This window comes from Kogia breviceps, chromosome 6 (assembly GCF_026419965.1).
Source record: "Kogia breviceps isolate mKogBre1 chromosome 6, mKogBre1 haplotype 1, whole genome shotgun sequence".
NCBI classification, from domain to species: domain Eukaryota; kingdom Metazoa; phylum Chordata; class Mammalia; order Artiodactyla; family Physeteridae; genus Kogia; species Kogia breviceps.
The window spans coordinates 95983329-96127507 of NC_081315.1; the positions used below are offsets into that span (position 1 = coordinate 95983329).

Here is a 144179-nt window from a genome sequence, read left to right on the forward strand (position 1 = left end):
CACAGCTATTTATTAACCTTTTATTATTTTTCCTGGTCTTATCGGGGACGTATCTTTCTTTGCAAGCCTTTTTTTAATTTTTTGAAGTAGGCGAGCATGAATAATATCTATATGATGCTTTACTCTGGTCTAGGGCTTGATAATTGACAATGCACCCACCTGTGCTACATTACCTGGCCTTCATGACATCATGTAAATGGGCAGATCCAGTGACTTTATCCTTATTTTTACAGACGTGGAGATGGTTTCAAAAAGGATTAGTGATTTGCCCAACATCACACAGCTGGAAGTGGTGGGACAGCACACTGGACAGTGGTGTTTGAGGTGTCAATCTATGTCCTCAAGCACCGGGTGAAGCCCAGACAGAGCCCTAAGCCTAAAACTCAGGTGTGACTCCCCAACATGCTGCACAACACCTGCTTGCCTCTCCGTCGCCCATTCCCAGCAGGAATTTAGTGCAGTGGTGCGAGCATGAGTCCTTGAGCAAAACTGAATCCAGACTGGCTCTGCTGCTTCCTAGCTGCGGAGCTGGGATCTTTCAGACGACTCAGCTTCTTCATCTGTAAAATGAGGTTGTTGATGACGCTGGTGCTTATTCCCTCTCAGGGTTGTCATGAGGATTAAATGAATTAATGCATCAAAGTCATGCTTGATAAGAACTTTAAAAAGAAATCTCTCAGTGAAAAGCTGTAGAGATAAGTAGCTATTAAGAGGACTCTGGTCTAGTGTTCTCTTCTTTACGCTTTTCTTGATTTTACATGGACCATACTAAGCGCCCCAGCTGATATTGACATTTTACTTTGCTGGATATTGCATATTATCGGATAGACTAAAAGCCCTAAGTCAATGTTATTGCCTGACTGAGTATCACGATTTCAGCTGCAAGATGTAGTTATAAAATATTGTCAGAACTTGTCGACACAAGCTGTTTTCCCCAAGCTTTAGTGTGCACTCACTTTCCCTCTGCAGTTATTTACATTGACATTCTCTCCTTTGGTGCCCAGTGGCTCTCTCCTCTCACTCTCCATCCCAAGCAGAGGGATGAAAAATAATCTGAAATCCCACCCAGCTTCTCTCCACTCTTCTGCTTTCCACACACATGTTCTTCTCAACACACTCAGCCAAAGACATCCTTGCACCTATGGACCTTCTGTATCCCAGGGCACCTTCCTTCCTCAGACCCCCAGTGTACAAATAGTTCTGTGCTCACTGAGCCTGAAATGTCCCCTCCATCCCAGGTTCCCCCAGGGAAATGCTGGAGAAGATTTGCAGCCGTGCCACACAGGGCAGGATGCAGACCTATGTATAAGTGAGGAGGCTCTGGACACTTGGCTGCACCTGCCCAGGGATGTTTGGCTCACACAGCTCTCCATCAGTGGCCAGAGAGTGGATTTCCCTACTGCCCACCTGGACACTGCACAGACATCCTGGGCGCAATCCAGAGAGTAGACGACAGCTGCTGCTTAAGGGGACAAGTGTTCCCTACCCAGGAGGGAGGAGGCTTGTCTAAGGGAAGCTGCCTGTTTTTCCTAGCTCAGGGTTGGGGGAACATTGAGCTGAATATGCACCTATTCAGAAGGGCAAAGAGCCAAAAATAACTAGGAGCAACAGCATTTCATCTGACAGGCCCAGAAATAGAGCTCATTTCAGAGCTACAGACCGAGTGATTCCAAGACCTTCACCGTCCCCATAGAAATACACCTTCAAATTCCCACAGAAAAATTCTGAGGTGACACGTGAACTACCATCCCCTCTTCACTACAGCTTCTCAGAGTGAGGGCTCTGGGGCCCATAGGAAGAGAGTCTGCAGAGTCAAAGACCTGAGGCTCGAAAGACAAGGTCTGGGGACCAAGACGTGAGGATGCTATCTGGTGGAATGTTCTAAGGAAGGAAGAAGTAGGAAGTAATTGATCAATATGGAGATTGCAAATCAGGAAGAACCGAGATGGAAAAGGGATGTAGGGAAGGTAAAGAATAGGTGTTATGAGAAAAACAGAAGTACTGAACATTAAGAACAGTGTGCAGTGGACTTCCCCGGCAGTCCAGTGGTTAAGACTCCATCTTCCAATGCAGGGGGCGCGGGTTCTACCCCTGGTTGAGGAATTAAGATCTCACGTGTCTCGCAGTGTGGCCAAAAATTTAAAAAACAACTACAACAACGAAACAAGAAAAAAACCCAGAACGGTGTGCAGGATTTAGCTGAATCCTGAAGGTCACCCTTGGCAGGAAAAAAAGCCATGGTTTTCCAATCAGAATGGGAGTATGTTGCCTTCTATTTTTGTTTTCTTCTCTTCTATTTTGATGTAAAAGGCAAATGTCACAGTTCAGTCTATATTCTGAATATCAGAAATTGCAGGAAGGAAGTTGGGGATGGAAGAGAGGAGAGGCTGCAGGATTCCAGAGACCCCTGGTTGTGGGGAAAAACTGTGTCCTATTGGAAGAAGGTTGGGGGAAGAGTAATGAATGAGAACGGAAAAGGAGGAAGGAAGATTAAAAAGGGACAGGAAAGGGAGGATGGAAGAAAAATTGAAAAAGGAAGATGAGGGGTTCAATTTTATTTAGAGAGTTTGTCTAGGAACTTTCTATACAAGGCATGAAGGCATTACACAGAGCCGATTAAGAAACAACCCCTGTTTGCAAGGAGCTTATAGTCTATCTGAGGAGGAGAACTGGCCAGCAAACCAGCTACAAAATAAATAAAGCAGGATTAAATGGCTACAGGCAATGCTTGGTGGGGCAGAGAGAAAGGACCAATTGAGTTTCTCTTTTTCATATGTATATAGTTTTATTTAGTGACTTTTTAAAATTGAAGTATAGTTGATTTACAGTATTGTGTTCGCTTCAGGTATACAGCAAAGTGATTCAGTTATATATATATATATATATTTTTCAGATTATTTTTCATTAAAGATTATTACAAGATACTGAAGTTTGTAATCGAGGTCATGAGGGGAGCTCCCTGGAGCTGGGGGCCCTAGGTTTGTGCAGGGCCTCCTGCAGGGCCTCTCCGCCACCTCTGTAACCCCTAGATCAGCCCTCTCTGTAAGGGCAGATCTCTTGACCCTACACATCCTTCATATTTAGAAATGTGGTTTCCAAGCACCCAGAAACGGGCAGCACTGATCTGAAGGTAAGTTGCTACTCGTCCACAGCAAAATAAGACCAAGACAAGTTAGGAATTTTTCACAAGCAAATGATATTGAATTTAAAGGACTGTCTTTTATTATGATGTTAGGTCTTTCCTAACTTTTTGCTGGTGAAAATGCCCTGTCTTTTAAATGAAATAATGTTGATAGAAGATTGTGTATTGGGGGGTTGTTGTTTTTTGTTGGTTGGTTTGGCTTCAATAGTTTTACTTGGCAAGTTAATAGTTGGCCAACTGCATTGGTCCCTGAGATTTTTCTGATCTCCAACCATTTCAGAGTCTGAGAACTACTGCCCTCGGACGTTATTCATTGCCCAGCCAGGCAAGCAGATTCTCCCCAGGCCCTTTCCCTCCAGGTCCCTGGGTGCTCCTCCAAGGAGCTTGGATAAGCGAGGCTGCCATCCTCCTTCCAGACTCCGTTGCCTTTGTCCTTTCCCGGGTTCAGGTGTGGCATCATTTACCTTTCACTGTCTCTTTAGAGGGGATGTGATGAACTGACTTACACTTCAGCAGTAACGAGCAATACCAGATTAATATACTCTCCCCGGGGGCCTTCACATTTCAGTGGAGTATTAAAACTTAATTCAAACCAATGAATTGTAATAGTGGAATTTTAAGCCCTTCCACAGGACAATGGGAAAGGGGGCTGTTTTTAAATAGAGAGCCCTCTGAAATCAGACCACACCCTTCAAATTACCGACACAAACATCTAGAGAGAAGGCAAGGGCAATAACGGATTCTGTCTTTTGGATCAAAATTTCACACTCCACTGTGAGTAGAAATTCTGACCTTCTCTTCCTCTACCCCTCTGCAATACAGAATTAGTTAATCCCATCACCCCCTGCCCTGGGCCACAGAGCAAGGTGAAAGTCACTTTTAAAGGATGGAATTGTGTTTCGGTGAGTTTTCTGCATGACTGATGCTCCGCAGGATTCCCAGGGCCTGGAGTGGTGCCAGACGCACAGTAGGAACACAATACAAGATGAATAAGTGAGACATTGGCTATACCAGGTTAAAAATAGCCCGGGCCCCTAGTGGGTGCCTCCACATTGACTATAGTTAGGTAAATTCAAACCCTTAAAGCTCACAGGCTTGAAAACTCCAATTCCATAAATCCTGAATGCAAACAACCTGAGGGACTCAGTTCTCTGAAGACCAGCCCAAACCGGGTGCAGTGAAGGAGGAGAGAAAATCCAGAGGAAGGCCCAAGAAGCCAGGTGAAAACCCCAGAGACACTGTGAAGTCCTGTTCTCTTGAACTGGAAGTTCTCCTTCCACACACATTAAAAAGTATAGTCTACCATACTGATAGAAAAAAATATGGACATGATCTAGGACAATGCCACCAATTTTTTATCCCCTTGGACACTCAGTAGAAAAAATGGAATGGTTTTCTACATCACACAGGAGAATTTTAAGAGCTTTGGGTCTGTGGAAGTGGGACAAGGTACTGTCAAAGAAACCCTCAAATTCTTTAATGTGGTGGCCTGTGGATGAGAGAGGAGCAGAGTGGCCCTTTCTTATCAGCCGGTGGTTCTGGAAATGGGGTCTCTGGACCGGCAGCAGCATCACCTCCCAGCTTGTTAGCAAGGCAGCTTCTCAAGCCCCACCCAGGACCAACTGAAGCTGCAATTCTAGCCCAGCAATGTGTGTTTTTAACACGCTCTCCTGGTGATTGGGATGCAAGCCGAAGTTTGAGAACAGTTGCCATAAGTCATGACTTTGCAGTAAGTGACTTGGAGCCAGGAGTCTGACCCAGGGCCACAGTCCTTAGGTGACCTAGAAAAAGTAAGGGATGACTCAGCTGAGGTGCTGAGTGTGGCCAGGGCTGTACTGGGATGGCTGAGGGCATATCCAGGCACGGGCGATTCCAAAGCTGTTCTAACCCCACCCTGGGCATCCTATCCTCACCACCAGCCTCTCCTGATGCCTGTCGGGACTTGACCTGCTATGGTGGCACCTCCACTGGGAAAGGGCTGTATCCTCTCAGACTCCCAACCTTTTATTAGTTCCAATCGGCACAAAGTCACCAGTGCCAAAGGGAAGCTTCTGAGAACTTTCGAAGGTGAGTTAACTGTTTCAGAGCAGCCGCGGGCCCAGGCAATTATCTGAGTCGCTAGACACAGCCACTCTCTGTCCAGAGCACCAGGGCTGGCGCGAGCTGGGGATCCCAATGTCCAGCCGGGCCCCTCGGCCTGGCGGCAGAATCCGGGTCGCCGAGCAGCCAGTCCCAACATGTGTCCCCAAGGCCGAGGGTATGCCTGAAAATTTTTTTTTTTTTTTAAAGCTGTTTGTGTACTTCAAGAGCCTCACCCCTTTCACTTGGGGCTTGAGCACAACTGAATTGGCCTAATTAACTCATTTTCTTTTCGGTCCAAAGTGGAAGCCGGGGCACAGGCATGCAAATCAAATACGAACGCGATTTGGGCGCCGATCCTCTGGACAATTAAAACAAAGAGCTCGGCGGCAGTGGCGCCGGCCGGGCACAAAACCCTCGGGAAGCATCCAGAACGTGCCGCGAACCAGCCGGCAGGGTGCGGCGCACCTCGGGCTAAAACGGTGCCCGCAGGGAGGAGGCCCCGCGCCTGCAGGTGGACAGGTGGAGGTTGGTAGGGGTCAAAATCCACCCTTAAAGACTGGAAGCTGGGCCACTGCGTGGCGCGACTCCACGGGGGCACACTCGCACTGCGCCCGACGGGAATGGCGCCCTCGCCAAAAAAGCAACCAAACAAAAACCCATTGCACGGGCGGGAACTAGGCTGCAGGACCCGCCAAAGGAGTGGGTGGGAGAGAGAGGATGCGCAAGAGAGGAATAGAATGAGAAGAGGAGGGAGTGGAGAGAGGAAACGGATTGAGAGAGAAGGAAGCAAGTGAAAAAAGAAAATAAGAGGGGGTTAAGAAGAGAGAGGTGAGAGTGAGAGAATTGTAGAGAAGGAAAAAAAGGGAAGCGGAGGGCGGGGAGAGAGATCGCGGAGAGAAAGAGCGCGGAAGGGGGGTGGGGAAGGAGAGGAAAGCAAAGAAAGGGAAAGGGGGCCTGGCCGGGAGCGGGGTCGCGGCGGCCAGGGGGCGGGGCCCGGGGAAGTCCCCACCTGCGTGGGCGCCTGCCGCCCGCCCGGGTGGAAGCCCGGGGGCAGGAGGGAGAGGCCGGGAGGAGGGCTGGGCCGGGAGCGGAGGGGAGGGAGGGGACGGGGACTGGGAGGCTGGGAGGAGCTGGCGCTCGGCTGGGGCTGCGGGGGCGGCGACGGCGGGAGCGGCAGTGGAGGCGGCGGCGGGTCCGGCGGCGGCGGCGGCGGCGGCAGGTGGCCCCGCGCGCAGCGGCCGGCCCGGCCGGGGGCGGGCGGGAAGGTGGCGCCTCGGGCGGGGGCCGGTCCCTGCACCAGGTGACCTGTTCCGGCCCGGATCCGGGCGGCCTCGCCATGCAGCGGCGCGGCGCGGGGCTTCGGTGGCCACGGCGGCAGCAACAGCAACAACCCCTGCCGCTCGAGGCCGGCCCCCGGGCCGCAGCAATGCCCCCCCCGAGCGGCGGCGTCCCACCGGGCCTCGGCGGGCGCCCTGCCTGTGCGCTGCTCCTGCTCTGCTACCTGGTAAGCGCCGGACCCTGCACGGGTCCTCTCCTCCGCGCGGGGCCCCGGGGACGCGGGTGGGGGCGGCCGGGGACCTCCACCTCGCGGGCGGGTGCGGCACGGCTAGTTTTGTCTCTTCCTCGCCGCCGCACCCCGCCGCACCCTGGGCGCTCCTGGCACCTGGGACGGGTACCCGGGGCGCGGAGAGCGGTGCGTGGACCGGAGTTGCGGCGCTGCGCTCTCGCCGGGGTCCCTTCCTCTCCCTCCGAGACCCGCTCGAGACCCGGGTCAGGTTCCCCTCGACACCCAGTCCTGTTCCCCACTCCACCTGGGAGCCTCGCCACCCCGCGTTTCCCCCCTCCCCGCTGCGCACGGCTCTCCAGCTCCCTCCCTGCCGGTCCTGGGCGTCCCTCACAATCTTCTCGAGGTTCCTTTCCTCCCCGTGCCCAACTTCACCTCTTTCTCTCTGCGAATGCCAACCGCCTCGCCCCTCCTCTTAGTTTCCACCCGGTCCTCATGGCCCGGACCGTTTTGTGCGGACGCACCCGGCGATGAGCCTCGTATTTCTAGCGCTCTTAAACTCCTCCATGGCCACTCCAGCCAAGTTGCGGCTGCCAGAAAGAAATCTAGTTCTTTGTAGCACGCTTACCGCCAGAGTGGGGACTTTAGCTGCGTCTTGAACATTGTCTTTTCAGAGAACACGTTTGGCTCATGCGTGTCCGTTTACAATTTGCACACTTCCTGGCTTTTGTTTTAGTCGTCAACTAAATGGCAGTAACCTGTTTTTCAAAACCAACTCATTTAAAATACCAGAGTAATTTAGACCCTCAGAACAAGGTGGGGGAATATTCCCCAATTCCTTTGCTGGCTTGCTCTCTTGTGCTTTGAATTCTTCTAAACAACAGTAAATTTACAGGAGGTGACACCCTTTCTGTCCAGCCTACCTTATGTTCCAGGATCCTGCAGAAACCTTGGGTTATCTCGCCATATATTACTGTAAATAAATGAGATGGAAAATGCTGAATCATGAAACTGATGTAATAGGAAGTTCACAGAATGCTGGAAAAAAAAAAGAGAAAAACAATTGAGTAGTGTCATTGTCCAGAATTCTTTTCATTTATGTGGCATTGCCATTATTTGGAGACTTTCTTCTTGGAGGCAAAAAACTGCTTAGGAGACACTGGCAGGATTTATAATTTGATTCCAAAGAAATTTGCCACTCAGCCCAAGTTTCTTTTGACACCCTTTACTTGTTGAATGTTTCATTTCTTGAAGCAAGAGGATGTAAAAATGCAAATTGTAATTCTGCCTCTTCATCTACCTGTTGAGCAATCCCTGCTTTTCCTCATATTGTAAAATAAGCCAGTACCAGATTTTGTGGTTGGCTTTAGTTCATATTTTTATAAGAAGTTGTCAGTTAACATGAATAATTTTTTTCACCCAGGAGATATTATTATTTAATATTTATGCCACAGGGTTACAGCACACAGGCTCATAAATATAACTGCCATAACACATGACAGGGTTGCAGTTTAAACAGATGATTCCCATCCACAATGCACTGGTTACCCACAGAGGCAGAAATGATGTAGTAGAGCAGTGTGTGAAACATTAATGTACAAGTGGTCAGGAAAGTTCTACGTGGAAATACCAAGACCTGGCAAGCAGAGACTGCTTCTTGACAGTTACAAGAAATCAGAGAAACAAGAGCAATAAAGGCCTAAGTGGTCCACAGGAGCAAAGACAGATGATGGAGCAAGGATAAAAGTGCTGTATGGAGTTTCCCTGGTGGTGCAGTGGTTAAGAATCCACCTGCCAATGCGGGGAACGCAGATCTGAGCCCTAGTCCGGGAGGATCCCTAGAGCCCATGCACTGCAACAAGAGAAGCCACGTCAATGAGAAGCCTGCGTGCAGCAATGAGGACCCAAAGCAGTCAAAAGTAAAAGAAATAAAATTTAAAAAAATAAATTTATAAAATTTCTGTATGGACCAAGGGGGATTTGAGACAACAGGTCACAGAGAGGAGAAAAATGATGCTATGGACAGACTATGGTGAGTTTGTGAAGTGGTGAGGTAGGGCTCCAAAAAGAGAGATTATAGAAAATACTGTAATGTGGAAAATAACTAGAGCATGGATGAATGTCTTGGCAGACAAGGAAGGGATGGATTTTGGAACTACCATGGAGAGGGAAATGTCAGTGCTTCCTGAGTATGTGTGTTTCCTTCAGATGGGCTTCGGATATGCTACTGTTAAAAAAAAAAAACTTGAATAAACAAGCAAACCATTTTTCAACTGAATGAGAAAGTTTTGCAAAACACAGGGAAGCAAAAGTGTGACTTGGAAGGTGGGCTTCACCTTTTGTTCTAAAGGTCTAGCCATTGGTAGGGATTTTGCTCGAGAGGTATGTGCTACCAGAGGAACTGCTGAAAGGGAAGCCTTCTTGACCTTGGAGAAATTCAGTTGCAAATTGGGGAAAATGTAAAACAGCTGCATGAACACATGAGAAACATAAACTACTGAGAAAAATGCATAAGTGTGTGTCTTGTACACCAAGGAATACTTCCTAGGGAAAATGGTCAGGGCAGGGGGGTGGACAGATGGAGGGTGGAAGTCGAGCAGAATAGCTAAGCAGGACCTCAGGAATAGATAGACACTAGAGGAAGAAAGCTATCCCATAATTTGGAAACCTAAATAATAATAGTAGTAGTAGTAGTAACAATAATAGTTTGCATTGCCCTAGGTTATTTATATGCATTATCCAATATTAATCTTAACAATAACCTTGTGAGTTAGGACATAGTATGATCCCCATTCAGATGAGTTAACTGAGGCTCAGAGAGGTTAAGTTAGTTGCACTAGGACACACAGGTAGTCCAGGTTTGAAACCCAAGTCTATCTCCTTCCAGAGTCTCAGTTCTAGCCATTCATTGCCTTCTGGATTTTGCTGCTTATAACCCATTCATAGATGTATGGGCCATTAGCAAAGTTCTCAAAATTAGCAGCTTCTGTGAAATTGATCAGGATGTGAGGTCATGTCTAAAGTAGCCTAAAATATACAAAGCAGGAAGCCCAGGCCACAGAGTAGAAGCAGGATGTTAAAGAGGGGAGGGGGGGAAAGTAAAGCCAGAAGATATTTGCCATCACAATGGAGAGGTAAAGGATGGGGTCCTTGTATAATCCAGAGGCAGCTGGCAGAGTTCAGCACTTGAGTTTGTATGAACATGTGTCCAAGAGTATAGCCAAGTGTGCCTTGGAATGTATTCCAAAGACAGATTGTCTGTGATTTGGGGATTGACTCCTGTTTTGTGTTATCCCTACCTATTTGTTGGTTCACAAGGGCTGGAGGTTGAGAGAGGCCTTCTAGATAGATGCCTTTAAGCCCCTGCCACCCTGATGGAGAACAGGGTGCTGAGGTGATGGGCACATTCCTTCTCCATTGGCTGGGACAGAATAACCTTCAGTAGCAGCCCAAGAACAGTACTGTGATTGTAGCTAGGATACTGCCAAAGCATGAATAATTGTGACGAGGCCTGAAAGATAAGTCACGGAACGATGCCAAGCAGATTTCTGAAAAGATGATCCCTGGTTCCAGCAGCTGCCCCCCAAATTCTGAGGTCACCAAAGGTCAAGATGCAGAGAGCCTCCTCAGAGAGGATGGGGTCTTGAAAGCAAAAGGTCAAGGAAACTGCTTCCACTGAGGTTATGGGTGTTGAGTGGTGGGGTCCATGCTGGTCTTTCTCTGCCTCAGAGACCCCCTAGCCATTCTCGTCCATCAATAACTCTTAGCTTCCACCAGACTCGGCTAGAACAGCCTGAGATTGCCCAGCCCCATTTGTGACAGTGGAACTTGGAGAAGGCAATTCTGTCTCTTCCAAACTCTGGTCTCGAAGTATAATTTTTTCCTAAAATGAGAAAACAAATCTCACCATGGCTGGTATTGGTGTCAGCTGTAGAGCTGAAATATTCCTAGTGGACATTAGCACTTGTGAGACAACCAGAAGACAAAGAAACAAGAGGGCATCAGCGGCACAGATGTATGTAGAGCTCATCGGCAGACAGTGGCTGTGACAGAGTCTTGTCCAGAATTCTCTGTAAGCGACCACAGACCATCAGTTATCCCTCCAGAAGTGTTCATTCACTCCTTGCTTTGTGTAACACGGGACCTAGGAACTTCAAAACGAGGTACAGAGACCTTCAGTTATCCAGTTTGTGCAAGAATGATTATGGATATTTGAAATACAGAGACCCATCCTCTAACTTCACATCAGCCAATAGCTTCCCCATTCATTCCAACCGGAGTCCCTAAAATCTCCCGACTGGCGGTGTTTGCCTCTTGCCTTCTCTTCCTTCCGGCTGCCTGTTGGCAAAAGTGTGGGGGCTACCAGTTGGCTGAACGGAGCAGCCGGAGGGCAGGTAGAAGAGAAGGCGTAAAGAGGCCAGGCGATTCACGGAGAAGTTGGATAGACTGGAAGTAGACCATAAATAGCCTAAAGTGAATTCAGTTACCCTGTTTATTGGCTCATCCCATTCCCCGGAGAAAGGAACGGAGGGGCACGAGGGCGTGCGGGATGTGAGGAATTGCTGAGGAGCTTCTGCTTTGGTGGCTTGTCATTTGCCTCCCAGTGTCTCCCGAAGAAGGGCTGAACCAAGCTGGGGAGTCGGCTCAGTGCAGCGTGTGTGTTTGTGAGTAAGAGAGCATCTACCCTCCCCAGACGTAATGCATGGTGATCTGATGTGATTTTAGCCCCTCACCCTACACTTTCAAGATGGGAGTGAGCAAAGTCCCAAGATTCCCCCACCTGTAACCAGAAGGTGGTGACGGGTGTAGAAGTGGATGAGTTGAGGGCATCATTTTGGGTGTTTCTGGAAGGCAGCAGGCACACCATCACCAGCTTTGGAGTCAGCAGCTATGGATTTGAATTTTGGTTCTGCTTTTTAGTAGCTGGTTGATCTTGTGCAAGTTACTCACCCTCTCTGAATCCATTTCATTTCCTCAGCTGTTAACTGGAATGCTGTGTCCCTCAGAGAGCTGTTGTGAGGTTAGAGGGGAGAAGTTCTATGAAATTCAGTGTGAGAGGATGATGTTAGAAGTGAATGAGAAGACTTACTGCATTTGTCCCCGTGCCTAGCACATAGTAGGTACTCAGTGAAATTAAACTGCACCAAACTTGGTTACCCTCTCATAATCTGTGTTAGCAAGAAATAGCATATCAAACAGTTTTAAAAGGGGGAGAGGATCCAACACAGCAAGGAGTGTTGATCATTATTGCAATGGTGTTTCTCTAGCCAGCTCTCAGGTTTGGGAAGGCACATGGGTTGGCTGGGAAATGCTTCCCAAGGCTCATCTTGACCTCGAAGTCCATACTGATGTCATTGCTTATTCTGCTTAATTGCATGCTTTGTTGACATAAACAGAATTTTTGCTTACTTCTATTTGGCAGAATCGGAAACGTAGGCCTCTTAAGCCAATACCATTACCTTTTGACCTATGGAAAGTTTGATCCAGCCAGTTAGGAGAGCGAGTGCTCAAGAGCCAAGGTTTTCTTAGGTGACTGGGGGGTGGAATGGACAAGGATAAGAAAAATAGTCAATTATTGTTTGCAATCAGACATACCCACATGCACATGTAAGTGTAAATGGACTTCCCATAGAGAGACAAGTGACGTGAGTTAAGATTTTCTAATCTCTCTGTTTCCTTAAATAATAAGTGGATCATGTAGAGAAAAGAGCCAAGTTTTCTCACATCTTTGGAACAAGGGAAGGTTATTTGAACAGAGTTTCCTCTTACTGATTTTTAAAGGAATGAGATGGACTCATCCTAAAAAAAGTTCAGGTGGTTTTGATAGATTATTTTTTCCATCCAGAAGATACATTAAGTTCATCTGTTTCTTGATTCCCAGGCTGAACGGAATGCATTTAGAGTTCCAATTTTGGGTCTTTTATCAGGAACACACATGAAATGACCCATTTCTGTCTTTTTTTAAAAAAATGACAAAACACACAATTAAACAAAGACAAAGGAATCTACGTTTTGTGACTGTGGGGGATGTTGTCATATTTGACTTTGATTAGGGCTTCATTCTGGTATAAACAGATGTTTGAGGGCTCAGGCATGTTTCAGAGCCCAGCTCCATTGTGTGCGGAGCGGTGAAACATCTATGTGGTTGCCTAAATGGCGTAATTTGAGGGGCATAGAGGTGCCCTTTACACTGCAACTATCTTGCTTTACAGCTGCAGTACATTTGGCCTTTGTTTTGAAGGCATTATCTCCACCAGGCTGGCCTAGAAATGCAGATATGTGACATTACGGCAGTGTTTTTCATTATCACTTTAACATGGGTGAACTTGCCAGATGAGCACGAGTCCAACAGGGGGTGGAGGGGCAGGAAATTTAAAATTTTTAATTTATACTTTTTGGTGTGGGGAAATGGAAAAGTTCTAGAATGTAGGGCAGTTGTCTGAAAGGGAGAAGTCCACCCTAAAGGGACACGGTGGGTGTGAGTGCCACGTTCTCTGACCTCACAGTCCCCTGGGTCAACTCTGACTCCCAGGGGCCCAGTGGAATGTTCTTTGGAAGGAGATTAATGAGGCTGGATGAAAAACAGAGGAGTGCCAACCCCCATCCCCCCAGCCACCCCAAAGAACTTGTGAATGTCAGGAAAATTTGGTGGGGACTCAAGATTGGATCGAGTGCTTTGGTTTATATGCAGGTGCCCCCAGCGCTGTGGGGCAGTTGATCTGAGTTGGACCACCGAGGCACCTGGCAGAAATGGCCACGCGTGGTACTTATTTCAGCAAAAAAACCCCTTAGCCAAACTCTACAACGTGCCGAGCTCTATCTTACAAGCCGGGGACTTAACAACGAACAAGACATGGACTCTGACTTTATAATTTCTAAACAAAGGAACATTTGGGTAATTTTTATCTTATGTTAATGCAACCTGGCATGTGAAAATACCTATGAAGTTTGGACACGTGTCATGCCCGTAGCTGAAAGTCTTCAAGTTAATTGCCTTATTTTCCTGGCAGGAAATAGCTCATAACACACACATAACTTGAGCCAGGAAATCAGCTTCAGCTTAGTCAATATTTAGAATGTGATGTGTCTCTAATCGGTGTTGGTTTTGTACATAACAGAGGTAGCCACGACTCGTGGCGTAGCAGCTGCCCGCTGAGTCTGCTCCAACCCACGAGATGCCAGCTTCCTATGTTACAATAGGTGCCCACGAGAAGGAAGATTGCAAAACCTTCCTGAGGGATTTAGACCATGCTCCTCAAATCACATACAGTAACTCTGAGGTCCTCTTTGGGGCTGGCATACCCCCATCATATTAAGAACATCACCCTATCCCTCAAGTTACTCTTCTCTTGTTTCCCAGCTGTCACTAATGTTTCTCTCACTTCTTGAAACATCTATTTCAGTCCATGAAATTCTCGTTGTTGTTTTTTGGCTGCGCCAAGTGGCTTGCAGGATCTTAGCTCCCCAACCAGGGATGGAATCTGTGCTCCCTGCAGTGGAAGCGTGGAGTCTTAACCACTGGACCGCCAGGGAAGACCCGTCAGACCATGAAATTCTACCTCTTTTCCTAGCCTAGTTCCAACTTCTCATCCTACTTAGATCTTTATTGAAAGAAACATTAGCAAGGTGTCAACATACCCATGAGGGACCCTTGGCAAAATAGCAAATCAAGCCCCATCAACCACATGTATAGGAAAGGATGCCTGATTGGGTTATTCATCTTATTTCTCCTATGTGATTATTCCTTTAAAAAGTATATCTTTTGTCGCTCTGTGTTCTTTAAAACTCTATAGCACTTGAAGTGGTCTTCTGATTCCGCTGATTATTATATGATCTTGTCATCTTTCCAAATGGCTATAATTCAAAATAATGACGAGAACACATTTTCATAAAAATGACAAAATAAATAATATCTAATAATACAAAAACTCTATCTAGAATAAAAGCTCGATGGCCTGTAACAGTGATCTGCAAACTCTGGCCCCCGGGCCAATCCAGCCAGCTACATTTTTCTGTAAACAAGGTTGCACTGGACCACAGCCATGCTCACTGGCTTGTGTGTTGTCAATGTCTGCTTTCTTGATACCACACTAGATGGACATCAAGCAGCTGAAAAACCCAAAATAATTACGATATGGCCCCTTTTTACGGGAAAAGTCTCTGACCTCAGATCTAGAATAGCACCATTGGATAGAAATATGTGAGCCACAAATTCGAGCCACATATGTAATTTCACATTTTCTAGTAGCCACACTAAACAAGTAAACAGAAACAGGTAAAATTAATTTTAGTACTGTATTTTATTGAACTCACTGTATCTTAATCTTATCATTTCAATGTGTAATCAGTATAAAAATTATTAATGAGATTTTTAAAATCCTTTTTTGTGTTCAGTCTTTGAAATCCATTGTATCGTTTACACTTACAGCACATCTCCGTTTAAGTGTTTAGTATGACTTGTGGCCTCCATATCGGATAGCATACATCTAGGACCTGTCAACCTGGAATTTACTTTTACTTCACTTGAGACTCTGAAGCCAGTGAAAACAAAATGATCTTCATATGAGTATATGGAGATTTCCTGAAAAACAGAATTTCAAGAGAAGGTCCTGGAGAGAATACACTGTCAGGTGTCGCATACCTTCTTCATGCTCATCTGTCACCACCCATCTCCACAATGATGAGCCTGGGGTCGGGAAGTTTGTGGGTCACCAAGCAAAAGTGAAACTATATTTAGCATGATGCTGTGCTTATTAACGTGGGAAAGTGGGCTGGGGCATTTTTAGCAATAAGATGTAAATGAATTAACTGCACTTTCCAATGAAGTTGAAGGAGATCAGACAGCTCTGTTTAAAAGAGGTTTTCACTGGAGTTCCTAGCATCAGCAATAAAACTGTGATTTAAAAAACTTGAAGTGGGAGAATGGGGCCTGGGTGAGGTATTAAGGTATACATGAAAAGAACGAGGAAGAGGTTTTAAGTCATTCTTTGAGAAGGGACACAATGTAATATTTAATATACCACAGCATATCCTGGACTCTGTTCCCTATTGTCTCACTAAATAAGCAAATGTCTCCTTCCGGGGAGCTGAGAAAGGGAAGCCTTGGGGTTTGGACTGAGGAGCGCAGGTCACGCACGGGCACCACTCTGGTCCAGCTCCCATGAGCGCCCGCAGTCTCGGGCTTCGGCTAAACGCTGCTATGGGCTTAATAGCTCGATTTTTTTTTTTTTTTTTAACATCTTTATTGGAGTATAATTGTTTTACAATAGTGTGTTAGTTTTTCCTTTACAACAAACTGAATCAGTTATACATATACATATGTTCCCATATCTCTTCCCTCTTGCATCACCCTCTCTCCCACCCTCCCTATCCCACCCCTCTAGGTGGTCACAAAGCACAGAGGTGATCTCCCTGTGCTATGCAGCAGCTTCCCACTAGCTATCTAATTTACATTTGATAGTGTATATATGTCCCTGCCACTCTCTCACTTCGTCACAGCCCACCCTTCCCCCTCCCCATATCCTCAAGTCCATGCTCGAGTAAGTCTGTGTTTTATTCCCGTCCTACCACTAATCTCTTCATGACATTTTTTTCCCTTAGAGTCCATATATATGTGTTAGCATACGGTATTTGTTTTTCTCCTTCTGACTTACTTCACTCTGTATGACAGACTCCAGGTCCATCCACCTCATTATAAATAACTCAGTTTCATTTCTTTTTATGGCTGAGTAATATTCCATTGTATATATGTGCCACATCTTCTTTATCCATTCATCTGTTGATGGACACTTAGGTTGCTTCCATGTCCTGGCTATTGTAAATAGAGCTGCAATGAACATTTTGGTGCATGACTCTTTTTGAATTATGGTTTTCTCCAGGTATATGCCCAGTAGTGGGATTGCTGGGTCGTATGGTAGTTCTATTTGTAGTTTTTTAAGGAACCTCCATACTGTTCTCCATAGCGGCTGTATCAATTTACATTCCCACCAGCAGTGCAAGAGGGTTCCCTTTTCTTCACACCCTCTCCAGCATTTATTGTTTCTAGAGTTTTAGATGATGGCCAATCTGGCCGGTGTGAGATGATATCTCATTGTAGTTTTGATTTGGATTTCTCTAATGATTAATGAGGTTGAGCATTCTTTCATGTGTTTGTTAGCAATCTGTATATCTTCTTTGGAGAAATGTCTATTTAGTTCTTCTGCCCATTTTTGGATTGGGTCGTTTGTTTTTTTGTTATTGAGCTGCATGAGTTGCTTATAAATTTTGGAAATTAATCCTTTGTGAGTTGCTTCATTTGCAAATATTTTCTCCCATTCTGAGGGTTGTCTTTTGGTCTTGTTTATGGTATCCTTTGCTGTGCAAAAGCTTTTAAGTTTCATTAGGTCCCATTTGTTTATTTGTGTTTTTATTTCCATTTCTCTAGGAGATGGGTCAAAAAGGATCTTGCTGTGATTTATGTCGTATAGTGTTCTGCCTATGTTTTCCTCTAAGAGTTTGATAGTGTCTGGCCTTACATTTAGGTCTTTAACCCATTTTGAGTTTATTTTTGTGTGTGGTGTTAGGGATTGTTCTAATTTCATACTTTTACATGTAGCTGTCCAGTTTTCCCAGCACCACTTATTGAAGAGGCTGTCTTTTCTCCACTGTATATCCTTCCCTCCTTTATCAAAGATAAGGTGACCATATGTGTGTGGGTTTATCTCTGGGCTCTCTATCCTGTTCCATTGATCTATATTTCTGTTTTTGTGCCAGTACTATATTGTCTTGATTACTGTAGCCTTGTAGTAGAGTCTGAAGTCAGGGAGCCTAATTCCTCCAGCTGCATTTCTCATTCTCAAGATTGCTTTGGCTATTCGGGGTCTTTTGTGTTTCCATACAAATTGTGAAATTTTTTGTTCTAGTTCTGTAAAAAATGCCAGTGGTAATTTGATAGGGATTGCATTGAATCGGTAGATTGCTTTGGGTAGTATAGTCATTTTCACAATGTTGATTCTTCCAATCCAAGAACATGGTATATTTCTCCACCTATTTGTATCATCTTTAATTTCTTTCATCAGTGTCTTATAGTTTTCTGCGTACAAGTCTTTTGTCTCCTTAGGTAGGTTTATTCCTAGATATTTTATTCTTTTTGTTGCAATGGTAAATGGGAGTGTTTTCTTAATTTCACTCTCAGATTTTTCATCATTAGTGTATAAGAATGCCAGAGATTTCTGTGCATTAATTTTGTATCCTGCAACTTTACCAAATTCATTGATTAGCTCTAGTAGTTTTCTGGTAGCATCCTTAGGATTCTCTATGTATAGTATCATGTCATCTGCAAACAGTGACAGCTTTACTTCTTCTTTTCTTATTTGAATTCCTTTTATTTCTTTTTCTTCTCTGATTGCTGTGGCTAGAACTTCCAAAACTATGTTGAATAAGAGTGGTGAGAGTGGGCAACCTTGTCTTGTTCCTGATCTTAGTGGAAATGGTTTCAGTTTTTCACCATTGAGAACGATGCTAGCTGTGGGTTTGTCATATATGGCCTTTATTATGTTGAGGAAAGTTCCCTGTATGCCTACTTTCTGCAAGGTTTTTATCATAAATGAGTGTTGAATTTTGTCAAAAGCTTTCTCTGCATCTATTGAGATGATCATATGGTTTTTCTCCTTCAGTTTGTTGATATGGTGTATCACGTTGATTGATTTGCGTATATTGAAGAATCCTTGCATTCCTGGGATAAACCCCACTTGATCATGGTGTATGATCCTTTTAATGTGCTGTTGGATTCTGTTTGCTAATATTTTGTTGAGGATTTTTGCATCTATGTTCATCAGTGATATTGGCCTGTAGTTTTCTTTCTTTGTGACGTCTTTGTCTGGTTTTGGTATCAGGGTGATGTTGGCCTCATAGAATGAGTTTGGGAGTGTTCCTCCCTCTGCTATCTGTTGGAAGAGTTTGAGAAGGATAGGTGTTAGCTCTTCTCTAAATGTTTGATAGAATTCGCCTGTGAAGCCATCTGGTCCTGGGCTTTTGTTTGCTGGAAGATTTTTAATCACAGTTTCAATTTCAGTGCTTGTGATTGGTCTGTTCATATTTTCTATTTCTTCCTGGTTCAGTCTCGGCAGGTTGTGCATTTCTAAGAATTTGTCCATTTCTTCCAGGTTGTCCATTTTATTGGCATACAGTTGCTTGTAGTAATCTCTAATAATCTTTTGTATTTCTGCAGTGTCAGTTGTAACATCTCCTTTTTCGTTTCTAATTCTATTGATTTGAGTCTTCTCCCTTTTATTCTTGATGAGTCTGGCTAATGGTTTATCAATTTTATTTATCTTCTCAAAGAACCAGCTTTTAGTTTTATTGATCTTTGCTATTGTTTCCTTCACTTCTTTTTCATTTATTTCTGATCTGATCTTTATGATTTCTTTCCTTCTGCTAAATTTGGGTTTTTTTTTGTTCTTCTTTCTCTAATTGCTTTAAGTGCAAAGTTAGGTTGTTTATTCGAGATGCTTCCTGTTTCTTAAGGTATGATTGTATTGCAATAAACTTGCCTCTTAGAACTGCTTTTGCTGTATCCCATAGGTTTTGGGTCGTTGTGTCTCCATTGTCATTTGTTTCTAAGTATTTTTTGATTTCCTCTTTGATTTCTTCAGTGATCACTTCGTTATTAAGTAGTGTATTGTTTAGCCTCCATGTGTTTGTATTTTTTACAGATCTTTTCCTGTAATTGATATCTAGTCTCATAGCGTTGTGGTCGGAAAAGATACTTGATACGATTTCAATTTTCTTAAATTTGCCAAGGCTAGATTTGTGACCCAATATATGATCAATCCTGGAGAATGTTCCATGAGCACTTGAGAAAAATGTGTATTCTGTTGTTTTTGGATGGAATGTCCTATAAATATCAATTAAGTCCATCTTGTGTAATGTATCATTTAAAGCTTGTGTTTCCTTATTTACTTTCATTTTGGATGATCTGTCCATTGGTGAAAGTGGGGTGTTAAAGTCCCCCATTATAATTGTGTTACTGTCGATTTCCCCTTTTAAGGCTGTTAGTATTTGCCTTATGTATTGAGGTGCTCCTATGTTGGGTGCATAAATATTTACAATTGTTATATCTTCTTCATGGATCGATCCCTTGATCATTATGTAGTGTCCTTCTTTGTCTCTTGTAATAGTCTTTATTTTAAAGTCTATTTTGTCTGATATGAGAATTGCTACTCCAGCTTTCTTCTGATTTCCATTTGCGTGGACTATCTTTTTCCATCCCCTTACTTTCAGTCTGTATGTGTCCCTAGGTCTGAAGTGGGTCTCTTGTAGACAGCATATATATGGGTCTTGTTTTTGTATCCATTCAGCCAGTCTGTGTCTTTTGGTGGGAGCATTTAATCCATTTACATTTAAGGTAATTATCGATATGTATGTTCCTATTACCATTTACTTAATTGTTTTGGGTTGTTCTTGTAGGTCTTTTCCTTCTCTTGTGTTTCTTGCCTAGAGAAGTTCCTTTAGGATTTGCTGTAGAGCTGGTTTGGTGGTGCTGAACTCTCTCAGCTTTTGCTTGTCTGTAAAGGTTTTAATTTCTCCATCAAATCTGAATGAGATCCTTGCTGGGTAGAGTAATCTTGGTTGTAGGTTTTTTTCCTTCATCACTTTAAATATGTCCTGCCACTCCCTTCTGGCTTGTAGAGTTTCTGCTGAAAGATCAGATGTTAATCTTATGGGGATTCCCTTGTGTGTTATTTGTTGTTTTTCCCTTGCTGCTTTTAATATGTTTTCTTTGTATTTAATTTTTGACAGTTTGATTATTATGTGTCTTGGCGTGTTTCTCTTTGGGTTTATCCTGTATGGAACTCTCTGTGCTTCCTGGACTTGATTGACTATTTCCTTTCCTATATTAGGGAAGTTTTCAACTATAATCTCTTCAAATATTTTCTCAGTCCCTTTCTTTTTCTCTTCTTCTTCTGGGACCCCTATAATTCGAATGTTGGTGCGTTTAATGTTGTCCCAGAGGTCTCTGAGACTGTCCTCAGTTCTTTTCATTCTTTTTTCTTTCTTCTGCTCTGCAGTAGTTATTTCCACTATTTTATCTTCCAGGTCACTTATCCGTCCTTCTGCCTCAGTTATTCTGCTATTGATCCCATCTAGAGTATTTTTCATTTCATTTATTGTGTTGCTCATCGTTTCTTGCTTCCTCTTTATTTCTTCTAGGTCCCTGTTAACTGTTTCTTGCAAATTGTCTATTCTATTTCCAAGATTTTGCATCATCTTCACCATCATTATTCTAAATTCTCTTTCAGGTAGATTGGCTATTACCTCTTCATCTGTTAGGTCTGGTGTGTTTTTATCTTGCTCCTTCATCTGTTGTGTGTTTTTCTGTCTTCTCATTTCGCTTATCTTACTGTGTTTGGGGTCTCCTTTTTGCACGCTGCAGGTTCGTAGTTCCTGTTGTTTTTGGTGGCTGTCCCCAGTGGCTAAGTTTGGTTCAGTGGGTTGAGTAGATTCCGTGGTTGGGGGGACTAGTGCCTCTGTTCTGGTGGATGAGGCTGGATCTTGTCTTTCTGGTGGGCAGGTCCTCGTCTGGTGGTGTGTTTGGGGATGTTGGTAACCTTATTATGATTTTAGGCAGCCTCTCTGCTAATGGATGGGGCTGTAGACCTGTCTTGCTCTTTGTTGGGGATAGGGTGTCCAGCACTGTTCTTTGCTGGTCCTTGAGTGAAGCTGGGTCTTGGTGTTGAGATGGAGATCTCTTGGAGATTTTTGCCGTCTGATATTACGTGGAGCTGGGAGGTGTCTTGTGGACTAGTGTCTTGAGGTTGGTTCTCCCACCTCAGGGACACCGCCCTGGTGCCTGGCTGGGGCGCCAAGAACCTTTAATCCACACGGCTCAAAATAAAAGGTAGAATAAATAGAAAGGAAAGAAAAGGAAGGAAGGAGGGAGGGAGGGAATGAAGGAAGAAAGGAAGGAAGAAATGAAGGAAGGAAGGTGCAGAGGAAGAAAGGGAGGAAGGAAGAGAGGAAGGGAGGAAAGAAGGGGGGAAGGAAGGAAGAAAGGAGGGAAGGAGGGAAGAAAGGAAGGAAGAAAGAAAGGGAGAAGACAGAGTAGTATAAAGTATAGTTATTAAAATAAAAAATAATTATTAAGAAGAAAAATTTCCTTTTAAAAAAAAAAAAAAACAGAAAAATGGGTCGGTCTAACCCTAGGACAAATGGTGAAAGCAAAGCTATACAGACAAAATCTCACACAGCAGCACACACATACACACTCACAAAAAGAAAAAAAAAGGGGGGGAAATAATAGTGTATCTTGCTCCCAAAGTCCACCTCCTCAACTTGGGATGATTCGTTGTCTCTTCAGGTTTTCAACAGATGCAGGGCACTTAAAGTTGATTGTGGAGCTTTAATCCGCCGCTTCTGAGGCTGCTGGGAGAGACCTCCCCCTCTCCTCTCTGTTCGCACAGCTCCTGGGGTTCAGCTTTGGACTTGGTCCCGCCTCTGCGTGTAGGTTGTCCGAGGGCGACTGCCCTTCGCTTAGACAGGACGATGTTAAAGGAGCAGTTGATTCGGGGGCTCCCGCTCACTCAGGCTGGGGGGAGGGAGTGGCACGGGGGCGGGGCGAGTCCGCGGCGGCAGAGGCCGACGTGACGCTGCACAGGCCCAAGGCGCGCCGTGCGTTCTCCCGGGGAAGCTGTCCCTGGATCCCGGGACCCCGGCAGTGGCGGACTGCACGGGCTCCCGGGAGGGCCGGTGTGGAGAGTGACCTGTGCTCACACACAGGCCTCTTGGTGGTGGCAGCAGCAACCTTAGCGTCCGACACCCGTCTCTACTGTCCGTGCCGACGGCCGCGGCTCGCGCCCGTTTCTGGAGTTCCTCTACGCGGTGCTCTTAATCCCCTCACCTCACACCCGAGGAAGCAAAGAGGCAAGAAAAAGTCTCTTGTCTCTTCGGTAGCTCCGCGCCCGCTTCTGGGGCTCCTTTAAGCGGCGCACTTACTCCCCTCTCCTCGCGCCCAGGCAGCAAAGAGGGAGGAAAAGGTCTCTTGCCTCTTCGGCAGCTCCAGACTTCTCCCGAACTCCCTCCCGGCCAGCCGTGGCGCACTAGCCCCCTTCAAGCTGTCTTCACTCTGCCAACTCCAGACCTTTCCCTGGGATCCGACTGAAGCCCGAGCCTCAGCTCCCGGCCCCGCCCGCCCCGGCGGGCGAGCAGACAAGCCTCTCGGGCTGGTGAGTGCCGGTCGGCACCGATCCTCTGCGGGAATCTCTCCGCTTTGCCCTCCGCACCCCTGTGGCTGAGCTGTCCTCCGCGGCTCCGGAGCGTCCCCCTCCGGCGCCCGCAGTCTCCGCCCGCGAAGGGGCCTCTAGTGTGTGGGAGTGTTTCCTCCTTCACGGCTCCCTCCCACTGGCGTAGGTCCCATCCCTATTCTTTTGTCCCTGTTTATTCTTTTTTCTTTTGCCCTACCCAGATATGTGGGGAGTTTCTTGCCTTTTTGGAGGTCTGAGGTCTTCTGCCAGCGTTCGGTGGGTGTTCTATAGGAGAAGTTCCACGTGTAGATGTATTTCTGATGTCTCTGTGAGGAGGGAGGAGATCTCCGCGTCTTACTCTTCCGCCATCTTTAAGCCGTCTCAATAGCTCGATTTGAATCTTGAGGAGGGGGCCACGTCTCGGCACATCTGGCCAAATGAATAAACCGTCGCTTGTGAATAAATGCTGGCTGTATCTCTCTTCATATGAAAGCAGAGTCAGCCTGGAGTTCTCAGGCAGCCAAGGAATGGCAGACCTTTGGTTTCATGGTGTGTGCTGTGGGGTGGCGAATGTCGGAGTTGGCATGAGGAAAAGGAGGCAGGCTTCCGGGCCGGCCTCTGCTAAGCCTGCAGCTGCGGGATGTCGGGAGAACATCCCCTTGGGGTTGCCATGTCCTCGTCTGAAAACCGGGGTGGGCTGGCTTATCACCGAGGGCTTGTGACCCTCATATTCCCATGTCCTTTTGTGTCTTTATTTACGCCCCTTCTGTCCTCTGGCCAAAGCCGGCTGCTTGCTAGACCCCCAGGACAGCCGCCTGTCCCTCCTTTCATGTCTCTACTTAAGCTGTTCACACCACTTGCAGTGTCCTCCCTTTGCCTCTCTACCTAAAGAACTTCTCTTCATCCATCGAAGCCCAACTGAAATGCCATTTCCTCCATAAAGCCTTTCCCAGAGCCCCCAGTCAGAATTACTGTCATTTGGTGCTGTGTTCCCTTAGGGTCTGCATTTAGTTTGACTGGAGTGCAGGCCATGTTCTGCCATGTGTTTGCTATTTGTAAACATGATTCTCTGATTCCAGACTTAGCATGTTACTCACCTTTGCCCCTCCTAAGCCCTAAGCCAGAATTGAAGAAAGAGGTGCCTATTTCTTCCTTCTTTGGAGAAGACCACAGTGACCTTTTTCTTTAAACTTGTGGTTAAAATATTCATAGCATAACATTTACCACTTTAGCCATTTTTAAATTTATAGTTCGGTGCCGGTAAGTACTTTCATATGGTTGTGCAACCATCACCAGAACTCTTTTCACCTTGTGGAACTGAAACTCTGTACTCATTAAACCACAGCTCCCCATTTCCCCTCCCCCCCAAGCCCTGGTAACCACCATTCTATTTTCTGTCTATGAATCTGACTACTCTTGGAACTTCATATAAGTGGAATCAGACAGTATTCTTTCTTTTGTGACTTTCATTTCACTTAGCATAATGTCCTCAAAGTTCATTCATATTATAGCGTGTGTCAGAATTTCTTTCCTTTTTAAGGCTGAATAATATTCCATTGTGTGTATATACCACATTTTGTTTATCTGTTCATCCATCAGTGGACAGTTGTGTTGTTTCCATCTTTTAACTATTATGAATAATGCTGCTGTGAACCTGGTGTTAGTCTATGAACATATCTCTTCCAAGCCCTGCTTTCAACTTAGATATAGACCCAGAAGTGGAATTGCTGGATCATATGACAATTATGTGCTTAATTTTTTAGGAACTGCAGTACTGCCTTCCACAGTGGCTGCACCATTTTACATTCCCACCAGCAATACACAAGGGTTCCAAATTTCTCTGCATCTTCTTGAACACTTGTGGTTTTCTTTTTTAAAAAAATAGTAGCCATTCTAATGGGTGTAAATTGGTCCAAAGTAACGTTTTTGCTATTGTGTTATGGATGTCTAAATCTCAAAGTCACATGTAGAAGAGCTCTTAGCATCCATCCATCGGTGCCTCATGAACAAAACATTGCCTTAATGTCAGGATGAAACTTTCCAGATTTCTTCTGGAAGGAAAGTCCACACTGAGAGGGCTTCATCATCTAAAGAACTAGATAACTAACACAACATTGTAAATCAACTATACTTCAATATAAAATAAAAATTAAAAAATGAAGAACTTGATAAATAAACCTGCAGCTAAAATCTCTCTTGGCACCTGTGGCACCATCCGTGGTGAAAGAATCAGACAACACAGTTTGTGGTCCATGCCTGCCTGTGTGTGATTTGGAGCAATAGAAAACTTTTGCTGGCCCATTCATCATGCATGCTTGTCCTAGCTCAGAACTTATGGAGAAAAAGTGCCCCAGCTGGCATCCCTGATATGTGTTCTCTCCGGTGCACTTTGAACTCTTCTCCCATCCTTTGATTTGGGTGCATTTGACCACCATTTGAAGTCAGGACAATAGTTTGGAAATGTCTGGAGCCGGATTGCCTCTTTTTCACTTTAAGGCACGTTCACTGCTCCTGGATTTGTCGTGAACTAGCTCCATCATTTGGAAACCAACTCTGGAATGTTTGCCATGTAGATTTGAAAGTCCCATCTTGATGAGCAGATGCTACTGAGTCTGGAGAGAGAGTTTAATGTGGCCTAATCTTCATTTGTGTGTATGTTGGTTTTTCTCCAATTATTTGGTAGTGCTTTCGACATCTTTTATCTTCCACTTTCATTGCATTATGTAAATGGATATTTTTTTCTTCCAGGAAAATAATGATTCACATATCTGTTAATATGATCATTTTTAAGCTTTCTCTGTTTTTTTTTTCTTTTCAGAATTTTGTACCATCTTTGGGTAGGCAGACTTCCCTGACAACGTCAGTGATACCCAGAGCTGAGCAGAGCGTGGCTTACAAAGACTTTATTTATTTCACTGTCTTTGAAGGAAATGTTCGCAACGTTTCCGAAGTCTCGGTGGAGTATTTATGCTCTCGGCCTTGTGTTGTCAATTTGGAAGCCGTGGTTTCATCTGAGTTCAGAAGTAGCATTCCCGTGTACAAAAAAAGGTGGAAGAATGAGAAACATCTTCACACCAGCAGGACACAAATAGTACATGTGAAATTTCCAAGCATCATGGTTTATAGAGATGATTATTTCATCAGACACTCCATTTCGGTATCTGTGGTGATACTACGCGCCTGGATTACTCACCGATATAGCGGTGGAGACTTGAATGTGAAATGGGAGGAAAACTTGCTACACGCTGTAGCGAAGAATTATACCCTGCTGAAGACCATCCCACCTTTTGAACGCCCTTTCAAAGACCATCAGGTGTGCCTTGAGTGGAACATGGGTTACATTTGGAACCTTCGAGCAAACAAGATTCCCCAGTGTCCTCTCGAGCATGGTAGGTCGTTTGCCTTGCTAGGAACCTAATTCTCATTGTTTTTCAGACAGCTTGGATCCTAAGAGAAGGGCAGGGGAAAATTCTTGTATTGGTGGTGGGGGACGAAGCAAATGGAATCTGTAATTTTGGACTTTGGGGACGAAAGAGGAAAAGTGAAAAGGTGTCGAGAATAGACAGAGTAGCAGAGAATAGGATTGAACAGGGAGTTGAGAGAGGGACAAAGAGCCATGGAAGGGGTACCTTGAGAGGCTTGGATCTGCTTTACATTGGAAAGGAGCTTTAGTGCCACTGAGATGAGGATCAGAATGTTCCTCCCCATCTCCCTCAAAAATGCCACATGTGTCAGTTTTTGTGCAGCATTGGCTTTTCAGCCAAGCCTACCTGGTTTCAACTCCTGGCTCTGCTACTTTTCTGCCAGTGTAACTTGCAGAGTCTCAGTTTTCTCATCTGTAAAATGGGAGTAATAAATCACAATTCCCTCAGGGCAGTACTGTGAGAATTAAATGAAATGTGCTCAGCACAATAATCAGCACTCAGTAAAAAGTAGTAGCCATAGTGATGATAGAATGCAAACTCTGTATTTTATCCTAAACGTCACAGGGTCAGAGCCACTGAAGGATCAATAGAGGAGGCTCCCGTGCCCTTTCTCAAGAGCTTTGAAGCACTGGGGTCGGAGCTCTCTGGCTGCGTGCATTTAGCAGAAGGGGGCTGAAGTTCTCTCCATTGTTGCACGGGCACCTAGCCGTATGGATGCTGAGCGCCTGCCAGCTCCTCTCCATATCCTGCAACGGAAAGCCTATCCAGGCCTGCTCCCAGGCACCCGCCCGGAGTTGGGCAGTGTTTCCTAAAGTGGGAGCCTAAGACCGCCTGCAACAGAATCACCAGGGCTCTTGTTGCAAAGGCAGATTTCCAGTCCTCATCTATGTCCTTCTCAGCCAGGATCTGTGGGGCACAGGACCCTAGAATCCACATTTTAAATACATTCCCATGACTCTGATGCACCTTAAAGCCTGAGAACCTCTAGAGCAGGGATAGAGCTGGTGGGACTTTGAGTTGCAGTGGCTGGACCCCCAGGCAGGCTTGGTGGGTGGAAGAAATCCACAGGCCTGTGACAGCAGACCCAGGGACGTGCCTGACACCTCTTAGTCTCCAAGAGGAGGACTGGTTTGGAGCAAGGTGACTTCAGAACACAGTGAGAACACTGGCAGTGAGTATTTCCTGGGGCTACCCCCAAACACTCCTGCATCTAATGAAAACTGAAAGGGCCAGAGCCCACTTGCTGTAGAACCAACACATTTGGCATTAAAAAACAAACCCCCAAAACCCCTCTTTATTTTGAAATAATTAGAGATTTGTAAGAAGTTGTAAAAATGGGAGAGTCCCCTGTATCCTTCCCCCAGCTTCCCCTAATTGTGACATATTCCATAACCATAGTACAATGTCAAAACCAGGAAACTGACGTTGATCTAATACTCTTAACTAGACTGCAGACCTTACTCAGCTTACACTGGTTTTTCCGTGCACTTTTGTGTGTGCGTAGTTCTAGACAATTTCATCCTACATTTGATTTTAATAGCCCTCTTCTGTGTCTGGCTGATGTTTGTGCAGTGCTTTAAATACAGAAATATCTAGAAGAAGAAGACAAATTCCCTTTCTGTGTTGTGTCTGCACATTGGGGGTAGGGTGGGGTGGGCAGTTAAGCCTCTGAAATCGTCGAGCTGCATGCGTTTTGATGATCAGTGTGCATCCCTCTTTCAGGCAGAACCCCATGCTAGTATCCATCTGGAGTGCCTTGCGCAGGGATATCTAATTTGTTAAGGAGAAGGAAGCATGGGGCACATGCAGCCACAGTTTTGCTTTGCCTCCAATTGATTTTGTCAGGGCTTAATGATTCCATTTCATGTTTGGCAAATCACATATTTCTCATTGAAGAATGACTGAATTGCAAGCTGGAAGTTTTCAAATGAAGTCATTTACAAACCGGTTGAGTACTTAGGGCTCCTGAACATACCCTTAAACTGTGAAACGTCTTTTCTTTTCTTTTGCTGTTCCTTCCCCTATTCACAGGGCTCAGGAACAGCACAGAGGGATTTTTTTTCTCCCTGCCTCCTTCAGAGCATTACTTTTGGGGTGAGAACCAGTCTAATAACACAGAGGAAAACCTTTTCTAAGACTCAAAGTCACTGGAAATAGGTGTGGGGAGCTTCATCCACCCTCAAAACCAACTGTTTGTATGGCTAAGAAAAGGGGAGCACTTCCTCTCCCTCTCTTAAAAAGGCAAATCAAAAGAGTGTCTGCAGCAGCCCTGGCAAAGTGTCCATGACCTTTGTTCTTGATATTGTCTGCGCGATGGAAGGCAGCCAGGCCTCTGGCTTGTTCCCGGCAGGGGCTTCTTTCTTCGGCTCTTGAAGAACAAGAGTCTAGTGGGAACAACAAGGTGGCATCAGGGCTCCACGGGGGAGCTTTCAGGCCTGGCCTCGTCACCGTCTGCAGACAGCCCTGGTGTGGGGTGGAGGGAGACATTTTCTGTGTCAAGTGCCTGATGTCATACAAAAGGTCTGCGTGTGAACTAAGTACCCCCTGACTCGCTTGCCTTTTCTTTTTTTCTTTTTAAAGAGAGAGCCCAGTCCCCACGCACCGATGTTCTGTGAGTGTGATTGCAGTGGCCCTCCATCAAAGCCTTAGCTTCGGCTCCCAGGGCCTGAGCTGTGTGTGCCCAGACACTCTGCAGCTTACCTCCTGGGCTGGGACTGTGGCAGGCCGGGCCGGTGGGCTGATTGTCAGTGGAGGTACAGCCGGCTTCTGTCCCGCCCCGCTGAGTAAACCTACCCCAGATCAGAAGCCGGCAGCCTTTCAGGACACGTGTGTGCCAAGGCTCGGCCACGTGCCCTTCTGATGCACCTGTTCTTGCTGCCTCCTGGGCGTGGGGGCCATTGGCGGCTAGGTCCACCCTGCCTGAGGCCACTTATTGTCCATTCCCTTGGGGGAGGGCACCGGCCATTAGCTGCTGCCCTTCACCAGCCACACATGTGCCTGACTCACCCAGAGAAAGAAATCAACCACACAGGTCGGTAGCTCTAGGGGTGCACCTGGACTTGATGTCCTATTTTGACAGGTCAGCTCTCCCTGCTGCCTCTCTCTTCGGCCCGTCACTGCATATTCAGTTGCTTCTCACCAATGTTTGCTGTCATCCTAGTCTAAGCCACCACTGTCCCTGTGTGGACTCTGGCCATAAGCTGCAAATGGCCTCCCCACTTGCCCTCGTTCCTCACACGGCATCCAGCCGGTGCAAGCAGCTCACCGCACACCCTGCAGGCGGCTCCTCCCATCGCCTCAGGAAGAATCAGCCATGTCCCTTAGCGAGGCCTGTGGAATCTGTCCCTGTCCCCTTGCTGGCCTCATCTCCTGCCACGCTCACCCTTGCCCACCTGTCCCAGCTTCGCAGACCTGCTTGCTTCTCCCTTGATGTACCAAGTTTGCTCCCAGAGCTCTCTGCACAAATGTCATCTCATCCGGGACAGCGTCCTTGACCACCTTATCTAAGGCGGCAGCCTCACCCCTGCTACTCCGGTCCCATCGATATCTACCTTTTATTTCCTTCACAGCCTTGGCACCGCTGGACCTTGTAATTAAATATATGTAGTGGCTTATTTGCCCGTCGAGTGTCTCCACACTAGAACACAGGCTCCGTGAGTCACGCTTTGTCTGGTTCCAGTGCCCAGTGCGGCGCCCTGCACACAGCAGGCTCGCAGTGACTGTTGATTGAGTGATGAATGCTGTCAGCCAAGGGGCAAGGACCCTTTCTCTCTTAGCTGATGTGTAACCATCACACTGTGACGGCACCCTCACACGGCTATCGTAGGGAGCGTGGGGGGATTGGGCGGCAGCCACGAGCCTTCCCTAGGGCCAGCACACTCTGAGGCTTCCCTGGTGGAGCCCATTTGGGCCGAGCTGGTTAAAGGTGCAGTGATTCTCTTCTGCAACCACACATGAGCTCACCTGCACCCTGCACATGCCCTCTAGTTTGAGTCTGTGATCTCCCACCCCTATGCCTCGGCTAAAGAAGCTTCTTTTACAGGCAGCTGCCGTCCCTGGCTGCCCCCCAACACTCCCCCACCCCCGATGCCATCTTTCATGTCTTCCTGGCAAAATCATACTCATATTTCAGTAGCCAGCTCAAATTTCCCCTCCTTCCCCAAAAGCACTTTTCTTTTCTTTTGAGTGCCACATCAGAAATTAACTTTCTACCCTCCAGCCTCCCCTAGTTCTCTGTTGGTACCCACCACCCCCTTATGATGTGTATCATGTTCAATTCAATAAAGATTGATTGAACACCTATCACGTACCAATTTCTTTACTAAGTCTGGAGGCTCAAAGCTGCAGACATGGTCCCTCTCTTTAAGGTGGTTTTATAGGAAGTAAACACAGCTACCAATCGTAACAGCTACTTTCCCTTACTGAGCACTCGCTGTGTGCCAGGAATTGGGCTAAGTGCTTTGTGCGAGTATCTAATTTAATCCGCCCAGTGCTCTACTGTCGTTATTTACGGAGGAGGAAACTGACTCAGAGAGGTAGAGTAATTTGTCTAAGGTCACACAGCTAATAATGGAGCTGGGACTTGAACCCAGGTCGTTTGGTTCCCAAACACCATGCTTAACCATCAGGCTATACTGCCAGATGACATCATGAAGCTATTTACTTATTTAAGTCCCTTATTCATTGAAAAAAGTTACCGAGCAGTCTACACGTTAGGCACTTCGCTAGGGTTCTTTGCAGAGGAAGTGCCATTTGAACAGGAACTTGAAGGATGAGTAGAGTTTTCCCTGTCAGAAAAGGAATAAAGGAAAGGCATCCAGGCAGAAGGGAAAAAAAGAGGAGGCAATGCAGACTGATGGGGGAGTGGGGACGAGCGTACATCCCTTGGTGTGAGGGATGGCAAATGAGTTTCATCTTGCACGCCAGCTCAGAGCGACGGGGTGGCTACCTGGAGCACAGTGCTGAGAGGGATTCTGAGGCCGAGTCTGCGCTTAGTGAGAAACGGTGCCATGTGGATTGATTACCGATGTCTGCCACAGGTGAAGTGTGGAGTAGCAGCCCTTGAGCTATTATTTGTTCAGGCAGAGTCTCAAGTGTGAGATAGGCATTCAGGAAATAGGACTGGGAAGGCAGGTTGGGGCCACACTTTGGAGGTTCTTAAATGCCAGGGTCAGGTGCAGTAAGCATTCTGTCCTACTTCTACCTATATGAACATTTTTCTGACCTTCCCTCTTGAGTCAGAAACTGGGGAACCTGGAAGTTTCCTTCTTCTCCACTCTCTTTTCACTAACAATTCATTCTCATTTTCAGGTCCAATAGATTGGAAGTGGAATTTCTTATAACAAAATTCCTTTACAACAGAATCGTAGAAGACTAAGTCAAATTTTGGAGACAGACTTTACGTGTCTCTGTGAAAATATCAGCTTATTCACTGAGACGATTCAAGTTAATGACATGATAATACTTTTTGTAACTATAAGAACTACGCATTTGATACTTCTGGAAAAAAAAAGACCCAGTTCTTTCTTTCCCCCAGTTAATCACTGTAGACTGGATTTTTCAGTAATGGTGCTAATGAGTACCTAGCATCTGCATTGCCCTTTATGATTTTTGGACCACTTTTCCTATGCAGAATGTCTCATTTAACCCTTAGTAGTCCCAGGGAAGGACAGTATTTTCATTCTCTCCTTAGAGAGGAGAACACTGAGGCTCAGGGAATTTGTTAATGGAGTCCCAGTTCCTGATTCTTTCAACTTTGCTAAGCCACCTCTCTGAAATATGCTAATACAGTCCTAACGCAGGTTCTAAATTAGAAGGAATACACGTTTTTATAAGTTGAATCTTCACTGGCATGGATCACCCTGTTTACCTCACCCACTGGACTTTGCCTCTTTGAAGTGGATTGAACCAGCACAGCGCCCAGCGCGGGCAGACCTCTGCATGTGGCTGGCTCCTTCTCCCCGCCTGCGTGGAAATGCTCAGAGATGTTGTTCTCTTCCCTTGTAGCCAAAAAAGTAATACATGTACCTGGTGGAAAGTTCAGAGAGCATAAAAGGGTTTGGGGGAAGAGTCAAGTCCCACCCCCCCTGTTCTTTTGGTCCTATTCTAGAAGCAGACTCAATAACACTAGTTTCTGTGTCTCCTTCCAGAAATGTTCTCTGCCCATATAAACATTAGGTTGATAGCCCCTTCTCTTCATACACACGTTGGAGGATACTATAGACTCAGCCCTGCGCTCATTAACAATACAGCAGAGATTTTTCTGTGTCGGTACTTGCTACACAACCCCATTCTTTTCAATAGCTTCTCAGCATTGCGTTGCCTGACACACCATAATTTATTTACCCTGTCCCCTGCTGATGGTCATGCAGGTCATTTCTAGTCTTTTACCATTAATGACAAGGTTTCTCCAAGCATCCTTGTACATGTATCTTTGTATACACAAATATCTTTGGAGGATAAATTACTGGGAGTGGAATTTATTTATTCTTAAGATTCCTAGTATTGAGTATGTTACAGACTTCCTTAGTCACTCACTTCACTGCCTAGTATCCTTTGGGGTGGAAGTTCTGACCTAAATCATACATGCTAGAAGGTAGAGTTTTTGTTCTCAGGCTTTGGCTTTGAGGAAAATAAAACTCCAGATCGCCACTGCCTGTTTAGTGTCCTGCATTTGGAAAGCAGATTGAGTTATCGACATTCTAACTTTACTTCTCTGGGTGGGAAAATCTTAGCTTCTTTTCCTCCAGGTTCCCCTTGCAAACTTTTAGCCACAGTTATTCCTTGCCTCAAGACTATCTCTAACTTCTTCACAAAGGGACTGGGGGTCTCAGCTGCATCATTGTGATGTATTTGAAGCTCATCCTGAATAGGGCTTTGTTATGTAGAAACGGGCCCTTCCCCAGAGCGGGTGTCCTGTCAGGGCTCTGACCTCTTGCTGAACTGGAGAATGGGCTCTGTAAGCCCCCCAGCCACTCCACTCAGGATGACACTCAAAATACTTAACAAATAGTATGAGCTGGGGGCCCCAATCAGGCTAGCCGGGCGCTGGCCCTGGTGCTGAAATAGGATGGTGCTGGAGATCCTTGCTGAGCCAGGTTCTACTCTGAAGGAGAAGCCAGGGTGGGTGGGTAGTGGGTGGGGGCTTTGGAGGTTCAAGGCAACACCATCATCGAACCAATACACTGACATGTTTCAGTCCTTTAACAACTAGTACAGCCGCTCAGCGGCGTGCCAGCTGAACACCAGTCCTAGCTCTCTCTGAGAGGACTTGTGAGATGTGATGTGGTTTAACAAAAAGCTCACCGTTTTGCAGTGGCAGACCAAGTTTGAGTCATACCTGGGTCTCTTATTAGTTATACAGCCTTCAACAAGACACTAACCCTTTTCTTGTCACCAAATGAAGGAGTTTGCACCATGTTATATCTAATGCCTCTTTTGCTCTCGAATCTGAGGAAATAAAACAAGCAAAATGAGCAAGGGGGTAGGTTCCAAACCTGAACTGTTTTCCTGGCATTCTGTGTTTACGTCATAATGACGCCTTTTACCTACCTAATTTCCTTGTTCAAGATTAGCCAAAGAAATGGATCTGGGGGAAGGACCTGAAAAAAGAGAGACTTAATTTTTGGCTTGGGCAGCATGGGGCACATTATAAAATTATGGAACGTGTTGGGTGAAAGACACGTTCAAATTCTGACTTGGCCACAACTGTGTTCATTTGATCATTCATCCATTCATCCATTCACTCCCTAAATATTTATGGAGCCACTGTCAAGTGTTGGCCACTATTCTGGCTCTGAGGATGGAATAATGAATGAAGTAAAGTGCATGCTCTCTTGGAGCTTACATTCTATGTAAGTGAGCCATTTAAACTGGTTGGGCCCATTCTGGACTTAGGTGCTTCCTACCTGTAAATTCTTTAATGGGGCATGGCGCTGGTACTGTTCCTCTCCATTCTGGTGCTATGACAGCCATCACTAATCAGTTATAGCACTCCAAGCAGCCAATCAGTTACTAGAAAATGTTATCCTGGGCTAGATGAATTCCAAAGTCCTTCCCTGCACCAAAATTTCATTCATATTAGTTATTTCTAATGAAATGGAAAGACGATAGTATACTGAGGGAAACTTGTAATAGAACTCCAAATCAAAGAACTATTAAAGCTACTGATTTTACAAGAGAACCACCATCACTTTGGTTTGGTTGGATACAAAAGATATGTGTTTATAAAAATTATTTTAGATCTTTTCGTCTTAGATTTTCCCTCCACAGTCTTTTGCTGCAAGTTCTCCTATTCAGCCAGCTTTTCTTTGATCACTGGATAAAGGAATGGCTCATCAACATTCACTTTTAACTCCCTTCCCTTTGGAAACCTCCTTTATGAAGCCTCCTTTTACTGGAGTCAGGTTGGGCAGAATCAAATCCTGTTCATTTTGATAAATGTTTCTACGATATACTAGATAACTCCACAGCAATCACTAGCAGAAGGGCTTCCCAGGGGGCTGACATGACCGTCAGGTCTCTTACATTCCACTCAACATGGTGGAAGCCAACCAAGGTTGGCTGATATCAACCTCTTGGTGAATTTTTTCCTTGGATTCTGAAGACACCCTTGCAGTGTTTCCATTTCTAATCCCCCCTCTCCACTCCCGTAACTAACCAGCAAGTCCGGTGTGCGCAAATTGAGCTCAAATTGCAAAGAAATAAGGTTTGAAGTATTTTTGTTGGAATTGATAACTCTACCCTTTTGGATTTCCAAATGCATCTCTGAGACTATGAAAACATTGCTCTTATGATTTCCAAGTTGTAATGAACCAGAGGTACCTCTTTATGTAATAAAACATTTTTCTCCATTGAGGAATGAGAGCTGGGGTGTCCAATATCCCAGGCTGAGGCTCCTGTCATTTCTTCCAATATTGGCATTCGGTAGCTTGTACAGAAGTCAACTGTAAGAAGCCCAGGAAAATAGATTATTTTCACCATTTAATTATGGATATTTAAACCAAGGAACATTTTAAGAAAGAGAAAAGTGATCTTTATTTCTCGGTTGTATTTGGTGAATTTTTTTCTTTGAAGGAGGTTGGGATATTGGCAATAAAAAAATCCACATTAGCCTTGTAGGTATTAAATGTAGATGAAATAACTCCATTTTCCCTTTCAGATTTGTTATGGATGCTCCTCTTTTCTAGAACCACAGAATTCTCACACATTTGCAAAATCAAGTGGAAGCCTCCCTAGTTTTAAGGAGTATGGTTAGTAATATTTGCATAGGGTAACATGTTGAGGTTATGTGGAAAGTCTGCAGGGACGAAAAAAAAAAACTGTGCAATTTTAAGTGCATAGATTCTGAAACCAGACTGCTCGAGTTTGAATCCCAGCTCCACCTCTTATTATGTTTTTTTGTTTGTTTGTTTGTTTGTTTTGTTTTTTTTGGTTTTTTTTGTCTTTCTGTACACGGGCCTCTCACTGTTGTGGCCTCTTCCGTTGCAGAGCACAGGCTCCAGACGCGCAGGCTCAGCAGCCATGGCTCACGGGCCCAGCCGCTCTGCGGCATGTGGGATCTTCCCGGACCGGGGCACGAACCCGTGTCCCCTGCATCGGCAGGCGGACTCCCAACCACTGCGCCACCAGGGAAGCCCCACCTCTTATTATTGAACCTTCTCTAAGACTCAGTTTAAAGGGGGACAATAATAGAATCTATCTCATAAATGGTGAAATTAAGCAAGATTATTCCTGAAATGTGCTTAGCATGTTGCCTGGCATATTCTAAGTGTTAAATAAATGTTAATATTTTGGCAGCTGTGCGTCTATTTCCTCATCTATAGACGGGGGATAATAATGAGGATTAAATGAATTTATATATAAATAGATATACATATATTTGTATACAGTAATGTGGACCATAGTGAGTGCTACTGAAGTGTTAAGTGTTATTATTATTACATAAGTTCAAAATGCTTTTCTTAGCATTAGAAGGGCAGGATGTAAAATGGTGAAGCACATAGACCCTGAGCTGGAAACTTGAAATTTCACTCTACTACTTATTAGCTCTGTTACCTTAGGCAAGTTATTTTACCTCTCTATACCTCGGGTTTTTCATCTGTAGAATGGGACTAGGAAAGAATCTCCTTTCTAGGGTTGCTATGAACACAAATTGAGATAGCTCTGTAAAGTGCTTCTCAGGTGGCTGGCATATATTCAGTGTGCAATAACTGTTTGCTAATATTTTCAGACTCTTCATTTAAATGTTTGATGGGAGCTAGGCAGTGGGTTCCAGGAAGAATGTGATGTTGGAAGCAGTGTTTTTCTGGAAATAATTAAAAGGCAGCCATCTTGCTGTTTACAGATGTGGTCACCCTCCTGGGCTTTCTCTTTGCCTCCAGTGGAGAAAACACAGGCATTGTGAAGAAGTTCCCGAGATTTCGGAATCGAGAGCTAGAGGCCACCCGACGCCAGCGGATAGATTACCCAGTGTAAGAAGAGGCCGGTGATGGGGGCCGGTGGGGCGGTAGTGCTCTTTTTATCTGAGGACCAGAGCAGGCTAGTGGAGCTAGTTAGGAAGACCTACCTTTGTAATGTGCTTTGGAAAAATGATGAGATCTACATGGCTTAGGCAGAATTTGTGGACCTGAGAACCTCCAAGCATTCTGAAATTATTCTTGCACTTAGCAATCAATCCTCGCTTGACCTTGTACGCTGGTCCTGGGAATGACCCAAGTAGGCAAGTCAGGTGTTGGAGCCTGAGGCTTTGCAAGGTGTCAGGTGCAGCCAGCCACAGCCCTGCCAGATTGCAGCCTTCACTTTGCCTTTTCTGTCTTGGAAGATTGGATGAGCTGCTTGAAATCTCACAACTTCTGATCTCCTCCACTGATTTCAGCAAAACCCAGATATATTTTTTTCCTTCTGCTGAATTGAAGATGCTGAAATTGTTCGTGGTTCACCTCAGACTGGATGGATTTAGCAGAGTGATTTAATTCTTCCCATGCTGCTGGCTGTAGAAAGATCTTGAGTCACTTTACTAAGCGTATGTTCTTGCTAAGCTTCCTTGTAATAACTTATCTTCATGAGCTTGCTCAGTTGGGTGGGTCAGGAGGGAGCTGTGTGGTACCATCTGTTTGCATATCTTACCACCGATTTGAAGGCCAGTTTATAAAGCCCAGAATATTCTAAAGGTCTTGTTGGGATGAGTCCCCAAAGAACCTGGGGCCACTGCCACTTTAACCCAAAGTGTGAATTGGTTACCGGGGTAATGGAGAGCATTCTCTGTACAGGTTTTGACCTTGATTCATGTTTCACGTGCAAAATGCATTACTCCCAGCTTCTCTTTGAACTGCTGGTCACTAGTACAATGTGTGGCATGGAGCAAGTGTTCTAACAGCAAAGATTTGCTGAATGATTGGTGGATCACATAGCTTGGCTAAATGTGTCCTACTTAAGTTGACCACTGTTATTTTATCCTCACTCCACAAATCACAGATGGACAATATTTTTTCAACTAAAATAGCCCTAGTCCAGAAATGGAACAATTAGAGTAGTTGTTCCACATTGGTCAGCCAGAACTGTGATACTGAATAACCTAATATGGGCATTAAAATTGTATCTGTGTGTCCTGATTAGCATATAGTGATGCCATTTGCAAATTATGGCATTTTTCTGCCTTAGGGCTTTTATCTTTGAAAGAACCAAAATTGCTCAGAAAGCCCTAATTATGTTTTTTTTTTAAATCATTGAAATTAGAACAGCTTCTTATCAAGTCACCTCTTATTAAAATCCAGATTTTTATTCTGTGTTTGGCTTTATAAGCCTTAATCAAGGATTCAAATGGTGGGCCTGTGCGAAGCTCAGAAAGGCACAGGAAGAGTTTTTGGTGCGAGGTACAATGTCTGCTCGTTTTGTACAGCGACGCTTAACTCCTGTCTTTTGCAGTTACTAAAACTACCTCCTTTGTCTCAAAAATGAAGTTTTGCAAGCTGATCTCCCATGATGAACACGAAGGCAAATTCATCCTTTCATTGGAAAGAAAGCAATTTACTCCGTCATTGTTAACTGTAATTACCTGCTCTTGGATGATATCAATCTGCAGAATTTTTTTTTCTCCTCACTCTTATAGGTTTACTGTTTCACTGTGGCTTTATTTACTCCATTATTGCAAGGCCAATCTCTGTGGGATTCTGTATTTTGTTGATTCTAATGAGATGTACGGCACGCCTTCTGTATTTCTTACTGAAGAGGGTAAGTATGAAACAGACCCTTTAGAACGATAGTGTCGTTTTCTTATGCTCTGTCTACTGGCAGATACGTCTGTCTAGAATAAGGAATGTTGTCAATGGGGCAATTCAATGAGAATGATGGTTTCCAAATATGGGATTCAAGTTAAACATTTTTTCTGGAAGCTTAAAACAAACATATACAGATGAATGCACATATGTGTTTTGTTTGTTTTGCTTTGCTTTGCTTTTATTTAAAGGAAGAAGGAATGTGATCTAGTCTTAGAGCTTTTTAGGACAGTCGTCGAAAAGATATAGCCACTTCATTCACTCCTAAGTATTTTCTGTCATTTTCACAAGCTTTCATTTTCCTTTTAGGCCACTTGCATATTCAGATGCATCTGGTCAAAGGAGAAGACCTTGCTGTGAAAACGAAATTCACCATACCCTTGAAGGAGTGGTTTCGCCTGGATATCTCTTTTAATGGTGGCCAGGTACTGAAAGCTCGCTCCGCTGTGATTCCTATCAACATCATCACTTAACTTTAAGCATTGCTGTAAAGTCAGGGAGGTAGGAAATCTGCAAAAACAAATTTGTGGTATCTGATAAACTTTTACAACCATAACACGTTTTAAATCAAATTTTTATCGTTGGAAATTTAAATCATAAGAATTCTATCCCATTTAATTAACTTTTGAAGTGCTTCTTTCGACTATATTGTAAATGAGTAAATAATATAGCCAGCTACATAACCACAGTTATCTGAGCAATTGAAGCCTTTTCTCCTGGCGAGATAGGCTTTGGGGAGATACATGTTAAGAGAGCCTTGGCCATATTTATATAGTGTTATGAAATCTACAACTTTTTTACAGGAAATTTATTGGTTAGTTCAGCCAAGAAATGGTTTGACTGTTTTGGGCAGTTGAAACAATTGCTTATGCTTGGCATTAAACCGACAAATAACAACCAACAAACCTAAGTGATAATTCTGGTGAGGTGGAGGTTCTTTAACTACTTTGTACTATAAAACACTGCACATAATAGTTTCAAGCTTTCATAACACAGATTTTATGAATTATGGCACCAGCAGTGTGGATGTTTGTCAGCTTGCCTTCTGATGGTAACTTTTGGAGGAAGATTCCTGCAGTCACTAATGCATTGTGTATAATAAAAAACTCTGGTATGACACATGTTCTGGATCATTGTTAATTAGTGACATAGTGACCTTGCTCTAATTGGAGATAATTCCATTTCTTCATATATACGATGTTAGTATGCTACTTTTTTCTGGTTACTTTATTTTCTCATCAGCTAATCTTATTGATTTGTAAGTTTCCGATAACAAAACTGGAAAAGACATTTTGCTTGTCTTGTGTATTAGATAATACACAGACTTCCATTTGTGGTTAGGTCTATCACATTTCCTTTTTCTGAAGAGAAAAGAAATCAAGTCAGTCCTTGTAGCTTTCCTGAGGAGAGTCTGTAAGATGTTAGCTGGCAGTTTTTGTATGTTTGTTTCCTTAATGCTGTTAGGTGACATTGCTGTGGTCCATGTTTTAGCTTCTCATTTGCATGAGGATTATGGTGGCATAGCTTGGTTGCTGCTTTCTCTTAAGATCAGCTCAGTACCATGTGTCACTTAGGTATCAAATCATGAGAGCAAATCCCAGATCTTATTTTGCACCAGCTGTATGCAAGGCACTATGCTCAAGGAGCTTACAGACTATTTATGGAAGTCACATTAAGCAGGTGAAGGGGTGTCATAAGGCGAGCTTAATTGCCAAATGATTCATATTGATTCACAGGAGAGAGACAGCACTTCACCCTGGGGTGCTCAGGGGAGGTTTCATAAAGAAGGTTCCTATGGATGGGCAGAGTTTAAATGGAGAAGCAAAGAGGGGGTGCTTTAGCACATCATTGGAGGTTGGCAGATAAACCAGTTTGGAGTAGAAATTCGCTGCCTATAGAACGCTAATAGAAGAAAAAAGTGTCTTTAGGGCTAGACTTTGGAGAATCTGGAATATCATGGAATTTAAAATTCTAGTTGCAAGGCAGCACAGCATCATCGAAGCTTTCGGAGCAGAAGAGTAAATCAAAGTAGTTCTTTAATTAAAGAGATGAAGTTAATGGCAGAGTACATGATCGGGTAAAACAGGAGAGAAGAATTAGGAAGACCAGATGCAGTGGAAAGAAAAAAGCAGTAGATTTTTTTTAGTAAACTTTTGCCGTTTGCCCTTTCGTCTTTCCATCCCATCTGGTCTCCCTGATCACGTAGGTTCCAAAATAGTACTTATTGTTTTTCTACACAAAATCCAGCTCTGTGGTGAGACTACTCTATTCATTGCTTTGACTAAATGGACACATTGGCTTAAAGTAAATGGTTGGTTTAGAGAAACAACTGGTCTGAGTAATTTTCTTCTCTGAACCAACATGCTCTATATGGCTGAATTGGGTTGGATTTTATGAGTTAGCTTTTCTTTCGTAGACATGGTGTTGGAGCCACATCTTTGACAATCTCGTTAAGCCAGAATGTGTTTCCTGAACACTTGCTGTGCACTAGCACTGGGGGGAATAAAGGGAGCCCCTTAACCCCAGGGGCTTATGTTGTAGTCCCAGACACGAGAAGAATACACGACAGCTAACAACATTTGCGACGAAAACATTGTCACCATTGAAATGACAGCGACAATTCTCAGTGCTGAGGGAGAGAGGTTGGGAAGCCACAGTGCATGAAGAACATTCATCCCCTGTCTTGTTTTTCCCCCTAAGGCTCTCCTGGAATTAGAGTCAAATTCCAAGAACTCCTTGTAGTATCTTACACATTTCCTTGTCTGTTTATGCAACAAGCTTTCAAGCACGAATACACCAAATGAACCTTTGGCTGGTAGTGTGGAAGTGTCTACAACTCACTGGGGGAAACTGCATTATAGCTATTTTTATCACATTAAGTCATTTGGAGGGACTTTCCTGGTGGACCAGTGGTTAAGACTCGGAGCTTCCACTGCAGGGGGCATGGGTTCGATCCCTGGACAGGAACTAAGATTCCACATGCCGTACAGTGTGGCCAAAAAAACGTTTAAAAATAAATAAATAAAAATAAAATGACCGAAATACTTCTTTTAAAAACAACGTCAGACCTTCCCTTGTGATGCAGTGCTTAAGAATCCGCCTGCCAATGCAGGGGACACGGGTTCGAGCCCTGGTCCGGGAAGATCCCACATGCCGTGGAGCAACTAAGCCCGTGCGCCACAACTACTGAGCCCCCGTGCCACAACTACTGAAGCCCGCACGCCTAGAGCCTGTGCTCCACAACAAGAGAAACCACTGCTCCCCGCAACTAGATAAAGCCCACTCAGCAATGAAGACCCAATTCAGCCCAAAATAAATAAATTAATTAATTAATTTTAAAAAAAAGTCATTTGGAGAAATTGTGTCTTAAGTCTCGAAATATACACAGGGCTAGTAAACTGCTCCTTTTATTTTTTGCAGAAACTGATCAGGTGAAAGACTATGAAGCCTATTTTATGAGTAACTCATATCCAGGACTGTATTTATGATGTGGGGTCTTGAGGCATAACTGATCCTTGTGTATCTCTCCCAACATAGATAGTAGTAACCACCAGCACTGGACAGGATTTGAAAGACTACCATAATCAGACCATTAGGTAAGTGTGATTTTTCTTTTGATTCAAAATTTGCTGGATGAGGGTTAAGGAACCTTCATATGTTAGCCCTCAACCCTGAAGTTATTTCCACCCTGTCTGATTCAGGTTTTTCAAGCAGGGACTGTGGCTAGTCTGCCCTGTAGCTAATCTTTGTCCTGAAGTTATTTCCACCCTGTCTGATTCAGGTTTTTCAAGCAGGGACTGTGGCTAGTCTGCCCTGTAGCTAATCTTTGTCCTATTTTTTTTCTTTTTTAAATGTACAAAAACTCCATGTTTTCCCCACAACCTTGTTTTTTCCAAGCAAGAGAAACTAGTTCTCTCTCCAGATCTCACTGTAAATTCTTCCTTTCATGACACTTTATAATTTGTTTTCTTTGAAAATTATCTTCTACAAAGGATTCGGAAAAATAAAAATATTAATGTTGCTTATTGAGAGGGGTTGGTAAGTTTTGCCTAGTATAAAACATAAAAGCAGACAGCCTTCATATTTATGTTTATAATGTAAATTTGAAACGTATGCAACTATTGATATTGGGATAACTTTTTAATCTTATATAACAATTCTCTACAAGAGTTACAGAAACTGAGAATTGGGTCTTTTTCCTCATTTGTCGTATATTTTTAATTTGCTCTACATCCCTGTTTAAGAGTGGGTCATATAGTGTCAGAAACATGGGGCATGAGCTCTTCTTTAGGAACTCAGGATATCTCATCATAGCTAGATTTTATATACATATCAATATATATAATGTATATGTATATGTGTAGATTCAAATGCTTAAGAATAGGTAAAGAAGAGAAACAAAAATTAGCAGCTTCATATGTATAATTAAAAAAAATATATCAGGGGACTTCCCTGGCAGTTCAGTGGTTAGGACTCCACACATCCAGTGCAGGGGGCACGGGATCAATTCCTGGTCGGCGGGCTAAGACCCCGCATGCTGCACGGTGAGGGCAAAAACAAAAAAGTATTTTAAAAATGTATCGGGACTGTTGGTCACTTTGGCTGGGGGATGTGGGGGAGGTTCATTCCTTCATCCTTTAGTCATTTCACTATGCTCGGCCAAAAACCATCTCTCCAAACAGGCTCCATTCACTCAGTCTCCAGACAATCCAAAGTTTCCTGGAAACCAATTATTAAAGAAAGGAAAGCCAGGAGGGGTGATGAAAGCAGAGTAGGGGACATACACTCTACTTTTTTTTTTCCCCACCATTTCTGTTTACATTTAAGTCAAACAATTTCTTTTAGGCTCTGGGCACATAGAACAATTCTTATTTTCATGACTGGATTAAAAGATTCGAGTTATAGTGAAAGGCTAAAGCAGTGTTATTCCTTAGCCTGCAAAGAGAAAGTCAGGGGGTGACTTGATAGCAATATTGAAGCATAGAGGCTGAGGCCTTAGAACAGAGCAGAAGTCTTAAGTGCACTGGATTTAGACCAGTGAGGAAGAATTCAACAGATATGCGCTTTGTTATATAACCAGCGGCCGTGGGATCGTCTGTGAAGAGTTTGAGAATAGGAAAGGCCTGGGAGTTTGCTTTGGAGAAACAGCTGGTGTGTGGCCCCTGTAGAAATCTCTCTGAGTGCCCTGTTCTGCCCCAGAAATTAAGGGTTTGCATTTCAGGATGTGAGATCTAAAATAATACCTGCCCTTTCTCCCCTGACACCCACATGCAACCTCAGACACTTTTGACAACCAATTGAATTTCATAAGCTTTTTTTCATTTTTTATGTAAGGTCTTCCTTTCCGCTTAAATCCCAGAAGCGTAGATGCTGACACGAGTGGAGTGAATCACAGTAAGATCCAGGACTGGGACTAGGGTGAGGCAGGGGAGGCACTTTCCGCATAAAATGTAAGGAGACACCAACAAACCTTAGGAATGATATTAGTTTGCCAAGGCTGCTGGAACACAGTACCACAAACTGAGTGACTTAAACAACAGAAATGTATTGCCTCGCAGTTCTAGAGGCTAGAGGTCCGAGAGCAAGGTGTCAGCAGAGCTATGCTCCTTCGGAAGGCTCTAGGGAAAGATCTGCTCTAAGCTTCTCTCCAGCTTCTACTAGTTCCTTGGCTTGTGACAGCATAATGCCAAACTTCACGTGGCATTCTCCCTGTGTGTCTGTCTGTGTCCAAATTTCCCCTTTTTACAAGGGTACCAGTCATATTGGATTAGGGGCCCACCCGATTCCAGTATGATCTCATCTTAACTCATTATATCTGCAATGACCCTATATGCAAATAAGGTCACATTCTGAGGTACTGGGGGTTCAGACTTAAACATATGAATTTTGGGGGGGACACAGTTCAGCTCATAACGATAGTCATGATAAATAACATTTAATACCGTATTTTTAAAAATCAAGATTAATGTAAAGAATCCATGATGAACAAAATTACAAAATTTTAAGTAAAGACGGAATCAGTATGATCATGTAAGATTACAGATTTCAGGACTGATTTTCCGGTACATACCGATTCAACATCCTGGTGAAAGCTTTGACATGATTCCTTACCTGGTAATACGAGCAGTCCCCAGGCCCAAGACTTCCCCTTACCACTGTCTCAGCTGCCCTTCCCCTACTACTGGGACCCCCTCCATCAATAGAACAACTAAAGAATTAATGTTGGGCCTACCTGGGATTCCTGTGGTTAGCTATTAGGAATCTCATTCACCAGGGAGATTTCAGAATGGGCCAAGGTAGTAAACTCAACATCAAATATTGTAGATGTTTCTAGGTGTTCCAAGGAAGGCCTCTTAATCCTCTTTTTTATTTGTTCTTGTAAAGTAAACATAATGATAGCTGTTATCCCACAAAAGTGGTGTACGAAGATCAGTAATTAAGTGCTCAGAAGTTCAGTGCTGCACCGCATGAAAGGCTGCAGTAACAACTGCAGACTTGTCTAGTGTCGAATTCATTCATCTGTCCATCCATCCATCCAGTATATATTCATTCACCCAACACATTTACCACATGCCTGACACAGTGCTGGACTCTGGGAATAAAATGATGAAAAACAAGAATACAGTCCATCCCTGCCTTCATGGAACTAAAAAATCTGATGGGGGGAAGACAGATCTTAAACAAATGCATTCACAAATAAATTTAAAATTACAGATTGTGGTGAATGCAGGGAAGGAAATAAATAGGTTGGCTTGAGAGGATCCCAAAGGGGCCAGAATTTAGACCAGGCCCTGAGGAAGTGACACTTAAGATGAGAATTACTTTAAAGGGTGGGAGGAACAGCCATTTTGAGGCTTTAAATTCCCCTGCTAAAGAACCCATGAGCAGGGACTTTCCTGGCAGTCCAGCGGTTAAGATTCGGCGCTTCCACTGCAGGGGGCCCGGATTTGATCCCTGGTCAGGGAACTAAGATCCCACATGTCCCTGCCATGTGGTGTAGCCAAAAAAAAAGAACCCATGAGCCAAAACCGTTCCCTAATTCTGAGTGAGGCCTCGTTAAAGACAGAGGCAGGCAATCTTTCCCCACTGCTGGGTCCTCCACAGTAATAAACCAGGGCACTCTCCCACATCCAGATAAGGGTAAAGATCGTTTGCCAGCTTGTCTGAGGCTTGCGGAAGGTACCGGCTTGGGCTTTTGAACTGTCTAGCTCAGCTCTTATGTCAGCAAAATTGATGACCATCAAACAATGCACAGTGCAAGGAATCTCTTGCAGTCTTGGTGCAGCCACTGAGAATTTTAGAGGAGAAAAATGTGGAGGCACCGATGTGGAGGGAGACCGGGCTAGAGAGATCTGTTAGTTGTATTATAATGACGATCAAAAATTGCAATCTAGTACCATAGGGACCAAGTAATGTATTGATTAGTTGAGAATTCAGTGAAAGCAAAGATCCATTAAAAAAAAGTGTGTAAATATTTTATTTTAATTTAAAATATGGAAATGTACATTAATTTGCCCATCTTTCTAGCTAGAGCCTTGCCTTTGAGTATGGGTGTACTGATTGGAGTTCCCTGTGATCTTTCTTGCATAAACGGTACCCAATTTCTGTTTCTCCCAAATGAAAAGCAAACAAAGACACTTGTGAAACTATCAGAGCCCCAAATCCATTTAGATTTCTTCAGTTTCTTTTTCCAGCCTTTTCCAGCTGTCCTAATTCCACAACAATTTTTTTAGTAACCATTCTTGACTGAGTCTACCGAAAATATTCAAGTTAATTTTTAAAGAATGAACATCTCTTCTCCATCCCTATTTTATTGGATCACATAAGATTGAATTCCATTGTATGGGTACAATGACCATACAGTTGGCAACTGACAGGTTTGGGAACAAACACATCTTCTGTAAGCATGCAACTCAACAAATGGCATCAGGGACTTCTCTGGTGGCGCAGTGGTTAAGAATCCTCCTGCCAATTCAGGGGACACAAGTTCGATCCCTGGTCCAGGAAGATCCCACATGCCACACAGCAACTAAGCCCATGTACCACAACTACTGAGCCCATGTGCCACAACTACTGAAGCCCATGTGCCTAGAGCCCATGCTCAGCAACAAGAGAAGCCACCACGATGAGAAGCCCACAAGCTGCAACAAATACGCAACGCAGCCAAAAATAAATAAATAAATTTAATTTTTAAAAAATGGCAGCAAAAGTGCAAGTTGGACTAGGTTAGTAATAATAACTGTAGTTAACAGCTATGGTGCCTGCTATGTGCCTACTATGTGCCAGGCACTGTTCTAAATGCTTTGTTTAAATATTAAATAAATTTTCCCAACAACCCTGTAGATAGGTACTATTTTTATCTCCATTTAAAAATGAGGGGGCTTCCCTGGTGGCGCAGTGGTTGAGAATCTGCCTGCCGATGCAGGGGACATGGGTTTGTGCCCCGGTCCAGGAGGATCCCACATGCCGCGGAGCGGCTGGGCCCGTGAGCCATGGCCGCTGAGCCTGCGCGTCCGGAGCCTGTGCTCCGCAATGGGAGAGGCCACAACAGTGAGAGGCCCGCGTACCATAACAAAAAATAAAAATAAAAATGAGAAGGCAGGGAATTCCCTGTCGGTCCAGTGGTTAAGACTCCATACTGCCACTACAAGGGGCCTGGGTTTGATCCCTGGTCGAGGAACTAAGATCCCACAAGCCATACGGTGCAGCCAAAAAATTAAAAACCATTTTTTTCAAATTAAAAAAAAATGAGAAGAAGCCTCCAGAGAGGAACGTCCAGCTGGCAAGCATCCAGCGTGTTGTACGGATGAGCCGTGAGGTGAGCTGGTGAGTTGACTGAGCAGAGTTCTATTATGAGAGCTTCTACTGCAGAAGCATTGCTCTGTGTCCCCTGAGTGCTGGGTAATACCTCATGAGGGTAGTTGGAATGTTCAAATCTTTCGAAGGTCTTGAAAAATTTAATCAATTCACAGCTCTCAGAGATAATAACTTTGTGGTCCCACATAAAAAAAAAGAAGAGACCATCATCTTCTTAGTGCCCTTCCAGCCTGAGATTCCAGAAAAAGAAATAGCAGGAAATAAAGCATTTCTTTTCCATGTTAGTTGCCTTTGTAGAAAGCTGATTTCTAAGTGTTCCCTCTTGGCGCCATTGGTTGATGTCGTCAGAGTGCCCATTTCTTCACCTTTCTGTCTTCCTTCCAGCCGGGAGCACCTGCCCAGGGTTGGTTTTCTGCCTAACAGCCCATCCTCTCTCGTGGGATGACCCCCGGTTGCCTGGCTTCTCCGACCCAACCACTGGTGGCTGCTCTGTCCCGTCCGTGTCACCCTGGCCCATCGCTCTTGAGGCTGCCGGGCTCCTGGCGGCCTGCCTGACATGCTGTGTTCTTCCCTTCTGCTGCCATCTGCCCTCTGTGCTCCCTGGCTCTTTTTGTCTTTGCCTGGCTTCTCACTTGATGCCTATCTTGATCCCTCCTTGCTGTTCCCATATGCTCTGATGGCACCTTGTCCACCTATTCCTATTTTACTTTCTAAAGAGGTAAAAAATGCACATCGTATAAAAAACCAAAACAATGTGAAAAGGTCTACAGTTAGATGTCTTGCTTCCAGCTCTGTCTCCATCCACTCCATCTCCTAACCCCCATGCCACGTGGAAAGACTTTTATTAGTTTCTTATATATACCTCCAGAGGTTTATTTAATGCGAATACAAAAAAAATCCATTCTCCTCTTTCTTGGATAAAAATATATTTATTGTTCTGCTCTTTCATTTTAATTTTTTCACTGAACAGTGTAGTTTAGAGATTGTTCCAGGTCAGTCCACAGAGCGCTTTGTCCTTTTTTAAGCTGTGTAGATGTCCAGGGCCCATCAGATGGATGTGGGTACCAGTCCTCACTGACAGACACCTAAACTTTTTCAGTCTTTGGTGGATGTAAATAATGCTGCCAGGAACAACTTTGTGCATTTTATTCATGCTGACCCATTTTTTCCTTCCATTTTCCTTCCTGATCCTTTAAGTCTTTCAGGACAAAGTGGACTTCCAACAAATCACCTGTGCTGACCGCTTATCTTTGGCCAAGCCCTTTGACCTTGCTGTGGCCTCCTTCTCCTAACTCTGAATTTGACCTCAGTTCTTATCTAATAGGGTATGTTTTTATTTTCCTCCACATGCACCTTCTATCTACTCAACAAGTTTTCTTTTTTCCTTTTAGAGCACAATACTTCCAATTAAGATCAGCAATTCCAAATAATTCCAGTGATGCTAAACAATTTCACCAATATCAATAGGCGGCACGTATTAAGTACTTCTGGTGGAATTTAGAATTACCAGAGGGGAAGGGTAGGGAGGTAGTTAGGGAGTTTGCGATTGACATGTACACAGTGCTATCTTTAAAATGGATAACCAACAAGGACCTACTATATAACACAGGGACCTCTGCTCAATATTCTGTAACAACCGGGAAAAGAATTTGAAAAAGAATAGATACATGTATATGTATAACTGAATCACTTTGTTGTACACCTGAAACTAACACAACATTGTTAATCAACTATAATCCAATATAAAATAAAAAGTCAAATAAAAAATAAATAAAAAGAAAAAAAAGGTATTTATGGTGGGCCAGGTGCTGCTTGATGCTGTATGTCTTTACTTAATCCTCTTATCAATCCAGTAAGAGAGGAATTACCATTTTACTAATGAGAAGACTCTGTCTCAGAGAGGTTAAGCAACTGGTCCAAAGTCACACAGCTGGTAACTAGCAGATCCTAGCCCAAGTCTGCCTGACCCCACCATGGTCTCCTCTTCTAGAACCAGAGTGAAGGGTTTGCGGAAAATTGGAGTTTTAAGTCAAGGAGAAAGAGTCTTTAAAAAATCAAAAATCTGTTCAAACCCAGAACTCTCTTAACCCTTTGTTCTTCTCTAGCTTCCGAGAGGATTTCCATTATAATGACACTGCTGGGTACTTCATTATTGGAGGGAGCAGGTATGTGGCCGGCATTGAAGGGTTTTTTGGACCCCTGAAGTACTATCGCCTCCATGCCCTGCACCCTGCACAGGTGAGCCCAGGGGAACAAGGAGTTTTCGAATGCTTATGGGTAATGGGCGTGTGGCTCAGGGCTGTGGAACCAGTCCAGTGTAAACAAAAGATTTATCTAAGCCGGACCTCACATCGGCTCTGTCACCAAACATAATATTGAGGCTTCTCCCTCCACCCTGCAAAAGTGATAATAGATTTTTGTTAACGTTTGGTTCATTTAGTACTCATAAAATGGAAACCATTTACTTCCTCTGTTTTAATAACTAGTAGCTTAATAACAGAGTTGATTTTTATCAGGCTGTTGCCTATACAGCGATAGAGCTAATGAAAGGAGAGAGTCTTAGTTATTTGATAAAGCTTCTTTTACATGCTGTTATTTAAAGTATCAGAGAGGAGACAGTCCAGCAAATAGGACTCTTGGTTCTGCTTACTGCTCTCTCCAGAAACATGGGCCTTTGGCTCACACTGGGTGGGTGGGCTGCGGTGGTGGAGATCATAAAGGGCTTTGTAGTCAGCATTGAATTCTCAAGTGAAAAACCCACCCACAAATGAAATGGAATTGTCGGAATCTCCAGGCTAGCTCCAGCAGGGCTGGCGGGTATTAGAGGGGGGGCTGCCCCATGAGGTAACCTTCACCCTGGTTGCTTTTTGTGCCTTGGTAAGGAGATCACCGGCTACCTAAAAAAGGAACATTCTTTCATTCCTGTGACCTTGTGGGATTTGTTCTGGGAAAAGCAGGAGTCACTAGGCAAAGTCAATTTGGAAAAATGGGGCACCTTATCACCCATAGGTCATCTTAGATCCCCTGTTGAGATACCTTATAAGAGGAAAGAAATGAAATTCTTTTATTCACGTGTGCAGCCAATACTTATTAAGCACCTACTACATGCCAGGCTCTGTGCAAGATGCTGAGGCGTCCAAGATGAATTAAGGTGGTGGCTTTCAAACTTTTTTTTGAAGGTGGTCCACAATAAGAACTCTATTTCATAGCATGAGCAGTACATACATAAGCATGTATAATACACATATACATACATACACACATAATACGTACATATATATATATAAAAAACACAAAACTGAAATAAGAATTTTACTAACGATACACATTCTTGCTATGTTCAGTGTACTCTGATATTTTGTGTTCTGCTCTGTAAAAAACAAAATCACTGCTGGTTACAAACCACTGAAATAATTTCACAACCCTCCAATGGGTCATAACCCGTATTTTGAAAACCACTGAGTTGAGATAAGGTCTCTGATCTTGAGGAGCTCCTTGCCTGGGTCTTAAACAGGTAAGTCCTGAAAGAATGGGGTACATGCTTTAATAAAGATGTGAGCGCTGTGTTTGTCAGTGCCGAGGTGCGGTCCTCTGCATCGGTACGTGTATGAGGGTGGGGTAGGCTGTTAGGGAGGCTGCCCTGAAGGGATGACCTTGGATCTGGCTCTTGGAGGTTGAGTAGGAGCCTTCTCAACAGAAGAAAAGGAGAGGAGGCTTCCAGGCAGCAGGTAGAGCACTGGTAGACTTGGGGTCCTTTGGGAACTCAGGGGAGATGAATGTCATTTTCAGGGGATAGCACATAGCGGCGGGGAAGGGAAGAGGATGAAGGCTTGGTCTCTGGGAAATCCTGACACATAAGAAGCTCTGCAGAGGAGAAGGTGCCACAAAAAGAAGCTAGAGGGAAGCAGTCAGAGCTGGCATGTCCTTGAATTACTAGTAATACCCCTCCTTTGAGAATCCAAAGCAGATGATCTGTGTACAAACAAGCCACCTGGTGCTATCAATGGGAGAAGGAAATCCACCTGAACCTAGCCTCATGGGTAGCCATGAGTGTTTGATGACAATTGTTGTTCATTCTGTTTTCTTGCCCTCTTGTAGATTTTCAATCCCCTACTTGAGAAGCAACTTGCTGAACATATCAAGTTATATTATGAAAGGTGTGCAGAGGTTCAAGAAATAGTATCTGTGTACACATCCACGGTACAGCAGGGGGACAGGAGGCAAGAAACATGTAAGTATTGAACTTCAGGCGAGCGACTTTTAGCTCCAGGCATTTGTAGCAACACGCTTGGCTTCTTTCATAAGGGGGTTGAAATAGAACATATGTGACTTGACCAATGGGGGCGAGTTTGACCTCCCCAAATGGATGCGAATGATAGTGTGCTTTCCACCTAGATCCCACCAAGACCAACAGCCAGCAAGAACCCAAACCTGCCTCGTGGCTTCAACTAGCTGTAATTTAGTTTAAGAATATAAATGAGAGCGTTTTGAGCCTCAAATTGCATTATTCCCATCCATAATGGGATCTTAGGCCAGTGTAAGAGAATAAAAATGAATTGGAAAATAAATGAATCATTAGAAATGTTTCCCCGTCGGTGCACTTTTGTCTTGGACCATTAATATCTGAATATTAGCCTTCAGAAATGTTGAACAATGGCTTTGTTGTTTGGGGCTGGGTTTTAGTTTTTAAATCTTTGAAGTTGACTCATTCTGGAAGACATTGGTAAGTTCTCAACAGAAGGAATGAATTTCAAATAGAATGCTTCCGTGCCTGCCCGTATTTGCAGACATCCTTTCATTCATACGGAGTGTGTATCTGTTATACAATTCATCCCGTCTTGTCTTCCAGTGTTCCAGCACTTGTAAATTTCTCTGGCTGTAGATCTTCTTGCATGATATGGTGGCACTAGAGTTAGTCACATATGTTCTTTCTGGAAGAGAAATTCCTGTGGGGCCTTTGCCATCAGCAAAAGTAAATTGAGTATTTCAGTCCTGCCTAAATAATTTCAACATCTCCAGAGCGGAGCTTCCCATTTCAGGCCATGGGGGAATGGATACATGATGAACATACCCCATTCTGATAGGGTTCACATAAAATGGTCATAGGAAGTGATTAGAGATGGTGATAGGTAAGTGTAGAAAGGCAGCACTTGTGCAATTTAATTTAAGAATAGGCTATACTAGTCTCCCAGCTGCAGCTCTCACGGCTGAATCATCCAGAAAATATGATGCTGTCAGAAGAGGGGAAGATATATAGGAATAGTAATATCCCAAACAGGAAAGAAACTGATTTTGATAGCTGATGTAATTTCAGGAGAGATACCCAGAGTCAGAAGGCTGGTCTTGCACGCTGATCTGTTTGGTGGCATTGGGAAGATTCTCCTAACATCTTCTACTGCCTTGCCTCCCTGCGGCGGCGGGCGGGGGGTGTCCCTGTGCTCTGTTGACTCACACTGCCAACAAAATGGCCTAGATATTGTCCTCCTGGGGACCAGTCCGAGGCATCTGTTCATTCTGTAGAATTATTCAACGGCTATCAGCAACTTTGGCACATTTCCCTTGGAGTTGGCTTTGAATTTGTGACCTCGAGGCAGAGGCATCGTAGCCAATTTCAAATCCCTGATGCACCCAAACCAACATCCAGTAACACTAAGTCTGACCTCTTATTTCTAGTTCCCCATAGAGGAAGGGAGTTAGAGAGGCAAGGCTTCCCTCTAATGGTATCCTGTGCTTCCCTTTCCTGTAGGCAACCTCCGGAATTCCTACCTGGACCTGAAGCTCAGGTACGGGAGGCCCTCGATGTGCAGAGCCCTCCTCTGGGAGAAGGAGCTGAAAGCCAAGCACCGAAGCTTGTTCCAGGCCTTGCTGGAGATGGGTTTGGTGACAGGTAATTGAGTCTGTGCCTCACTCGCCTTTGGCCGCTGGTTAGGAAGGTCCCTGTTTTTCTGCTTTCCCTCACCCTCTGTAGTGATTTATGCCTTGAAGTTATTTTTAACCCTAGTGTTCTAGCTTAATTTCAAATTTAAATTCTGCCCTTAATGTGTCCTCCACTCAATGTATGTGTGCACATTTTCAACCCTAAATACAAAAACTTAAATTTAGGAATCACTTGAGCAATTCTTTATTTAAAGCCAAGGCCACAAACAAGCAGCTGACAGCCAGAGCTGGCCCCCACATGTGGTTGCTTTGGCATACACATTGTTGTCAATTAAAAAAAAATTAGTTACAGGGATCTAAAAACTTCTGTGAAAATGCAAATTTCTAGCTTTTCTCAGAAGATCCAAAGATCTGGCGCCGCCGGGCCTCCGTTCCTGAGTGGCAGCAATCCCAGAGGTGTGTGGTCGGGACAGGCAGGCTCTGTCCATCCACAGCACCTCCTGCCGACTTCAGTCATGGATCTTACCTGCCCGGGCCCTCGGGCCCTTGAACTTGAGACCTTTGATTTGAAGTACATTTTAAGCAGCATCTCAGGAATCTGTGTATATTTTCAAATGTGTCCAGCTTAAGTCCATTGTGATTTAGGTTTGCATAGGAATTAAGTACATACTGTAAGACTACAAGGAATCTTGAAACAATGTCTGTTAGGAAGAGGAGAGAAGCTGGAGGTGTTCAGCCTGGGGAAGGGAATGAGAAGGAGGGTAATGAGAGCTATCTTAGCGGTCAGCGGCAGCCCATGGTATTCCTGGGCATATGACCAAAGCCTTGGGTCAAGGCAATGCCGAAACTGACTGCTGCTGCATATAAGAACTTCCTAAAAATAGCAGTGTCCAGTGGAATAGACTCTCTTTGCAGATAGTGATTCACCCTCACCCCATCTTGAAAGAATTCAAACCGTACAAGATATTTCATCTTTGGTTCATTTGATATTTGCTGAATGACTGTTCAGTTACTTGGCTAGAATTCAGAGGTAAGTAAAATAGTACAAGGTCTCTACCCTTGAGGGACCGACTTGAAAGCAAAGAAAAATGGTAATGTATTTTAAAAAATAAAAGCTATGGGAGTAATTGGCAAAGGCACAAAGAAGGGAGTGGTCAGTTCTACTTGGAAGTCTAGGGTGCTCCAGGAAGGCTTCCCGGAGGAGGTGACACTGGGATTGATTCTTGAAAGGTCAGTTGATGTTTGCCAGATAAGCAAGGGTGGGGGTAGGTATTGCAGGCAGAGTAGAGGCAGAGAGATGGGAACAGCATGTCATTTTTAATGACGTGCAAGGAATTTGGGAAGCAGGAGAAGACCTGGAGAGTGATTATTCTTTTTTTAAAATTATTTGTTTATTGAAGTAAAATTGATCTACAATGTTGTGTTAGTTTCAGGTATATATATAGCACAGTGATTCAGTTATATATATATATTTTTTCAGATTCTTTTCTGTTATATAGGTTATTACAAGATATTGAATATAGTTCCCTGTGCTATATAGTAGGTCCTTGTTGTTTATCTATTTTACTTATAGTAGTGTGTATATGTTAATCCCAAACTCCTAATTTATCCCACCCCCCTTCCTTTCCCCTTTGGTAACCATAAATTTATTTTCTATGTCTGTGGGTCTATTTCTGTTTTGTAAATAAGTTCATTTGTATCTTATTTTTTAAGATTCCACATATAAGCGATATCATATATTTATCTTTTTTTTTTTTTTTTTTTTTTTTTTTCTGTACGTGGACCTCTCACTGTTGTGGCCTCTTCCGTTGTGGAGCACAGGCTCCGGACACGCAGGCTCAGCAGCCATGGCTCACGGGCCCAGCCGCTCGGCGGCATGTGGGATCTTCCCGGACCGGGGCACGAACCCGTGTCCCCTGCATCGGCAGGCGGACTCCCAACCACTGCACCACCAGGGAAGCCCTCATATATTTATCTTTGTCTGGCTTACTTCACTTAGTATGATAATCTCTAGGTCCATCCATGTTGCTGCAAATGGCATTATTTTGTTCTTTTTTTATGGCTGAGTAGTATTCCAGTGTGTGTAGATACCACATCTTCTTTATCCATTCATCTGTCGATGGACATTTAGGTTGCTTCCGTGTCTTGGCTATTGTAAATAGTGCTGCAGTGAACATTGGGGTGCATGTATCTTTTTGAATTATGGTTTTCTCCAGATATATGCCCAGGAGTGGGGTTGCAGGACCATATGGTAGTTCTAGTTTTAGTTTTTAAGGACCATCTATACTGTTCTCCTAGTGGCTGCACCAATTTTCATTCCCACCAACAACACGGGAGGGCTCCTTAGTAGAGCTCAGACTCCATCCTCACAAGTTTGGGCTATACCTTGTAGGTGACAGCGACCTGTTGAAGGGTTTCAAGCAGGGGCTAGAGGTGTGATCAGATCTGGGTTTTTGAGGTCACTCTTGTCAGCAGTGGGAGACTGAGGGAGGTAAACTAGAGTGCTGTGGAGCTGGAAGCAGGGGAGCCACTGCATGGCCCAGGGAGGAGAGGAGATGGAGGCCTGAATGGGACAGAGTGATGTAGACGGAGCCAAAGGATATAAGGGGTTGGCTCTGAGGGACTTCATCACTGCCTGGATCCGGGAAAGGGAGGCCATGTGGAGTCAGGTGTCAGCATAGCCTCTGCAGCCAAGTGACCTGATTCTGATATTAACTTAGCACTTACTAGCTGTGTGATCTTGGGCAAGCCACTTCATTTCGCTGAGCCTCAGTTTCCTCATCCGCAAAACGGGGATGACAATAGTCCCTCTTCTCTAGTGTTGGGTTAGGGAATGGACACTTAGAAGAGTATGGGCACTTAGTAAACTCTATGTAAACAGCGTTTCTCAATCTTGGCACTGCTGACATTTTGGATAATTCGTTTTTGTGAAAGGTCTGTCCTGTGTATTGTAGGATGTTTAGCTGCATTTCTGGTCTCTATCCACTAGATACCAGCAGCACTCCGTCCCCTCCCATAAACCTCCACCCAAGGGTGACAACTAAAAATGTCTCCAGATATTGCCAAGTGTCCCCAGGGAGGTCAAATCGCCCCCGGTGGAGAGTCACTGCTGTGTAAGTGTTACACTGTTACTACCAGGCAGAGACAATTGCTGGGTTTTTGTGGGTCTTCTGGGAGGTGGTGGAACTGCCCCCTGAGACAGGTGAATGGAAGAGGGCGATGCATGTTGGAAAGTGTAGGCTAAACGGGCGAAGACCACCTCACCTCAAAACTGGCTTTATGAGATTTCAGATATATTTAAATATAGTTTTACTGATTAGGAGCAGGAGTGAATCATTTTCACAAAACATTCTTTTTCAGGCAAATACTCTCAATAACGAATGTTTTTGTGTTCTTTTTACTGCTTAGAAGTTTCTTTTAAAGAATACAGAATGATTTTATTCTCTGTGGAGGCCTAGAAAGGGAGCTAATTAACCCAGATCATGAACCCCCAACCCTTGAGACTTGATGGGCCGCAGTGCTGGGGAGTTGTCATGCTGCAGCATAGGTACGCGTCCAGCTTGCCCTCGGTCAGGCTTCCGGGGCCCTATGCCTGAGGGGAGAGAGGGCACAAAGCCAGATTTGCCACTTTAGGGCCCACTGCTGGTGCCCAAGCAGCCAGTCATGTCCTCTGGTGCCAAGTCTGCTTAGATCAGTGCCAGGGAGCATACCTGGAGGGGCCCCTCTATCCCTGGGCATGCAGCCGGCTGCATCCCGCCTCTCCCTGCCATTTCCTGGGGCCCAGAAGCAGGTGGGGAGGGAGGATAGGCAGGGTAGGCAAATCTCCAGAACCAACCTCAGGCTCCCAGTCTTCCTTCACCCCCTATTTTTCTGGTTTACCTTGTCCCATCCATAGGGACTGAGAGCCTCTTGCAGGGGTAGGGCTTACACTCATTAAAATTCATGTCTACCTGGCACACTGCCCTTGCTTGGGGCCATCATAGTTAACTAGATAATCTCTGTGGTTAACCCTGGAGAGAGATTGGTGTCAGACATGGTGCCCAGTTTCTAACAATCCTGAGAGAAGTGCAGAAAATTTGATTTTTTAAATCGAGGGGAAAAAAAATTACATTATTTACATATCTTTACTCTGGTCTCCTATAAAAAGAAGAGTAGTCAGACTGGTGTGACTATGTATCTATTTCTGGTTCTTCACATAACTTTTGATCCAAGTTTATCCTGCTGTGAGTGTCTAGCTGGCTTTGGAGTGCTTTGGACAACTCTCATCAATAGGAACTATGTTTGCATCATATTTACTGCTGCTGGCCTGAGCTGTTTGGTCCTGTTGACCAGAAGACTTTACTAGAACATCCTCATCATGGTACATTTCTTGTATGTGAGATCAGCTACAAGAACAGACTCAAGGATCAGATGTTGGCTGCTTAGAATTCTTGCTGTAGGAAACGAGTAGGTGCAGTAACAGAGATAAGGAATGAAACCGTGTAACTTAAGTCACTTGTATCACAACCTTCCATTCATTCATTCACTAGACAAGTATTGACCAAGTGGCCCAAGAGAGGACGAAGATGCGGCCGTGTTTTGAATGAGAGTGACTTAGGTTAAATGCAAAGAAAAACGTCAGCTCCCATAGCTCCCACAAACGGAATTAATTGGTGGAATTATTTTTTTCGTGGCATTGAAAAAATATATATGACAGCATGAGACAATGGCCTGTGATTTCTGGTTCTTTGCGACAGACTCACCCTTTTCTTGGCAGCCTCTCCTCACATATACAGCCAACTCTACTGCCAGGCTGCTGCACGTGCACGCTTGAGACGGCAGCGTTTTCCCCCGACACTGTGTGATTTTAGATGGATCATCTGCTCTCCCTCTGAGCCAACGACGTACTTCAAAGGAGCTATGAGAACGGTGCAGGGAGTGCAGAGTTGGAACCTCACAACCAGTAGGAGTGTCCTCTGAATTTTGCCCAGTGAGGTCAGGAGTGGTCACCACCTTCTAGTTGTTCCCAAAAGATTGAGCTCTACTTTTCTACTGCAAAAGAGAATCCCCAAATATATACACCCTCCCTCTTTAATGACTGTAATTTTTAAAAAATTTTGTGGTAAAATGCACATAATTTAAAATTCTCCATCATCACCTTTTTTTTTTTTGGCGGTACGCGGGCCTCTCACTGTTGCAGCCTTTCCCGTTGCGGAGCACAGGCTCCGGACGCGCAGGCTCAGCGGCCATGCCTCACGGGCCCAGCTGCTCCATGGCATGTGGGATCCTCCCGGACTGGGGCAGGAACCCGTGTCTCCCGCATCGGCAGGTGGACTCTCAACCACTGCGCCACCAGGGAAGCCCCATCATCACCGTTTTTAAGTGTACCCTTCAGTAGCATTAAGTACGTTCACATTGTTGCACAACAGATTCTAGAACTTTCTTATCTTGCAAAACTGAAACTCTGTACTCATTAAACCACAACTTCCCACCCTGCCCCCAACCCCAGCCCCTAGTGACCACCACTCTACTTTCTGGGTCTATGAACTTGACTCTTCTAGATACCTGATATGAGTGCAATCATACAGTATTTGTCTTTGCGTGACCGGCTTATCTCGCTTAGCATAAGGTCCTCAAGGTTCATCCATGTTATGGCATCTGTCAGAATCTCCTTCCTCTTTAAGGCTGAATAATATTCCATTGTGTGTCTATACCACATTTTGTTTATTCATTCATCTGTTGATGGACACTTGGGTCTCTTCACCCTCTTGGCTATTGTGAATAGTGCTGCTTTGAACATGGTGTACAAGTATCTCTTCTGGGCTTGGCTTTCAGTTCTTTTGGCTATATACTCAGAGGTAGGCTTGCTGGATCATACAGTAATTCTACGTTTACTCTTTTGAGGAATCATTATCCTGTTTTCCATAGGGGCTGCACCATCTTACATTCCCGTCAACAGCGACAAGTGTTCCAATTTCTCCACATTCTCACCAACACTTGTGATTTTCTGGGTTTTTGATAATAGCCATCCTTATGGGTATGACGGGTAATTTATACTTGTAACTTATATACCGGGGAAAGTCTGGTTTCATAGGAATGAAGAATGTAATGCTCTCATAAAGTGACAGTGTCTACGAAAGAGCTTCACAGACAGAAAGGTACCCTATGGATATGAGAGGTAGAGTCGCCCAGATAGGGCTCGTCTCATCTGCCTTGACTTACAGCACTTTGATCTTATGGGTGTCTCCATTACTCACTTGATTGCAAGCTTGTTGAGGGTAATGCGAGAGGTGTAAGTATCCCTATGCTTCCTATTCCTTCACAGTGTCTGCAACGGTGCTGGGCATACGTTAGCTGCTTAGTTATCGATCCTTCTTCCATAGGACCCTATACAGTGCATTTATGCCCCACTCCCCTCAAAGAACACACCTCAGCCACCCATGCTCTTCAACTTGCCTGCCTTGCAAGCAGCTTTCAAGTCCCAACTCAAACACTGCCTGCTCACATCATCTTTCTTGTCCCCCCAGGCAGTCAGCTCCATTTTCCCTGCCCTCCTTGCCATTTGTAGGTGTCCCCTTATCAGTACGTATCTTACCACATTACAATATTCATTTGCCTCTCTGATTCCACAGTGGAGCTCAGAGGTCTTCAAAGACAACAACAGAATCTAGGTTTTCTTTGAAGACCCTCCATAAGTATTTGTTGAGCCACTGAACACGCTCCAAATGAATAAGTTATCTCATTGTAAATACTAAAAACATCTTTTTGGGTCTGTGAAGCAGTAAAGGAACAAGGAGTTTAACTTCCAGGAGATACAAATTCTGTGCTAGCTGAGCCATAACACCAATCCAGACCGATGGAGTCTGTGGGCTTTTTTGCCTTTTCTCCACATTTTTCTCACTTCTATCATGCTTCCTTAGCCTGCTTCTCCCTCAGAAGCTGCTGTCCTGGCTCTGACAACACCTTTGCATATATAGTTCTGTTTGCCAGGTCAGCCAGGATGCTGTCTCTCAACTCTCCCCTGACAGCAAAAGTAGGCCAGAATCCTTCTTCGTGTATGCACGCCCATTACAAAAGAATTCCTGAAACACAGCCCCCAGGGTTCTTGCTTTCATATATCTGTAACCTCCACGCTGAGGTATTCAGGTGCCCAGATATGAACCAGCCCTAAGGTGCATGCAAACCCATCTTGGCACCCCTGTATTGAGAACCTCCAAGCATGGTGCTGGGCCCTGGGATGACCGTAATAAAAAGCGTAGACTGGCCCACACAGTAGGCCCTGCTCGCCGCAACTAGAGAAAGCCCGCGCGCAGCAACAAAGACCCAAACGCAGCCAAAAATAAATAAATAAGATAAATAAATCTAAAAAAAATAAATAAGTAGAGACAGCAGTGCTCTTGGGGCCCCCAGCTGCGGCGCACACGGATACGGCAGCCAACCCTGCCCGCCTCCGGCGTTCCGGAGCCACGGCTCTGCATCCTGATCTCCTCGAGTGGCCCAGGAACGCTCCTGTGGGCTCTGTCCTGAGGTTCGCCTCTGTCCAGGCTCTGGGGGGCATCCGACACGAGACCCTATGTTCAAGACTTCATGGGGACCATTCTGCTTGGTCAACCTCTGTGTTGTTTCCTGGGGAAACTCCAGTTCTTGAGGGAAATGGCTCTTGTCAGAGCATAGAAATCGCCCTATTTGCATTGGGGCTTTTTCTAATGCTAGGCTGGTAGTATTTTAGTATGCACGCCTTTTCATCTTTTAAGAGGTATGTTGGCTCTTTCTTTTTACTCTCCTCTCACACCTTTCTTGACAAAATGGAACCCTTTGAATTCAAAAACCCTCTGAATGGGCTCCGGCATCAGGGAAGAGAGGAGGTGAGGACAGGCGGGTAAGAGGTGGCAGGAATGGCGGAGCTAGGTGGGGCTCCAGGTCAGAGAGCTGGTGTGGTAGGAAGAAGCAAGGAAGGACGCAATGGCCCAAGTGCAGGGGGGACTCGAAGGCAGGGAGGCCCAGGTAAGCGGGACAGGTGAGTGGACCAGCACGCCCTCCAGACATTTGCCCTGAGGCCAGAACTGTTTACATCCTTTCTTCCTTTCATGCTGGACTGGGCACCTGTGAGCCCATGGTAGCTGATGACTGTGGCTACAGAAAGTTCAAGGTCTGCCAGCAGATGGTTCTCGGGAGGAAGCCAGGTCTGGGGCTGGGCTCCCCTCCCAGGGCTGACACCATCTGCATTGTTCCTTCAGGGCCACAGCCTGAATCCTACCCCAGGCTTCAGAGAGCTGAGTGCAGGGGACGAGGCTCCTCTACACAATAAGCAGACAGGTGCTGGCTGCACTACTGTCCCTCTAACGTGTTTCTAACTCTTCTTATTTTTGCCAACAATTGCCATGTTTATTTGGAGCCTAAAACGCAGAGCGTGGAAATGGTAGAAACACAATGGGGTTATTTAGTAACTCCAGGATCCTGTGTCCTTTAAGAGCTATGTTCACTGTTGTTCATTAAAGGACCTTTATCTTATTTTTTTTTAATTTAAGAAAGCATCTTTATAGTTTTTTTAAAAATCCATGGAGAGAGAGAAAGAGGGAAAGGGAAGGGGGGAGGGGGCGAGGAGGAGGGAGGGAGAGAAGTTACATGTATAAAACCAGACAATCTGCACAGGACAGAAAAGTACAAGTAGTTTACTTTTGAGAGAGAAATAAGCCACTTCTTTGGGTCTCGGGAACCCAGTGGAGCTCATCAAATGAGAATGCAAATGAAGGATGTGCTATGTTTTTTTAAATCGGTAAACTTGGTGAAGATCTTTCCTTTTCTGGGTAAATGATATTTTCTCCTTTCACATTTTTTCTCCTTTTCAAACTTCTTCCCTGGATGCATTACACCTTTTGGAAGCTTGAAACTAAAAATAACTTTCCTGTTGTTGTCTTGTTCCCCTCATAAGCAATAAGTCTTCCTTTCTTCTCCCAAATTCTCCATCAGAGGCAACTCTGGTTTCTTCAGTAGGTGACTACCTTCTCATTTTCTGCTTTTTGCCTCTTTTTAATGATGAGTGTGGGCTTCCCTGGTAGCACAGTGGTTAAGAATCCACCTGCCAATGCAGGGGACACAGACAGGTTCAAGCCCTGGTCCGGGAAGATCCCACATGCGGCGGAGCAACTAAGCCCGTGCACCACAACTACTGAGTCTGTGTGCCACAACTACTGAAGCCTGTGAGTCTAGAGCCCGTGCTCCGCGACAAAAGAAGCCACCACAATGAGAAGCTCGCACACCACAACGAAGAGTAGCCACCACTCGCCGCAACTAGAGAAAAAGCCCGCTCTCGGCGGCGAAAACCCAATGCAGCCCAAAATTAAAAAAACAAAAACCAAAAAAACCACCAATGATGAGCCCATAAATGGTGACCTTGTGGTATTGCTGGAAAAAGAAACAAAAGAGCAAAATAAACAATGCTGTGCTACTCGGGGAGATTAAGAGTTAATTAATGTGGTGGTGCCTTTGTTTCCTTAGCTTCTGGTGTAGGAAGAAAGAAAAATGGGAAAATGGCTCCTACTTCTATTTTGTTTGTTTGTTCTTCATTACTCCATTAATCTCCATAAATAAGGCATGTTTTTTAGTTATAGATCTACTAGAAAAAAGTGCATATGCTAAACCAGTTGGGTGAAATTGACATTTTCATTAAATGGATTTTTAAATTGCCTGTTTTACAATATCACCAGTGACATCAGAGCTTTGATTTTGTGCCACATTTGGAATTCAAACTTTAAAGAATGTGCAAAACGAGAGGTTTTCCTTTAAAAGTATTATTATTTTATTATTATACTCACTAGTGCAGAAAATTGTCTAGATTCTTTTGCAGAGAAAATACTGAATGGTAATGTCTGGGGGGAGTTAAGAATTTTAATAGGTAAAAAAGAAATAATGAAGGTTTTTCAACCTGCCTCCGTTTCAGTCTGCAAAGTTTTTTGGTGTGTTGGCTAAAGATTTGAACTTTGTGAAGGATAGCCCTCCTGATCCCTATTCTCCTGCGATCTCAGTTACCTGGGCAATCACAGACACGATTTCTGGGATTCTGTGCCAGAGGTCAGCAGGGCAAGTGTTTCATTTGGACCTCCATTTGTCTTGGAGTCTCTTTTCTCCTCTGAGCCCCCAAAGTCCATGTCTGTGGGTACTCAGGCAAAACTCATTATATTCGTTATTTTTTTAAAAGCCGATTTTATTTTATTTTTTGTGTGAAATGGCTCTTTTTAAAAAATTAATTTTGACTGTAGTATAGGTGCTTTACAATGTTGTGTTAGCTTCTACTGCACAGCAAGATGAATCTGGCAGAGCAGGTAAGGCTGGAATGAATCGTTAACAAATTGTTAATGTTGCTTTGCTCAGAGTGTGCACAGAGGGGTATCGGAGATGAGTATGTATTTAAAAGTAAATATATGGGGCTTCCCTGGTGGCACAGTGGTTGAGAAGCCGCCTGCCGATGCAGGGGACACGGGTTCGTGCCCTGGTCCGGGAAGATCCCACAAGCCGCGGAGCGGCTAGGCCCGTGAGCCATGGCCGCTGGGCCTGCGCGTCCGGAGCCTGTGCTCCGCAACGGGAGAGGCCACAACAGTGAGAGGCCCGTGTACCACACACACACACACACACACACACACACACACACAAGTAAATATATGAATAAGTAGGAGTAGGATTTACTTTGTAACGCCATCTGAGTACTGCAGTACACACCAAATCTAGCGGAGAAGGTTCGTATCCTGTCTAACGGTTGGGTAGGATGGAATTTTTCTCTCAGCTGTGCAAAGGGAGAATCCTAAAGGAGATCCCCAGACTCCTGGTGGAAAAGAGGGTTATTATTCAGATACATCCCAACAGATGAGCAGAGGAAGATGCTCGAGGATGTTCATTGCTGTGTTGCTGGTTATAGCAAAAGCAGTGGAAGCAACCCAAGAGTCTAAAAATAGAGAACCGGTTGGAAAAACGGCACTGCTATAGAATGCAATACTATTGAAACTTTAGGAAGAATGAGCTTCTGACTGCCGTGGACAGGTATTCGTGGTATCTGATTAATTTAAAACAGAAAGTTGACAGATAAACAACAACGATTTACTGTCTAGCATAGGGAACTATACTGAATATCTTGTAATAACCTATAAAGGAAAAGACTCTGAAAAAGAATATGTATATATGAGTCATTTTGCTCCACACCTGAAACTAACACAATATGGTAAATCAAATATCGTTTGATAAAAAATTACACTCAAAAGGGAAAAAAAGTTGAGAGTCCAAACCTATAGGGGCTTTTTGGAAAGAAAATGTACATGTATATAGGCAGATAGAGGTGTAATGAATTATTGTCTATGCCAAGGAAAAGTCTGGAAGTATATACACCAAGCTTTCAACAGTTTATCTTCACTATTAAAGAAGGTTTGGGAGAGAGAGGTTTTCTGTTTTTGTTTTATACAAATCTATATTATTTGTTTTTTTGTTTGTTTTTTTTTTTTTTTACAACAAGCAGCTATTTCTTTAGGGATTAAAAACAAAACAGAGGAGCAAACTCCATGTGTTTAGTTAAGGTGTTGTTTTTAGCACCTACCTCTTGGGATGGAGAGTAAGTAAAAACAAATCCAGGCTACTGCCTCTCAGAAACCTGGAGAGGGCGGAGGTGAGGGGTTCCAGGAGCCACGAGATGGGACTGCCTTAGCGCTGGGTGAGGGGGTAGGTGGGCTCCTTTTCCACAGCTCAGCAAGTGAAGGCACGTGTCCCCCTACCAGGGGCAGCCAGCCTGCCTGTGTGCCCAAAGGGATAGGCATTAGCTCATAATCAATGGTTTGGGTTTCACAATTTCATCCGTGGATCCCACTGGCTTCTTTGTTGATGCCTTGGAAGAGGCATCAACCTCTGCCGAGGAATCGCCCTTAAATCCAATCTCAAATCCTCTCATTGAGAGTTTTCCCACATTGGAAACTCATCTCTGTTCATTCCTTGATGGAGCACTGATAGAGCGAGTCTCTTGTTGCCTCCTGGAAGTTGTTAGTAACATTTTAATTTGGGATGGAATGAAGAAAATCAAAGAAAAATGTTGGGTATAATTCTTAGGGGGAGAAAATTTTAGTTATAAATAAATTGACCACATTTCTTTAAATGGAAATTGTACCTATGCAATCCTATATAGCTGTTTGTAACGTAGCATCTAGTAGATGCACAGAATAGAATTGTAAACGTTCATTGGCTGAATTAATAAAATGAGAGATGAATAATGTAGACGGACTTTAAAAGACTGTAACAGATCATAGGGCCATATAACTTGCCCGTTTGGACTTAAGAGTTTAACAGTTTATGGGAGGATTAGGTAAAAGGAAGTATCATAGCTTAAAGCAGTTGCGTAAAGAAGTCTCTACCCGGGGTGGCAAGGTACCTATTTAGACAGCTGGTTGCCCATTAATCAGGAGGTAGGTGAGGCGGAGTGACTAGGCATCTTGCTTTTGTGACCTGCCAGGCTGGATTCTAAGCTTGGCTCGGCCATTTGCCAGCTTTGGTAACTTTGGACAAGTTGGTCCACTTCTCCAGGCTTCAGTCTCCTCATCTGAAAAATGAGGACGCTAATAATAGTACTTACCTCTTAAAATGTGTTTGGATTACATGACATAATTTGCATAAGACACTCAACCCAGTATTGGGCATTTTATAGGCCCTCAATAAAAGTTGACTCATTCTTTTTATTGTATTTAGAAACCCACAAGGAAAACCAGAAGCAAAAGATGATAAGAAAGCATCTCAAAATAAGGTTCTTTGCTCAGCTTTTTACAGCAGCACCTAGGAACTATTTCTGAGATAAAACACACCCTCCTTCAGAGTCTTAGAGGGAAAAAAAAAAATCTCTCTGGCAGTTACGGTGGTCCTGACTTGGTGGTGAGTTACACTGAGTAAATTACTCGCTTGAGGCACTCTCTCAGCTATAGAAGGCACATCCTTTTCTCCAGGATACTAGGCTGTCATTCAGCGCCAAAGGAAAAGCTGTTTGCAGAATGACACCCTGGCATCCCCAACGGGTTTGATTTACCTCCCTGGAAGCTGGTATATATCAAGTCACTGCAGGACCAACCATATTAATAACTCAGGTGATTTAGTTGGCAGTTCCCACTTATTTTGTCCACCCCGTGGTAGTTAATTGTGTGTTCTGTGAATTGTGTTATTTACAGTGCCGAGGAACCAAAGTGAATCTGTGTTAGAAATTGGTGGGCGGATATTCGAGAAGGCTGTAAAGAGACTTTCCATTGTTGATGGTCTTCACCAAATTAGCTCTGTCGTCCCCTTTCTGATGGATGCCAGCTGCTGTGGATACCATAAAGCATCCTACTACCTCGCAGTCTTTTATGAAACTGGATTAAATGTACCTCGGGATCAGCTGCAGGTAGAGTATTTCACAGGCTCCAGGAACATCAGTTACCTGCCTTATATTTGCAGAGTAAGGCTCTCATGCCCCGGGTGGAACTGGACATGTTCATTTTCCCTGGAGTCCTTTAAAAACTTTACACTCGAGAAAAACAGCCTAAGGCCGTGTTAAATACAGAAGATCCCGCTGTCAGTGAGTGCAAAAGGGCACTTTATCCATGTCTAGACACAGCATGGGGATATGATTGGTATAGCGTCTAAGGAATAGTTTGGGCAAGGCTTACCAGAATCCCAGTCATTCAAGAACAAGTGTCTCTTACCCAATTCTTGTAACTATTCTGGCTGTGGGTCCAGCATCCCATATGACTTTTTAGCTAAGTGAAATCATTTGGACCTCTAAGCAAAGTATTGTCACATCCAGCCTCCTGTCATTAAAATAAATGTCCTACTAGACGGTTTTGTGGTATTGAATCCAAATTTATGATGCAACTTGCCTAACATTTGGAATCGCATTTTTATAAGTGCTGCTAAATGGTCCCTGATCACTTTTAGTTTTTGTTTGTGCACATGGGATTGTTCATCCTGGATTTGAAGAGACTCAGACTGTGTAGACCTTCCCAGCTGGCTCTGTGCTCCTTTCACTTGATTTCTTTGTGTGTGTCTCTGGCTGTAGAAGCTCACGATTGATGGCACGCTTTCCCAAGTCCCCGAGGCAGTCCCCACCAAGGTGGAATAGGGTAGAAGATTCTAGCCCCATCTCTGTCACAAAATGGCTGGTTGGCCAAGGACATATGACTTCAACTTTCTGAGCCTCTATTTCCTCAACTCTGCAATGAGATGGTTGGACCAGTCGATCTCTAAAGACCCTTCCCAACACTAACGTTCTGAGAGTGTGAGGTTGGGACATGTCCCACGATTCAGATCATATGACCATAGGTGACGTAGCTGAAGTGGACCAAGATCCTTAGAACAGTTGTCAGATACACAGAGAGATGCTGCGAGATAAGTCAGGGGAGGACTCCCAATCTTCACTGAGAAAAAGACAAAGGAATTTTCAGCTGTTAGACATTTGAGAAGGACAGACAGCCATTAGAAAGCTCTTGTGTCTTCTTTTCTAACGTTTTTAAAAAAAGGCATGTTAACTTGTTTCTGGAATGACTAGGCTCATATGTAGAGGTGAGGCCAGATGACCTTTCTATGTTTAGGATTTTATGACCCTTTTCTATAATCTTGTGAACACTGTCCATTTCTTCTTAACAGGGCATGTTGTATAGTTTGGTTGGAGGCCAGGGCAGTGAGAGGCTGTCTTCGATGAACCTTGGGTACAAACACTACCAGGGCATTGATCACTACCCCCTGGACTGGGAGTTGTCCTATGCCTACTATAGCAACATTGCCACCAAGACACCCCTTGACCAGCACACGCTACAAGGAGATCAGGTACGAGACAGAAGTGGGTGGAAACGGTTATGGCCCTGCTTACTAGAGCTTCCTGAACAGTTTTATTAAGTGTCTGCACCTGTGGCTGGTTTACTCGCCGGCCTTTAGAGTACAGGCCTAATCCAATGGAGAGAAAAGCTTTCTTGCATTCTCCAATTCATATTTCCTCAGTGTGTTCTCAGGCTGAATGCAAGGACCATCCTACATGTACGCGTGAAAAGCGTGAAGAGCTTTTCATGAGTGAGAGGACCGGTATGGGGAGGGTAGATAACGGCCCTGGACAGATTTTGATTTTGAAAAAAATGTGTACCAGAAACATAGGCATTTTGTCTTTGTTCCCAAACCATGTGAAAGTGGTGGGGTCTGGAGATGTTAGTCAAATTAAGTGAGGGCAGTAGGCCAAGGGCTCCTCAATACGTCACAAGCAAGCGAGGTCTACATAACGAAGAAGTTCCATCCCTAGCTGTGTTCCCGCTGCTGGACACCTTGAGAAGCGTCTGCCCATCTCATGAGCCTCAGTGCTCACAAGTGATGGACAGCAGGCGATGTTTGAAGACCTGCCCCGTCCTGCAATAAGGACTGGATGAAGGGTACTAACTCCAGCCCCTAATTTTGCAGGTTCCCACGTCTTATTGACTCATTAGGCAAAGAAATCAGTGGTTCACATCTGCCCAAAAAACATGTTACATTGGACCAACTGATGGTTTGTTTGGGGGACCATGAATAAAAGGGTGTATAAAGGTGATCGTGTAAGAATAAAAAGAAAGCTGCCTTTAGATGATGTAGATTTGCATCCAGCAGGAGTAAATTATGAAGTGGTTGGCTTCTTGGCATGTATTATTTTTCTGTATCTCTTTCTTCAGAATGGTTTTAAGATGTTTTGATGGTCACAGCCCTTGAGGTAGTTAAGTGCAAGTAGTCTGTACTAGGAGATGGCAATATTTTTATGCCAAAGACCAGATAGTAAATATTTTAGGCTCTGCTTTTACAGTCACTATTGCATCTACTCAACTCTGCCAAAGACAATATATAAACCAATGGGGTGCCTGGGTTTGTGCAGCCATAGACAGGAGGTTACCGCATGGTCAGGTTTGGCCCTGGTTTAGGCCATCAACCCTTAATTTTCCCCCTTATGCTTGGTGAGTCTGGATTGATAGCAGGATTGTGGAATCCTAGGCAGAGCAGCTAACTGGGAACCAGGCCATTCACTCTTTCCTGTGCTGCTCCTATGTTGCACTCAGAAACCCCCAGTGGAGGAAACTTGTGCTTTGATCATTGGAAATGAATGGTTTCTGGAAAAGAAATCTACAGTGACCACTGTACAGTTATGAAATAAATGACTCAAAGATACATATCGTCAGTGACCATTAAACATGAATCCAGCTATAAAATGCCCAAAGGCTGTCTGTATAGGCATTCTAATTCTTTTAGAAAATAATGATTTCTTCTGAATAAACTTACACACTCTTATCATTGTCACCTGTATTCTCTCAGCGTATATAGGCTATGTGCAAAATCTGACCTCAGTTTGACAGGAATTTATTTATGAATTGATAAAGATTTTTTAAAAAAGCATTCTTCTGAAAACACATTCATACAAAAATCAAGCCACCAAATAATATTGCCATTGTTCTGCTAAGCCTGAATGTGTTAATAAAGCCCTGTATGTATATATTATACTTTTCAGAATTCTAATTCAGCATAATTTAGCAAGGGGAGATGGTATGTTGCTAACAAGCTCCTTTTCTTTTGAAGATTTGGCCCATGAAGTGTTATGATTATGAAAGAAAATGTTTAATTGGTCAGAACCAGAGAAGATGAATAGAGAAGATCCATCTTGCAGCTGGAAAGTCGTGTGATTAAGAATCATAGATAGGAATTATACAGTTAGAAGAGTTGTATCCTAGCTCATTTTCTTAAGAATGTGTAATTAATGGTTTCTTGAGAATTTAAGCAGGTGTCATACGTTGATTTAAATGTCCTTTTGTTGAGAGATCTATTAATTCACCAGCAGCACATAACAAATGAGGAGATATGGAAAGCCAGACCCCTAATTAACAAACCCAGGATCCGTCAGTAAATTCTTTCTTGATTCTTGTTTCATTTTCTCTTTTATGTAACTCGTAGTTCCCGTCAACTTCATCTTCTTTATTCATAATCTTGCTTCATGTCACTTCTTTATGATTTAGGGGGACTCTGCTTCAGGTTAAAGAGAAAGAAGATGGTAGGGTTTTTTTAGATTTTTGGTTTGTTTTTGGTTTATTTTTGTGGCTTAATCCCAAATGGATTCCTTTCATTGTCTTCACACCTCAGAATTTGCTCTTCTGAAAGGTTTGGTCCTCAGCCTTCTCTGCCTACACCTTCCAGAGGGCAGGGGTTCTCATCAACATCCCTGGTTTCCACTGCCCTCCACATACTGATGACATGCACATCTTATTCTCAGGCCGAGGTCTCCCTTGAAATCCCCATCTGCAATCGTAACATACCACGAAGGGAACACACCACCTCCTCCTCTCCGTTCCGCACAGACACCTCAACCAATGGCACCGTTGTCCATGCCAGCAACGGGGGGGTCACCTTTGATCCCCCCATCATCCTACCAGTCCTAATCCCCAACAGTGCTACATGCAGCTCTCCTTCATCATCTCTCCCCTGCGTGACTCTGACAGCCTCCTGTTCTACTCTGAGTTATGGAATGAATTGACCCCTCAATTCATATGCTGAAGCCCTCACCCCCAGTGCCTCAGAGTGGGACACTGCATTTGGAGCTGGGACCTTTGAAGAGAGGATTAAGTTAAATGGAGTCATTAGTGGCCCTACTCCAGTATGACTGGTGTTCTTACAAGAAGAGAAGATTGGGACATAGATGAAACAGGGGGGCAGCCATGTGAGGACACAAGCTCGGGAGGGGGGCCTCAGAAGAAACTAAGCCTGCCAGCATCTTGATCTTGGACTTCCAGCCTCCAGAAGTGTGAGAAGATTAATTTCTGTGGTTTAAGCCACGCAGTCTGTGGCGTTCTGTTATGGCAGTCCTGGAAAATGAATTCACCTCCTAACTGGCTTTTCTGTTGCCAGTCTTGTCCCTTCCCATTTTCTTCCCATGGAGGCCAAAGAGGGCTGTCAACAGTGGAGGTTCTCAACCTGACTGCGCGTCAGAATCACGTGGGGACTCAGAGAATACCTCTGCACAGGCTGCACCCCACAGTCTTAATGAAGTGACAGAGGGAGGGTCCAGGCATATAACAGGTGTGTATGTGTCTATGGGCATGTGTATATTTAAATAGCTCGTCAGACGGGCGTAATGTGCAGTCAGCGTTGAGAAGTGCTGACCCGGAAGCACTAAGTCCAGCTCATCACTTGGCATAAGAGGTGTTCCTTGATCTGGTTTCTCTCTGCTTCCCCAACCTCAGCTCTCAGCGATTCCATGTTTGGCCTGCCCACCCTGGCGATGCCAAGCTTTTGGTCACACCATGCTCTCCACAATTCCTGGCCCTGCTCAATCCCCTCTGCCTGGTTTGCTTTCTCCACTCCCACCCCCCTTTTCCTGCCTCCTGACCACCCCCCACTCCTACTAGGATGCTGGGCTCAGACACCACCACCTCCTTGGATCTTCCCTTTGCTGCGCCGCCACGGCACCCGGGCACATCCCTGCCATTGCTCTAGGATGGGTGCTGTGTACAGGTCTCGGAGCCGGCTCTCCCAGTAGACTGTGAGCTCCCCGAGACAGACACCTTGTCTGTTCACATCGGTGACCCCAGTGCCCAGCCCTGTGCTTGACATGTAGTTGGCATTCACTGTTTACTGATGGGATGGTGGACAGCATGAGAGTGCCGAGTATACAGTGATGAACACAAAGCTATCATGTCTCATTGATTATCCGGTGCTTTTTTTCTCTCTCTCTCTTTTTTTTTTTTCCTGTACGCGGGCCTCTCACTGCCGTGGCCTCTCCCGTTGCGGAGCGCAGGCTCCGGACGCGCAGGCTCAGCGGCCATGGCTAACGGGCCCAGCTGCTCCGCGGCACGTGGGATCCTCCCGGACCGGGGCACGGACCCGCATCCCCTGCATCGGCAGGCGGACTCTCAACCACTGCGCCACCAGGGAAGCCCCTCCAGTGCTTTTTGATGCAACCAGTGTTCATTGTTGATGGCAAGCACCCAGGCACTTGGCTTTCAACTCTGCCCCTCTTGCATTCAGCACCACCTCTGTATGAGGAACCCCCCGTTTGGGGCATCTTGGGTACTTGCTTCCCTGTCTCTCCATCATTAGACCTGATATTCTTCCATTTTTATTTTAAAATCCCTAAAATGTTAAATTTCAACAAAGAAAACTTACACCCCCCCATTAGGAGCCAAATATTATAGCTGATTTTAAACACCCTAAGAGGCTGGTTCCTCATGGTGGTGTCTACAGGCCCTGAAGGAAGTAGTGGTTTAAGTGTAGGCTCTGAAATTGCCCTGCTCCTGAGTTCCCAGGAGCGCCGGCTGGAGCGTTATAGTTCACGACTTCAGAGAATGCAGATGCTCCAGAAAATGGGGGGCTGCTGAGAGCATTTTCTCTCCAGGTCCAAATTCCACCACATTCTTCGCCCTCCCTACTCCCTCCCTGCTCTACTCTCTGTCCTGCCTTTCCTGTGATTGATTGCAGACAGCTGCTATGATGTGAACACTGCCCTTGCAGCCTATAGGCTGAGCGGAGAGAAAGGAGGTAAAGCATATGAAGAGTCAGTGTCTGTAGGACAGTGTGATGCCTTCTCTGACACTGGGTCCAGGGGCATCTGAGGACTATAGAGTCTCTGGACATTGGACCTCCTGTAACCTGGTCAGCCAGTTTTAACCCTACGGTATAGGCTATGAACTGCTTGTTCTAGAGACGTTGATTTTACAACACAGCAACAAAAACAATCCACCTCCCCGGGAAGGCACAGAAGATTCTAGAACTAGTCAGTCTGGGACTCTGAGACCCTGTCAGCTTCTCCCCAGCTCTGCCCTCCACCATGGTCCCCACCTTTCCTTCTCTTCACCAAAGCTTCTTCTGGGATTGGTCACTTTCCCATCTGAGGCATCATTCGCTGGTCTCAAAATGTTTGATGATGAACAACTAAACACCGCTCCCTTTTAGGGGTTGTTCCTTCATCAGATGTCTTTGTGGATGGTTGGCTTTCACGGAAGGCCTTGGACGTGTGGCTCTGACTGGTGCTGGATGCCACTGTGGGGACCCCAGAGCTGTGAAGACACAGCCACCGGCCCAGGTGTGGCACGCAGCTGTGGTGTGGCTCCAGGGCCAGTTTGCCTGGTTCAGGTCCCAGGTCTGCATTCACCGGGTGTAAAACCTTGGATAATCCCACTCACTTTTCTGTCTCTGCACAGCTTTTTCACCTGTAAACACTGCCATGACTGTCTGCACCTCACATAGTTTATAGCATGCATAGATTAATCATATGATGTATGTTGAGTGGATCTCAGCACACAATGTGGATGCTCTCAAATGTTTCCAGCTCCAGCGCTCCCTCCTCAAATCTGTCCCTTCCATCTTCAAAAGCACCAAATTCTCTTAGATAGATCTTCATCCCCCCAATGTAAGCCTTTGAGCTGTACAAAACTGCAAATACCAATAGGAGGGCTAACGTTCTAAACTGCTATCAGCTCTTTACATGGTAGAATGAACTAAAGACCTAAAAAATGACGAGTTACCATTCCTGAGAGCTTCCCATATGCCAGATGCTCTGCTAAGATCTTCACAAACAATCTCATTTAATCTTCATGCAACTCTATGAGGTCAGTACAAGTATTGTTCCCATTATACAGATGGGGCAACTGAGACTCAGGGAAGCCAAAGAATGTGCCCAAAGTCACACAGCAAATGAGTAGTGGAGCCTAGATTTGAACCTGGATGTTACTAACTCTTCACACTATAAAAAATAATGGCTAATAGGTGGAGTGCTTTTGATGTAACAGATACCACTCTCAGCTTCATTTTTATGGATATAGAAACTAAGGGTCAAATAAATAAAGTCAGTGGCCCAAGGCCCACAGGTAGTTAGTGGTGAGTTAGAATTCACGTCCACTGGATCTGATGCGAAAAGTTGTGCTCTTAATGGCCCTGCCCGACTGCAAAGCTCAACGGTACTACCCTGGGAAGCAGGAAGGGGCTAGGTCAGGAGACAGTGATATAAAAGACAAAAGAGTTCCTTCTTCAGAGTGATGCATGGTTGCCCAGGTCCCCCGCAAACGTGGCCTTTGCCAAGACCCCTCTCATGACACTGTTAGATGGAGTTCATTATGTATAAGGGGAGACGATGAAACAGCCCCCGTCTGATTCTCCCAGATGCATGAGTCATTCACAGGGTGGTGCAGCTAGGTGAGGACTATGGGTCCCACAGGCAGCCAGCCCGGGTTTGATTCCAAAGTTTGAAGAATGTAGGTAAGTTACTTAACCTTTCTGGGCCTCAGTTTCCACATCTGTGAAATGGGGATATTGATGGTGACTGTCTTGTAAGGTTGCAAAGGTTCAGTGAGTCATTCTGGGCCAAGTAATTGGTCGCCGCACACAGTTCTTGCTGGTGATTATGATATTACCACTGCGAGAGAGTAGCAGCAACACCTAAGAGTATAAATCCTTGCAGGATAGAAACTCTGGCTTCATGTGTTCTGTGTTTCATTCAAGTCCCATGACAAAGTGAAGGAGGAAGAAACAAAATCAGGAGAACAAGGAGATTAACCCCAAATCAAAACACCCAGACTCTCCAGTTGAACGAAAAACTTCTAGCTGAGAATTCTATTGTTCTAGCAGCCTGAGCTTCAGCCCAGGATTCCAGAGCCTTCCCGCTAGAGGGCGACATCATGGCGGAGCCCATCAGATCCTGTCTTTGGAGTCAGACCAACCTGGCTTCCAGGACTAGCTCTACAGTGTGACCTTGAGTTCATGGTTTCACCTTCTGAGCTTCAATTTCTTGACGTATCAATTGAGGACACTGATATTTGGGCCACAGCCCTGCTGTGAGGATTAAATGAGAAAAACATTTGTTAAGCACCCCGTACATACTTGGTTTCAGTCAAAGGTGGTGGGCATCATTATTCCAATTGTTGCTGTTTTCTGGGAGGCGTCTCAAGGTTAGACATCCAGCAGGAATTGATACCACTGGGTTCCTAGCTCTGTCCCCAAGTCTGCCCCCTATTGCCCCTGAGAGGGACCTTTGGCTCCACATGGCCGCAGCTGGGTGATCCTCTCAGGAATGGGCTACAGGCTAGTGCTTGTGAATCTAAGTCATTTCCTTCACTGACAAACAGAAAGGGTCAGAAGGGAAATCAGGCCTGACTCCTTGTTCTCTAAGGCTTCTTCCCAAACACATCCAGATCCAATTTCACCATTTGCTTGTGCCCTTGAAGCCCTTCCCAGGCGCTCCTTCCCAGGCCAAAATTTATACATAAAAATGAGTCTTATTTTCTTCAGAGGAGGCAGATACCTGGGAGGCTGTGTGCAAATTCATTTTGTGAACTTTCCCCCCGGGCTCCTCTTTAGAGCCTCTGGCACATTCTTGCTCACATCCTCAGAGTTAATGTGCCCTCTTCTTTTCAGTGTAGGTTTCATTTTGAAAGAGCCGAAAGATATAGGAGGCTGAGCGTGCTAAATAAAAAGGGTTGAGTCATGCAGGATAATGACACTTTGGAATAAAAAAATAATAAGGTTATACTTAGAAAATATTGATTTACTTGTTTGATGCTGTGTAATCTGGTTCTGCAATCAGCAGCACAGAGGTGGACTTCTGAACTAGCTTGAGCGATGGAAGAGGAAGTGGAATAAATTTTGTCCTCCCAAGGAAAACACTTTGATAGGAACAAAAATACCCATTTAGGGCTTCCCTGGTGGCGCAGTGGTTGAGAGTCCGCCTGCCGATGCGGGGGACACGAGTTCGTGCACCGGTCCCGGAAGATCCCACATGCCGCGGAGCGGCTGGGCCCGTGAGCCATGGCCGCTGGGCCTGTGCGTCTGGAGCCTGTGCTCCGCAACGGGAGAGGCCACAGCAGTGAGAGGCCCGTGTACTACCAAAAAAAAAAAAAAAAAACCCATTTAGATATAGGACATGTGATCCATTCATTTAAAAAAGAATTTGACCCTATGGCGCTGTGGACACACCTCATATTTCAATTATTCATATAGTTTTTACTTGAGCAGTTGCTGATTTAAGAATAATGTCATGTCTTTTGCGTGCCCATATCATTTGGATATTTTCATTCTCCCTTCTTCTCCCCTCCTTTCCTCCTTCCCTCCCTTCCTCCCTCCTTCTTTTCTTCCTTCCTTCCCTTTTAGGCATACGTTGAGACAATTAGACTAAAAGATGATGAAATTCTCAAGGTACAAACCAAAGAAGATGGAGACGTCTTCATGTGGCTGAAACATGAAGCCACTCGAGGCAATGCGGCAGCTCAGGTAAAGATGCGTTCCACAGTTCTGGAAAGTCTCTCAGCCACGACAGACCAGGTTACACCGGGATAATAAAGTATCCCAAACCTAGTGGCTTAACACAACACCAGTGTATTGTTGTTCTCTGTTGTTCTCACTACATGTCCAATGGGGGTGGCATGGGCTGTGCTTTCATAGTCCCCTAGGATCCCAAGCTAACAGAGGCTTCACCAAAACATGCTTCCAACGCCATTGCTGCAGGATGACGCCACGACACATCACAGGCTGAGTCTGAACGCTTCTTCTCAGAAGGGGCACGAGTCATTTCTCACATTTCATCGGCCAAAGGAAGTCAACTGGTCACTCTTGACCTGAGTGAGCCGGAAATGTAGTCCAGCAGGACCCAGAGGAGAGAGAGCCACGATATTTATGATCAGTCCTAAGACTACCATCAGACATTTTAGTGAATCAGATAGAAATAAAAAGAAGCATCTTGGAGTGCAGGAGAGATTAGGTGGGCATTGAGAAGAAAGCCACAAAATCAGCCAGGAGAATAATAGAAAATCTGTGTTGCATGTAAGACCCAAAGGATCGACCTTGTCTCTTGAACATGTTTTGTCTTTTGGATAGACCTGTGAGAGGTACAAGAAAGGGCAGAGGGCTGGGAGGGCCATCTGACTTCTTGCCCTGATTTCACTATGAAGAAAAGTCCTTATGGGAGCCAGCTAAGGCTGATTGCACTGGAGGAAGGAAACCTCCTTCCCTAAGGATGGATTTAGCTTTTGTTTTGTGTTCCTAGTGAGCACAGTGTCAGGAAGAGCCTCTGCTCTGGGTCTGCTAAGCAGGCAGAAGACCAGAGATTGGGAAGAGAAAGAAAACCAAAGAACTCATTGACAAACCAACACTTCAGAGACCCTGTAGTAAGGGGTCTCCCACCCCTCCTTAGAGGTCTTCCTAGCATCTCAGAAGATGCTTTCCTGGAAGTTATAAGGTTTTCTTTTGGGGGGTGGAGAATGGAAGAGAAGGAGATGAGAGGAGAAGTAGAAAGAAGGAAAGAAAATCACAAGGGGCCAGAATGATAACAAATGTTGCCTGTGGCTCCGTCTTGGGCTCTGTCCCAGCCTGCAGTCTTTCTAGTTCGGGAAGGAATTCCAGTGCATAGTTCAGGAGATGCTGCTGTCAGATTTCATGGGTGCTCCAGAGCTCGCGTGAACATTCCTACCAAAGACACTTCTTCCCTCCTTCATTCAGCAAATCTTTGTTGCGTTGCTTCTATGAGTTTCTGTTGAGTTCTGCTGGGTGGGAGCTGGGGGTACAGGGCAGACAAATAACGTTTTGAGATCCTTACCACCAAAGACCCCCAGCCTCGATTGAGTCGAATGGTGGAGCCAGCCATGTAGACAGATGCTGGGATAGTGCTGTAGGGAGATGCCCTGGTATGGATGTGCACAGGCCTCCATGCTGTTCATTGGGCCAAGAGGATGCACAGTACCTCCCAAGGAGAGGGCATTTCTCAAGAGGAGACAGTGTGGTTGTTGATCCATCAGCCCTGGCCTGGGTGCAATAGATTCCTTCACATATGCACACACACACACCACCCACATATACACACACACACCCAACTCACATATACCTCTCCACACACACACACCTACACACCTCACACACACACACCCCACACACATGCACACACAGCCCACACACATACACACACACCACACAGACACCCCAGACACACATACACACACACACACACCCCACCCCCACATACCCAACTCACATACACCCCACACACACACCTACGCACCTCACATACACACATACACACACACCCCACACACATGCACACACAGCCCACACACATACAAACCACACATACACACACACACCACACACATACACACACCACACACACTGCCCCCCACACCCTCCACACAAATACACACACACACCCACACACACCACACACACACACACCCCAGACACATACACACCCCCCACAGACATACACACACACACCATACACATACACACACAGACACACCCCAGACACATACACACCCCCCACAGACATACACATACACACACACACCATACACATACACACACAGACACCCCCACCCCCCACACCACATATATACACACATGCACACACCACCCACACACACATACATGTACACACACCCCACACACATACACACTCACCCCATACACATACACAGACACACACACACACACACACACACACACACACACCATCCACATACACACACACAATTTCCAACCTGTGTTAATGACTTGTATTTACACCAGTTCATCTTCAGGGCTCTTGTCCCCAGGAGGAAGATAAAATGTGTCTATTTAAATCTTGGTTCTCAATATAAAAACATTTTAAACTAGGTTTGCCTTCCCCCCTTTTTAAAGTCTTGTTTATTAAGCATATCACAGGAAAGTCATTATTCTAAATTGCTATTGTCTTGAAGCAACGGTTGGCCCAGATGCTGTTCTGGGGCCAGCAAGGTGTGGCCAAGAACCCGGAAGCGGCTATTGAGTGGTACGCCAAGGGTGCCCTGGAGACTGAGGACCCCGCGTTAATATACGACTATGCCATCGTGTTATTTAAGGTAAGAATCACTCAGTTTGTGCTGAAATTGCACAATTTCTATCAGACTTCCCAAGTGGTTTCCTGTAGGCATGCAGGCAATCAGGGAGCCTGTAACTGAAGAACCTTAGGACATGCTTCTGTCAGTCTGGATGGAAAGGGGTATTTGCTGAAAAGGCAGGGTCAGAAGCAGTTCCCTGGTCTCGTTTTTAATCATTTGTCTTAGGTTTGACACCTGGATTCTCTCTACTTTTGCAAGGACGGGCATTCTGGAGCAGGCACCCATATTTTACAGATTGGTACACGGCCAGCAGCCCCAAAGGTGCTGCAAGTTCTCTATCAGGCAGAGTTATCATTGAATTACAGCTAAGACCAAGTGCATGTTTGGGCTGGTTCCCAACAGTCCCGTTGATCGATACAAAGATCTTGGTTTTAAGCCAGCAGGAGAGCATTGGGACGGATGGGAAGAGCATTAGCCGAGGAGATAGAGGATGGAGTTCAGATCTCTCCTCTGCAACGATTAGCTGCATCCTTGGACTTATCCGATCTCATGAGACACTGGTAATGACCACAGATGGAGTGAAATAACCTAAGGAAGGGGCTCCAAGAACTGTAAAATGCTTTACAGAATAATATTTCACACTGATTGATGCAGTGCTTATGACCTGATGTACGTGTATTAATACATTCGATCCTCGAGACAGCTTTGCAAGGTAGGTATCACGGTGTATTACGATAGCTGTTTATATGTGTGGTGACAGGGGCTCAGAAAGGGTTTGTAACTTGCCCAGGGTTGAACAACTGGTGTGTTTCAGACCTGGGACTGGTCTTCACCCCTGAATGCAGAGACATCAATTCACCAATCTTGGAAAAGCTGTTGGCTCTAGTAAGAAAACCCTTTGTCCCTATGTCCAGACCCAAAGGAGGCAGCTGCCCACAGAGAGCGAGTGTCTTCAAACAGGGACGTGGATGCACGTGGCTGGGCTCATCTCCAGAACCACAGCTGTGGCCGCTCACTGATTAACAACCATGACTCTTGCTACCTTTCTGGCCCTCCAAGTCTTAAAACCTATCGCTTGTTACGGTTTCCAAGTTTAGAGCCCACACTTTTTCTTTGTAGTCGTTAAAGCAACATAGAAATGGTTTGACTCTTAGCCATATGCCAATGCGTTTGCATATTTATATAATAAACACCCATTCTGGGCTGACAAAATGCCAGACTCTGTGCTAGATGGAGGGACATATGGATGCATGAGCCTCATCCCTGACCTCAGGGTCTCAGACACGCGTGGGCAAGACAGAGGACTGAGACAGGCACAGAGGAGAGGCACCAGTCCACCAGAGTTGGGGCTGGCCCCTGCCCAAAGCGCAGAGGAGGAAAGGCATGACTCAGACATTACTTCTGCCCACCAGGAGCTTGAAATCTAGAGGGAAAGCGAAAGACATAAATAAATGATAGGAGGTGACAGGATGTTTCTTCAGGGTCTGATTTCCCAAACCTTAAAGCTTTTTTGGTTTTCCTGCATTCTAAGTTATCTCTGAGTGGGAGGAAGGAAGCCCTTTATCTACATCTCAAGGCAGATTTTTACCTCTGGCCAAAGGTGTCTTTAAGTATTTTCAGTGTAAAAAAAAACCATGCAAAAAATGAACTTTCCAAACATGAAGAACGGCAACATGCTCTTGGCTTGTTGTCTTGTGTGGATATTCGGCTTATTGTATTCAAAGATGGCGCCATGATGACAGCTATAGTTTGTCCAGATACATCCCATTTCACATCCACATGAGGATGGAGCTTGGACTTTTACTGCAGCAACTGTCCTCCATGGATTCATTCAGTGGATGAAGTTATTGAGCACTTGCTATGCATCAGGACTTTACACTTCTCTCACTTTACAACTCCCAGTACTACTCAGACTTGTGCATAGTGTGTAGTCTTTGTGCAAGAACTCACCCCACTTCTGATTATATAATTCCACTGGAAAATCCCTGGCCTAGAACTCAGAGTATCTGAGTTCTGGTTGCAGATCTAACTGCGAGGTTTTGCGTAAGTCAACCCCTCTGGGCCCCAGTTTTATTCCTTGAAAACAAAGAAGTTGGAGAAAAACTTTGAGTGCAAACCAGGTTCTGACATTTTGTCATGCTGGTCGTTCTGTTGCTTTCCCCGAAATCCAAAAAGGTGGTCTCATTGCTTCATCCAGTTACTACAAATAGCCTTCATGTCCTTTTGTCTTTCCTCTCCCTCTCTAATTAAACGAAGTAATGGTGCACTTCTGAAAAATATTTTCATCTTCCACTTTGCTTCAGCTCATCGGTTTTATGAAATAGGTAAGTTAAAATCGAGTAGAAACTCATTGTATGTAATTTAACCTTTATTTGGATTCACAGTTTTATTTTGGGTCCTGGAAATCTACAAAGCCAGATTCTGCAGCATGTTTTCTGTATCCTGTAAGGTTACGGATCATTGTACTTTCTCAGCATGGGAATTAAAATATATAGGAGAAACTACAGCATGGCAGTTATAAACTTGGACTCTGGAGACTGGGTTCAAATCCTACCTCGACTCCTTGCTCACTGTGTGATTCTGGGCAAGTTTCTGTGATGAGAATGATAGCAGCACCCCGGCTGGGGTTTGGGAGCATTAGATATGGCAGGAGAGTTCTTGGCCCATGTTAATTAACACAGGAATGTTTGCTAGTACTCTCTTCATTTACTGTAGAGCTAAGAATTTAAATTGAGTTAATAGCTGTATTCATTGCAAAGCCCTCTAACATTATATCACATGTGACCCTGTCAAGCGCTGAGTGTGAGACCAGGAGGACTCCATGGGCTGTGTAGGTCAATAACAGACTCTAAGTGAGCTTGGAAACATCAGGGTTTTCATCCGGCTCCTCTTACTTGCCATCTGCATGGTCAGAGCTATGTTGAGAGAGCCCTCAGGGACCCCTCCTGCTCCACCCTCAGAGCCACCATTTTCCCACGGGGTCCTGCAGACACCCCAGCATGGTCTCACAGAGTTCTGTTCTTGTAACAAGAACTCCAAAGCCACATCTCTCTCTGATGCACAAACCACCTCTCCTGGAAGAACTTGATTTTGCTGACGGAAGCTTGTCGGTTTGGCAGCGTCTGAGGGAACAGATTCTAAGGGTGCTGTCTCCCTCACCGCTGGCTCTCGAGCTGTTTCTGAAGCCACAGTGCTCCACCTTGGGGACTCCCACGAGGACGCTGGAAGGTTGCAAATGACAGCTAATAACTCTTGCCTGTCCGACACAGATAAAGTGCTTTGTCTGCTTGCATATTAGGCAATCCCCAGAGAAACACAACCAGGATGACCTGACTCATTTAACCTTATTCATGGCTTTTCCCAGCAGCACCTGCGGATTGATGGGAATGTGATTCACTGGACCATCAATGGGGAATTTTTATGGATGCTAAGCTCGGAGGGTGAGGTTTATTGCCTCTCTTCTACAAATATCTGCAAAATAATGATGATGATGATGATGATGTAACAACTCTGTATATAGAAATCTTCAAGATTAGATTTTTAATTGAGAAGGCTTGGGCTTTAGTATCTTCTCTTGAACACTGACAGATTGGTGTGATGGTTTTGCGTGCAACTCTGCGTTTATTTTCTTCGTGATCATTGCTGTTTATCATTGTTTAGGGTCAAGGAGTAAAAAAGAACAGACGGCTTGCCTTAGAGCTGATGAAGAAAGCAGCTTCCAAGGTAACATTTGTGCATATTGTCAGAGGGAAATGTTTCCACCACACACACCCGTGCTCTTACAAGTCGAGGAGAGTGAACAGCCAGCCTTCTGAAGAAGGTAGAAATGCAGTGGGGAGGGAGGGGCGCTGGCATTTCAGTGATTAGTCATTTTAGAGCTACAACATATACAGAAACCTGCACGATGAGGACGGCAAAGTTCGAAAGCCAAACTCAGTTTCCAGTCAATAGAATTCAGACCGATTTTGTTTGAAGGCTAAAATTATAATCAAGGGCTGCCCTAATAACAAGCAGCAGCAAGGGGGTCTTTGAAATTGAATGGGTATAAATGCCATTGAATTAGGAAAACCAAAAGGCTGAATCCTCTAAGGTTAACGCTGTTGTGTCCAATGCTCATTTGCTTCTCCGTGCTTTCACAAAGGGGCTGTTTATCAAGTTTATTGCCGAGTTTAAGAATTATTTTCCTTTTGTCACTATTTACTCTTCAAAGTTATCTTCAAGCCAACTAGTTTAGATATTGCACTACAGAACGGAGGTTATGATATCACCTGTGAGGGGACACACACACACACAAACACACACAAACGCACACGCATGCACACAGGCATGCATGCATACGTATCCCTGCGTGCAAACCCCCAATGCATGCACATCCACACGTGCACACTCACATGTGCATGCGTACAGATTTGCAAATAAACAATTGGTAGAAACGGTAATTTTACAACCTTGACAGGGCCCTTTATAGCCCTTCAGGCTCTTGAATGTGCCTCCCTCCCCAAGGCTGATAATATTTGCCCTATCAACAAAGACTCCTAAAGTAACCATGCAGATTTTTCTTCCTCAGTTGCCTTTCTTTAGGGAGCTCAGAGTGTCTTTTTTCCTGTAGAACAGGAAGTTGGAGCATGGAGTAAGAATGCCAAGAGGCTTTTTCTCCACCTGTGTGGTTTCTAGAGGACATGTGACCTAGGAGAAGGGACCACTGGAGCGCACGCCAGCTCCTGACCCTGACACAGACAATAGGGCAGAAATAGAAAAGCAGCTTAATGGTGGTCATTGAGGGCATGGTTCCAGAGCATCCTCAAATGGGGAAGTAATGGGGCTTCCTGGCTGGTGTGAAATTTGCATCTCTTTAGCATGCTAGTGGTGAATTGTTGTCTAAGGTGCTTAATTCTGAATGTAGTTTTGGCAGAGCTGAGATGAATATTGGAGAAAATGCAGTTTTATGGCCTGGAGTACTCGCATTCTTAAAAGTGTTACATGATTCTCACCCACTCATTCTGCAGGGAGTTGTTAAGCCCTTCCTCTTTGTCAGACACTGTGGTGAAGCACAGAGTTTGATTTTTGGAATTAGCTAAAAGTCACTTGGATACAGCTGGAAATGTCCAGAATAAGGTGTGAGCATTAAGAAATAAAACAAGATTTCTCGTGGGGCTCCCGATCTGGGTGCAAATACAATTTCTAAAGGACATTTGGGGAATGTTTTGAGTGATGACAGGTACCTCTGAATAAACCTGTGTGTCTGGAGGTGAGCATTGCACAAGCCCTTCTGATATGTATTCCGTAAGCTTATCCAAAGCTGGTTCTTGCCACTATATATGACGTGGTCTATTACCTCATGGAAATGCCTTCATCCTGCAAATTCTCAGGAGGCTGCCTTGCATCTGGTACCTTGCAAGACTCAAGAAGAAATGCCTCTATGACCGATCCTCGGCACTGACAGCATCCCAAGTGTTCACTGTCTTGAGGGCCTACGAGGATCTGAACCCTCCTCTTGATCCTCAGGGGGTAGGATTTGGATTCTGTTTTGTGTGTCATCAGCATTCAAAGGATGGCTTTTGTTTGTTTGTCAAGTATTTATTGAGCACTTACTCTACGCCAAGTACTAACATAGGTGCTTGGAATGCAAAACAAAGATCCCTGCCCTCATGGAGCATCTGTTCTAATGGGTCTTGTCAGTTTCTTTCTCCTGGTCTTCCTGGCACCTGGAGTCCATCGTGAAAAGTAGGAGGTAGAGCATTTTAGGAGTCGTTGCAGACTGAAAAGGCTGCAGGCTGGTATCTTGGCATCCATGATGGAGGAATACCTGTCCTTCACTTCTGAAAAGGGAGGCAAAAGAGATTTGGTTCCGCACTTGGACCCTAACTTAACCTGTCTCACAGGTGCAAGAGCACTCACTGGTTGCTTCTCCAGTCCTTTTCTCTCCTGCTTGTCCATGGTCTTGTGGCTCTGGCAGGAAAGGAGGAATGAGAGCACCGAATGCCCAGGTTTGCACACTTACACCCCTGCAGGGCTCCTGAGCCTTCAACAACCAGGCTGGAGCAGGTGGGAGCATCTGGGGAGAGCAGAGGCCAGCCCCTGAGAGCATGAGTCAGCAAGAACAAGGAGGCTTCAGACTAGACTCACATGAACCAGGCTTTCTGTGGTACAGTCCCAATTTAGACACAGTTCTGAGACCACCCCCCTCCCCTCTGCCTCAGCCCCAACCAGACCCTACGTGTCGGAGCTGGGAGGCCAAGCAGTCCCACGGCACCTGTGCTTTACAAGTAGGCCATTGCAGCTGCTTCCCACAGAGGGTTTGTTGGTGTTGGGGGCAGAGTAATCAAAAGATAGGCAGGTAGGTCACCTAGAAATCATCGTAGCCAGGGCAGGTTTCCAAGCGTCCTGTCACAGTTGAGCGGTCATGAATTTCAAGGGCATTGATGATACTGCAGGGCAGTAAGAGGCCTCCTGTAGGCGAGGGCATTGCATAAGAGCCCATAGGGGCTGAGAGATGATTTGGGGGCCAGCATCACTGCTGAGTTGGAAGGCAGAAATCCCAGCAGCAGCCGGGTGAAATCTTCCTGCGAAGACACTGAGGCAGCCTCATGTTTTCCAGCACTTAGCTTTTCTTTCATGCCATCTGCCCCCAAAAAAGAGACAGGAAAGGTTTTTCTCAGACTCAGGCAGAATGCTTTCACAACAGTTGATTCTCTCTGGGTTTGGGGGTTTTTCTATTTTTGTTTTTTTTTTTTTTAAAAAAAGGAATTCCTTTCTTGTTCTAAAATCCAGGGATTGCATCAGGCAGTCAATGGCCTGGGATGGTATTACCACAAGTTCAAGAAAAATTATGCCAAAGCGGCTAAGTACTGGTTAAAAGCAGAAGAAATGGGAAACCCAGATGCATCCTACAATCTTGGAGTCCTGTACTTGGATGGCATTTTCCCAGGAGTTCCTGGAAGGAATCAAGTGAGTAAGACTTCAGACCAGCTGTGCAGCTAGCTGGTCAGTCACTTAGCCATGAAGCAGGTGTACTATATGCCCAGCCCAGAGAAGGCCCCATGGGTGCTGCAGACACCACCCAAGACGCAGACCGTGATCTTGAGGAACTCAAGCGCCCAGTTAGGAAGACAAGATGGTGAAGAGCAAAGGCTGGCATTAGCCAAATGCCAAGTGTGTGCTAATTGCTGTGACCCAAACAGTTCTGGAAAGGGGAAATAGTGAAGGCCAAAGCAGTCAGGAAGGCTTCATGGGGGAGGAAGCGTAAGCTGGGGAGAGGAGAGGGAGATGATGCAAGGTGACAATGAGAGAGAGATGGTGCGGAGATTGATGACTGATCTTACTGGAAGCAATGAAAGCTGGGTCCAAATAGGGTTGCCTGGTCTGAGACCAGATTTAATAATAATGTAAATAACAATAACAATCTTCAGTGCTTGCCGAACACTTCCTCTAGGCCAGACACTCACAGACACTTTCTGTGTGCCATCCCATGTCATCCTAACTACCCTCTGGGATAGTTACTGTTATTACATCTATTTAGCAGAGTAAGCAACTAAGGCTCTGAAAGGCTTCATAACTTAGAGTCATACACTTAAGTGGAGGCAAGACCTGGTCCCCATGTGAAATGGAAACCCCTTGTTATTAATAATAATATTGATGATGGTAGTATAATCTGAGCACTATTACATTCAACAAATTAATTGAATGCCCACCCTATGCCAGGCACTCTTCCAGGCAGTGGGGATACAGCAGCAGACAAAACAGTCCCTGCTTTGGGGAAGTTTACATTCCAGTGGAGCAGAAAGATAATAAGCAAACAAATATATAGTATGAGGGCAGGTGGGATAAGTGTTACAGGGAGAAATAAAGCAGGATAAGGAGGACCGAGAGGGTAGAGATTGGAGGATGCTATTTTATAAGGGAGATGAGAGAAGGTCTCTCTGATAATGTGACATTGTACAGACTCCTAAAGGAGTCTTGTGAATATCTGGGAGAACATTCCAGAAAGAGGGAACAGCCAGGGCAAAAGCCCAGAGAAGAAAGCAGGTTTGGTGTGCTTGAGGAATAGCAGGGAGCCTGCACTGGCAGGAGCAGAGAGCAAGGAAGGTGCGAGGAGGTGGAAAATCAGGTCAAGGAGGCAGCTACGCTGAGCAAGATGGGACAGCTCTGAACAGGGCGGGGAGACGCTGTCTTTTAACAGGTTCCTCCTGGATCCTGGTGGAGACTGGGCTTGAAGGAGACAAGAGCAAGGGGGTTAATGCATTGAATCCAAGTAAGAAAGGATGGGCAGTATCAGAAGAGATGCTGAGACGTGACTAGATTCTGAAGGTCAAGAATCTATATTCTTCAAAATCTATATTTTGAAGGTCAAGGCATCAGGATTTGACGATGATTGGATGTGAGGTGTGAGGCAGGGAGAGGAGTCACGATGACTCCTGAGTGTTTGGCATTTATTGAGATGGGAAGAAAAGGTAGCATTTAATGGGCTGGGCAAGCTCTAGCAGCAGAGTTGGGGGTGGGGAATCAGAAAGAAATTATTTTTTGTGAAGCGCCATACCAAGCCTCAAATACACGTTATCTCATTTAATCCTCACACCATACTTTCATGCTAGCTACTATCAGAAGCCACACTTTTCAGTTGCAGAAACTGAGTTATTCTCTTAGTTGGAGAGATTAACTGACATGCCCAAGGTCACTCAGCTAGTAAGGAGCGGAGCTGTGATTTGAACCCAGGCCTGTCCGACTCCAAAGCCCATACTTAAAAATGGCAGTTAACTGCCTGGGAAAAATAATCGTAATCAGTGGAATGTATACCCGTCTAAGTGTGTGTTTTCTTTTTTCCCTCCACCTCTCTCTGCCTACCAGGAAGCTGTATATTTTTATGCATTGCAAATGTCTTTTAGCCTCCCACACATCTGTCAGAATGGATTTTTTATTGTCATATTCTAATTCTCACCTTCCTACTGGAAATGCAGTTTTTGTGTCTGAGTTTGAAAAAAGGTATTAAGCAAGGTTAGAGAAGCAAATGCCTGAAGTTTCACCTGGTGTGACTTTTTTTTTTTTTTTTTTTTTTTGTTGTTGTGGCCTCTCCCGTTGCGGAGCACAGGCTGCGGACGCGCAGGCTCAGCGGCCATGGCTCACGGTCCCAGCCGCTCCGCGGCACGTGGGATCCTCCCGGACCGGGGCAGGAACCCGTGTTCCCTGCACCGGCAGGCGGATTCTCAACCACTGCGCCACCAGGGAAGCCCTGGTGTGACTTTTGATGCTGTCTTCTGGCTGGCTTGCAGGGGTTATGTGAGGATCTGATAAGGTGATAATGATATTCGTAGTGTCTTGTTATCTTATTTATTGGGTAAACTTAACAGAATAGCTGCGGTCAAGGTTATCATGTAGAGAGGCCAGCTTCTGTGATTGGCTGTCTTCCTGGAACTTGACTTGGTTTTCTTAAGGATGTTAGAAATTATACACCTGTGATGATATCAGGCGTTAAGTGCCTCAGGACCTTAGCTCTGATGAAACCAGCCCAGGAGGACTTCTCACTAATGAGACTGACCTTTGCTCATCTCTTTACAGACATTAGCTGGTGAATATTTCCATAAGGCTGCACAAGGTGGACACATAGAAGGAACCTTGTGGTGTTCTCTCTACTATATCACAGGCAACCTGGAGACATTCCCTCGAGATCCTGAGAAGGCCGTTGTGTAAGAACCTGCCAGATATTGAGTAGGAAGGGAAAGCCATATATTCGATACTATATTCACCATGCCTGAAAAAAGAGTTTTCTTTTATTCTTTTTTTCCACGTTAAAAAATTTTTTTTAATTTTAGGCTGCGCTGTGTTTTCATCGCTGTGCGCATGCTTTCTCTATTTGCGGCAAGAGGGGGCTACTCTTCATTGCGGTGCGCAGGCTTCTCATTGTGGTGGCTTCTCTTGTTGCGGAGCACGGGCTCTAGGTGCGCGGGCTTCAGTAGTTGCGGCACGCGGGCTCAGTAGTTGTGGCATGCGGGCTCAGTAGTTGTGGCATGCAGGCCCTAGAGTGGGTGGGCTTCAGTAGTTGTGGCACGTAGGCTCAGCAGTTGTGGCGCACTGGCTTAGTTGCTCCGCGGCATGTGGGATCTTCCTTGACCAGGGCTCGAACCCATGTCCCCTGCATTGGAAGGTGGATTCTTAACCACTGTGCCAGCAGGGAATCCCTTTCTTGCATTTTTAAAAATTCACCTTTATTTTTATCAGTTACACATGCACATAAAAAGCCAAGTCATTTGAAGAGACAAAAATTAAAAACAAAAATTTAATTTAAAAAAGTAATCATTTGACAAGAAAATTCAGGAAATCTCTGCTTCCCTTCCACACACTCCATTTCCTGCTCCCTGGAATAAATCACTTTTCATCTTTTAATTATTTCTTTTTTATTTGCCTCTATGTCTAAATAACATGCTTAAACCACTATTTCTTGTTCTACTCATTATAGGCATTGTCTAATGATGTCTCACTGGGAAAGATAAAGAGAATCGTTTTCTCACTCTGCCACCTCTTGCTACCCTGCATGCTCATGCTTCCTTCCTTCCCATCTTCCCCATAAATATATCACTGGTTTGGTTGGATTGGTATCAGGGTTTACATTATAATGACAATTTAACGCTATTCACAGCTGAGCCATGTAGTATATACTGTGACTACTCTTTCTTGCATAATTTTTCATTTTCTATAGAATAATAATAATTTTTAATTGTTATTTATCTGCTTAGCTGTCTCTGTATATTTATCATTTCTATGTACTCGATCTCCACTTTCTCCTTCCATCGTCTAAATCTCCTCTAAGTATGTCTACACCCATCAGGTACTCTATTGATTTAATCTTTTTTGGCAATGTCTCTCTTGGAGTCTTTGTTTAGGAAGAGCTGTCCTTCTGAAATCAACTTGCTAGAACTCTTAATAAAGATTATCTTTTTCCATGGTAGTAGACATTTTTCATTAGGTACTTTTCACATCTTGTTTTCCCCAAAATGCCAACTCCTAAGCATTCATTAGAAAGGGCACTGAATGCAAGGCTCTCAAAATGTATCTTTCTTTATCTTCTTAACATTCAGTTCTGGTTTGTTGCTCCATAAAAATTCTAAGAAGCAAAATATTCCCCAAGTGGGATTTACTGAAATCATGCGAAGTAAAAAGCAATTATTTAAGTTGCCATAGTTGGGATATTTACTCTTCTGTTTCCTTTTCAGATGGACAAAGCACGTAGCCGAGAAAAATGGCTACTTGGGCCACGTCATTCGCAGAGGCCTCAACGCCTACCTGGAGGGCTCGTGGTAAGTTAGATTGAACTTTCTCAGTCCTTACCTTTCAATCTGTCAGTGTAGTCTTATGAGATGGAGTCTTAAAATGAAACCGAAAAAGCAATTTGCCAGGGAAATCACAGCCTCCCGGTAATGATATTCAGAGTATCACCGACTGATTGGCTGTTGATTAGAAAACACAGCATTTCCATGTTTAATTATACACAAAAATTAGTTCTCTAGAGGGAGCGTCCGCATTCATCAAATTGAGAGACACATGAATACGTTGACTTCTCTTCCCTTCAAGCTTGCTCTTCTTGCTTTCAGAGTCTGGAGACAGCACAGGGGATCCTAGCTGACCCTCTGCCTCTCACTGGCAGGCCACAGAAAGTCCAGGATTTCCGCCTTGTTTGTGGGAAGGAGTGAAGGCAGTGTGTTTAGGGCTCAGGCTACATCTTCCGGTAGATATTTTATCGCATCTTCCCTAGGATTGCTGGAAGTCATTCACCAGACCTGCAGTGTCACAGCCAAACAGACTCACTCTTTCTAAGCTTCTTGTGATGGAGTTAGCAAATTTCATCCTGTGCTGAATGGGATGAGACCCCGCACATGAGGACTTGTAACTGCCCTCCATTTGCAGTTACCTGATTTTACAAATAAGGGCACACTTCTCCAAGCTCTACCTGAGTCTGTCTCTCTGTTTTCTTCTGTCAGCTCTCGAATTCTGTCTTACTTTTCCTTGGGCCATATTTTCTTGGCTCGTTTATTGCCTAAATGATCTGGGTATTTCCATAATAACTAAAAAGAATATGCAAATCAACACATATCCCATCTGTCCACCACCTCAAAGACATTAGAGCAGACCTATCACTGATCATACTCGGATCCGAACCTTAATTAAAAATTAAAATATAAGTCCAAGAGAGCGCCATTTTCTTCTTTGGTCCATGGGTGCCCATGTAATCAACAGATAGCACCTCAGTGAATGAGAATCTCAAATTAGGGAATTCAAGGAAAATGAGCCCAGGGAAAACAGCACTGAATAACAATGTTTATTATTATCATCCTTTAAAAGTTTATCATCTGTGACCTTAAATGCATAATCAGAAAGAAACTTTTTAATGAAATGATCATTTTCCAATTGATACACCTTACGATTTGTGGGCTGTTTTATTTGTTTTCCAAGTAAGCTTCAGTTCATGCAACTCCCAAATTTGACTTTTGCCCATTTCTACTTCTCACCCTCCAAATTTCCCACCCTTTACTCCCCACAACTTCTTAGGGGAAACTAAGCATTCAAATATCAAAATGTTTATATGTGCGGTTTTCCCAAAGGGAGAGCACATCTGTAAACACACCCCCACCCCCACCCCCCCCACACACATACACACACACACCAAGATGTCTGACACTTTCCCACAAGGAGAGTATCTGCTAATAGCTTATCTTTCTTGCTGACTTTTGAATTTAACATCACAAAGCACTTCAGGGAGTGCATTTAAACATTTGCTGTGAAGTTCGAGAGGAATTAAGATTTCGTGGCCTGCTATCTTTCTTAGACTATTCAGACACATCACATGATTGATTTGGGGGGAGGGGAGCTAGGGATTACATGTGTTCTGCACTGTTGGTGAGTTTTGCAGATTTTAGTGGGTACATTTACATGCAGGGTGCCTTGCCATAGCTGCAAGGCAGGCCACAAGTAGGGCTGGGGAAGTCTGCTGCCTCATCTCTTCCTGGTACTAAACTACCTGCAGTTTCTCAGATGGCTGGTATTCTCTCTGACCTCTGGGCCTTTGCACTTGCAAAGTGCCCAGAAATCCTGTGTAACTCCTTTGACTCCCTTTTGTCCTTGGATGGGTCACGACGGCTGTTTACTTGTTGATTTTGCCCTGTGATGTATATCCCAGCGCCCAGCACTTAATGGCAACTGGGAAGCACTCAACAACTACTGAGAGAATGAATTAAGGCAAATAGACGGAACAACTGTAACTCAAGAGCCATGAGCAGTATATAAAGAACATCAGGGATTTGGAGGAGGGAAAGATGCTACCTGGTTTGGGGGACTTAGGTCAGCCTTTATAATGGAGGTAACAGATGATATGGCCTTGGGGGATGGGTGGAATGTCCACTTCGTCAGGCAGAGAACAACACTTCCAGTGAAGGGAATCGCAGGAACAAAAACAAAGAAATAGGAAAATTCAAGGTATGTCTAGAAATTGTTAAGCCACCAGTTTACCTTGAGGGTAAAATTTGTAAAAGGGAGTGCTATATGACAAGACCAAAGAGGTGCTACATTATGGAACTTTAAATAGCAGGTCATATGCTTTTTACTTAGCTTGTGGAGCAGTGGGGAGCCCTTGATGGTTTGGGGAGAGGGTAGTGACGTGACAGAGCTGGGTTCTGAGATTCCTAACCAAACATCTGCGAATGATGGTGAAGAGAAGGGAGAACCTGAAAGGGGAAGCTAGTTCAGAATCCAGGTTAAAGGAGCTGAGCTTTTGAGCTGGAGCTGTGACCTGAGCCAGGTAAGTTGTTTTCCCTTCTTTTATCACACAGTAATCGATACATACCAAATAGTAGGTGATATGTATGTAAGTTCCAGAGCATAAATGAACAATAAAATGAACACCTATAGCCCTACCACCCTATTTAAGAAAATGAACTGTCGAAGCCCCCTGCATGTTCCTCCCAGATTAAACCCACCCGTGGCCCCAATATCCAGAACTAACCATTGTCCTGAATCTTGTTCTTGCTCTGCCCCTTGCTTTCTTTATAGTTTTGCTATATATGGATATATTCCTAAGCAATAGATTTGACTTGTTTCTGATCTTCATATCATTAGAATCATATTATATATAATTCTTGGCTGCTTTTTTTTGTTATTGTTTACTTCACCTGTTGTTTCTGAGATTCATATCTTTTGATACATGTACGTGTAGGTCATTCATTTTCACTGCTGTCATATACCACAATTTATTTACCACTTCTCATATGAACTTGCATTTGGGTTGTTTCCCATCTTTTTTTAAGAACAATGTGGCCGTGAACATTGTTTATGCATATCCTGCCACAAATAGGAAGAGTTTCTCTAAAATATGAACTTAGGAGTGGGGTCACAGGCTAACCATATGTTCAACTTTACGAGATAATGCCAAGTGTTTTCCAAAATATTTTCCCAATTTATGGTCCTATCAACCACATATAAATATCTGTTTCTTCATATCCTTGCCAATTTTGATGCTCATGCTAAGTATTGTTAAAGATATGTCTTAATCTGGACTTGAGACCATTTCCTACCAACAGGAAGAAAAACTTAGTATCCATTATAGTGGGACTATCTTTGTCAAAATATATTTGAGACAAAGTGCTTTTCTCTCTTGCTTCTCTGGGTGCCTCCAAATGCCTCAGGGGTTAAATGGGAAATATATGAGCGTTGGCTCCGCCACCCTGCAACGTGGAATTTTTTGGGTCCCATCTATTTGGTTGTAATAGAACTAAGTCATCCATCAATGTCCCAGGTCCATCCCCTTTTTTCATTTTCTGTGAGTGAATTTATTCTGGACGTTATTCTCAAATTACCTGTGTCAGTTTGATGAGCTTGTGCCTCTCTGTGTTGTTCCAAGATTTATATGGGATAGTTTGAAAGCGGAGCGTGAATGAAAAAAAGGCCATTTTGCTGTTTAGGCAAAATACTGAAGATAATGTCATGCCTGAGGCTATCCTCGAACACCAGGAAAAGTCCCATAAGGAGAGGTCGCCTGTCCTGTTACATTTCTCTCTGTCTTACCCCTCTGTGTGTTTCATCTGTGAGCTAAGTGTTTTACTGTCCTTTGTCTTAAATATACCCCCAATACTTAATTAACCCAGGAGGTTAGCCAGATTCTAGTAAGCTTGAGGCAAGACAAGCAGGCATGCAAGATTCCACTTGAAAGAGATTCATCTTTTTGCCTTAGAGCAGGGTCCTAAATTCCACTGAGACCCCAGGATTCTTTTTTTATCCTTCCAGTTTGGGCTGCTTTAGACATTGGCAGAAAAGAACCCAGAGAAAACAATAGAATTGTTTGAGAAACTGCTGAGAGATAACTCAAATTCACAATTCACAGAAAGCAGCCAAAGGATTCGTTATTAAGAAGTATCATTATAAAAGTTCTATAAATGGATGTGCCGAGTCTGAAGTGGAAGGGTTGCAAGTGTGCCTCTACACACATCCTTTACCCTAAATCCCCTCCTCTCTGCATCCCTGCCCAGCCCCCCACCCCCCTTCAGAATGACTGCCTGGGGACTATTTGACTTCAGTGCATCGGAAATAAAGCTGACCTCTGGTCGCTTCCTAAACCTTGAGGAAATTCAGAGAAGGACAGTACAGTTTTGTGGCTTTGGTCCTCCTGCGCAGAGCACCTACTGAGCAAATGTTTATTCCATGAATTATAAGGATAGAAATGTCTGTAATTAATATTTTCAGGGAGACTCAGTTGAGACACAAGTAAGAGCAAAGTGCTAGGCGGCTAAGTGCAGATAGGGTTTCTGCAGAAGTGTCATGTCTCCAAAGTCTGTTCAGTGAGAAAGTCTGTTCTTCAGTGTTCCGACCCTTGCCTAGAGCTCACACTTAAATATATGAAAACAGATGGTGGTGGTTTTGGAGTCTATGGCCTCTGCTGATGGCTTCTGCAAGATGGAAGACAGAGGTGGATTTCTGTTCAGTGCTTCTATTGACATCAATATTTGTAGACATCTCTTTGGTGATTTCAGTGCTTCCTCAAAGGAAATACTTGAGAATTCTGTGAAATTTCCTCCCGGCTTATACAATAATTGGTCAATTGAAGTCTTCCTATAAAATGTGTTCCTCCCTTCCCCCCTCCCCCATCTTCCAAGTAACTTTAGAGGCAAGGTACTGTCCTGTACTGTCTTTATAAAATTTATCATAGTGACTGTTCTTACAGGAAGTGTCAACCTTGTGTCCTCCACTCCCAAATTCTAAGAGTCTGCCCAACTGCTATCTAAGAACACCTCACTTTATTACATTGCAGTTATATGAACCCCATTTCATCCAGTTACGGCAGCAGAGAGAGCCGACCTGATATTTGACCTTGGGCCGGCAAGTGTACACCATCTCCTTCCCTCATCCATCCAGTGGGGGAAACTGAGGCACTGGGGCAAACCTGAGTGTTTGAGGTTATAAGACCTTTGGAACGGGACCTAATTGTAGAATGATGGAGTCTTTCTGCTGAACTTCCCTCAAATTTAGTTCCCCCATTTGGGGTCCGCTCCGAGGATTCTTGTCACCAAACACGATTCTTGCAAGCTATGTAAGAAAATGTCTGGGGGTCTTTTGTGTTGTTGCAGTTGCAGTTGTGGTTCTCTTGTGTGGCTTGTCCTCGCAGGGGAAGCTGCTTAGCCAGCCTTGTCTCTTTAGCATGAGTCATGCCTAATTGGTCGGCTGCCTTGGGTATCTCGGAGGCCAGGAAGCAGCACACTCAGCAGCCACATGGCCGTGACCTGCAGTATGTCTGATTGAAGGTCTGCCTGTCCTAATTTGACCCCCCAGTCACCTCCCTCTGTCCCCACGTGATGGCCTGCCAGGAGATGCTTTAGCCCTGTAGAAAAGATGACTTCTGGATCTGCTTACTTATTCCCCCAACGCAACCTCCCCCCACCCTTTCTTAAACCATTTCCTAGATGGAGCTAAAATTAAGAAATAGCTCTTCATATCAGCTACTGAAAATGAAAATAAGCTTTAGAAACAACAATTTATGGTTAACGTGGAGGAAATCAGATAAGTAAAAAGAAAATAAAAGTCACTTGCAGTCTCACCACCTAGAGATAACTACCGTTAGCATTTTGGTAGATCTTTTATTTTTTTCCTGCATATATGTATTCGCGTGTGTGTGTACATGTGTGGATTCAGTTTTATTTTTGTTTTACGAAAATGAAATTGAAATTGCGCTGTTTTTTATCCTGTTGTTTTTTTTTTTTTACACAGTGGAAACTTTGGCATAGACATTTTTCTACGTCTTTGAATACTCTTCTTCAACATCATTTTTAATGGCCTCGTCTGAAAGTGGCTGTAGTACCATTGGTTAATTGAACTAGTCACTGATTTTCAGATATTTGTTTCCTTTCTTTCCCCCATTCATAGAAACAGCTCTGCCATGACCTCTGTTGCCACAGAATCTTTGCACATGTTTCTGATTGTTTCTTAGAACAAACCCTCGTGAGGCAGAACTGTTGGGCCAGGTGGTATGTACATTCGTAAGAGTCCTCACATTTAACTATCACGTTAATTGGCTTCCCACTAACAATGGTTGTAGGAATAGGTCCATTTTCGCCCAAGCTCTTGCCGTTATCTGTATTATGAATCAGGTGCCAGTCTCAACAAATGAAAAGTGGTCTCATTGTTTCGCAATTATTCAGTTACCAGTGGTGTGGAATATTTACTTTTTTCAGATGTGTTTTTGGCCATTGGTATCAAGCCCCTTGCAAACTGCCTCTCCTTTGCCAAACTTCTACTGTACCACAGGAGCTCAGCTTTAATTAAGCTTGTTCAGAGTCGTAAGCCCCATAAAGCCCTTCCCAAAACAGGACCCAAAAGTGCAGAGCTTTTTCTTAATACCACTTATCTCCTCTAAGCGAGGATGGAGGATGGAAGGATTTCAAGGACCGAAAGCTAATAGACAGCTGCCCAGCCAGCACTCGACGTACCATTCGGCCAGTAGAGGTAGCTGTTGTATCAACTAGCTCCCCTACCTTATCTGTGAGTTCAGCCTTAAAAGAGAGAAAATAAATCAGTGCATGCAGTATTTTTAACAACAGTATTTATTTAAAAAAAAAACAAACTCATGATTTTGTGGTTTTAAAAAAACTGCTTATTTTGTGCCCTCTTACGTGAGAATATAAAGCTCTCTGTGAGTATTAGTAAGAGCCACTCTATGAAATTTATTATTAATCATCTATTTTTAGGCACGAAGCTTTGCTGTATTATGTTTTAGCAGCCGAAACTGGAATTGAAGTGTCACAGACAAATTTAGCTCACATCTGTGAGGAGAGGCCAGTAAGTAAATGTATTCTTCTCAGACTAGAAGCTCTAAGGTTAAGGATAATGAATTGGGTTTTATGGAGGCAAAATTAATCACTTTGCGGAAATATTAATGAGTTAACTTTTTCTCCCCCTTCATCCCCTTAGGACCTGGCCAAGAGGTACTTGGATGTTAATTGTGTTTGGAGATACTATAATTTCTCTGTTTTTCAAATCGATGCTCCTTCATTTGGTATGTATAGGGAAATGGGTGCTAACTTGAAGCATTGGAGGCTTTTAATCTTTAGTAACAGGGAACATCTCACAGCTTTGTGTGAAGTGTAATATTTCTAAACAGTTAAGAAACAGAGTGAAAAATCTTGGCTATTAAGATCTTCCCTAAACTCTGCTCTCAATCTCAAGCAATACATTTCTCTTCCTCCACTGTCTATCGAATGCTTGGACCCACCATTTCTAAGGAATCAGCGAGAATTCAAAAGAAAAAGCTATTCGGGAGAGATTCTCTGGGCCAGCCTTTTGCCTTTTTGCCCTCAGATGGATTCCCTGTCTTCCTGGTTCTGTCCTGTGTGCTAGAGGGCTGACCCTCAGTCACTACAGTTCCCAGACTCCTCTGCCCAGTGACATCTGATTATTTTCAGCCAATGGGAGGCGCTGGCAGGAAATTGCAGGGTGGGAGGAGGTGAGAAGCACAAGTATTTCTCCCCTTCCCTCTCTGCTTTGGGCTGTGTCTCTGGCAATGGCTGCATTTCCATGGTTCCAACTCCTGCCTGGCCGTCCATCCTCTGTGGTCTCCGCTGGCCCCCAGGCCTAGGAAGGTAGAGGCTTCCGGCATTGCTAATCTCCGGGTTGCCTACCGTTCCCCATTTGCCCTTTCAACTCTTCCAACACCCTGGTAATCAGTTCCCAGTGTTAAAATCCCTTTTTTGAACTACCTGAAGAGGATTCTGTTCTTCTGATTGGACATTGAGTGATACATACACTCAAACAAAACTTTTTCCTCAGAGGAAAGATAACATATATGGCTTAAACAGAGTAAAGAAATAGGCATCAGTCATCAAACCCAGGCAGCAAAGTCTCGGTACCCCAGACAACCTTGGCTGTTGGGGCTGTGATGTTGCAGACTATGATTCTCACAAACAGACCCATTTAGGAGAGCTACCCAGCGAAGCGAGACAATGTGTCTAGAAATGGGAGTGCTCAGTGCAAAAATCTTTTTTTCCTCCCCACGTCAAGGAAGCCTAAAGATTATCCGTATCCAGATTCTGGTGGGAAAAACTCTCAGTCATGCAAATGGGCCAATCATTTAAAAGGTCGGTCTGAAATAAAACTACTTGTCCTTTTTGTCCTGCAGCGTATTTGAAAATGGGAGACCTTTACTACTATGGCCACCAAAACCAATCACAAGACCTTGAGTTGTCTGTGCAGATGTATGCCCAAGCAGCACTGGATGGAGACTCACAGGTAAACGGCAACCGAAATGAGCCCCTGGTGATGCTTCTTTGTGAGGTTGCAAAGTCACTTCTCATCCGGGTTCATGAGCCCCTCACAAAACCTCTCTGAGGAGACTAACCAGAATGGCGAAGCTTTATTGAGCACTTACTATGTTTCCCCTGCCATTCTCACAGCAATCTCATGGGAGTGGGGATAATTAGACCTATTTTATAGTAAAGAATATCAAGATGGTGACAAGGTCATAAGTTGCTCAAGGCCAAACAAGCAGGTAGTAGGTGAAGCAGCCAGAGCCTAAACCCAGGTCTCCTGGCTCCAAACCCAAGAGTCTTTCTACCAGATTCCATCAAACTAGCTCACCAGGTAAGAACTCAAGAAATTGGAAGTGGGAAGTAGTTTGCTTGCATAGCTGAGCCAATACTTTAGTGATAGGACTTTGCTCTCAGTGACCTTTTTTTGGGGGGGTGGGGGAGGCTTCTTATTTTGGAATATTAGTAGAGTTCTAGAAAAGTTGCATAGCCACAATATCATTATCCAACTAAGAAATCAGTGTTGGTTCAGTACCATTAACTACATTTCAGACTTTATTTGGATTTCACTAGTTTTTCCACTCACATTATTTTTCTGTTCCAGGATCCCACATTGCATTTAGTTGTCATATTTCTTTAGTCCTCTTCAATCTGGGACAGTTTCTGTCTTTGCTTGTCTTTCATGACTTTGATACCTTTGAAGAATACTGGTCAGATATCTTGTAGAATGTCCTCGATTTGGGTCTGTCTTCTGTTTTCTCATGAATAGCCTGAGATTATGCATTTGGGGCAAGGATAGCCCATATGTTATTTGTCCTTCTCAGTGTGTCATATGTGGCATACATAGTGTCAGTATGTCTTATTATTGGTGAGGCTGATCTCAATCACTCGGTGAAGGTGGTTTCTACTAGGTCTCTCCCATGTAAAGTTAATATTTTTCTCTTTCTAATTCATAGATATCTTGGGGAGATAATTTGTAATGATGCAAATATTTGATTTCTCCTCCAACTTCTGCCCACTGATTTCAGTATCCTTCAGTAAATCTTGTCTACAACAACCAACTGTAGTGTGCCAAGGATGATTTTCTGTTTCTCTCCTTCCTTCTACATTTGCTAATTGGACTTCTCTCGTGAGGATCTCAGGGCTGTTTCGTGATGGAAGCTGGAATAGTTGTTGCCCTCTTATGCCACAGGTTTCTTGTGTGATTTGTGATCTGATCACAAAGCAAAAGTTGGAAACTCATCCCTATCTTAGTCTGTTTTTTTAAAGGAGGTACTACTTTTACCCCACATCTTTGTGCCTTCACAGCTATTTGTATATGGCAAGTCACTCAATCACTGACTCTTTGTTTTCTCATTTGCAAACTGGGGATAATAATAACATCCACCTCATAGGTTACAAGGATTAAATGAGATGTTGGACGTAAAGCACCAAGCCCAGCACTGAGTATGCTTAATGGATATGATCTATCCTTTTATTATTATTTCTTCGGGAATGAAATAGCAGTTGGTACTAAAAGGATTTGCTGGTGAGCCAAACTCCCCTAGATGATATATGTTGTTACTCAAAATTAGGCCTGGACCTAATTTTTTTTTTTCAGTTCTGATTTATTTTTTTCACAAGACGATGTTATAAAAACATTAAAGAATAATTTTCTTGGGCTTCCCTGGTGGCACAGTGGTTGAGAATCTGCCTGCCGATGCAGGGGACACGGGTTCATGCCCCGGTCTGGGAAGATCCCACATGCCGTGGAGCGGCTGGGCCCGTGAGCCATGGCCGCTGAGCCTGTGCGTTCGGAGCCTGTGCTCCGCAACAGGAGAGGCCACAACAGTGAGAGAGGCCCGCGAACCACAAAAAAAAAAAAAAAAAAAAGAATAATATTCTTAAAATAAATTTATTTATTTTATATATTTATTTTTGACTGTGTTGGGTCTTTGTTGCTGCGCACGGGCTTTCTCTAATTGTGGCGAGCAGGGGCTTCTCTTCGTTGTGGTGTGTGGGCTTCTTATTGTGGTGGCGTCTCTTGTTGCGGAACATGGCCTCTAGGCACGCGGGCTTCAATAGTTGCAGCCCGCAGGCTCAGTAGTTGTGGCTCGCGGGTTCTAGAGCACAGGCTCAGTAGTTGTGACGCATGGGCTTAGTTGCTCCGCGGCATGTGGCATCTTCCAGGACCAGGGCTCGAACCCGTGTGCCCTGCATTGGCAGGCGGATTCTTAACCACTTTGCCACCAGGGAAGCCCAAGAATAATTTTTAAAGAGAAAACAAATCAAAGAATGCACCCACAATTCCATGTCAAGGGCTTTATTCCTTTGGGTCTTCTTTTTTTTTTTAATTCCTTCAGTCTTCATGTCCCTTTCTAGTCCCAGCCATAGGCCAGTGGGTCTCTGTAATGGTAACTAGAGCCCACGGGACACTTGAAAAATCTGCTTCTTCTCACGTATTGTAGGAATGGGTGCATTCTATTGCATGGTCTCTGTAATTATTACTCCTAGCTGCTGCCCCATATCCTGCTGAGCTGATAGACTGTAATTTATTAAGTTTTATGTTTTGATGGACATTTATTGTCTTGTTTGCTAATTTATTGATTGATTTGACACATGTTTATGTAGTCCTGCCATGTCTCAGACGCTGCTTAGTGGTGGGGACACAAGATTAAAAGATAAACAATATTTTTGCCTTCATGGGATTTATAGTCTGTTAAGGAAGACGTAAAGGTCATTTCCTATTGTGTTGCAATTATAGCAAGTGCTGCAATGAACATTCTCATACTTCCATCTTTTACCTCCATTTGAATAATCTCTTTATAATCTGAGGGATGGCACTGCTAAGTCAAACAGTCTAAATGGTTTCATGGTTACATAATAATAGTATATTGCTGATTTGCTTTCTGAAACAGTTTCCCAATTAATGTATCACCAAGTAGTGCTTAGTATAAATGGATCACTGAAATCTTGTTAGCATTGGATGTTTTCGTGACTTAATTTTGCTAATTGAATGATTATAAGTTGATCCTTCCTTATTGTTTCAAATTGTATGTATTTGAGTACTACTGGGGATGGACACTTTTACATATACCCGTCTATGATAATTTACCCTTTATATTTTCTTATGTGAATTCTCTATTCTTACTCTTTGTCTGCTTATCTATTGGAGTTTTGATATTTTTTAATTTAAATTATAATTAGTTCTTTATACATTTGCCCAGTAGATAATGAACCTTCAGCTATTACATTGCATACAAATGTTCCCCTAGTCCATTTTCCCATTTATTTTAATCTTGTTATTTTTCCATTGTTCAGAGACTTTAAAATTTTATAAAGTCATTTTCTTCTTTTCTTCTAATACCTCGAGTTTTAAGAGAACCTTTCTTTCAAAAAGTGGAGAAACAGTCTATTTTCTGCTTGTGTGTGTGTGTGAAATTTTAAGACACCTAATACTTGTATCTATTTAGAGGTTATTTAGCAGCAAGGTGGAACTTAAGATTTGAGGCTCTGAATCCTGTCTGCTTGCATTTGAGTCCCCTTTCCAGCTGTATGACCTAGGGCAAATTCCTTAGCTTCTCTGTGCCTCAGCTTCCTAGTAATAATAGTATAGAGGATAACAGAACCGATCTCAATTTGTTGTTGTGAGGATTAAGTGAATATATATATAAAACAGAACAAAGCCTCATATATAACATCACTCAGAAAATGCCAGCTGCTGTTATTTTTATCCTGATCATCACATAGCCTGCTTGTGAGACTCCTGCAATTTTACAACCTGGAGGATGGTGATTTTTATTTAGAATCAACTAAATGAAAGGAAAAGGGAGGATATAAGTCATTAAAGCATGACTATGAATTCTTTGAAGGGCAACAATTCAGTGGAATTTGTAAAGCCGTAAGAATAAGTGATGCATCATTTTTTGTTTATTTCTTGGTCTGGCCACATGCTCAGCTCATGATGGACAGTGCATCTCCTCCAGGTCCTATAATAGTTTCCATCCTCTATGAAGCACTTCAACCATCAGGCTCTTAACTGTGTTACTTTACTGGACCTGCACAGCCCAGTAAGGCAGGTCCTACCTCTGTGGGTCAAGAACAAGATCTATAATGAGCGGGAGGTGGGGAAGCGTATCAGAGTGGAGGGTCTGTATACCAAAAGGAATCAGATGAGGAGGTTTTCCTCGCTGCCCTAGGAAAGATCGGACAAACACCTGCACGTTACTGTGCGCATCAGAGGCCCTCTCCTCTTAGAATGTCAGCCCCGAGCACACCCACAGCCACATTTGTTAGAATTCTGACATACCGATGGTGACCCAGGGTATAGTCTGTAAGTGAAGGACACTGCCTCTGAGTCGATATTCTGGGTTTGCTGATGATACAAGGGCACGTTTTGCAGCGAGTTCTGTTTTGAGAGAATGAGCAGGAAAGGACAGATTCCCCCGGTTGACTGGCTTCTGAGCAGATGGGACACAGCATCCTCTGAAAGCATCCTGGTTCTCCTGCAAATAAGTTTCTCAGATGCATATATTTAGGGAAACAATTCATCAGTGAAGATGACAAAAGCATCTGGCTCTAGGGACTGACAAAAAAAAAAAAATCTAGAGGCTGTAAAAGTTTACATTCTGATGAAGGGTGTCTGTCTAGGTTTTATTATAAGGAGTGATGAATGAGTTTGGTTTGTGGCTTGTTTTCAGGGATTTTTTAACCTGGCCCTGCTAATTGAGGAAGGTGCTATAATCCCACATCATATTCTGGATTTCTTGGAAATTGACCCGACTATCCATTCTAGTAACATCTCCCTCCTCCAAGAACTGTACGAAAGGTGAGTTCAGAGCCTCTTTAATATTGTAGCAGCTGGAGGAACCCAAGTGGGTGGTGTTTGCTTCTTGGTTAAAGTTAGCCTTGGTCTTATTTTCTAATGTCAGTGGTTATAAAGGGCTCAGGATTTGTCTTTATTAAAGAACAATTAGCTGGACCCAAACTTAATTCCCTTTTCTAGTATCTGAGGATTAAGATATAGCATGTGCTTGATTTGAAGTTAAAATGCTGACTAAGTTTTTCCACGAGAGTGGAAAAAATAAGGTGTCCAATAAGATGATGCTTTTCTGCAAGATAGGGAGGCATCCCAGTGTCTGGACTTTGGACACAGACACTCAGATAAAAGTGTTACTTGGCAGCTCCTATGCTGCAAGGTCCTCCTTGACCTGTCTTTGTATGAAGGACAAGACTGACGTTTTTCTGAGATTTTTGCCAGGATCCTAGAATTTCAGCGCAGGCTCACACCCCTCAGAACTGGTTTTATTTCTTTTTTCTCTCATTTTGCATGTGCTCATTTGACCCAAAGCAGAAGGATGTGGGTTTGAGGATCTGCAAATATCGGTCATAAGTACCAAAGTTTGGCAACACTGTGCATTTTGTCTGCAGGTGCTGGAGCCACAGCAGCGAGGAGTCCTTCAGTCCCTGCTCCCTGGCCTGGCTTTACCTTAACCTCCGGCTTATCTGGGGTGCCACCCTGCACTCTGCCCTGGTAGGAACTGTCTCCCCTCAGCCCTGTCCTCTTGGTCCCTACCCTTTGTCCATCATCTGACATGTGCTTTGGATGTTTGCAGATCTACTTTCTGGGAACCGTCCTGCTGTCTGCATTGATCGCCTGGACCGTGCAGTATTGCCAGTCTGTCTCAGGTAAAGATTTATAAAAAGCCAGGGCAATATAAAAAAAATGTTGGAGGGACTTCCCTGGTGGCTTAGTGGTTAAGAATCCACCTGCCAATGCAGGGGATACGGGGTCGAGCCCTGGTCCGGGAAGATCCTACATGCTGCAGAGCAACTAAGCCCGTGTGCACCACAAGTACTGAGCCCACGTGCTGCAATTGCTGAAGCCTGTGCACCTAGAGCCCGTGCTCTGCAGCAAGAGAAGCCACTGCAATGAGAAGCCCACGCACCGCAACAAAGAGTAGCCGCTGCTCTTCCTAACTAGAGAAAACCCGCGCACAGCAATGAACACCCAATGCAGCCAAAAATAAATAGATTAATTTAAAAAAAAATCTTTTAAAAAAATATAGGGATTCTTTTTCCGTACTAGAAAAATGACACTCTTCTCCCTCCTTAGCCATTCTACTTCCTTTCGTTAGGAGGATCATTCACATGGTGGTTACCCCTAGGGCTATCTCGTAATCTCTGGCTGATGGAAGCCTCCAATTATTGTTACATTTTTCAAAGTAAGCAAGGATTTTTTAAAAGAAGATGCTTAAGAAATTGAACAAAAATGTCTTCTCCCAATTCAAAATACAGCTGCTATCAAAACTAATACCTTGTGTGTCTTAAAACCCAGTTCTGAGGCCCCTTCCAGCGTGAAGTCTTCCTATTTATCCCAGTCGAAGAATCAAATGTGTAGGATGATAAACAAGCACTTGTGATGAGTAAAAATACCCAGCCACTTAGATTCAGAGGGAGGGGACGAGAGGGACAATAGAGCCAGCAGTTAGTCTAGTGTGGATTCCACTAGTCGCTATTTCTTTTCTGAGCTAGTGTAGGGCTGTAGTTAAGGAGATAGGCACCCCAGTCCTTTCTAGCTAGGTTTAGAGTCCAGGCTTAGCTCTTCATTAGCTGTGTGACTTACGGCCAGTTATTTCACTTTCCTGATCCCCCAATTTCTCATCAATAAAATAAAGTTATAATAGTAGCTACTTCTCAGGTTCAGTGAAAAAAATACACACGACACCAAAATGACTACTGTAGTTCAGTGTTAGCTGTTGTATTTATTTGGCATATAAAACCCTCTCAATGTCATGTTTATCTTCCCTATGAGACCATAAGCTGAGTCAGAGGAAGGCCTTGGTCCCATCATTTATGATCTCACACTTAGTAGGTACTCAAATTTGCAACCATCTCTCAGGGGAGAATTCCAATTCCCAACCATCTTGGAAGCTACAGAAGGACAGTATCACTCACGAAGACCAACAGGGACATTTACAAATGGACACATTAGGGCTGTACATGGCATTTGAGCATCGGCACAGCCGATATTTGTGTAGCAGATAAAGAAAAGCAAAAGAAGTGCATTTCAGCACAGATTTCATGGTGAGACAGAAGCCACTGTTCCGAGAGGCTAATATGGAGTCATTTACCTGAGGAGGTTAACAAGGAACCATCAAAAGCCCTTCCAGGTTTGATGCCCTGTAGCACGCCGGCTGATAAGTTTTCCTTGTGCAAATTCTGTCCCATCCCTAAATTTGTTCCCAGGTATAGCGCATATATTTTGCATCTTGTCAGTGTTTTCCATTTCAAATTATCTTTGTCTTTTTTACTCTGTAGAAATATTGTTATGATTATTACAAATGCAATTCTGTTAGAGGAGCTGAAAATTGTCCTTATGATTTTATGCCAGCTGGTAGCCATGAAAATTCATGGGCTGGTGGAATGGCTTTTATCAGAAGTCATCTTTTTTACCTTTTTCCATAGCTTCATTATCAGTCCCTCCACATTCCCATCTCCCTGTCCCTCCTGCCTTTTGATATACTTTCCCCTTCCTATGTATCCTTTGCTCTTTCACTCATTTGTTTTTCATTTTTTTCAAACTCTTTCACTTGCTTCTTCCTGTACATACCTCTTCCCTTCAGTGACCATTGGAGAAGTCTGGGTAGGATCTTAAAAATAATTTAATTCTATGCCCTTCATTTTACAGATGAAGACATGGGGCTAAAGGAATGCCATGGTCTGCCCCAAATCACAAAATAGAGTCCGTGGAAGGATGTAGGGCAGCAGACTTCTGAACTTTTTCACACTTACGATGCTCCAAAACAGTGGCTACCATCTGCCGCGGGCCCACTGTCCCCTTACATAAGATGTATTTTTTACCACATTTTTTTGGTACCTTGAAATGAATGACAAGTAATCTGCCTACACACTTAGTTTTAAAAATAATGCCCTAAACAGCAATATAAAGGAGAAATTAAAAGAAAGTAACTATAATAAAATAATATGTATTTCAATAAGTAAATTCTAGCCCCGCACTTCTTAATTTCAGTGTGTACAGGAATCACACAGGGATCTGGTTAAATGCAGATTCTAAGTCAGTGGGTCTGTGGGTGGCCTCTGAGATCCTGCATTTCTCACAAGGTTTCAGGTTACATTCATGATGGTGTTCCACACACTTAGAGTCGTAAGGGCATAGAAGTTAAAAAAAAAAAAAAAGGAGTCTCCACATATTTCCAAAACGTGCCCCTACAGTGGTACCTACCAGCCCTGTTAGGACTAGTGTTGAATTAAAATATGTAGTAAATTATTTTCATTTTTCTTTTTTTTTTTGTGGTACGTGGGCCTCTCACGGTTGCGGCCTCTCTCGTTGCAGAGCACAGGCTCCGGACGCGCAGGCTCAGCGGCCATGGCTCACGGGCCCAGCCGCTCCGCGGTATATGGGATCTTCCCGGACCGGGGCACGAACCCGTGTCCCCTGCATCGGCAGGCGGATTCTCAACCACTGCCCCAACAGGGAAGCCCTATTTTTCGTATTTTTAAAGTCCTCCATATAAGTGCAGATTTGTCAATGACTTTGAAATAAGAGGGTACTCCATCAGTGATCGGACAATGGGGCAAGGGGGATGGAAGCATAGAAAAGCAGCAGAGAAGCACTGCAGGTGTCCCTCAGCGGGCAGAATTTCTACCGCAGGCGTCTCTCCGAGGAGCTGGTTCCCCTGGTCCATGAGCCACCCCGTGGGAAGGTGACGGACGTAGTAGATGTTGGCGGTAACCCTGGCCGTGGTTAAGCCGGCACAGGACCGCAGCTGACTGCCAGAGTAGAGAGGGACAGGATTTGAGAGTGTAGGAGGATTGCGCTCTAAGTTAGGGATCTCTGTCATTTTGCGACTTGCATTTTTTCCAGTCAGCTATGTTTAAAAACGAATGATTTATGGCCAAACCTTTAAATTGAGCTGTCCATCCATTTTGTGTTCAGCTCCAGCTACCTTCATTTTCCTCCTGAGTTTATAGGCTTTGTGATATATAGTCAACACTTCACCACGCTTGCCACAGTAAACTGTCCTGTGTTCAGAAGGCTAGCCGTGTGGGACAGTAGCTAACAGCACAGACTGCTAAGATGCTGGCCTGTCACTAGCTGTGTGACCTTGGGCAAGGGAGGGACCTTCTCTGTGCCTTAGTTTCCTGTTCTCTAAAACAGCAGAATTAGTAGTACACCTATGTCGTATTGTAGTTGAGAGACCCCAGTGAGAGAACACTGAGTAAAGTATTTAGAACTCAAGAAATGTTAGCCTGGTAGCTCCTAAGGAGTAATGCCCTCTAGGGCATTTTACTTGCAATTAAAGCACGCTGACACCAGGTAGCACCAACGCTTAAAGAGCTTGGTTTACCTCAGTAAGTAGCAGACACCACTACCAGAGCCTAGCATGCTTTTCTATGCTATTGGACTCTTTCTAAAACATAAAACTCTTTTTTAAAAAACAGCTAAACAAAAATACTGACTAGTCTCGCTAGTGTACCAAAACAAGTCCACAGAAAATATTACGTATGCCAAAAAATCTCTTTCATTTCCTTTGAGGGAATTGTTTTTGATTCCTAGCTTGCATACTACCAGGCAGCTCAGTCTTTCTTGAAGCTGATGCCTCCCAGGGACGTGCAAAGGTCCCTGGGTTTTTGGTAGCACTAACCACTCAGATGGTCACCAGTCTGATAGCAGAATACACATTGCCCTGGGCCTACGCCATCCTTCCAGGTCCGTCGGATTTGCAGCTTCTGGGTCACCTACAAGTCCCATTGTCTTTGCCAAAGCTGAGCACCTTAGCCTTTTTTTTTTTCTGCCAGGTCTTCCTTTCTCAGATTGCTGAAGGGCAAGGTGAGGGCTCCGCTGGGGTATACCCACAGCCAGGCTCAGCAACTTTCCCACACTCCAGAAACCTCCTTTCCCTGCCTCATTGCATCTCTAAAGCACTTTCCCTCTCCCCCTCCCTGTCAAGGATGCCAAGCATAATTGCTTTAATGGACCCAGGCTTTTGGAAAAACAAAAAATCCCAAAGTAAAGTATGTCTAGAACCATCTCCATTTCTGTCCCCCCGCCACAAGTCTCCTCTGAGACTGAAAAGGCATGGAGCCTTGACTGGCTGCCTGGCGGAAGGTAAAGGGAAGAATAGAGGGAGAAAATGTAAAAGACCGCTTCAGAGAGAGAGTCCTGCCTTCCTCGTGTTAGTGTAAACTTTATGTCTAAATAGAATACACAGTATAGAGCAAGATCTGCAAAACTCCCAGCTCTGGGCACGACGTGGTCACCTTTTAAACCAATGTCAGCCTATTCAAAACATTCATAATTTAAGCCAACTCATCCTTTTTGCCTAAGTGGTTAGCCAAGTGGTCTTTTAAAAAGAGGAAGATGATATGAACAAGATTAATTAAACCTTTTCCTACTCTTTTCCTGTCCTCTACATTTCCAGTTAATGAGGTACTAAAATTACAGTAAAATGTCACAAAGTGGTACTCATGCAAAAAGCAGCAGCCTTAAAGTCAGAGTGATTTAATGGTGAGATTTTACTTTTGTCCTATCTCATTACCCTCGCTGCCCTCCCGGTATCTTTACTCATAAGAAATGTTTAAATGACATGGATCTTATACGTGGACTGGTCCCTGCTGGATCCAGAGGCCCAAATGAAGTAGATTAGATCTTATTCATAGCATATGATTTCCAGAGTTTCCCTCCCTCACCTCCTTACCCACCCCACCCCCTTCATCTTGGTAAATATTCTATTATCTCTGGATTCACCCAATATATTCTCTCCTATTCGTCTTTCCTCTGTGCTCCCATCTGGTCAGCTGGCAAGCAGATGTTTCTCCTGCAGTGGGTCCACAACAGAGGTTGGCCAGTGTTTTCTGTAAAGGGCCAGATAATAAGCATCTGGGGTTTTGAGGCCATCTCTGTCACAACTACTCAACTTTCACTACAGTGCAAAAGCAGCCATTGACAATACGGGAAAACAAATGATATGGCTGGTCTCCAATAAAACGTTAGCGTGGACAGGAAGGTTTGAATCTCATCTGTTTCTCACATGTCACGAAATAGTACTCTTCTCTTGATTTTTATTCAACCATTTCAAAAGCAAAAACCATGCTTAGATTGCAAGCCATATAGAAGCAGGCAGCGAGCCACCTGAGGCCCATGGGCTGCAGTCTGCCAGCTTAGGGCCAGCTCTTTATTATTCTCACTAATGTACAGAAAATGGTCCCTCAAGCAGCAAAGAATCCCCAAATCGCTTTTGACTCAGGAATAGACCCTCTAATTTTTTAAGCAGCACACTGATTTTCCTCATTACCTTGATTCTAATCCGGTAATCAAATTAGGACAGATTTCAGGTGATCGGAGACAAAGAGGCCACTTTAAAATTATGACGGGGGTTTCCCTGGTTGCGCAGTGGTTGAGAGTCCGCCTGCAGATGCAAGGGACGCGGGTTCGTCTCCCGGTCCGGGAGGATCTCACACGCCGCGGAGCGGCTGGGCCCGTGAGCCATGGCCGGTGAGCCTGCGCGTCCGGACTCCACAACGGGAGAGGCCACAACAGTGAGAGGCCCGCGTACCGCAAAAAAAAAAAAAATTATGACGGGCTGTTGGGGGGTTTGTCCAGTGATTGCAAACTGCTGCTGGAAATGGGAGTTCTCACGTGGATAATAACAAACTTACTGCCGAAACATCGAGCGTTTTTGTTATGCTCTGACAAGAAGATTTCAGTGGTGGAGATGCTAATTATGCATTCCTTCTACATTTACACAGTGGCACTTTTTTTGTTTTAATCAGAAAACTGATTGCTGATTTCTATTGTTACCATGGTGATTTAAACATTTCCCAGAGCTTGAAAAGGAAAACTACGTGCCTTAGTACTTCATTAACTTCCTCAGAGAATCATCAGAAAGATACCTCTTAGGGCCCAAGAAGTCTTGGACACCATTTAATCCAGGCCCCTCAATTCACAGATGAGGAAGCCAAAGCCTATGAGATTCAAGCATTTTAGGACTGAAATGTCTGCCATTCTGTATCTACCCCAAAGTCACCTATTAGTGGTAGATAAATGAGACTTGCCCAGAACAGGTCTCCTGACTCCAGCAAATGGTCTTTGTACCGCATCACTGGGTCTCATGGTCCCTGCCGTGGTTAGATCACCTGCCAGAGTGATGGCTTTGACCTAGAAGCGTCACATCATTATGCAACACCTGGGTCCCCTCCCCACCGCTACCACTATCCTGTTCTTTCAGAACAGTCTCTGGATTCACAAGGTTTTCTGTAGCTGTTGGAAGGGGTTCCTTGGAGAATTCCTTTATGTATTCAAATAGGTCAGAGGCTTTGGAACCCATTCCAGAATTTCCTAGTAGAGCCTCTTGCAGGTGGAAATCTTGAAGAACTTATCTAGAAGTCAGATGGTCAACAAGTGATGGCATCTTCTATAAGTCGATACATTTCAGGATGGACATTTGGGAACCTTTAAAAATGGTCCCACCTACTGAAAATTGTACGAGACTCAAAGACTGCTGAGCTTAAGAGCACTGCTTAAAGGCAAACTAGCAGTTGTTTGCACAAACCATGGCCACTGTGCTAGCTGTATGTCACACACCCCTGCAAACTGGTACTGCCATTTTACAGATAGAGAAACTGAAGCTCAGAGAGGTTCAGTAACTTGCTCAAGATCACTCAGCTGGTAACTGTAAGGACCATGTGACTCTGGGCTTTCTGGCTTCAAAGTTTTGGCTACTTTCATAGGCTACTGGGGTCTAAAATTGGACTATAAGCATCCCAGAAACAAACGCCCCGACTTTTTCATCAGTCCTGCAAGCAAGGCCTCGGAAATTGATAAATGAACACATTTCCATGGTAAACCAGGTCACTAGTAGTAAGAGCTAACCTCTGTTGAGTTACCTAGGTGACCCAGACACTGTTCTAAGAACCATATATATGTTAACTCATCTAATCCTTATAAGAGCAAAATAAGGTACAGATATTCTTATTTTCTCCATTGTTTAGAGGCAGAGGAGAGTAGGTAAATTGTCCAAGGTCACATAATTGATAAAGGGGAGAGCATCTGGGTCCCAGAGCCCACAAACTTATGGACAGGATACTTCGCGGCCTTAGTACATAAAGCAGGTGTGTGGGCCTCAGCACTAGTGATATTTGGAGCTGGACCATTCTTTGTTCAGGAGGGGGGCTGGCCCAGGCATTTTAGGATGCTTAGCACTATCCCTGGCTTCTACCCACTAAATGCCAGTAGCACCCCATCCTCCAGCTGTGACAACCAAAAATGTCTGCCGACATTGCCAGCTGTCCCCTGGGAGTCAAAATTATCCCCACTTGAAAACTATTGACATAAGGATAAAACTTTATAAGCTTCCCTAACCTTTATGGTGGTTCAACCTCCTTACTAAAGGTAGGCTGAAAAACAATTAAACCTAGTAATTATGTTTTCCAAAATGTATACACATTTACTTAAATAATTCAATTTAAATCAAATTTGGCATATCATCCAAATGGAATCAGAATGTGAATAAAGCCAACACTCTTTCTGATTGATTGGTGTAATCCAGAGCTTGCATTGCATCAACACTAGGTGAAAAAAAAGAGATATGACCATAGGAAACATAGACGAGGAGCTCCTTCTTCTTCCCTTCCTTCCTTCCTCCCTCCCTTCCTCTCCCCTGCTTTTCTTTTCTTTCTTTCTTTCTTAATATTTACACACCCCTGTAAAGTCACAGAATAAATGCAGGACTTAGAATTCCACAGATCTTTGCACATCTATTTCAACGTGCCACATTATAGGAGGGGACACCAAAGTCCAAAGAACCTAGATAATGGGTCCAAAGTTGCTCATCCAGTCAGTGCCAGGACCACTAGTCTAGAAGCATCTCTCCTGGCTTGCAAGGGTCTAGGTGTGGTTGTGTGTCCTGCACGTAGTTCTGAATATTCAGCACTTGTTGTGCATGTGTCTCTGCAGCCAGCGGTTCCCATGCGACACCAGCCCGGGCCCCCCCAGACCCTACTGCCCCCACTACAAGTCCAGCTGTGACTCCATCTGCAGATGCCTCTGCTCAGGACCAGCCCACCGTCACCAATAACCCGGAGCCACGGGGGTGAACTGTGCACTCCATGTCTCTCCAGATGAGAGAGAATCCTTTCAACAGCTGGTATTGGATAGCTGGGGCTGGGGCATTATACACCTTAAATGTCTTGTCAACTGGATGTGAATTTTGCACTTGGTGTCTTTTTTTTTTTTTTTAATCAAAGAAATATCCAGAGCAGACAGTGGTTATACCAAAGGTTATCAAACAAATACAAGGAGCATCCTGATCACAGGGAGGTTAAGTGGGTCATTGCGGATGTCCATTTCCAATGACTGTGTGAATGGGGGAGTCAGAGTGTGCCTTGTGGCGTATCCGAATCCTTATACACTGAGATGTATTTTAAGAATCTTAGCCCCTTGTTGATTCCCTTTTATTAAAAAACAGAAAATGGTGACTTCTCTACCAGTTAGATAATATTTGGTGTGTGTGTTTGCCACTGCCCTACCCCTCGCAGTCCCATGGGCAGATTTCCATGTGACATCCAAGACCCAGCAATTCTAAGGCACCTTGAAGTAAATGGGTTAAGGCTGGAAATACAGGGAAGGCGATGGCTTTGTAAATTGGGTTTACATTTTTCTCCTTGAATTTTTCTAGGGCTGTAGTGCTTCCGAATCATTTAATGACACTGTTGGATATCATTTACCATTCAATTGCAATCCATAAAATAACATTTAGAAAATTCTTAGTGTTTAAGTCTAGTCTTTTCCATGAATTACCCATTAGAATAGACTGGCAGCGGTGAAGTACGCAGGAAACAAGCCTCTAACTCATAGTCTCATTCTCCACCCTTTTTTCCTGCCTGCGGCTGCATAGAGGTGTGTGTGTGTGGGTGTGGGTGTGGGTGTGGGTGTGTGGGTGTGGGTCGGGGGTGGGGGACGGGTAGAGAGGGAGGAAGAGGAAGAGCAGACTGTCTACACTGTACGCTGCTAAGGTAAATAAATTGCAATACTGTGGGTCTAAACTCTTTGCACTACTTTATTTACAGTAGCAAATAAAAATTATTTTTATACCATTGTCTCCTGGGAAGTGTCTTTATTTCCTTTTTCATAGTTACTGTTTCCTTTTTCAAGGTTACTGTTGTCATCACACAAAGTCCTAAGGTCCCTGCATTCTCCTCAAGGAGGCAAAAAAAGTCCCCTCATCTGAGGGATTAATTCTGGTAACCATTAACGTTTCTGGATAGAGAGGTGGCAGGAGGCCTCTCTCCAGGAAACCCGAGCTCAGGGTCTGGCCCCTGAAATGTTTGCACAGTACCAGCCATCGTTTCATGGTTCTGGCTGCTGTAAGGCTGGATTTCTATCCGTTCTGGGTTAAGTCTGCGGCCCATCCTCTTTCTCCTCTGTATGCTGTGTGTACTGCTCTTGTTTTAGGAAAGGTTGTCCTTCCTGCTTGCAGAAGAGCCAGACTTTGGAGTCGGACAGCCCCGGATTCAAATTCTGGTTTGGTAGCGTACTAGCTCAGTAATCTTGGGTGAATGATTAACCCCTCTGAGTCTTGGATTACCGTTTTACAAAGTAGGGGCCATAAAATCCAACTCTTGGGCTTTTTTTGAGGCTTAAGAGGATAACATATGTAAAACTCACAGGACAGTGCCCTGAACGTGGTTGGCTGTTATCGTTATTAGAAAGAGAAGTCTGAGGGGCCAGATCAAGTGCTTTTTGGTCTGCCTAGATCCTCTTCGTGGCAAACACACCCATTCCCCAGCTGCTGGGAGCAGAGGCTGCTGAAGGTTCACAGCTGCACCCCTCAGTGGGAACTGCCATCAGCAGGAGGGGTCTGCCCGAGGTTAAATCCTAGCCAGAGCAGCTCAGTGCTTGCTGATGTCAGGAGGCTTTTTCCATCTCAGCACTATTGACATTCAGGGCCAGGTGGCTGTTTGTTGGTGACGGGCTGGGGGTCGTGGGCGCTGTCTTGGGAATTAGGATGTATGGCAGCAGCATCACTGGTCTCTACCCACTAGATGCCAGTAGCCCATGCACCCACTCCCCCAGTGTACGTGCACACACCCAATCCCCTGGTGTGATAGCCAAAAATGTCTCCAGACATTACCCAGGGTTCTTTGGGGGGCAAAATAACCACCCCTCCTTCACCTTGACAATGACTGATGTCGGAAAACAAAGGCCCCTTTCCCCGATTTGGAACAGTCCTTGAAGGGCCATCCCAGCTCCAGAACACCACCTTGGTGGCACACTCATTATAGCTCGATTTCTTCCTCTGCCCAATTCTGCCTTCCTTGTTTTCACACGGGATTTCCTGACATTGCTCCTGTAAACCTTCACACACAGCCCTGCACTCAGAATCTGTTTACAAGAACACAACTATATTAGTCCGCTAGAGCTGCCATATCAAAATAGCACAGACTGGGTGGCTTAAACAGCAGAATTCATTTCCCCTCAGTATGGAGAATGGAAGTCCAAGATCAAGGTGTCAGCAGGGCTGGTTTCTTCTGAGGCCTCTCCCTTGCCTTGTAGATGGCTGTCTTCTTCCAGTATCTTTATACAGTCTTTCCCTGTGTGTGTGTCTGTGTCCTAATCTCCTCCTCTTATAACACCAGTCCTATAGGATCAGGGCCCATCCTAGTGACCTCATTTTACCTTAATGATCTCTTTAAAGTCCCTGTCTCCAAATACAGTCACATTCTGCATTCTGTGGTACTGGCGGTTAGGACTTAATTATATGCATTTTGGGAGGACACAATTCAGCCCATAATACCAACCTAAAACACCATGGAAGGTTGGTTCAGGTCCAGAATGTGGACTTGTGTGAGTCGTCTTGATGTAAGACAATTGCCCAAACATGCTCACCCCAGCTGATGCTGGAAAGAGCTGTGTGGTTCCAGTGCCAAAGCACTTCAGGAGAAGCCAGTAGGTCACCTATTGAGTCCTGTCCCAGCTTAGGCTCCTGTTCTCTTGGGAGTTCTCAGGCAGTATGATATGGGTCCAGCCTCAACCTCCATCTTCTCTCCTCAAGTTCTAAACTCAGTTCCCACAAGGCTGATGTCCAAGCTAGCTGGACTAGAACCCTGCACAGTGAAGACAATGGGGTAGGGGTTGGGGAGGAAAAAGGGAATGGGAGGATGGGGTCCAGAGATGATATTCAGTTACTTCCCTATTGTCCCCTCCCCTTGGGACATTCTTAGACCAGAGGGTGCAGCCCTGTGGATGTGAAACAGAGCCAGCACACAGATGTGATGTCTTTGGTCCAGCCAATATTTTTAAAAATTGATAAAGTTGTTACCTTAAAATCAATGATTTGAGGCTTTTCCTAGAAAAATCTACAGATGTGAAAACACTGGGCTTTCATTGCTGCATGGTAAGAATTAGCTGAAGCTGAGTAGGTCTGCTCCTTTTAGACAGAGCTTGTGCTTTGCCCCAGTCTCCACTATTCCCTGCTGTTTAAACTGAGCCCACGTAGGTATTTGAATTTATTATCCATGCTTTGGACTTGCTTCTCTTCATTCATAATGACTTTATTTTGGCAAGTTTGAGAGAGACCCCCAAATTCATCTACTGCTTAGTCACTGTAAAGCCCCCGGGAACTGGGGAAATGCTAGTCTTTCTTTCCACTCTCTGATAGAGGGAAATGCCAAGTTGTGAGTTATTTGAAGTCCCAGTAAAGTGCCCCAAAATGTTGCAGGATAAAATGTCAATTAAAAAATAGGACTGGGCTTCCCTGGTGGCGCAGTGGTTGAGAGTCCGCCTGCCGATGCAGGGGACACGGGTTCGTGCCCCGGTCCGGGAGGATCCCACATGCCGCGGAGTGGCTGGGCCCGTGAGCCATGGCCGCTGAGCCTGTGCTCCTCAACGGGAGAGGCCACAAAAAAAAAAAAAAAAAAAAAATAGGACTTTCAGGAATTCCCTGGTGGTTCAGCGGTTAGGACTCCATGCTTTCACTGCCAACGGTGCGGGATTGATCCCTGTTCAGGGAACTAGGATCCTGCAAGCCACGTGGCACAGCCAAAAAAAAGGGGGAAAGAAATAGTATTTTCCTACACCAACAAATAACTAAAAGATAAAATATTAAAGAATTATATTTGTTAAAAACAAATATTTAATAAAATAGTAAATATTGTAAATTAAATTATTTCATTAAATTATTTCATTTATAATAGTAATACAGTTATAAAAAGTCTAGTAATTAACCTAACAATGAATTCACTTGATTTTACCAAGAAAATTTTTTAATTTAAAGTATGTAGAGGACTTCCCTGGTGGTGTGACCCCAATGCAGGGGTCACGGGTTCAAGCCCTGGTCTGGGAAGATTCCACATGTCACGGAGCAACTAAGCCCATGCACCGCAACTATTGAGCCTGCCCTCTAGAGCCCGTGAGCCACAACTACTGAGCCTGCATGCCACAACTACTGAAGCCTGCACACTTAGAGCCCGCACTCCACAACCAGAGAAGCCACCACAATGAGAAGCCCATGCACTGCAACGAAGACTAGCCCCCATTCTCCTCAGCTAGGGAAAGCCCACGTGCAGCAACAGAGACCCAATGCAGCCAAAAATAAATAAGTAAATTTTAAAAAAAGGAGAGTTAGGAAATTGGCCAATCATATGCAGAAAAATAAGACTGAAACTGTACCTCATGTCCTTTATTTTTAAAATCCCAAAGAAATTAAAGATTTAACTGTGAAAAGTAGAACTGCAAGGCTGGTAGGGGAAATAGTAGGAGAATATTTTACACATTTTGAATGAGAAAAGATTTTTTAAAACATTATATAGATTTCTCCTCTTCAAAAACGAAGGATTTTTATTCAAAAAAAGTCTACCGCAGTCAAATTTGGTGGATTGGTGACAGACTGGAAGAAGGCATTTGCAACATCCAACACCACAAAGGATCAATATCCAAAATGTACTAGGAATGCATGCTAATCAACCATGACAACAAACAGAAAACCCAGTAGAAAAAATATTCGAAACCTATGATCAGGTAATTCATGAATGGAGAAAATTTAATGACTTACAAATAGACAAAGAGCTGCTCAACCTGGCTTGGAGTCAAAGAAATATGAATTAAAATCAAAAGTTATAACTTCATATCCATCATTTTTGCAAAAATGAGAAAGACACGTAATACCCTGAGGATATGGGGAAATAGTTACTCCCATGCCTAGCCACGGGCAGGGCAAACTGGTGAGTAATATGGTAGTAATGGTGAAATTAAGCATCTATGACTCAGCAAGCCCTCCTGAGTATGGGCTCCACAAATTGCACAGGTCCAACATGAGGGAGGATATTTCTCACAGCATTATTTGAGGGAGCAAGGAGATGGAGCAGCCTGGAAGTCCATCCGTTGGAGAATGGATATGGTGGATAGATGGAGGGAAGAACAACACACAGTGTCAGATAATATAAAATACCCAAGGGTGAATTTCACAAAAAAATTTATTAGATCTGTATTCTGAAAACTAAGAGCATTACTGAGAAAAATTAAGCAAAGCCTAAATAAAATGGAGATATATACCATGTTCATGGATCAAAAGACAATATTTTCAAAATGTTGATCCTCTTCAAATTGACTTACGGATTTAATGCAATAACAAAATCTCAGCAGGATATTTTGGTAGAAATTGCCAAGCTGATTCTAAAATTTATATGGAAATGCAAAGGACCTAGAATAGCTAAAGCAGTGTTTAAAAAAAAAGGAACAAAACTGGAGGAATTACACTACTTGATTTTAAGGCTGATTATAAAGCTATAATACCACTCACACAGTGAGTGTGGTATTACCATAAAAATAGACAAATAGGGCTTCCCTGGTGGCGCAGTGGTTGGGGGTCCACCTGCCGATGCAGGGAACGCGGGTTCATGCCCCGGTCTGGGAGGATCCCACGTGCTGTGGAGCAGCTGGGCCCGTGAGCCATGGCCGCTGGGCCTGCGTTTCCGGAGCCTGTGCTCCACAACGGGAGAGGCCACAGCAGTGAGAGGCCCATGAAGCGCAAAAAAAAAAAATGCAAATAAATGGGAAAGAATAGAGATTCCAGAAATTCCCACATATGTACAGTCAATTGATTTTCAACAAATTTGCCAAAAAAAGTATCTGTCTTAGAGATAAAAGATCTTTTCATAAAACAACTTGATAGCCAAAAGCAAAAAAATAAAAAAAATTAACCTAATCCTTTCCTCACAACATATAAAAATATTAGCTCAAAATGGGTCTTAGATCCAAATGTACAGACTAAAATTATAAGACTTGTAGAAGAAAATACCAGTATCCTTGAATTTGGCAAAGATTTTTTTATGTAGGACACAAAAAACATGAATTATAAATTTAAAATATCAGTAAATTGGACTTGATCAAAATGAGAAACTCTTGCTCTTCAAAAGACACTGTTACAAAAATGAAAAGGCAAGCCACAACTGAGAGACTATATCTGCAAAAAAATGTAATGACATAAGCTGTGATGAAGTGAGAGAGTGGAATGGACATATATACACTACCAAATGCGGGTGGATAGCTTGTGGGATGCAGCTGCATGGCACAGGGAGATCAGCTGGGTGGTTTGTGACCACCTAGAGGGGTGGGAGGGAGGGTGACACAAGAGGGAAGAGTTATGGGAACATATGTATATGTATAACTGATTCACTTTGTTGTAAAGGAGAAACTAACACACTATTGTAAAACAGTTATACTCAAATAAAGATGTTAAAAAAAAAAAATGAAAAGGCAAGCCACAACTGGGAGACTATATCTGCAAAAAAAATGTAATGACATAAGCTGTGATGAAGTGAGAGAGTGGAATGGACATATATACACTACCAAATGCAGGGTGGATAGCTAGTGGGAAGCAGCTGCATGGCACAGGGAGATCAGCTGGGTGGTTTGTGACCACCTAGAGGGGTGGGATAGGGAGGGTGGGAGGGAGGAAGACACAAGAGGGAAGAGATATGGGAACATATGTATATGTATAACTGATTAACTTTGTTGTAAAGCAGAAACTAACACACCATTGTAAAGCAATTATACTCCAATAAAGATGTTAAAAAAAAAAGAGATCTGAATAGACACTTCACCATGTAAGTTAAATAAAGAGTAAATATGCACATGAAAAAAAATGTAATGACAGAGGACTTGAATATAGCATATGTAATGAACTCTTGTAACTCAATAATAGAAGACCAGAAAGGCAATACAAAAAAAGGGGAAACAAACTGAACAAAATAACCTCCACATCAAGCTGGCTATAGGGATGGCAAATAAGCACACTGAAAATATACTCAACATCATTAGTCATTATAGAAAGCCAAATTAAAACTACCTTGTTATATGACTGCATATTCACTAGAATGGCTAAAATTCAAAAGACTGATTATCCTAAGTGTTGACAAGGACATGAAGTAAATGAAACTCTCATTTACTGCTCATGGGAATGTAAAATGATACAATCACTTCAGATACAAAGTTTGGGAGTTCCTTAAAAAGTTAGTAGTACACTTCCTAATTTAGTGTTGCCAGATAAAATAAAAGACACCAAGTTAAATTTGAATTTCACGTAAACGGTGAAAAAATTTTAACATAGGTATGTCCTAAATATCACATGAGACATATGTATACTAAAAAAATTACTTGTTGTTCATCTTTTTTTAAGTTATATACTTATATGGCTTTAAAAAAATTTTTACTTATATATTTTATTTTTGACAGTATTAGGTCTTTGTTGCCGCGCACAGGTTTTTACTAGTTGCAGCGAGTAGGGGCTACTCTTCCTTGCGGTGTGCGGGCTTCTCATTGCGGTGGCCTCTCTTGTTGCAGAGCACGGGCTCTACATGCTCGGGCTTCAGTAGTTGTGGTGCGCAGGCTCAGTAGTTGTGACACATGGGCTTAGTTGCTCCGCAGCATGTGGGATCTTCCTGGACCAGGGCTCGAACCCATGTCCCCTGAATTGGCAGATGGATTCTTAATCACTGCGTCACCAGGGAAGCCCACTTGTTGTTTAACTAAAATTCAATTTGAATTGGGTGTTGTGTATTTTTGTTTACTAAATCTGGCAACTCCACTTCCCATACAACCCAGCCATTCCATTCCTAGGTATTTACCCAAGAGAAAATGAAAATACACGTCCACTTGTACACAAACATTCATAGTAGCTTTCTTTGTAATAGCCCTAAACTGGAAACAACCCAAATGTCCATGAGCAAAAGAATAGATAAACAAATTATGGTATAGCCATAAAATGGATTACTACCCAGTACTAGAAAGGAATGAACTATTGGTACACAAAAAACATGGATGAATATCAAAGTAATTATGCTTAGTGAAAGAAACCAGACCAAAAAAAAAAAAGAGTACATATCAAATTATTTTAAAATTATCCATTTAAATAACATTCTAGACAATGCCAACTAATCTATAGTGACGGAAAGCTGATCATTGACTGCCTAGGGCATTTAAGGATGGGAATGAAAGTAGGGGGAAGGATGCTTTTTGAACTTCTCAGAGAGATAGATATATTCCTTATGTTGATTGTGATGATGGTTTCACTTGTGTATATATATTTCAAAACTCATTAAGTTGTATTCTTTAAGTGTGTGCAGTATATTATATGTCAACTATATCTCAGTGAAGCTGTAAAATTTTATTTCTAATTTTCTTTTACTCTGTATATAACAGTGTGTGAAACTCTGGTGGATAAAACAAGCATTTTACTTACTTGTAGAGACAAGACCAACAAATATAAAAAGTTAAATAAAAGCACTAGTGTTGGACTTTCATGGTGGCGCAGTGGATGAGAGTCCGCCTGCCGATGCAGGGGACACGGGTTCGTGCCCCGGTCCGGAAAGATCCCACGTGCCGTGGAGCGGCTGGGCCCGTGAGCCATGGCCGCTGAGCCTGCACGTCCGGAGCCTGTGCTCCGCAACGGGAGAGGCCACGACAGTGGAAGGCCCCATGTACCGAAAAAAAAAAAAAAAAAAAAAAAGCGCAAGTGTTAAACAAGATGAAATTTGAGTTAATATTTGCATATATTGAACCAGTACATTTTAATTTCCCCTACAATTCAAGTTCCTTTGCAGCCTTCTCCCTCCGAGAGAGCCCTGAAGCTTACAACCAGAGGGTCGAAGAAAGCAGATGTTCGATTTCAGATCAACAGGATAATTGACTAGCAAACTAAGCCTGCTGGAGATCAGTTTCCTACAATCTTTAGTATATCAAGGGATAGGTTTGGAGGACTAGTTCATAGATTTTTCTATCAGTAGTGTAGAGACAGTATCCCTTCCATTTGTGACAACTAGATACTATGGTTAAAATAATATAATAAAGGAAGTAAGAGAAAGATCCAGTCCATCTAGCCTGAAGGGTGGTGGGGAAAAGAAAGAAGAGAAAAACAGAGTCTAGAGGAGGAAGACAGATGCCATAGTTCTCCTTTTTTATATCCTCTCAAGTCCCCAGGAGGACTAAGCCTCAAACTTAAACACAGGGGAATCCTGGGGCATAGAGAGATCTGTCTTGCTTCCATTGGAAGGCGCCATGACCCCTGACCATACCTGGGGCTCAACCAGTGCCTCTGTTTGCTGTAGCCAAGGGGAAGAGCCTGAGTTTGGCTTCCCTGAGTCTTGCCAGCTTTCTGTGTGGTTAGAAAGTGTCCAGACAAACACCTTATACCACATTGAGAAAAGAAATTATGCAATGAGAAAATGTGTATTTGTAGAGGTTGTGGAATATGTTTATAAGCTTGCCAATCAGGAAATGCTAATATAACAAACAGTTCAGCGTTACTTCCTTCCTGGTTTTTTGCTAGAGATTAAGGCTTCTAAGGGTTAAAAATTATTATGTGGATGTAATTAAATTACTAGAAATAATAAGGGAAACATTTCAGTATAGAAGAAAACTAAGATGTGTGTTTCTAGTAAACAAAGTTATGAAGAAAGGAAATGGATTTTATTAAGGGAAAATGAAGTGATATTGTCCTGAAGCATCTCAAAGAGAGATACTTAATGATGCATATTTGGTATATTATATTACACAGGAAGCATTGTCCAATAAAAGGTAACATTAAAAAAATAATAATAATAAAGGTGTCCAGAAAGTTTTATGTGCCCCAGGGGGAAGATGTGGAAAGTCTCTGAGGGTGCTGGCTGTCAGGACTCTAGCAGGGACTGCAGCTATGGGAATGTTTAAATACCGATGAGAGCTGGAAGTGGAGCCCATCAGTAAGAGGAAGCTGGAGAGGAAGTCTGGAAGCAATGCCCAAGATGAGGGAAGCGACCACAAGTTTCCTGAAGCAGGTATTAGCTTCAGAGGCTGGCCCAATGACTAGACAGTATGAAGACGTTGTACACATCACCACAAGCATCCCACTGTGAAAGGAAAATCAAAACGGAGTCGGTATTGCTAAGGAGCTCTCCAAAATGGAGCTGGGAGGTCATTAAGGAAGTGTGACTTATGCACATCAGCCTGGATGGAATCTGACCTTTTGACCTGATGAAGTGACCCAGAAAAACTGCCAGAAACTCAAGATGCTTATTGAATCTTTACCCTAAAATAACTCATGACAGTCTCTATATGTTCCATACCCCTACCCTAAAACAATGTTGTGATTCCTTAAGGACAAATATTTTCTGACTCAGGCTCAGAGTCAGTCACAATTCTTACCAGGCAACTTTTAAAAACTTCGGGGCTTTTTGTTTTTATAAGTGCTTCTTTCTCTTCCTCAAAACACTGTTTCAGGTTACCCAAATCTGTGCCTCCTGAATTGTAATTCTTAAGACCCTAAATAAACTCTTCTTACTTGCAGTCTCCTGAGTTATTTTCTTGACACCACAAACTCCAACATTGATACCATCTTACAGAGGAATAGTGTGTCTACGTGTAGGGGGAGGGGGATTCTGAGAGAGCAGGCGTTTTACCTAAAGAAACTAAACTACCCAATGGCACAACATTAGTTTATTACATTGGAATCGTTTCCTGGTTCTACTCCTCGACCCCGCCTCCCACCAATACCCAGAGGACACACACTCAGAAGGAAGGCTCGATGATAGACAAAATAAAACAATACATTTTCCAACACACGTGAGCGTAATAAATTTGTAAACCATCACCAAGAGAAGACAAGGGATGTTTCAAGGCATTCGATGCTCAAGGGCAATAGCGGTAGCCAGTAAATGCCAGGTAGAGTCAGAGGTGGGGTTGACTCTTGCGGGATGGGCAGAATTGGGGCCCAGCAGATAGAAGGGGACGTGTCAGATGAGGAGAACCTCGTGAGCAAGGGCCTGGAACTGAGGGCAGGCACATGGAACAGAGAGCCCCTGCTGGGCTGTGGTGTCCCTGTTGGTTAGTGCAACCTGGGAACTCAGCAATGAGTAAGCTCAGAAAAGGCAGGCTCTGAACAGAGCTGGACATGCCTTCTAGAGACTTTTCAAAAAGAAAGCCAGAGAATGTTAGCTGGCCCCTCAATAGGTCAAGTAGCTGCAGGGTAGCAAACATCTTCGACATGTCACTGAGACAGATTGAGATGATCCTTTAGAGGGTATGTCTAAGGCACTAGATACACCAAGGGTCGTTCTCCTAGTAGGTCATCTTAAAGAAACCGGGGATTCAGAACAATGTACACTGGTACACTGTAAGGAGAGCTCTTATTTTCTAGCTTCTATTCACTCCAGGAAGAAAATGTACTGGGTCAATAAGTGCGAACTGGCCTGGCTCACCTTTCTCGCCACCTCCTGTGGCCGAGCCACTCAGCCAGGCAGAACCCCTTGCTGAGAGGTCACGGAACAGGAAAGGGTGTTGGTTCTATGGGAGCAGCAGGCACTCTCATTCATTGCTGGTGGGAGTGCAAGAGGGTTCACCACTTTGGAAGACAGTGTGGTGGTTTCTTACAAAATCGAACATACTCTTAACCTATAATCCAGCAATCGCCCTCCTTGGTATTCACCCAAATGAACTGAAAACTTTGGTCCATACAAAAACCTGCATACAGATATTTATAGCAACTTTTTTCATAACTGCCCAAACTGGGAAACAATCAAGATGCCCTTCAGCAGGTGAATGTATAAATAAACTGTGGTACATCCAGAGAATGGAATATTATTCAGAGCAAAAAGTAAACAAGCTAGAAAGCCATAAACAGACGACGTGGAAGAAACTTAAATGCATATATATATATTTTTTTTTTTAATTTTTTTTTTTTTTTTTTGCGGTACGCGGGCTTCTCACTGCTGTGTCCTCTCCCGTTGCGGAGCGTAGGCTCCGGACGCGCAGGCTCAGCAGCGGCCATGGCTCACGGGCCCAGCCGCTCCGCCGCGTGTGGGATCTTCCTGGACCGGGCCCCGAACCCGTGTTCCCTGCATCGGCAGGCGGACTCTCAACCACTGCGCCACCGGGGAAGCCTGCACTCTCATGTTTATTGTCACTTTATTCACAATAGCCAAGATATGGAAACAACCTAAGTGTCCATCAATGGATGAATTAAAGAAGAAATGGTATAAATATATCATGGAATATTATTCAGCCATGAAAAAGAAGGAAATCTGGCCATTTTTATTGGATGGATGGAACTTGAGGGCATTATGCTAAATAAGTCAGACAGAGAAAAACAAATACTGTATGATCTCACTTACATGTGGAATCTAGAAAAGCCAAACTCATAGAAACAGAGAGTAGAGGTGTGGTTACCAGGGGCTGCAGGTATGGGAATTGGGGGGATGTGGGTCAAAGGGTACAAACTGGCAGTTAGAAGAGGAATAAGTTCTGGGGATCTAATACACAAAATCTCACTTTCTAGAGGTAAGAAATGAAGAGTCCGAGTGATTCAAGAATGCCCTTCCTCTAGTCAAACAGAGACGATAGTAATACTGGTTAATATTTACTAAGCACCTACTATGTATCAGGATTATTCATTCATAAACTTGTTCAATCTTTATCTTACCCCATCTTATAACTGTTATAATTATCCCCATTTTGCAGCTGGAGAAAATGAGATGTAAAGAGATTATGAGACTTTCCAGGGTCACAGTGCTGACAAATGATAGAGATGGGACATCCACCCTAACCAGAAAAATCTGTGCTCTTTAGTGGTCTATGCTAAATCTCTGTGTTCTTTTTTATTTTAATGAACTATTTCAGACATTAAAAAGTACAGAAAATAATAGGTACAACCAACCAGTTTTATAAAATGTTACCTTTTTCTTTTTTTTCTTTCAATGATAGACTTTAAACAAAAACCAAAATATGGCAGACATGGAAAGCGTCCCACAGGTACCCCTCCCTCACCCTATGCCCTCCTCCTATGCCCAGGGGGAACCACTATTTGAAGTTAGAATTTTCCAGAGTACTTTTAAGACTTGCTGTATATGTAAATAAGGACAAACATTATGTAGAATCATTTGGAATGTTGTAAAATTTTATTTAAATAGTATTCTTCTAAAATTTGCTTTTCACTCCACCTCGTGTGTTTGAGATTTATCCATGTTGATATATATGTATGTATATCTAAATATGTATATATATACATATATATAGGAATATTAGAGCTAGAATATTGGTATGTAATATTTCATTTTGTAACTATACCATTAGTTATCCATTGTCCTGTTGTTTTTTTAGTACCAACAGTACGTCAATGACCATTTTCTGTACGTGTCTCTTCATGCACAAGTGCTAGAAGTTTTCTATGATACGTACCAAAAAGTGCAATTACTCTGTCAAACGGTATGCATATTTTCTACTTTATAGCTGTGTAGCTGTCTAATATGGTAACAGCCATTTACACTCCCACCAGCAGGCTTGAGAGTTCTACATAGCCTGTATCCCTCACCAACATTTGGGATGGTCAGAATTTTTAATATTTTCCAATCTCATGGCAGTAAATGGCAATTTATTTTACTTGACAATTTTCTAATTGTCAGAATACATGTCTTTTAAAGATGTTAATTGACCAGTCATGTTTCTTTTTCTGTGAATGTTTTCATCTTATTTTCTGTCCATTTTAATATTGACTTGTTTGTCTTTTTCTTATTGAACTGGAACTCTGGGTACTAATCCTTTGTTAGTAACATCTGTTGAAAATACAGTCTCCTAGTACGTGATTTATCCTTTCATATATTTATAATGTCTTTACTTGTATAAAAATTTTAAATGTCAATGTATTAATAGTTAATTTGCTAAATTTAACTATGGGAATTCCCTGGTGGTCCAGTGGTTAGGACTCAGTGCTTTCACTGCGATAGCCCGGGTTCCAGCCCTGGTCAGGGAACTAAGATCCTGCAAGTCGTTCAGTACGGCCTAAATAAGTAAGTAAATAAATAAACAAACAAACAAACAAATAAATAAACCTTTTATTTCATGCACATTGCTCAAAATTCAAGAGGTACAGAAGAGCATATAGTGATGTCTCTCTTCTCTGGCTCTTCCTTCTTAGTCACCCAATTTCCTTCAATATCCTTACAAAATTATTTTATGCACATGAAAAAGCAAAAGATAAATTGTCTCTTTTACCTTTTAACCCAAATATTGTTTTCCTGGGTTTTTTTTTTGGCTGCACCATGTGGTATGTGGGGATCTTGGTTCCCCAACCAGGGATCAAACCCATGCCCCTGCAGTGGAAGCCTGGAGTCTTAACCACTGGACCACCAGGGAAGGCCCCAACCCAAATATTAACATACTGTATATACTATTACACATCTTGAGGGGTTTTTCTCCTTTGCTGTATATCTTGGATATTATTCCGTATCAGTACTAAAGATTTTTCTCATTCTACAGCTCCATAATATTCAGTAGTATGAATGTACTGTAATTTACATTTAACCAGTTCCTGATTAATATTGGGTTGTTTCCCATCTTTTGCTCTTCCAAACAATGTTGCCCTGAGTACCCTTGTTCTTTTATCATTACACACATATGTGCAAATATCTAAGGGACAAATTCATTCCTAGATATGGAAATGCATGCTCAAAGGATATATGAGACTGTAATTAATAGATATTGCCAAATTCCCTCCTTAGGGGTTGTAAAAATTTATACCCCACAGCATTGTAAGAGGATGTGTTTCCTACACCATGGATGTTACCATAAATCAGAATTCTGGACTTTTACCATCCTAACAGGTAAAAAGTAGTATCTCAATGTGTATTTAACTTGCATTTCTGCTACTATTAGTGAAGTTGAACTTCTGGCACAGAAATAAAATATTGTTAGGTTTTTAAAAGACCATTTATGTATACTTTTCTGTGATCTGTCTGTTCATATGAAATTATTGTTACTTTATTAATTTGCAAGAGGGTTTTTTTATTTATTAGTGACGTTAGCTCTTTGTGATGTAAGTTGTAAATGTTTTACCAGATGGTTCATTGGTCATCTGACTATACTCCTGGTGGTTTTGGTCATGTCTATAATCAAATTTATTAGTACTTTATTTTATAGTTTGTGCTTTCTCTGCTTTTGCTAAGTTCTTCTCTGTTCTCATGGTATCAAAAGATTCTCCTAAATTTTCTTTTAAAACTTTGGAGTATTTTTCTTTTTTATATTTTAATCTTCAATTCATGTGAAATTGGTTATTGCTTATGGTGTGAGGTAGAAAAACAATTTAAAATTTTTTCATATATATACATATATATGAAATATATATATAAAACTAGCTGTACCATTTCTTGAATAATCCTTTCAGTCCTAAGAGATTAGTAATGACACTACTTTGGGACATGATAAACTTTCCATGTATATGAGAATCTCTTTGAGTTCTCTTTTCTAGTCACTGGTCTATTCCAGTGATTTGTAATCTTTTCACATCAGGAACACAAAGAAAATGATCATCTTGACACAGCACATTGGAGTAGTTGGAAAAGGCTGCCCCAGGCCTCACCTGACCACCCCAAGAACTGACAGGATAAATATCTCAGTGCATTTGTTTTTTAACACAATGGAAGAGAGTCACGTCTATTTGCCTTAATACCAAACTGCTTTATTTCTATACTCAATAATAAATCTTGGTGTTTAACTGGTAAGGCAAGTCACTCCTCTTTGTTTTTCTTCAGAATTGCCTTAACTCCTTTTTGTCCCTTTGCTCTTCCAAAAGAATTTTGGAAGATTGGCCATCATCGAAAACTCTAGAAACAATAAATGCTGGAGCGGGTGTGGAGGAAAGGGAACCCTCTTGCACTGCTGGTGGGAATGTAAATTGATACCGCCACTATGGAGAACAGTATGGAGGTTCCTTAAAAAAATACAAATAGAACTACCATACGACCCAGCAATCCCACTACTGGGCATATACCCTGAGAAAACCATAATTCAAAATGAGTCATGTACCAAAATGTTCATTTCAGCTCTATTTACAATAGCCAGGACATGGAAGCAACCTAAGGGTCCATCAACAGATGAATGGATAAAGAAGATGTGGCACATATATACAATGGAATATTACTCAGCCATAAAAAGAAATGAAACTGTGTTATTTATAATGAGGTGGTTGGACCTGGAGTCTGTCATACAGAGTGAAGTAAGTCAGAAGGAGAAAAACAAATACCGTATGCTAACACATATATATGGACTCTAAGGGGAAAAAAAATGTCATGAAGAGATTAGTGGTAGGACGGGAATAAAACACAGACTTACTAGAGCATGGACTTGAGGATATGGGGAGGGGGAAGTGTAAGCTGTGACGAAGTGAGAGAGTGGCAGGGACATATATACACTATCAAATGTAAATTAGATAGCTAGTGGGAAGCTGCCACATAGCACAGGGAGATCACCTCTGTGCTTTGTGACCACCTAGAGGGGTGGGATAGGGAGGGTGGGGGAGAGGGTGATGCAAGAGGGAAGAGATATGGGAACATATGTATATGTATAACTGATTCACTTTGTTGTAAAGGAAAAACTAACACACTATTGTAAAACAGTTATACTCCAATAAAGATGTTTAAAAAAAAAAAAGAGAGAAGAAAAAGAAAGAAACCAAAATTTAATCAGAAACTTTGGAACAATAAAGAAAAAATATTTACAGATATAACAGCACTGATGTATTATTGAATTATTTTCAATTCAAGAAAGAAAATAATGTTGGTTCACTATTTTTTTCTGTAATTAATCATAATCATATAATCACAATAATATAAATATTGATTATTGGTTTGGAAAATGAGCAGCAGTAGAGGGATAGTGTGAAAGCTAAATCTCATATACCAAAAAACAGGAGTAGACGCATTAAGAAAAAGCCATTATAATCATATGGTGGTTATGGAGCAACATTTCAGAAGAAAGCACTATAAGAATTGGAAAGGGTTGCCTCTGGGGAACCAAACAGGAATATGTGGAGGGATGGGGCAAATGACAATGCCGACAGTTATAAACTCTCTCCAACTATTGGATTTTTAACAAAAATAATGTAAAAATCCTTGTAAAACAATGTGCACTACCATGTCCTTGATTGGGACTAGAAAGTGAGTCACTCAGAGGACAATACAACAGTTTCCTAAAGGCTAAGCGTTCTTTGCATCCTGTCTCCCCCCTACCCCACCCTGTCCCTCAACTGACCCAGGTCCATTTGGAGACTTATCACATGACACTAGTCTAGCTCATCCTAATAATGAATCTGAGGCCAGAACTGGCCTCTGTAGCTTGGGTTTGAAAGTAACTTTCTTAACTTGGTATGACACTTTGGAAATACTCAAGAAAAATGCATACAAGCGTGGGAAGTGCGTCTTGTACAACTGCCATGCGTGTTAGTCCAGTACACTTTTGAGGCATAACTATATGCCAAGCACTTGGAGTAAACCAACCCCAGGGCTAAACGTTTATATACATTGCCTCATTTTAATAATCATAGGAAGCCAAGGGTTTCTGTCCCATATTCCAGAAGAAGAAATTGACATTGAGAAAGTCTAGTGGGTTTGCTAGTAAATGACACAACCAGAGATGGAACACAACTCTTCAAATGACCAGCCTCCAGTTTAGCATCACTCTGTGGTGCTGACCCAGCCCTCGGCACATGCTTCAGCTGCCCTAGAGTGTTGCTACCAACTTATAGTCTTCTTGCTCACATTCCTTAATTTAAGTCAACTTTTCCTTAACACTTTGATTGGCATGGGGTGGTGGGCAGGGCCAGCTTCTTGAGCATGCAGTCACACGGAAGGGCCTAATTCCTGGCTGAAATGCTCTGCTGTCGGGGTCCTGAAATTCTTGACAATTTTATCTTTTAACTTAGTTTTTCAAGTCCAATAGGGCAATGGAGCACACGTGTGAGCAGAGGCAGATGGGCACGGTGTGTGCCCACAGTTCTTTGCCACCCCACTCATTTGCATAGAGCATTTGCAATACCTCACGAGTACAGAGCTCCAGTAGACCCACAACAAGTGGGAGTACAGCAAGACTCAAACTACAGGTGTGTTACATCTACAACTGATAAAGCAGTGGCCCCCAAGAGATCACGCTTTCCATTCAAACCAGAATTTTTCCAAATACAACAAAAGAAATAACTATGAAGCCCTATCACATCCTTCCTCACTCGTGTTACTTTCCTGCATTAGCAATCCACTCAAGGCTGAAAATGCTGAGCAGAAGGAAAGGATAGCCAGGAGTTCTTCTCCCTTCCATTGCTTCCTTACTCATCAGTAAGGTAAGGAATAGCAGTAGAATATGCACAAACAAGAAAAGAAATTTTAAAAATTGAGTGAGTTTTGTGCAGTGTCCCTGCTGGTGGGAGCAAAATACGTGAATGAGCCACAACATATGAGTTGTGTACTTTCAGCAATACTGCATTTGAGGTAAAAACTTCTTGCTTGTATTTAAATCTGGCACCACACAATATAAAGAGGAACCATAAAATTCATGCTACGATCAGAAATAAATGAAAAAAAATGAAGGAAACAATTGCAGAGATCAATAAAACTAAAAGCTGGTTCTTTGAGAAGATAAACAAAATTGATAAACCATTAGCCAGACTCATCAAGAATAAAAGGGAGAAGACTCAAATCAACTGAATTAGAAATGAAAAAGGAGAAGTAACAACTGACACTGCAGAAATACAAAGAATCATGAGGGATTACGACAAGCAACTATATGCCAATAAAATGAACAATCTGGAAGAAATGGACAAATTCTTAGAAAAGCACAACCTTCCGAGTCTGAACCACGAAGAAATAGAAAATACAAAAAGACCAATAACAAGCACTGAAATTGAAACTGTAACTAAAAATCTTCCAACAAACAAGAGCCCAGGACCAGATGGCTTCACAGGTAAATTCTATCAAACATTTAGAGAAGAGCTAACACCTATTCTTCACAAACTCTTCCAAAATATAGTAGAGGGAAGAACACTCCCAAATTCATTCTATGAGGCCACCATCACCCTGATACCAAAATCAGACAAAGATGTCACACACAAAAAAGGTACAGACCAGTATCACTGATGAACATAGATGCAAAAATCCTCAACAAAATACTAGCAAACAGAATACAATAGCACATTAGAAGGATCATACATCATGATCAACTGTGGTTTATCCAAGGAATGCACGGATTCTTCAATATATGCAAATCAATCAATGTGACACACCATATTAACAAACTGAAGGATAAAAACCATATGATAATCTCAATAGATGCAGAAAATGCTTTTGACAAAATTCAACACTCATTTGTGAAAAAAACCCTCCAGAAAGTAGGCATAGAGGGAACTTACCTCTACATAATAAAGGCCATATATGACAAACCCACAGCCAACATCGTTCTCAAGGGCGAAAAACGGAAATCATTTCCTCTAAAATCAGGAACAAACAAGGATCTCCACTCTCACCACTATTATTCAACACAGTATCAGAAGTTTTAGCTACAGCAATCAGAGAAGAAAAAGAAATAAGAGGAATCCAAATCGGAAAAGAAGAAGTAACGCTAACGCTGTCACTCTTTGCGGATGACATGATACTATAGAGAGAGAATCCTAAAGATGCTACCAGAAAACTACTAGAGCTAATCAATGAATCTGGTAAAGTAGCAGGATACAAAATTAATGCACAGAAATCTCTGGCATTCCTAAACACTAATGATGAAAAATCTGAAAGAGAAATTAAGGAAACACTCCCATTTACCATTGCAACAAAAAGAATAAAATACCTAGGAATGAACCTACCTAAGGAGACAAAAGACCTGTATGCAGAAAACTATAAGACACTGATGAAAGAAATGAAAGATGATACAAACAGATGGAGAGATATTCCATGTTCTTGGATTGGAAGAATCAACATTGTGAAAATGACTCTACTACCCAAAGCAATCTTCGGATTCAATGCAATCCTTATCAAACTACCAATGGCATTTTTCACAGAACTAGAACAAAAAATTTCACAAGTGGTATGGAAACACAAAAGACCCTGAATAGCCAAAGCAATCTTGAGAAAGAAAAACAGAGCTGGAGGAAACAGGTTCCCTGACTTCATACCATACTACCAAGCTACAGTAATCAAGACAGTATGGTACTGGCACAAAAACAGAAATAAAAATATAGATCAATGGAAGAGGATAGAAAGCCCAGTGATAAACCCACATACATATGGTCACCTTATCTTTAATAAAGGAGGCAAGAATACACAATGGAGGGCTTCCCTGGTGGTGCAGTGGTTGAGAGTCCACCTGCTGATGCAGGGGACACGGGTTCGTGCCGCAGTCTGGGAAGATCCCACATGCTGTGGAGAGGCTCGGCCCTGTGAGCCATGGCCGCTGAGCCTGCACATCTGGAGTCTGTGCTCCACAGTGGGAGAGCCACAGCAGTGAGAGGCCCGCATACCACAAAAAAAAAAAAAAAAAAAGAATATACAATGGGGAAAAGACAGCCACTTCAATAAGTGGTGTTGGGAAAACTGGACATCTACATGTAAAAGAATGAAATTAGAATACTTCCTAACACCATGCACAAAAATAAACTCAAAATGGATTAAAGACCTAAATGTAAGGCCAGACACTATCAAACTCTTAGAGGATAACATAGGCAGAACACTCTATGACATAAATCACAATAAGACCCTTTTTGACCCACCTCCTAGAGAAATGGAAATAAAAATAAACAAATAGGACCTAATGAAACTTAAATCTTTTGCACAGCAAAGGAAACCATAAACATGATGAAAAGACAACCCTCAAAATGGAAGAAAATATTTGCAAATGAAGCAACTGACAAAGGATTAATCTCCAAAATATACAAGCAGCTCATGCAGCTCAATATCAAAAAGCAAGCAACCCAATCCAAAAATGGGCAGAAGACCTAAATAGACATTTCTCCAAAGAATATATACAGATGGCCAACAAACACATGAAAGGATGCTCAACATCACTAATCATTAGAGTAATGCAAATCAAAACTACAATGAGGTATCACCTCACACCGGTCAGAATGGTCATCATCAAAAAATCTTAAAAACACGGCTTCCCTGGTGGTGCAGTGGTTGAGAGTCCGCCTGCTGATGCAGGGGACACGGGTTCGTGCCCTGGTCCGGGAAGATCCCACATGCCGTGGAGCGGCTGGGCCCGTGAGCCATGGCCACTGAGCCTGAGTGTCCAGAGCCTGCGCTCCACAATGGGAGAGGCCACAACAGTGAGAGGCCTGCATACCACAAACAAACAAACAAAATTTACAAACAATAAATGCTGGAGAGGGTGTGGAGAAAAGGAAACCCTCTTGCGCTGTTGGTGGGAATGTAAATTGATACAGCCACTATGGAGAACAGTATGGAGGTTTCTTAAAAAACTAAAAATAGAACTACCATATGACCCAGCAATCCCACTACTGAGCATATACCCTGAGAAAACCATAATTCAGAAAGAGTCATGTATCACAATGTTCATTGCAGCTCTATTAACCATAGCCAGGACATGGAAGCAACCTAAGTGTCCATCGACAGGTGAATGGATAAAGAAGATATGGCACATATATACAATGGAATATTACTCAGCTATGAAAAGGAATGAAACTGAGTTATACTTTGTAGTGAGGGTTATGGACCTAGAGTCTGTCATACAGAGTGAAGTAAGTCAGAAAGAGAAAAACAAATACCATATGCTAACACATATATATGGAATCTAAAAAAAAAAAAGAAAAAATGGTTCTGATCAACCTAGGGGCAGGACAGGAAAAAAGACGCAGATGTAGAGAATGGATTTGAGGACACAGGGAGGGGGAAGGGAAAGCTGGGACGACATGAGAGTGGCATGGACATTTCTACACTACCAAATGTAAAATAGATAGCTAATGAGAAGCAGCTGCATAGCACAGGGAGGTCAGCTCGGTGCTTTGTGACCACCTAGAGGGCTGGAGTACGGAGGGAGGGAGATGCAAGAGGGAAGGGATATGGGGATATATGTATACGTATAGCTGATTCACTTTGTTATACAGCAGAAACTAACACAACATTGTAAAGCAATTATACTCCAATAAAGATCTTAAGGGAAAAAAAATCATGCTAATAATTTCTAAATTTCAACTTAGAATAGCATTAAATAGCAATTTTTTAAAAAGACAAGTCAAGAGAGAAACCGTGGAAGAAAGGAAAGCTTGATATTTTTAGTACTTATGATGACACTTTTCCCACTTTTTGAACGAGGGGCTCCACAAATTATATAGCTGGTGCTGTTGGTCAGTAGTGATATTAAATAAGACCTCAAATTTTTAGGAAATAGATCCAGGAGGCCCTCATTTCCCTGTAATTGAAAGCAACCTGCTCCTTTTGGGTTTGATTATCATTTTTTATTTTTCATTTCCCTCAACCAGTTAAAAAAAAAAAAAATCAACACAGGTACAAGGATCCAATTTTTAAAAATCAGAGTACAAAGAAGGCCACAGCCCGGCCCAGGTTTAACATACATATTTACAGGGTGTGTGACACAGGTGTGGCTGCAGAAGCTGTTTAAAAGGCAGGATTACAAAATATACAAAGGTGGTCTTTCTCAGTAGAAGCCAGTCCTGTTTCCAAATGAGAGCACTTCATGACACAAATCACAGAACTATTTACTACATAACTTATGAAAAATGCTGTACATTGCATGAGTATAAATATAGTCTCAGTGGCTCTGTTTGGGAATCCGTATCTATACAGGGAAGGTCAAGGGAAGTCTCAATTTGGTACAACCTATGAAAGTGATGGAGAAGCTAGGATGGTGGAGGGCAGGGTCTGGGAGCACGTCTACACTGACCCCTTTTCCCAGACTCGGTTGAAGTTCACTCACTCTCTGCGGAGACCTGGGGTTGATGAGGATGAGAAGCAAGGGAAAGAGGAGGGGTACATACCACAGGGGGCTCCTGAAGGCACAGAGAAGGCATCTGGGACAAGAAGGAGCATACTTCTTGGTGTCACAGACACACAAGGATCCCACTGCCACTTGATGACATGCCCTGGTTTCTGCCCTCAGTTTTGAGATTTGCAGGCATGGAGAGAGGGCAGAAAATCAAAGTTTTTCTATCTATGGCAGTATGGGAGAATGCTGGGAAAGAGGTTCTGGCTTAGATGCATGGACGGATGGGTGGATGTATGGACAGAGGTTGACCACCGAAAGCTGACCTAGATAGACATATTGCACAGGACAGAGAGAGGCCCAGAGCTGTTCCATGCTCAGGTGCTTCCTATGATTCAAGGGGGCACAGTGGCGGGCACTCAGAACCTGTATATCTTGTTCCAAAAGACTCAGCAGGGATGATTTTTATCAGCACTAAGCTTTAGCCAGAATGTCTGCCAATTTGGCTTCTAAATCAGCCAGGTTAAGAAGCACCCGAGGCCCTTGTGGCAGATGAAACATCTCCCCCAAATGTTCCCCATTTCCCAGCTCTCATCCTCCATCTGCCAGCTCAGGGATAGGACCACACTCTCCTGATGAAGACTGGAGCGCCGGGTGAGCCAAAGCTCTCTGAGACCCTCTCTAGCTCAGATGTGGCTCCCATCCTGGAAACTTGAGGGCACAGCAGGTAAACTACTGGGACTAACCCTCCCTGCCAGGGTGAGAAAACCCTGACAGGGGGCGTGGGGAGCCCCACATAGATGTGCGAAAGGCCCACATCTATGGTCTTCACCCAAGTCCCCAACAATTACACCATTTCCCCTGAATCGGGCTGCTCTGGGACACATGGGGGCAGCTGCTCTTGGTTGAAGTTGGTCTTTGGTAAAAGAGAGAAGTCTGAGCTGGATCATAATAAAGACAAGTGTACGTGTATATGCACCTTTGACAAAGAACCTGCCATAAATTCCTCCCTTGGGGCTTTTCCTTTGCAAGGGGATGGTCTGAAAAAATGTCCTACTGACCAACGCAGCTGTGTGTGGCAGCAGGTGTGGTCACCTCTCTGGCTAGGTTTCACTATCTAATTCTCTTTCAGGGTTCTTCTGCGCCTTCCTGGGCCTGGAAGACCCAGGGAACATGGGGCTGAGGTGAAACTACTGTGCGGGCTGATACGCTGGGCCAGGGAATGAGAGTCGAGAGTCGGGACGGATGTCATTTCTCAACGGGGAACAAATCCTCCTGAGGTGCAGGGAGAACCAGGAGGGAGCGGGAGCCCTGTGGGCGGTAGGGCCCTCCTCCCGCCTCCAGGCAGCTCCTACCTACAAGGCTGTGATGCTGGCAGTGGTTTCGGTGCCCGAGGCATCCACCTCGGACTTGGGGACCCCGTCCTGGGCCTCTTGGTCCACGGCCATGTTAGCAAAAGCCTCGGGGGACATAACGGGGACGTCCTGCACCTCCTGCAGGTCTTCACAGCACTTGCTGCAGCGACAGCACTTGGGGCAGCCACACAGCAGACAGCAGGTACGGCAGCAGAGCCCCTGGCAGCAGCTGGTGAGCGTGGTGATGAGCTTGTCCCAGGGCTTCAGCGAGTGCATCCACAGTGGCAGGAAGTTCCAGTTCTGGAGCTTGTGGGGCAGGACACGCGGGCAGTAGGACTGCAGGAGCCTGAGGGCCACCACCAGGAAGACCACGGAGATGATGGGCACTCCCACACCCACCAGCACTGGCCAGCCGAGCAGCAAGAGGCCAAACACTGCCAGAGGGATCAGGAAGAAGAAGATGACCAGGTAGAAGACGGCAAACCAGCGGTACTTAGCTGAGATGCTGCCCAGCCCCTTGGCCAGGCGGATGGGCAGGCGGGTGAACGGGATTGGGTACCACAGCAAGATGCCTGAGATGTTGAAGAAAAAGTGGCACAGGGCAATCTGAAATGCAAGAGGGTGGACAGGTGAACGGGTCTGCTGCACGGTGGGGTCGGGGAGAAGGGGGCGTCGTCGAAGAGCGGAGGCCTGAGTCTTCCTCGTCTTCATAGCTCAGCCCAGAGTGGGACCCGTATTACCTGAGGTCCTACTATGTGTATGAGGAGGTGTAATGGAGGGAGGGCGAGGGAGGTGACCGGCTGAATCCCAGCTCAGTTTTCAGGGCCTGAAGCCCTTTAGGCCAAATCTAACAATGAACTTCATGAATGTGCCCGCTGCCACCCAGTGCCTTGACTCTGCTGCTTCCAGCTGAGCAGTTAAGAGCTGGTGGGGCCGAAGGAAAGGTGTGCAAGATAGCTGGCTTTCTTGGCTCAGTGGCCCTCTTTCAGGGAGGGGAGAGACAAGGAAAGATGGCTACAGTTAATAAAGATAATAGCAGCAGCAGCTGATGTTTATAGAGCGCTTCCTACGGGGGAGGCAACAATTCCAAGCACTTTTATGGATTACTTCAATCCTCAAAAAGTATCCTGAGCTGGCAACATTATCTCCATTTCATGTAGGAGGAAAGTGAGGCACCACGAGGTCAAGCTGTCTTCCTAGAGTCACACAGGTGGGAGATGAGATTCAAACCCAGGTAGCCAGTCTCCAGAGGCCATGCACTTTGCACTTTGCTAGGTGTGCCCACCAGGTACCAAGCATGATGCTAAGGGCTTTGGACCAGCCCTGTCCGATACATTAGCCACTATCCATTGAGATGTGGATTAAGCATAAAATGCACACTGGATTGCAGAGGCTTAGTCCAAAAAGGAATGTAAAATATCACCATATTTTTAGATCAATTACATGTTGAAATGACAATGGGTTCAATCAAACATATTATTAAAATTAATCTCCCTGTTCCTTTTTTACCTTTCGAAATTGTGGCTACTAAAAAATTTCAAATTTCATGGTGGTTCATATATTCTATACTCACTCTATATTTCTATCAACAGCATGGCTTTAGACAGCACCTCATCAGATCCTTATAATAATCCTAATGAGATAGGGATTATGGTTCCAATTTTTCAGAGGAGGGAATTGATGTTCAAAGGTTAGGTCACCTAAGGGCACTTCATGTGTAAATGGGGGAACAGTGATTCAAACACCAAAGGTCATCTTGCCCAAGGTCACCTAGTTGATCCAGGCAAGGCAGGTCCCCCTGATTCTTCTCAACGCCTGGCTCAAGACACAGGTGACCTCCCAATGCCCAGTCAGAGTTCACCAAGAGGAGGGCAAGGAGACCAGAAGTGGTATCTGTGCTTCCTGAATACCCTTTCCACCTCTAGTAAAATGGCCACCCCACCTTTGTTTAAACAACCACCGGTGATGGGAGTCTGATTACCACTCTAAAGAGTAGATGGCTTTGTTCTCAAATGTGTCTCTCCGTGGCTTCTCCACATCACAGTTTTGGACATAACAGAGAAAAGCCTGGCTTGGTTTCTTGGTTAAAATCCATCTGCTTACAAGACCATGGATAGGGTTGGATCCCACCCACAGAGCCCCTGCCCCATGCAGCATTTCCTGACCTGGAGCGAGCTCTTCAAAGTACTGCCTGGGCTAGCTAAGGCGGCAAAGATGGCGGTGGTGGTGGTACCGATGTTGGCGCCCAGCGTGAGTGGATACGCCCTCTCAATGGATATCACACCTATACCTGGGGGTTGAAAATACAAAGCCCATAGCATCAGCCCCAGAGGATGACAGAAGATGGTAATGTCGGCCAGAGGGAGACCCAGGGTGAAACTCACCGATCAGAGGGGTCATAGCAGACGTGAACACAGAGCTGCTCTGAACGATGAAGGTCATCCCCGCCCCCACAAGGATGGCCAGGTAGCCAGTCACCCAGGCAAAGGGGAAAGGGAAATCTGGAACGCACAAGATAAGAGATGCATCACAATCCTTCTGAGGAAGGCATGGGTTGGAGGCCCGGCTGGCATCTCCACAGGACCCAGGGGGCACGGCTGGGCCAGAGGTTGAGGTTGTGTAAACTCCTCCCCACCCCAAACCAAGTCTGAAATGGCAAATTGGATTTGCAGCATCCTTTCACCTTGCATATTCAGATGGTAGAACCAAGGATGTGGGTACGTGTTATGAGGACAAAAATACATTTCACTGGAGTTCTAAATGCCGAACCCATCTGTTATGGACAGAATGTTTGTGTCGTTCCCCCCTCCCCCAATTCATATGTTGAAACCCTGACCCCCTAATGCGATTGTATTAGGAAGTGAGGCCTTTGGGAGGTGATTAGGTCATGAGGTTGGAGTCCTCATGAGTGGATTAGAACCCTTAGAGAAGGCAGATCTTCCTTGCTCTCCACTCTCTCTTCCATGTGAGGACACAGTGAGAAGGTGGCCATCTGTAAACCAGGAAGTGGGTCCTCACCAGAACCCAACTGTGCTGGCACCCTGACCGTGGACCTCCCAGTCTCCAGGACTGTGAGAAACAAATTTCTGTTGTTTAAGCCACCCAGCCTACAAGAATTTGCCACAGCAGCTGAATAACCACAAAGCACTTGGAGCATTCAGACCTCTATCTTTCCTTCTGTCCTGGTCTCCCAACGCTGCATACCCTCCACCTTTGTTTCCACCTAAAAGAGCAGTGAGGATATGAAGCAGCTTGGAAGCCCTATAGACCCCGCCCTCGGCACCACTAGCACAGGATCAGGCCCTGCACAGCCAGCAAGCATCCAGGGCACAGGTACTCAGCTCACCCTCATGACAGCCCTGAGAGGTAGATATCCTCGGCCCCATTTCACAGGGAGAGTTTATGGGGTATATCTTCATTGGCCAGGATGCCATTCTCAGCAATGGAGTCTGACTGGCTGCCTCAAAATGCTGACGTATTTATCCAGAACCACATTTTCTTCCCAAGAGTCGAAGGGAAGTAGGGACAATGGTGGACTTCTGTTAACCTTTTCCTAAGGTATCCTGACAGACCCAGTCAAGTCCTGGGCAAACAGGGAACCTGCCAGGAAGGAAGGCCTATCTCACAGCTCTCTGGATTTGAGCTGGCTCTTTCTCAGGACCTTGCAAACATCTGATGGAAGCTCGCGCCTTCTCCCCAGGCTCCACCCAAGACACTAAGGAAGATTGCAAGGGTGAATGGCATCTTAACTTCCGCAACTAATCAGAGCCCAGAGAGAAACTCCATGCAGAGGCCACTGCTAGAGGAGAATCAAAAGGAGCGCCCCTGGAGAGACCACAGTGACACTATCCCCTAGAAGGTCCAGATGGGGGGCACTGTGCTTACCAGTGTTGATGGTCTTCTTGATGACAACAGCTACCTGCCCCCTGAGCACAGAGCCCATGAGCTTGACAATTAGGATCAGGCAGCTACAGAGGACCAGCAGGGAAACTACCAGCAGAATGGTGCCCACAACAACGTCAGGGAGGTTGAAATTCACGAAGATGTGCTGGCCTGAAGAGACCATAGAAAGCCCTCGTTAGGAGGGCACGGAACCCTTGACAGCCACAGATTGTTACTTATTCCCCAGCATCCTTATGTCTCAGAGTAACAGACTCTTGGTTGTCAGCTTGACACACAGCAAGGCAGCCCAGAATAAAGACCACAGTTTCCAGCCTCCCTTGCAGCTAGGTGTAGCCCTGAGGCTATGTTCTGGCCAATGGGATCTCATGAGGGTGAAGATGTAGTGAAATCCAGGGGCAGACCCAGGTTTCCAGCCCCATTCTTCTGCCTCTAAATCCCAGGTTGTGTTTTACTCATGATAATGAGGATACCTACAACAAAGTACTTGAGGAACAAGGTGGGGTGGGATGGGCAAGTCAGAGTGGGAGCTATTGTTAATTATAAAACTCCTTGTGTTTAAAAAAAATCCCCGTGTGTCCCCATGATTCCAGAGAAACATGGATATATCAATGGATGTATAGCACCTAGAACACGGGAGGTGATACGTTCACTTGATTCTGTGAGGTAAAGCACAGCTGGAGTATTAAGGTATATGGCTCAGAATTAATGTGAGGTACACGGAGAGGAGGAGAAGCAGAGATATGCAAATGGGTATATAAGGAGTAAATAATTAGAAAAACTAACGTCAGGGCCATAAAAGAGTCCAGAGGCAACAGTGTAGCTTCTTAAAGAACTGGAGCATCATGCAGGCTCACTGCTTTGTTCAGTGCTATAGCCCTGCTCTATGGGGCCTGCTGTACCGTAGGGACTCATGACTTGAGGGTGAATGTGTTCTGTGTGTGCCCCACATCTCCTTCAAATCAGGCTGTCATCTCCCTAGAGTTACTGCCAAAGAGATACTGAAGCACATAGAAGGAGCACTCTGGTATCTGTTGATGAGTTCTGAATCATCTGGAACCATCAGAGGAACTGAATATCATGTCCTAATTCTGCCCCTTACAGGGGGTCCTTGGGCCTGTCCCTTGTCCCTAAGCCTTAGTTTCCTCTGCTGTGAAAGCTCAGAGCTCATTGGCCAGTGTAGGACTGGTGTTCAGTGAATCTCACTGCCCTTCTTTCCTTCACTTACTGGGGCTCCACACAGATAGGAAACACCTATCATCACCCCAGACAGCCTGTCCTGGCGGCTGATGCTCTGTGAGTTTCACTCACACTTGGCAATGTTCTCCTGGTGGGTCACGTTCTTGATGGTCCAGGTGTGCGAACCATCCGTCCAACAGAGGGAAGGAGAGGTGCAGTTGTCAGGCGAGGGGACGGTGACATTCCTCTCAGTCTGTGTGGCAAACATGAGAAATGCTATGTATGGTCCGTAACACTCATTTCTGGTGGGGAATGGCAGGAAATGCGAGGCGTCAGGGGAGACCCATATCAATTCGCGCACCGTCAGCATGATGCACTGCTTCCATGGGTCCCTCCATAAATGGAAGCAAGGAGGCAGCCAGAGGTAAGCCAGGAGACATGAAAATAACAAGCCAGGAAAAATGGGTCCATGATGTGGGCTGGTTCTGTCTGTCCTACTGTAAAATGTCTGTCCATCTAGCATTCAAGGACTTAAGGATTCTCACTGGCTAGTTTTGATTTTTCAGGAATCCCTGATTTTTCTTTCCCCTTACCTTTTATATGCCCAATCTAAATGCAAGATCTTGCTTTATCAAGTACAGACACAAGAGTTCACCCACCCAGCAATATTCTCAGAAACTTACCATGCTGGTAAAAGTTTCACACCAAACCTTGATCATACTCTTGTTTTTGGCTGTTTCGTCATTCATTGCAATTTGGTTGATAACTTTTTTATCCAGCTGAGGAAGGCAATGGACAGAAGAGAGTCAGCACGTTCTCGGAACCGATGTGGGACAGATGTTAAGCTGTTAAAAGGGGCTGAGGATATGAACTGCACTGGAGGGGTGAGCTGGGACTCACTCCACCTGCACTCTCAGAGCAGAGCACAGCACCCAGATGTCAGTGGGTGCTCAATACATGAATGATTGTATGAACAATGAACCCGTATCTAAGAAGCATGCAGTACATATTCATCAGATGACTGAATGACAGAAAAAAAACAGAAGGTAAGAGTGAAAGGGCAAGGTCCAAACTGGCCCCTTCCCCCCCAAGGCAACATCCACAAAGCCTCTTTCATTTATTTCAGTAATATGGACAGACCCGAGTGAGCAGAGGGGTGAGATGGAAGGACAGGCAGTAAACTCTTCCTCTTTGGCTGGGAGCAGGGTGCTACTTTACTCAGTGAGCCCACGGGTGCTGAGGCCAGTAGTGGGAACAAAGCGCCCAGGTGTCCAGTAGAGAGTTCTTGAGTCTAGAGAAGCGCTCACACCCGCCACCTGCCCCCATCCTAATAAAGATGATACATTTGTTGAAATCAAGGAGATAATAAAGGCCAATTACTCCAACTCATCGGGTGTCCCTGAAGTTCTGCCTCTCTTGGCTTTTTTTTTTTTTTTTTTTTGCGGTACGCGGGCCTCTCACTGTTGTGGCCTCTCCCGTTGCGGATCACAGGCTCCGGACGCACAGGCTCAGCGGCCAAGGATCACGGGCCCAGCTGCTCCGCGGCATGTGGGATCCTCCAGGACTGGGGCACGAACCCGTGTCCCCTGCATCGG

General features: G+C 44.1%; 2 protein-coding genes across 2 annotated transcripts in view; one reads left to right on the forward strand and one right to left on the reverse strand.

The window, feature by feature from the left end:
• Positions 1–6498: 6498 nt before the first annotated feature.
• LOC131758429 (protein sel-1 homolog 3-like) lies at positions 6499–113121 on the forward strand. Its single transcript, XM_059066507.2, has 24 exons — positions 6499–6728; positions 25767–26337; positions 36719–36845; positions 38483–38604; positions 38958–39073; positions 42186–42244; positions 49571–49703; positions 51564–51696; positions 53212–53352; positions 66509–66720; positions 67962–68141; positions 76449–76568; positions 79025–79165; positions 82805–82867; positions 85916–86092; positions 88697–88824; positions 90349–90432; positions 97360–97450; positions 97583–97667; positions 98787–98896; positions 103593–103720; positions 104323–104425; positions 104508–104580; positions 112871–113121. Exons 1-24 carry the CDS (start codon positions 6561–6563, stop codon positions 113008–113010), a joined length of 3405 nt encoding a protein of 1134 aa, XP_058922490.1. The 5' UTR covers positions 6499–6560; the 3' UTR covers positions 113011–113121.
• A 24384-nt stretch (positions 113122–137505) lies between these two features.
• The window catches only part of LOC131758241 (sodium-dependent phosphate transport protein 2B-like), a 14214-nt gene continuing 7540 nt past the window's right edge, over positions 137506–144179 (reverse strand). The window contains exons 7-12 of the mRNA XM_059066157.2: positions 143268–143363; positions 142717–142837; positions 141391–141558; positions 139890–140006; positions 139671–139795; positions 137506–138111 (exon numbers count right to left, since the gene is read on the reverse strand). Coding sequence (XP_058922140.1) covers positions 137506–138111; positions 139671–139795; positions 139890–140006; positions 141391–141558; positions 142717–142837; positions 143268–143363 — 1233 coding nt within the window. The remainder of the gene's footprint in view (positions 138112–139670; positions 139796–139889; positions 140007–141390; positions 141559–142716; positions 142838–143267; positions 143364–144179) is intronic.

What these genes read in the sequence shown, in the direction of transcription:
- LOC131758429 (XM_059066507.2), top strand. Translation starts at nt 6,561, where the DNA reads ATGCAGCGGCGCGGCGCGGGGCTTCGGTGGCCACGGCGGCAGCAACAG. An exon ending in GAGTTCCTGGAAGGAATCAA is followed by an intron (nt 86,093 to 88,696) that starts GTGAGTAAGACT and finishes ATCTCTTTACAG; the next exon opens with ACATTAGCTGGTGAATATTT. An exon ending in GCCTACCTGGAGGGCTCGTG is followed by an intron (nt 90,433 to 97,359) that starts GTAAGTTAGATT and finishes ATCTATTTTTAG; the next exon opens with GCACGAAGCTTTGCTGTATT.